Source organism: Melanostigma gelatinosum (assembly GCF_949748355.1).
Source record: "Melanostigma gelatinosum genome assembly, chromosome: 6".
Taxonomy (NCBI): domain Eukaryota; kingdom Metazoa; phylum Chordata; class Actinopteri; order Perciformes; family Zoarcidae; genus Melanostigma; species Melanostigma gelatinosum.
In genome coordinates this window covers 8,352,687-8,484,596 of record NC_136639.1, presented here as the reverse complement: position 1 = coordinate 8,484,596, position 131,910 = coordinate 8,352,687, and the positions used below count along the sequence as shown (strand labels likewise).

Sequence of the window (131,910 nt, the reverse complement as noted above, 5' to 3'; positions counted from 1 at the left end):
TGCTCTTGTTTTATTCTGTTCATGAAAAGGATCATTGGTTGCATCCCAAATCTAAAAGTATAAATTCTGATCATTTGTTCGATGTTTTTGGAACTACACTGATTCATCTTTTTGCAGAAAGTTAATCAGCTAACCTGGCTCTGTGGGAAGGTACATCATGTCCTTTTTACACTTTTTTAAAGATTATTTTTAGGGCTTTTATTGCCACTGTTAGAGCAGCTGGAGGATGACAGGTAAGGGGGGAGAGAGAGGAGCGATGACAAACAGCAAAATGCCACAGGGTCAGAATCAAACCCGGTCCGCTGCCAAGGACTCAGCCTACATGGGGAGCACCCGATACCGGGTCGCCCTTACACTTCAGTTTTGTTCTGGATTAAGTCAATGTGTTCATTTGTGAGTTGTAAAGGTGCTTTTTATTTTACTTTGGCCAGAGTCAGGCCAGCTGTTTCCTGTTACTTACCATTATGTATGCTAATACAAGATAACCATCTCCTGCCTGTAGCTTCATATGTAACGTATGATGTCGATCCTCTCATCTACCTCTCGGCAAGAAGGTGAATAAGGGCATTGATGGGGTAAACTATTGCTTTAGTATAAATCATTTAAATCCTGACACCTTAACTTTGTTTTTCTCCCATCATTCATTTTTTACAAAAGGCTGATAGGCTCTTCATCATGTTGTCCCATGGACCGCTCTGAGACATATTATATCTCTGATACTTTTTAATGGCGCTGGCAGAGTCCAAGTTTGAATTCTCTGACCAGCCGAGAAAATCTGTGTGAGAGAAAACATGCAAAACAAAATAGCAGCTGACATGTAACACATGTGTGATATTAAGAATGCATACTGCTGCAGTAAAGCATTTCCACGTAATTCAAGAAGTCATTTAGGAATTTATATATTTAGGTAACATTCCAGGACCTAAACTTCACCAACTTTCACACAAGAACTTGGATTTCTATTCCCACTGCTAGCACTCTTTCTGTGATTTATTTTGGTCGGTCATGGTCAGATAGAGCAAGTGAAGTGCACACAGCTATATATCCTTCCCTCCCGACTGTCTCTGCTCTCCTGCAACACTTCTTCACTCAATTCTCCTTGAGGATAGCGAGGAGGTTGCGGAGAGGAAGCAGCAGTATACACATAAAACACTTGCATGCCTTGAAGATATTTATTCACGCAGGGTCTTCAGGGTGGTACTGTACTCAGGCAATGAGGATTTTTAATCTGTTCAGCTCTACTTACTAGTATATTTACAGCTATATTCAGACTGTGTTTAATCATGCACATTTGTTAATTAATGTGCAATGTGAGCTGAGCAATTTCAGTCACTTGTGGAGTGTGTTTAAGCTTCACCTTTGGGGAATACCCAGATGTTCCTCTGTACGCCACTATGCCTGAGCATAGCTGAGGCTGTAGAGAGATGACTAAAATCTGCTCCCTCTTTTTCATTTTTGCTAATTTTCTCGAGGATACACCAAAGTTAGGTAATTCATCTTTTTTTGTATCATCCCCTCGGTTGCTTTTACAATGGATAGTTGACAGTGAAGGTAAACCCCAAGGTTTTAAATGTTGTACACTGTGTCGTGCTGCACAGATCACTGAAAATGGATCATATGAGCCGTGATGGTCCGCTGTGCTGTCTGTACTGCCCAGAGGAATATTTCTTTCCATTTTGAAGCTACCTCATGCCCCAATGTCTCAACACTTGTCATCTTGATGAGTGTACCACCCTACAGCATGTAGCCTGAGGCTGAGGTTCCCAGTGTCAACACTGTCACATTCGGATTTACAGCAAAAGCTGCCAGTTAGTGACAGCAATTTAAAAAAAAATGGAATTAGCACCCTCAAGATTCCAGCTGTGGTACTGTGCAGAAGAACGATGGATTGTCCAATATCAATTATAAAAGATGTTTTGGTTCAAGTTCAAGTATCTCAGAGTCAGGCCTAGTGAAGACCAGATGGAGCGGGAGATTGTCCAGTTACACGAACAGAACATAGCAATCACAAATGGCATCACAGCCTCTCAACATTTGTCGATAGGGACTCCAACGTGTTTTTGGTGTAATGCAAAGTCGCCAATTCAACTTTTTTTCTACCTCACTATCCTGACGTGACTGCATGCCTTCACCTTGGACGAAGGTTTAGAGGAGCTGCTGAACACAACTGTCCATAGCAAACTAATGGTGCAGAAAATGGCATATTTCTTTATTTTAAATAGTTTTAACAAAAAATAGACCGAATGGAAAAAGGCGTCCAGTAGTGAGAGTATGTTTCCTGTACATCCCCATTTGCATTTGTGGAGAGTTTACATTGGTTTGTAAGCTGCCTCGCTGTTTGCTGTTTTTAATCCTCTAAATCCAGTGTCTTCTTATTTTGTTGAAACATAATCTTGGTGTTCTTTTGCGTGCACGGAGCAACAACAAATGTGCAAAGAAGTGCACCTCGGTCTCCGAAGTCGAGGTCCTGCACTTTGTCCATCTACCATCCACCCAGTCACTTCCTTGCGACGTGTGCACTGTACAAAAACTTAGCACTTCATAAACTGAAAGAAATCTGAAAAGAAATCCAAAAGTGCGTTCTCTCCAAAAATATATCAGGCAAAACAATTAAGAAGGATGTAAGGCTCCGTCATCCATGCCTTGAGCTATGGTAGCATCCACTCTCCCATTTATCAGGGAAATCTGATTCACTTTTAATTCCCAATTTTTGCCATTTTAATGCGATAAAAAGTTATATTTTATGTGAAAATATCCTTCAGCAGCTGTCTTGATATGCGTTACCTGACTGAATACAAATCAGCTGATCTTTTAAAACATACAGAGACCTGGTGCATTAATATTTGTATTTCATGAGATGAAACCCAATCCACGACGAGATTGGGCACACACCCCTTGACATTCTCTGTCTGCAGCAGCTGATACCTCAAGTATTGAAATGCAGCATCCAGCAGTGATTAGAGGATGGAATTGGTGACAGACAGCCTATTCCTCCAGTCACTTATGCCACCTTGCCAGGGCACCTCAATCATGTTTTCTTATCAGGCGTTGGGACTTCAGTGGAATATTCAAGTGTAAGTTGAATATAATCGTGGTTGGGAAATAAATGGGACAATTGGTAGCAGGATTTGCATATCTTTCCGCTCTGATGTTAACCCAGATCAAGTCAGAAAATAACATGAATAATTCCAACAATTGGACACTTCGACCCAAAAGGGATTGAGCGCCGCAGTATCTGTTTAATTCGTGACCCTTCTTTGCATTCTGACATGTGTGCTCTGTCAGCCGTTGCTGCCATTGGAGTGTCATAACCGCTAAGCATGCAGTTATCTTTTCATTTTGTCTGGCCCCATCTTTTAATGAATGCTTACAGTGATTGTGATTTCAGCTGCTCTGAGTAGCACTGATTATAAGTCGCTTTACATAAGAGCCTTGCCAAACTAAGACGTAAATGTGAATTAGCATCAGTGCTGAGGATGCAGACAAGAGGGCCAAAGCTACCCAGACTTCTTCTCTCTGGAAATTGAACTGACATGTTCATTTCCGAAACATTTTACTGCATATCCATTTTGGCACCTGAGGTTCAACGTTCAGTATTTCTCTAAAAAGCAGGAAACACCCTGTATAAAGTATTCTGTCTCCCAGAAGCACAGTCTTTTGTTGTAATCTTGTCACTTTTCCATGTGGAGGGTGCCTCATTTTAGAACTAAACTTTTCACCTGCTCAGTGCTGTGTACAGAATTATATTTGTCATAATGTGAAGTATATGAAGTGGGTTAAATTGACCGCTCGCACTCACTGCATCAACCCACGTCGAGTGTCAAACTCCCACACCTCCTGTCATCACAGTGTCAACAATACAATTGGCTTTTCATTAGCTTTATATACCTGGAGAGGGTTAGCTGACAAACTCTTTGTCTGTGTCAGTTTCAGAACAAGCTACCGAAATACCTATTATGTATTTCTTTCCATCTATCTGCAGGGTCTCAAAATAGCAATGTTGGTTGTCATTAGGGAAGTTTGGGGAGTGGAGGGGGGGGGGGGTGGAAAACTCAACCCGTTTAAATAATATTAAGGCTTAAGTGAGAGAGCTGTCCCCTCTGCTGCGACACCCGGATCCACATCTTTGCCCATTTTTAGACTTTGCTGTGTCGTCACATCCATTATGCCGACGGCAAGAGCCAGGGAGACTACGTCCATATTGCGTACAGTCACAATAGTAACTGTAACAATGAATTACCTTCGTTCGGACCAAATAAACCAAAATACAGGTAAGAAAGTGCCCTCAGTCCCACCTTTTAGCCAGATGCATCCACTATGTACCCAACATAATTTATGGCTAGAAATCTATAAGAATTGCTGTGGATATTCGTGGTTCACACAATTCATGGCCTTTTGTTTGGAGGTAACACCACTCTGACACAAAATATAACATCAGCCTTAATAGCAATAGGAAGAGCCATTTGCTGCCATTCGTCTACGCTCACTCTCTGTTGTGGGTGCAATTGCTTTCCCTGCTGATGACGTTCTCATCTGCCTCGAGATTCTTTGTGTAATTTCACTGAGCAGAAGTGTTGGACCGAAAAGGGAGCAGCATTTTCATGCACATACCAGAGAGAAAACTGTGAGGGTTTTGGGGTACTTTCAAATCTCGCAACAGCAAAGTGTGAAAACTGAAGGTGTCAAACGGTGAGGTGTCATTTTTTTCATGCAATTGTATGATTCATCCTCTTTAGCATTTCAGCACTCAGCTCCATATCAGTGGAAGCAGGATCAGTCAGTTGGTAGCGGGAGATCAAGGTTTGTAGCACCTTTCTTAAAAGTGATAATATGCAAGTTCATATTCTATTAATATATGTCAGTTTTGCTACTCGATTCAACCAACTGGTATCATTCAATAGTGATTACATTTATTAACAAAAAAATACTGCTTATTTGCAGTTTGAATAGTAGCGCAATGGTAGCCCACTTGGTATCTTCCCTGTTGATGCTCTGCCGTTCCTGCACTAAATACATCTTCAGTTCTTCTTTGGTTCAGGAGCTTTTAGCCTTCAGTCTGGTCTGCAGCATGTCAAACACCTGCCCAGTCAAGAAGATCATACTGTTGTTTGGTTGTAGAAAAAAACCTCTTTGGTTGCTTTGGCCATATTCTTTGGAATCAATTTCCTGCTGCATCTGGGGACCATGGACACAAAAGACTACACTGTTTACTGAGGGTGTAGCAAAATACAGTGGCACACAAAACCACGCGAGAGACAGAAAATGGATCCCATCATCAATAATTCTAAATGTTATCATCTGGCAGAGTGAGTGGAGTACTGTCGAGAGGCTTTTTCAAAAGCACAGTGTCCGTGTTCTCTTCAACTTCAATATAACGAGCAATCTGCATTCAGATAAAAAGTGACGTGAATTTACGCCTCACTTTGCGACTGTATGTGGAGTGTTTGTTCTTTCAGTCCGTGACCTTTGGCCACAATCATTGTAAAATAAATGCCACAGCATACAGAAACATGAGGTCATCTAAACTGAAAGTAGTCAATTCACCGTTAATTTCAATGTTTATGTATTTGTTCCAAGCTGTAACTTGGTATTGGAGATAAAACTTAGCTGAATTTCAGGAGCAGGACCACACCTCAGCCACTCGCCCACTTCCGGCCACGCTCCTATAAATACCTACCCACTCTAAGCCTCGGCACGCTCGCGTTTCCTGCACCCCACCCTCCCTCCCTCTTGTTAACGGTTATCTCCCCCCATAGTCATCATGCTCCTATCCCCTGGATATCGGGGGGTCTGCAAGGCCCGGGAGCCGCAGTGGATCCTCAGCTAAGCCTCCCCCAAACCGCATCAGGCCAAATCTCCATCAACCATTCCTCAACACTCCAAACAACCGACGAAGGCTCGCTCCGGCCGAGGTGGGGGCCTAAGCTAGTGAATGAAATGTTAAGGTCTCTCTTCCAACCACACAGACAAGTCCAGATGTTGTATAGTTCCATGACACACAGCTGGATGTGCAGCTACAGCACCAGCTGGACTGTTGCAGTTTTGAAATAATCAGGATTGCTGGAGCTGGGACTCTTTATTTCAGGGCCTGGAGACTTTTCTTAATTCTTGATTTCTTGGATAGGCAAACAGATTTAGCTTAGTTATCTACAAGCTCAGCAGAGGCTCTCAGGATCCCTTTTGGTCTGGGACCCGGAGGCGTTACTTGACATATTGTCGCATATCGACGACTTCTAGGAGGAGGACTTCACAATAGATCCGAGGGGCAGAAGAGGTAGAGAAGGTCCCAAGAGCAATCGGTTTATCACTTGTGCTCATCAGGCATCAGTGATTGAAATCTCATCTGAGCTGGCGAGCCAATCCTTCCGTTTTTCAGTGCCGCTGCTCTTTGACACAGAGGAGAGCAGACAGCTGGCATCTGAGACTGTTTGAGAGATCAATATAACAAGGATACCCAACTACTGCCATCATCCTTGTACTTTAAAAGTGACCACATCGAATTTGTGTTTTTAGACATTGTAGACATTAGAGACTGGTTGTCATAGTAACAGTGCAGACAAGTGCTCGATGACACACTGCGTGAGCTCCGTCCGACACCTCTGGATGTAGAAACAAGCCAGTAATATGAACGTCTGGAGGTTGCTGTGGATGGACCCCAGCTCTGGACTCTATGAGGCAGAATGTCTTTTCCATAAAGTGATATGAGTAAAACTGCAATCAAATGTAGATCTACTGTACCAGTCCATGAACAGACCAGAGACCAAACTTAAAGGGTTATGCTATATATTCTATTATTGTTTTATGGGTTTGGCTGATTAAATAAAGGACCAAACTGGTAGTTTCTCATGTTTAATCTAGCCTATTTATTCCAAATAGCATTTTCAAAATGTCAGAGACTTTATCACAAAGAAATGAATGTGATGCATCAAGCATGTTTCAGTACAAGCTGAGTACTGAGGCAAACAGAAACCATTGGCTGTCTGCAAAGTAGGAATGAGAATATCATTACTCATGTAGATTAGTCAGAGGCCTGAGAATAGAAACCACGATATGTTCCTAAATGTAGGCCTACTGTACATCAGGGCATACACACTGGCTTGTATTGATTGACAACTGATCTAGCAGATTGTTCAGAAATCCAATGCCTGTTGAAAGTTCTCATTTTAGAGATGGATGTTTTTCATAAAACAGGGACACAATGCAAGTAATCTCTTTAAACAAATCAAGCTGCCATGTCAAATCTGTTCTTATACATCAAGTATATTTTTGCAAGTATGTTATTTACATATTGTTTAATTATAGAGTAACACCAACCCAGGGGGACGGGACTTTGGGGCCAGTACTATCATCTTTAGTACAGAAGCTCATCATAACAAAACATGTTTTGCAAGAGGAAAAACAAATGAATCTATGACATCAAATACAAGTGATGGATAGTCGTATCCATGGTATCGGTGTTTAATTCCTCCCACACAACAAACAGGCACATCAGCTGATTTTAGAGTGCTGATGTCTTTCACATATGCATTATGCACGAGTCAGCTGACCAATTCATACAGCGCCGTGTTGTCCTTTGGAGGCTGAGTAATTCAAGCTGAGCTATCAGCAGAGAAAAATCTCAACCACTAAATCTGCCCTCCCGCCTGCGCCTCTTGCATGCAGACGGGGTCACAAATGGAGGCAACTCCAACCTAAATAAATTCTGATTGCGAAACACACGGTGCGTGGCGTTCAGGCGTTCTGACTTCCGAGTGCAACCAATAACCTTGACCAAAATCAGAGTCGCAACCGCTGACCGTGCCAGGAAGCCCTCACTTCTGATGATATCACGGGTAATGGATGTGGACAATTCCACCTCACACTTACCTGGTTTGGGAAAATGGAAAGGAAGTGGAACATCACTGAATGAATCGACTGCAAGTCATCAGCCCAGATGGACATGATTTATTAGCAAAGAGGGTTTTTTTTTTTTTGGTGCATTTGAAAGAATTGAAGAAAGGAACATTTGTTTATGCACCACCATCCTAACATAATACGCATTGTATTGGTATTAGGTTTGTGTGTAGGTAAAGACAATGCAGTAATATACAGTAAAAGTGTTCGTACACATTGTAACCCTGTAACAGTAAGATTGACTGTAGTTGATGTGCTGATGTGGTGACTGCATAGAAAAACAGGCTTCACGGTGGAAAAAGAACCTCTCAGTCTGTTTCGTTGACAATCAGCAGGCTCTATTGATTTTGAGAAAGACCTTCTGTGTAAAACACAATGTCACCTTTCAGGCTGTGTGGTGCACTTGAATAAGGAGGCGGTCATTTTACAAAAGAAAGGAAGAAACCAAATGTACTTCATGTACAGTGTTACATGAGCTTTCTACCCTGTTCATTGCTATGATTGCTCCTCCATGCTTTCCAATGAATAATCACAGCCAGCTGACTTATGTGAGATGCCACATGAAGGCTGAAGCCAGGAGGACCAGCGTCTTGTGTCAGTGAGCATTGACTTCTCAAGATGGAAGCGGTAACCAACGTTGTCCTTTGAAGCTCGTCTCCTGAATGTCATTCGGGCCGCATGAGTTGTGTTCAGCCTCTGAAAGGCACCACTGCCCACACAAAGGTCATAAATGCCAGACGGTCACAATGAAACTGCATCGTCAATTACATTTTGAGGAAAAAGTGTTTCCTCCCCGATTACATTTGTTTTTGGAGCATCAGAATTGATTTCCTCCCTTTCTTATGTGCAAAATGACAGTGAATTTGTGTCTTGGCTTCTGAATGCTGCCAAAACACATATGACCTACACTCAATACTGTACCTCATCACATTGTGTGTAGACGCTTACGAAGGACTGAAGCGGCTGCTCTGCTAACATGACACTTTCTCTACACAGTCAGAGTAAACATGTCAGTCCAGCCTCACAGAGACATGCCTTTGCAGCAAACCAGGAACATAAAATGCATCACCTCCTTTCAGATCACTTCTGGGTGTTTGGAACTGCTGATATATAGTAGCTTTCATAAACACACACAATACTCCAATCATGATTCGGATTCAGGTAGAAATCTCGAGAAACAAAACAGACCAAGTAAAAAATGTATGGGATTACTTCTTCAATCTTCAATATTAACGGCCAACACATAACCAGAGGTTTGATGAAGAGAAAGACCTTTGAGAAAGTCCTTCAGCTTGTCTTGTTCTTGCTCCTCGTCATCACTATCAGCAACCTGAGTGACCGTGGGGGCGGTGCACTGTGGGAGTCGACAGCAGCAAACGGACCTGAGATTTGAGAGCAGTCAGACAAAGTGTCAGGATGAGAAATCTTTGCACTGGCTCGGCCCCACCGATCAGCAACAATGTGCAGTGACAAGAGGCAGGTGCAGATTGACTGCTGCTGTAACTGGCTTAGACAGCGCAGGAACACCTGAGTGTACTTGAGTCTACACTCACAGACCGACTGCTGTCAGTCCTCACTTGACACTGCTGCAGCGCCAGAGCCTTAACAAACTGACATAGGCAAGCTGAGCAATGTAGTTTCCATCTCGACCACACTTGACGACTTCACTCGAGTCTCAGGCTGCCTTCACACACACACACACACACACACACGTAGAGAGAGTACAACTTTTGTGAAGTTAGTGACAGGTCCCAGGTTAAAATCTTGATCTACTGCTACAGTACAAATGTTGATATGAACTCAGTTAAAGATTTCAAGTGGATGGTATCAGTCAGCATTGAAGTTGAGCCATATAGAAATATGATCAATGTTGTGGTTAGATATGATAAAATGGTTTACATACTGTGGATCAGTGCACAGTATACTGTACTCTGTTTACATAAATTAACTACACAGATTTCTATGAGAAGTTTTAGCATATCAGGAAAATAATTATGCAAAGGGTGGTTAAAAGTCAGTCGATGTTTGGCTACCAAGTAACCATAATGCAAATGAAGTTGAATCAGCAAATGAGGCTGATCATATCAAAATCTTATCGAACAGCAAATTAGTTATTTAAAGCACAACAAATTAAAAACTGCTCAAGTGCAGTGAGCACTTCTGGGTATAAAGGTGTAAATACTTCCCACTGTCCTCCTTTGTGAAGTTGCCTACTGCAGCTTTAACCCGAGTACATTGTACTCTACGTTTTGTACACTTATTGTGAAGTTAAATGAATTTCAAATAAGTTTGAAATTGCCAACAATCACATTATAATTCGACACAGAGTGGCTTTAATACAACTAATGTTTTGTACATTGGTAACTCTGCATAAAATCCTGCTACTTAATGTCCCTCAGCACGATGAATGGTAATGCATTGTCTAGCTGACAATTACAGACAAATAATGAAATCATGACAAATAATGTTCTTTTCGCTTCAGACTGCTTTTTATTGTCCCTATATTTATAGAGAAAAAGCAATCACATTAGTTGAGCAGGTAACAAGAGGCTGACCTGCCTTGGTGACAATGTGTGAGTCATATGGACAAAATGATGGACAAGTAGTGTGTACTGCACACAAGGTTGAAAGGGGCACTCCACCAATTTTACACTTGAAATTCTGTTTACTCGGGGATAACTATTCAGCCTGTGAAAACAGTTGTGGAATGTCGTCTGTGACTCCGGAGGCACCTTTCCATAAATTGGAAAAAATAACATGAAAAACGCTTGAGTTGCATTATGGGAATTGAAGGCTCCAACTGCACTTCATAGATTGGTAAAATGTAGTACGCCTTTCAGGAAAAACTATAGATTAGGTTTGCAAGGTTAATGCAAATCCTCAGAAAATGCTATTTTGAGTTGACATATCCTGAAATAATGGCTGATAATATCTGTAAATTTTAATAAGGTGGTCATTCTACATTAAAGACAAAGAGATTACAATCAAAATTTTAATATTAAATACACAGGTAGTATCTAATGTAGATGTTTGGTATCAGTATTTTTTTTTGGATTATGTTCAATAATAATAATACAGTATTTTTGGACATTTATGTGGCAGATTATATTCAAACTAACCATCCCAATGTTTTGAGCCAGGCAGTTGCATGACGTGGGAGTTATCATTTCTGGGAAATATAACAGCATGAGCTTATTAAAGGTCTGTCTGAACAATCTTGTTTACAAGATGCCTTACACTCCTCATTTCTTGCCTGCCGCATCCTTTTTAAGGTCATGAGATATGCCTCTTTAAAGTTTCTAGTTCATGAATAAGTCAGATTTTATGTAATTTAATGGAAATATGAATAACCAGAACTGTGACAGTAACTTCAAACATTGATATGCTTTGGTGTTTTTAATTCATGCACAATAAGCTCCATAAAAACATGATGAATTTAAGTGCAACTAATTTGATATTCCAAACATATTGAGTGAATATGGAGACAGCAATACGAGAACATATGGCTTTCTACTGCTCTTTCTCTCTCTCTCACACACACACACACACACACCTACACACACACACACACATTACAGATCTGAATCACAGATGCAGAGCAAAACAATGGACAGACTCATCCCATACTCGCTGTGTAGGAGGACTGTGATTCTTGGCAGTCTGGATTGTGAACTTGTGTGAAAATACAAGGCAATGAGTCGACACTCAGATTCTCCACAGCTTGAGTAAAACACGACATATATGCTGATAAAATCAATAACATGTAAGTAGGCAGAGATCTACTGTATTCACTTTGACGTGTACAGGGGCGGGTGCCCTCATGTACAGTTCCTTTGATGCTGGCAACCTTAAAAGCATGCATTTACCTTCTAGCAGTGTGACAGAACCTAATTACAGGAAGCTGCCTACGGAAAATAAAATGAGGGGAAAGAAAGTATTTTTGCTGTCACTTTGACACTTTGTAGATAACTTCCAGGCCTATCCCCGCAGGAAGTGGCATAGACTCATAGCAGACTCTTGTGCTGTGATCGGCCTCTGGTGGTGACCGTGGGAGGAAGTTGATATTTCAGGACACGCCACATAAATTGGATTAACACATAATTGACATGTTTACTGTGGTATTTATAGCTTCCATTTGATTAGAAAGTAGGGAACAACGCTAAATGCACGGTCCAATTACATTTGAGGATGTAACTGATGGATATACGTGTGCCCACACTACCTTACAACTCTGATTTACATCCTTCTTTGCTTGAAATTAATTGACGGCGACCTTGATAAGGCGTAGGTAATTGAAATATTTGTTGCAGCTGAGATTAAATGAATGACAGCTTTTATGTTTAATGTAAAAAATAGGGAAATATTTTTAACATAGTGTAATATAAATTATGTAAATTTACAAGCATTTTAAAGCTGAAGTCATGGGTTCCAAGAGAAGAGCGTCATGTATGCCTAAATTACATTTTGTGTGCCCACGGGATCAAGACTTCACAGTACAATACAAGTAAGCTGTCAACCAGCCGTTGTCATCTCTTTAGTATGAAGTGTCACAGACCAGCTTCATGGTAAATATGAGTTTAACTGGCATCACCTTATCTGATATGTCCAAAGGTGTCCAGAAACAGCTACCACTGACATTTGGATTTTAGAATATTTGTTTTGTATATATTTGTTTTATTTGAATTATTTCCTACCTGGGTTATCATCTCATGACCCACTACATTCATCTCGCGACACCCTTGGAGATCACTGCTGTATGCTACAGAATGAAGAATGTACTCCAAAGTCTGTACATAATGAACATATTGTTAATTTGAATGCATACACACTCTTTCATACAGATTTCATACAGGATCAGACTTATTCTACATAAAATGTTTTGTATATAGTAGTTGAATAGGCCATGCTTTTACACCTGACATGTCATCAAATGTAAAACATGTGGTCCATACACGTTGTTTCTGTCATATGCAACACACGAGATATTAAACTACCACGTACCAAATAAGCATGAACTTGAATGAAATCTGTATCATATATTTGATAAATATAAGTTAGATAAATATTGTGTGTTCATATACACATCATATAGATTCTAGATTTTACAGCACATATCATTCGTAAATATGGACAGATTGTTTCACTTCTCCAAAAAAGTCAACAGCAGAGATTAGTGAAGTGGAAAAGAGTTCATTTGTGGGCAAATGTGGCAAATGATTGCCTTTATCTTTTGCTGGTCAACACAGTGTAACTGCCGCAGGAACCATCAAACAAAGACTCTTTCCTCATCGCAGTGTTTACATACGGGGGTGTAAGGGGCACATTGCAAGATAGTGAAATTGTAGCGCTTTGGATCTCTTTCACTATGCTTGATCAAAGCTTCCCCCAGCTTAATTACTGGGGCAGATTAAAAATAGAGTGTACCCCCCCCCCCCCCCCCCCATCAGCCTCCACAGTCTGTCAGAGCTGGCAACTGAGCCCATATGCAAAAGACTCATCTGCTGCTACCCAACCCCTTATTTGATGAATTACAAATATACATTTTTGCACTCTCCTCCTGTTCACATCGCTGCTGGGAGACTGGACGTCTTAGGAGAGATGCTCAACGTCTGCCTGCTATTTCATGTGCTAAAACAAAATGTAGGAACACGCTTGTTGGGGCCATATTCATGCTCTTTATTTCCTAACTTATTTTAGGAAGTGTCAAGCATTTGTACTATATGCCCCAAATAGACACACATTAGGCCACAAAATCCCGTTTAAACTAATTGTGTCCCTGGGACTCTGATTTGGGTTTTTGTTTGTTGAATTAGCGCTGAATTATGTGACAATGTTCAGTGGACTTGGAGTGATACTCATGGTGACAATGACAATTATAATTGGAAAAGTCCTTATGCTCTAACAGTCCCAACAACATGCAAGAATTGGCCAAATACAGCCAACCCAAACAAGTACCGGTAGATGCTTTTTGGATGTTATGACAGTGAAGAATATTTAAAAAGCTTCAGAAATTTGAACTGATATCCAAAAGATATTTAGGCCTTGATTTAAAAAACGAATGCAGGTAGCAGCTAAGAAGAAATGTCACATTTTTGTTGACATTATATTTACCCAAGTGTTTAACATTCAAACCATCAGATCCACATCTATTCAGCAACAAAATGCCTGACATGTCTCTACTGAAGTACAATAAAATGTATCTGATTTTACATGGAACATCTGACCTTCCATGTTTTGAACTATCAGCATGTTAAAGTCGCTTTAATCAATATTTTTATGATAACAATGGATCAAATGACTACGTGTTTCGTGAAAGGGATCCGATGTCAGATGTCGCCCACTGTGAATGAAAGACTTTGCTGAATTTTGATTCGCTGAACCAGTTACGTGTGCATTAATGTAAATCATCTCCCCAACCTATTGGCCACAGTGAGATTTGAACCAAGTGTTACTTTATTTACAAAGTGATGACATGCTTTGCCACTTCCCAGCTTGTTTCTGAAATGACAAAGCAGTCGAAAAGAGCGATCACAGCACAGGTGTAGACAGATTGATCTCACACGATATAAAATTACACAATTACAAAATGATGCAAGACAGCGGTACATCTGTTTGGAGGAAATGTACAGAAATCTCCAAAATCGAGGTAGAAAAAGCACGCACTGCTCGACTGATGACATTTGACACAGGTTCATACAAGTCACCAAAGAGTTTAAATGAGAGCGATGTCATGAGGGAAGTGACCACATCCTGATTCAAAATTTAGATCGCAACACTTTTGACAAGTAGGGCCGGTGAGTGTCCTACTTCTTAAAAGGAAACTGCAGAGTTCAACAGGTCTAGTTCGATGTATGAAACAAATAATGTCAGCTGCTAAATGTGGAATGAAACTGATCAAGGCAAAAATAACAAGAGTGAGGATGTCCACAGTATCATGGTATCATGGTATCATTGAGTTCAGTTTCAATTCAAGTGTGCGATCAAGTGTTTGGGTGAAACAAGAAAACACTTCTGCCAAACTGTCTTTCACTTCAGAATGTCTGATGATTGATGCATGTAAGACACATATGTTTCATGCAGACACTATAAGGAAACTACTTTCAGTTCATTTTTGTAGCAGCAAACACTGAAATATCATGAATGGAAATGTTCCCTTCATGTTTCATTTTAACACGATTTTCCACCCACCTTCATTCCCTCGTCATCATCACACTTTAAACATTTGTGAAAGATTTAAGGTGCTCCTGTTAAATTTAGTGAGAGGACAACTTGAAAAGTATGACTGGAGATTAAGTGATATAAAAAATATTTAATCCTGGCACAAAGCACAATGAACCTCAGTGTTCACTCTGTTTGAAATTAATCTTGGAGGTACTCAAATGCGTGTTGAGATGAAGATGTTCAAAAGACACGTGCCACATAACAAATGTTTTCTCCTAATCAAACATCAATTTTGTAGATATACAAAAATCTGTTTACTTTCTGTTTCCTCTGAAAGCCCAAGGATGATTGATTGTGTTTACATGTCATTTTCTTTGTCACTACATTATCCTTCCATGCATCCAGAGCCAGGACGGAATTGTGGCATATGCACAAAAGCACTGTCGACTTGAATAGCCCATCAAGTACGCTCTGTGATTTTCTTTCCCAAAATACTGAGTCACACACAAAATGAAGTGATTGCGCTGTCTCTCTGCCTTTGCGGAGGGGCCAAAGTGCCACCATCAGTGACTCCCATTTCGCCAGTCTTCGTCTTATCTACAGGCCTGCTGTGAAGGCTACATGTTGCCTTGTAAGCACCAAGTGCACAAGCACAGGGCCGCCATACCCCACTTTTTGAGATTCGATATATGATGCTGAAGTACCCTGCTTTAAACCTTGAGAGCCTCATGCACGCCCACAGCAGACAGTCTGCGGTTGATGTTGCGATAACGACAGCGGAGAAGGTCACGATAAGTGGAGCGCAGGTCTCGGTTGAAGAAGGCGTAGATGAAGGGGTTCATTAAGGAGTTGGCGTAGCCTAACCAGAGCAGCGTGCGCTCCAGCCAGATGGGCACACAACTACACTCCACTCCACAGATAAAGGGCCTGGCAGTGGACAGGATGAAGAACGGCAGCCAGCACACAGCGAAGACCCCCACGATCACCCCTAGTGTTGTCGCTGCTTTCTGCTCCCTCTTGAAGATGGAGATGTTCCTGCGCTCACGGTTCAGCAGGCGGGACAAGGCCGCGCACTCCTCCACCACACCGAGCGGCTTCAGGCCCTGCATTCGCAGCGCCTCATTAGTTACTGTTTCGAGGCGCTCGCGCCGCGAAAGGTCAGGGAAGCGGTGCTTGGCGCCACTCTTGCGAGCTGCCCTGAAGATCTTGTAGTACATGACCAGCATGACCAGCATAGGGATGTAGAAGGCTACAGCCGTGGAATAGATGGTGTAGCCAAAGTCTTGGCTAATGAGGCACACACCGGCTGTGTGGACGTTTTTGGCCCAGCCACAGAAAGGTGGCAGGGTGATGGATGCTGACGCCAGCCACACTCCCAGGATCATCTTCGCCATTAGCTGACCGTTCTGCCGGGCTGGGTAGGTGAGGGGCCGTGTGATCCCCAGATATCTGTGAGGAAACGACACAAAATAATTATCAGTACTAGCCTCCAGGCTGATTTTCTTCATAGGACGAAAAGCAGTTGAAGCTACGTTGATGTTTTCTCTAAAAAGCGTTTAATACCTTGTCCAGCACAGTAGCTTTATCTTCAAGGAAACAAGGACAATAACTTACATATAATGCACCCAGACACTCTGCTGAAGAACAGAAATCCATGTCCTCTCCGTCCTGGAGGACCATTAGCTTTTTGTTTTGCTGTTTTTGGCTTTGGGGGAGCTTAGCAGGTAGAGAGGGAGCTATCAAGCAAAGGGCAGCTCAGTAGTTTCAAATAGCAGCTGGAGGTGTCAGAGAAATAAAGATAAAATGATGTGTGAAAGGTTTGTACAAAACTGGGAAAATAGCCACTAACCTCACAAAATGATCAATCTGTGTGTACATCGCAATGTGTTTTGGCTGTAAGCCCACAGCCTTCATCAGCATCAAATGCATCATTGATGATAGCTGTATATTTGTCACTCCTGGCTGTTTTTCTGTTTTCCGTCTCTATTGTTAATCTCAAGATAAAAAGCTTGAGGGAGCACTGGCCAATTCGTCTCGTTGTCCATCAGTGATACGATGCTATCAGCACTGTGGACAGCAAATTCATCTCAGTTTTCTCAGGACTTTCCACTTTTAGATGTTTAGTTTATACGACTCGAGGTCCGATCTCTGTTTACACATTTATAAAGCAGTTTTGTGCCTGTTACAAATGCCATGTGACTGTGTACAATCTGTACTCAATATTCTGTTACATTCAGATTAAAGGACAGGCAATAATTAAACAACTTTGTTTGTGTGTCAAACATGCCGTATGCCAAAATAACCCAAGAAAATCAATTCCAGTGCTTTTTCAAACTGTGCTCATACACAGCACAGCAACAAAAACGTATTTGCTAATAGCAGTCTAAATTTTCAGTTAGCTGCAAGCTAAGAAAATAGGGTACCGCTGAAAACTGTAGATTGTTAACAAATGACAACACACAGTGCAAGGGGTATTGATTTAGACAGAATAAATTGAAAAGGACAATCAGGCTACAATTGCACTGCAGCTAAGAGCACTCGATTATATTCCCGCTGCACCACCCCCGACCCCCTCAAACATCTGACACAGATCTGATGTTCTCTAATCAGCTTAAAAAGCTACACAGAGTCCCGATTTTTTTTTCCCCCATTTCCTATCTGGACCACATGTATAATTCGATGGTCACTTGCAGCATGTGACCTACATGCCACTTATATCAGAATTTGTCAGCGTTGCAGTGACAACAAGTGAAACATCCATTATTTATTTTAGACATTATTTTGTCGCCCATGGCAGTTTGAGTGGACGACTGATGGCACAGACGACCATGAGACACAAGAGCGGAAACAAAGCCAAATGCGCATCCCTCATTTCAATCAAAAATGTATTCACAATGTTTTAACGCATTGCTGTTCATTAAATTTGATATTGGGTATAAGTGACATCACATATCAGACGCCTTGACAGTGACTTTGTGGTTCCCATTCAAACCATATAAACACTGTTACTGAGTCCTTCTTACAGATCCCTTGGCTTAGATTAGTTGGGCTCACTGAATATTACATAACAACTACTGTGTATTCAACCCCCAATGCCTTCAACCACTGCTCTGCCTAGTTAACACACCTCACTTAAAATTGACTTAGGGCTGAACACATCCAAGTGAGCGATGTGAAATAGATACAAGGCAGATCCTGAGATGGGTACACTCCATGCTGTGGGAATTCTTAGGAATACATAATGGAAACCCAGTAATGCAACACTCCTCTGAATGCATTATTCAATAATGAGGAAGGTGCTTGTGGTGCTTATTTGGGGTGATATTTGTGTGCCTGTGGGGGGTGGAGGGCAGCTCTCCACAATTCTATGACTCATCTGCAGCCCTTTAGAAAGCAGAGCTGTTTTCAGACGCACTCACGTTGAAGAAAAGAAATCCTCTCATCATCCTTTGGAGACAAACAACTGCCAAGTTGGACAAGACAGCATGCATTTTAACACTCCATTACACCGCTTCCTGCTTGTCGTTAGCAGGATGAGTTGACGCAAACATCTGTGGGAGCTCCGGTTGGTTTTATCTTGTTCATTTTGACATAAAGGGATTAAACTCCTCTGACCCCAGAGACCCAGTGAGAGCATACAGCACCGCATGAACAGTGTATAATACGGAACCAGGCAAAATTTGGGTTATACAACTAATAACGCCAAATAAACACGTAAAAATATGCACAATATGAATAAATCAGTGAAGAATTATTAAAACTGCAATAACTGTCTGAAAACACTCATGAAAGCTGTTTTAGTGACTCAAAACAGTAAAATAAAACCAAAACAGTGAGCTTAAAGATATTAAAAAGCTCAGTAAAGCTGAAACAGAACTACAAAATCAGGTGATAATTCTCTGTGGTTTCATCACAACAAGCGACCCCTCTCAGATTTAATCCATTGTTAACTGAAATGTTTATTATAGCAGCTTAAAGGAACATCATTTTATAGCATTGTGCAAAAATAAATGTGAAATTCTAGCATATTTTACAAAATGCATAACATATTTAAAACCACCTCACACCTCAGAGGAAGCACATAATCTTGCAAAAATAAACAGTGGCAACGGATTATAAGCACCTCCCAGAACTCGCCGTGCACTAAACAGTAACAGTGACACACATAGAGAGTTTAGAGTGTGCTTTTTCACATCTCTGGAGGATTTGGGACATATCCACAGTCCCAGCAGCCCGAGGGGATTACCCTGCCACTGACAAACAGTGTGCCCGTGCTAATGTAGAATCCCATTACTTCCGCTAGGCTGCCAGCTAGGGCACAGTAAAGTCAACTATTCTCTGCGCTGCAAGCGGCTCTGGTGTGCAACAGTCGTCAGGCATCTCCAGGACCACCAATCAAACCTTTTATGTCTGTGAGAGGGGATACTCTGTGAAATATTTACCAAGCTGCAGTTGTTTTGGGCAGAGGAGCGGTACATTTAGAACAGGATCTCCTCAAAAGAAAGTAACCAGGAGGGAAGTCTGTCAAATTACTTTTTTTCCCACAGAAACTCTCCACCAGAGAATCCTCGCTCATTCACCTCACTGAGGCATTTAGAATTCCTATGTCATATACTTGAGGGCAATCCATAATGAGCCTGTGAAAAAGTGAAACGTTTCCCATTTTAGGCAGAATGTCATTTTTTGACACAGTCCATCTGTGTGAGTGAATTGGTGCACAGAGATGCAGACGTTGCCTGAAATCAAAGCCTTTTGTTGAAGAACTGCGTCTTCAATAACTGAATGCAGCTTGGCTGCTTTTTTATCCAGAAGTCAGCAGTGTGTATTCACTGCATTCATGCTTGGTTTTGTTTTACGTAAAGTGAGTGAGAGAAATCTGAAAACACCTGATGCAAAATACTTAACCTTAACCTTACTTATGATTTTTGGTGTACTGTTCTAGTAATACCAACCTGAATAACCCTAAACCAAGGTATCTTTTTGGGTAAAAAATGAATTCCAACAAAAAATAAACAGTATTTATTCTGAGCTGACCTAGACCGAAGAGGATCAACTCTGTCTAGAGAGAGTTCTGGGATTTTTCTCCGACATCAGACAACACCGTCAGTCCTCCAGGAATGCTTCAGCTCTCCTATTCTATTTGAGGAACCTCCGTACGACAGAAATTGAGCTGCTTCTCTCACAGAGCACACTGCGGAGCTGTCATTTTCTCCTCAAAAAGGAAGCAAAGGAGTAATCCCATCTGTTTCATACTCAACACTGAATTCTGCCGTACTCCTTTTAGATCAGACAAACTTGCACCGGTTTAGGTCAGGTTCTGCTTTGTTCTCTGACTTCTGCTCCCTTTCAGGTTGAATGAGTGAGTAAAATAGCAGCCGTAGTTTCAAAAAACATCTCTAATAGACTCTTACATAAGCCAAACTGAGTCATCCAGACCTACTTCAGCCCTCACATTAGTTATTTATCTCAAGCTACAGGACTGCCAGCTTAGGTCAGACTGGTGTCAAATAGTCTGTGAACAGTGTTGGCACTTATTTCAGCTGACACGTCGAAGAAGATGCTTGCGAACTGACGCAACAAAAGAAGTGTTTACCAGAAAGTGAGTAGGTCAAAATTGTGTGTACTTTATGATGACTAAGAACTTATTCTATGCTCAATCAATCGTTTTGATGAAATGATACTTTGAGGACGTGACTGCGGGATTCTAAGTGTTGGGCTGCACTTGTCTGAGTCGATATTAAGCATAGAATGGCAGTTCACCCAAATTACAAAAACACATTTTCCGACTTATCTTTATGCTGCCACTTACCCGTAGTGATATCTAGCCATGAAAATAGCTGCTAATAACCGAATTACTCTTGAATTACTCCTTCAGTCACAGGGTGATAGGGAGACATAATGCTGTATGGGCTGTTAAGCGAAAGGTTGAGGTTTCATTCATTTCTGGTTTTGGTGAAACTAAAGCACTCAACCTATTTCGAGCCAGAACAGCTGTGTGGGAAAGGGATAGCATTGTCAGATGGTCACACAGTCTGTTGGTCTAACACTTTGATGCAAACTGAAATGTCTCCTCAGCTATTGAACAGATTACCATGAAACACAGTGTGTTTTCAATTAGTTATAGTTAATTATAACATTTTTGGTCGTCTAAAAAAAGTATTATTCAGACTTTGATTGTACTTAGCGCCACCCTCGTTCAGTTGTGATCTACATACTATATTGGATCGCAAGATAGTTTGGAATCATCAATGGTGTATTTTGATGGTTGCTGTATTTGTCCTTAAGGACAGTAACACATCCTACAAGGACAATAACAGCAACTACTTTGAGGGGCATGTCTGACACAAAATTACTTTTAATCCCTAGAATGTTTCCCAAATCTCAAGGCACTTGTGGGCTCCGTATATAATTGTAGTTTTCAATCGCCCACAGATTGCACCCCTGACAACCATTTAAAAATGATCACGCCTCCTAATAATGTTGGAGTCGTAAGCTTTTCATAAAGGTGAGCTATTTACAAAATCACTGCGGTTAGTTGAAAGGCACACCTATAAACAATGCTTCCACTCATCCGACTTAAAGTCCTGATGCCTTTATAATGTCTGTGTTACTTCCTCCTAATTGTTGTAAAGCAGTACTGTGGATATTTTATGACCTCTGCACAGCACAACACCTGTCTCTATAGGGTGCTTACTGGCTCTCACAGCAATAGAGATGATGGGCAGCTATTAGTGCCACAATGATGAATGGATTCCCCTTCAAACAGCCAGCGTGTCCATCCCTGTCAGAGCAGGGTGTCCTTTGAAAACAAAGCAAATACGCTATACGGGCTCTACGAAGTAGATTATTGAGAATCGGGTCATAGAATAGAAGATAATGGCGACTAAAAAGCTACACATAAACTCAGCAACACAATATAAGGTGTAGTTCAGGTAAGCCACAGATGAGTAGAGTTGCAATCACAACTTTGAGCAGATCAACCCTCCACAAGATAGCACAGCAAGTTGACTTAACAGTGGGGTATTCTGAAAAACAAACTAGTTAAATGAACATGTCGTCCGATCACAACAGGTGGTTAAAGAGCTCTGACCTGCCACACTGGAAGGAGGTTTGAAAAGCCTGCCAGGATAGTGAGGGCTAAGACACAATAATCATTCAAATGAGAAGGACGAAATCATTCGCGGGAGGCATTCGTAGTGCGGCGCTTGTTTGTGCATAAGAAAATTGATTACTGTCTCCCTTCCACACACCTGGCCAATCTCTGCCTGAAGTGAGCGTGATTGTCCAAATTCCAACGTTGGAAAGGTGTGTCGGGTGCAGGATATTCAGACACTGTTAGATCATCTCACCAGCGTTTTGACCCCTCTAATGCACCATCACCCTGCATCTACTGAATAGTGCAGGAGAAAAAGCATATGAACAAATGACTGAACACAGACAAATTCAGCAACATCTCATGAAGATTTGTGAGATAGGCATTCACTGCTCTTAATGCAAACACACACACACACACACACACTAATGTTCAACAATACAGGGATTGAAATATTAGCTGTCATGCTACATATACAATCTATATGTATATGTGTGTATGCGTGAGTGTGTGTGTGTATTGCAAAACTGAATAAGTACGTTCAACATAAGTTTAAAGGGGAAAGAAAACACAATTCCCATCACACACATTATTTAATGTTTTTCTCTCTGTTCGGCTCACTCGTCGGACTCCCTTTCCCAGCGGGCTCTGACAGCATCATCTGGCCCTGATCTTTCATGGGTGTTTTTTTCAACCTCTTCATTCTGATAATGGCAGTCTCGGAGAGCTTGCGCTTCCAGTCCTCAAGATACTTCAAAAGCACTCACACTCTATCTCATGATCTGTGATCCATGGCTTGAACAAACTAAGTTGAACAGAATCAACTTTATTTTTTTCTGTAGTGCACAGTAAGTCATGATGAGACGTAAACTGGCGTGCTTTAAAATCTTTAGTTAGACAATTATAGGGCTTGGCTTTTTTCCACACGTTCTTTGCTTTTTTTGTCCATCATGCAAATTGCCAAGACCTATTTTTTTCCCAAACTAGTCAAAATGAGTTCCTTTTTATATTCTGAAATCACCTTTATATGTGTGATGAATATTTTATCATTATCTTTAAGTCATCAAGAATTTTTTTGTGTCTTTGGACAACCCTGTCTGCTAGAAATGATATATTACGCAATTGTCCTCCCAATTAAGTTGGTGTTACATCAGTGAAGAAATCGCTACATTTATCGACTATGCCGGACATTCAAAGTGCAGGACTTTGACTCCAGAGACCGGGGTTTCGTCCCGTCTGGTTTACGCAATAAATTAACATGTTATGTCTCGTGTTTTGAGTTATTCTGTATGTAACGCAGACCATGATATCTCTCTTTCTCTCTCTCTCTCTCTCTCTCTCTCTCTCTCTCTCTCTCTCTCTCTCTCTCTCTCTCTCTCTCTCTCTCTCTCTCACGTCTTACTATTTATTGTGGTTAATATTCTGGAGCAGAAGCAAATTGGTCACAACCTTAATTTCCATGGCCCTGACTATAAATAACCTGTTATGGAAGCAAACAATAATTAGGTCAACACCAAATTCACATTTGCATAAACAACAAAGATGCTCTGACTTTTTTGAACAGCACTGTTCGGAAACAGTCAACTAAATATTTTAGTCATAAACCTTGTGTCTGTGGTCTTTCCTGAATGTTTTTTAGTGTGAGACAAGTTAAGAACAGCTTTCCGTGTCTGCCACGTCATACCATTTACTTTTACTTTCTGAATGGATTCTTGCGGACCCGTTGTGCATTTAGCCTTTTTTTGCTTTCTGTCAATTCTTTAATGCACTTCCATTATCCAGTGGCAGCCATGGTGACCAGATTTGTGGTGCAGATACAAAGCCTATATAGACCTATATTTCTACCAGGAAAATTTAATTTGACTCCATCCCACTCCCTCAGTGGGATATGTTCAGGAATAAGCTTTATCGTAATTTGCATGCAATATGGCAAGTGGAGTGCTATTATTGCCTACCACAATGTACATTTACTGTGGTCAGCATCCCTTGAGCAGCCCCAACTCTGCAAACTCATTTAGTGAGATCCCAGAAAGCTCACTCAAATATTAATGAGTGCGCTAACTCTCACTTCATTACTATACAATGAGTCAAGTATGCTAATGGAGGTGACTAAATACGTGCCAGCAAGTCCATCGTCTTCTCTTTTTCCTGTCACGATGATGTGAGAGAGCCTCTCATCTCAGTCACCTTCCCTTTGGTTCTGTCACCGATGGCGCTCGTTCTCTCAAAGGACACCTCGAAAATTAAATAAGCTCAGATGTAGTCTCAGATGTGGGGGCGGTATCTAATTCCCCGCTTCCGTCCATTTTACTTTTGACCTTTAGAAAAAAATGTTGAACAATTTTAGTTACCAAGGATACCACAGGCAGCTCCTTTTTGAGCCGACTCTCTTTCTTCCAAATTGGCATCTAGCCAGCCGTTAGAGAAGCTGAAGTAGCTGTGCGGTCGATTATATGTCATCATTTTGCGGCTCTGAAAATGGAAAAGGACAGCACGGAGGAGTTGTATCTAACTTGTTCCTGAGTCACTAGACACCATGTAACATGGAGGCAAACGTTGAAGACTGTGCTTGTTCTCCTCCTTGTATTCTCTTCCTGACCTTTTATTTTTGGGTCATGAAAATATCAAAGATATTTAAAAACTCAGCTAAGGGCAAGAGAATGCTTTAGATACCTGTATTATTGCTGAATTGTATTATTATGAATGCTTCATCTTGTGCATAGTAAATTATCTGTTATGTAGTTCTGACATATTTCAATTCAAGGTTCAAATGTGTTGTTTATCTCCTGGGAACTTTTATAGAACAAAACGTTCAATCGTGTACAAACAAACCCAAAACCCAGATCAAACCTGTACAAGTCATGGATAGTAAGTTCGACAATAATTAAATTCACACTTCATCCAACCCTCAGCTACAAATAACCTTTCTAAATGTTTTTAGGGTCATTATTCCTGAATGCAGTGCATTTAATAGACAATCCCCTAAATGATTGGTATTCAGTGAATTCAGTCCAGGAACCTAAAAATTAAGCTTTCCCCCAAAATAACAACATAACAAATGTAATTATATAAATGTTTTTTTATGTATTTATGTCTTGTTGTTGAAGGGTACTATAGAAATAAACCCAACTTTGCCTAAGGCCTCTTCCATATATACCTATAGGGCAACAGCTGAGTTATCACTGTTTAAATAGTCATTGAACATCACCACAGCAGCAGATATGTATCGGTTTTCTCTTTCACTGGGTTTATATCCAAGTGTCAATAATGTCATATGAGAAAAAGAAAAACAGCTCATTGATTCTTGACATAATGTAGATTCCTGCATTTCTGTCTTCTCTGGTTCTCAACCTCAACTGGAGATTTGAGGCCTTCTGATCTTCTAAATGATTAATTGGATCTCCAATATGCCTTCAGTCTTCAGCCAGATGTTGGGTGTGTCATTTTAATGAAAAACCTAGAAATCAAACATTTAAATAATATTCTATAAAGGACCATTTTGATTCAAAAAAATAGACAACAACTGCTTTACTGCTTACATCAGCTGGACTGATATTAATGCTTTCCAGGAGAAGAAAGCGAATATAATGTAATTTGATTCTGCACCAGGTGATATGCATCATAAGATATGGAGGTTGAATCTATGCTCCTCTCTGAGCATAGTGTGCACTACCCAGACACAACTCTAGCTGATGACAGGAATATTCATTACAACAGCAATTTCACTGCTGTTTATCTCGCCTATGAGCAGCGAGAGAGAGAACATAACTCAGTTATTCAGTCTCTTTTTACTGGCAAAGCATATTTACAGTGTATGTACAGTATCACGTTTGTACATTTCCAGGATTCATCTTCACGCAGACTAATTTGAAAGATAAACAAACAAAATACCATTATGGGCAACAAGATAGCAATACTGATGTGGTGAATTAAGGGTCACTGTTGTGTAGCTAAAGCAGTGCACATAATGATGAGTTAGAAACAGCGTCAATGAGCTTAATGTAGACAAAAGAAATGAAGGTTTCTAATTCGTAAGAGCTACAGTAGAGCTGAAGAAAAGTACCTCTGAAATTTGCACAGCAAAGTCAATATAGTACGCCTTCTTCGTCTCACTGGGGCTAATCCTCCGTGTACATACTCACAGACACAGGCACACACACACAATTCACCAAAACTGGCAAATGGTTCTAAGCTAGCAAGCTAATATCATTGGCCATGCTAGCTGCGTGTCTCTAGGGATGGCAATGTCGGTCGGTCTTTCGTTCCACACTTTGGTCTGGACTGAAATATCCCAACAACTGCTGGATGGATGGCTGTGATATTTTTTAGAGGCATTCATGGTCCCCAGAGGATGAATCCTACAGACACGACTTCTCATCTAGTGCCACCAACAGGTTGAAGTTCTCACTTATCCGGGGAAATATTGCAAATCTACTTGATATATTGGTAGAAAATGTCAAAGTCCCCAGACAATGTTTCCCCAATGACTTTAATGATTCCTTGACTTTTGTCATGACATTCCCATCAGCTTCAGCTTCATGGGTTTATGTTTAGTACTGATTAGTATATGTCAGCATGTTAACAGGATAAACTACGGTGGTGGTGGTGAACATGTTGAGCATCATCATCCTCATCATCGTCAGCTCAAATACAAGCATTTACACTGACTTTATGCCCCCTCTAAACAAATACACATGGATGCAAAAGGTTGGTCACTGGTTTAAGTCAAAGGGATAGTTTGGATGTTTTCAACTGGTGTTGTATGAGGTACTTTTCCAGAGTCAGTTACCTGTGTGTACACTATATTTAGAATATTTTAGCAGGTTTACCTTGCCATGAGACAGATATACAGTCGACACTGAAGACGTTATACATGCTCTCTTCAAAGCCAGTATACTCCATTGGAAAAAATAGTAGTTTTACCTTGCACAACACAGGAGTCGCTGGTCTATCGCTGCCTCGATCGGTCAGTTTATTTGTGTTATTGTGCAACTTAATTTATTCGGTTTTACCAAAGTCACACCATTACACAAACAAACGAATCCATCAAGGCAGCGGCAAAGCAGCAACCCTGTGTTCTGCGAGGCAATATTAGTTTTTTTGTATTCGTTATTTTTCTTTCGAGAGCATAGAAATGGCTTTCTCACAACAAGGTAAACCAGCTAAAATATTTTAAATATAGCATAAACTTAAACTGATTTTCTGTCAGCTGGGCCTTTCTTTTATGTGACTAAAATAAGTTTTGCTGCTGCACCCAACCGCAGCAGTACATTGCTTCCATGCAGTAACTCTTGTCTGCTTCTCCAAACTGGGGACGTGCCAACCGTCATCTACTGTAGGTAATATACTGACAACCCCACTTCAAAACATTGGAACTATCCCTTTAACGACTCAGTTTTTGTGTACAGGAGCATTTATGCCTGGATTTGATGGACCGTATAAATATTCAGTTCATGTTCACAGTTGAACTAAATGCCAAAACTTGAGTTGCATTGTTCTGCAACAGCAGCAATATGCTTAACGTTCAAAATGTATTATCTGCAATCCACAGTATAGTGTGTTTGCAGCCTCTCAGCTCCATCAACAGGAAACTCATTATCTCTCTGCTTGGTAAATGCTCGTTGGCACTTTGTTGAATCATGATGAATAATGGACCCCACCTTTGTTATGCCAAACACAAAGCTTGATTTATGCCATACTAAAGTCACTCAGCACTTTGCCCTTTTATTCTCCCTGTCCCCAGAGATTGCTGGGTAAATAGAGTGACAAGCTGGGAATAGCAAAGTAAAACTCAGATCTCTATCTGTGGACCAGTTAGTAATCCATCATCTTCTAATTGCTCAGGAAGGTGTCACGTACCAATACTGCTGCTGACGTATGAAAGTTCCATCCCCCTAGCTCCCCCCTAAACAAGGGTTTCTAACAGTTTTCATCAACCCTGGGTTCTTAAGACTCCCTCAAAACATCAACAACTGTGTGTATTTTTTGTGCAAGGAAGGAAAACAGAAACATCAAATTGGGGTCAGATGTTTTTTTTACCAAATAATAGGAAGTTGCAAATCACTCAAAACATCAACATGACAGCCCAAAACAATCTCCTTCATAACCTCATTTTATTTAGTGAAACACTTTGGCTGAATATTTTAATTCCAGTCTTTGATCCATCAATGCTACTATTCAAACATCATGCATAGCTGGATCTGGTTCAAGAGCTCACTGATTAGTTGTGTCGGCAAATCTGATTTAAGTGGCTCCCTGCAGAGACAACCAATGAATCAACACAATCAATCAAATCACAGATTTTGTGTCAGTGACACATGAATATCTGCGCCGTTTACGTTTTTTTTCATCAAGGCATTTCATGATAATGCAAATGTTTGCATGTTAACAGGTAAAAACAGTCGTTTTCAAAGTGTGTGTGCTTAGCAATGGTGTTCATTCAGAGCCGTTAGGTTTACAGAAGGACAAAAATAAAAACCTTTCTTCCTCTAAAAGGGGGGGGGGGTGACAGAATCATTTTGAGAACTTTAACTCATGTTTAACATTACACCTGATAAAAACAAATCGGCATGTTAGCATCGGCATTCTGAGCATGTTAGCAGGCTGATGCTAGCTATGGTTTTAGACTCTTGGTCTTGTTCTCTTCCTCTTCGTCTTGTTTTGGTTATTAGATCACATTCAGTTTAATGTTGCATTTCTGCCCTTTTTCTTAAGCTATTTGCAAATTAGGAGGATCTCTTCAAAGAACTACAGAGTGAGAATGCAACTGGAAAGGAATTGGAAATATTTGGTCAGGACATGCTTTCATGCCATTCGACAAATCAAGCTAAGGAGTGTCATTTACATTTCTCATGAATGTTGACCATGTTCTCTACAGTTAGCATTTAGTTAGCTTGAATGATTGACTTCAGCTTTTCATCTCTATGATTCTTGTTTTTAGAGGTATGAGAATCCTTGTCCTGAACACTTGGATGCATAAACATTGTGTATATGTTGTTGGAAATGTTTTTCTTTCTTTTTCTGTTTCATCAGGAGGTAAACAGACCACAAGCATCTTATTGCAATATACTACTTCCTCTTGCATATCACAAGAAACTTGAAATCGAAACACATTGAAATCTGCTAAATATGGTGACGTCCAGGCCTGATTGCAGCATTCCACGATAGACACATCCTGCACCTGAATATATTTATTCTACGAATGAGCCAACGACAAGGCTTTCAAATCATGGCTGCTTACACCATACAAGATGATTTGCAAGTAATCCTCTGGTAAAAGTAAAGACCAATCACAAAGTCAAAAGAGAAACAAGCCACTGCCATCATTTCTGCTCTCCTCTCTTTGACTTTCTTTTCTCAGTCATCTCAACCCCCTTCGGCTCCATTCCCACACATACCACCCTATTTGACCACATGATCAGGGGACATTTTGTCTCTCACTTCATGTGCTTCTGTAAAAGAAGTCAAACAGACAGTCAAATAGGATGGAAAGTGAGCTGCGGTTGACAGTACAAACAGCACTTATCAAAGATTAACTTGCCAAATGCCTTCTCCCAGCATTTTTATTTAATGCTGGTCTGAAATGTTTTCATTGACAGCAGTTTTGCTCCGGAAGAAGTCCTTGTTTACATGAGGTGGATTACTTTAAAAAGGAGAGTGGTTTGTCTTCTCTCTATGAAACAGCTGTAGTGGCTTGAAACATTCAATGTGTCTCTTGTGATTTCTAAACCGTCTAAAATGTAGCACTCTCTGTAAACTGGTTTGGATCATAAGATTAAAGAATGCCGTGTAACATCCTATTTAGTGCCAAAACACACTTTCTGACGCGATTTAGCATTTCTTTACAAGCATGAACTGTCTGTGTTTGATCTGATCGCATTGGCCTCGGAGGAGATGTCCAATCCTCCGCATTTCAGTGAGGTGGCCCGACAAGTGGGAAGAGAATAGTGCCTGAGAGAGTGGTGCTTAGGCGTCACATCACATTACCTGAGGATGCGTCAGCTGGGGGAAGTCATCTGTATCTGCTAATGCGGGTGGATGTCCCCCAGTTGCACTAACCAAGCGCTGCCTCTCCTGGGAGGAACTTACTCGCCGACCTCACAAAAATATTGCCAGATGTGGATCGAGGGTCAATACGGGAGCTGTGTGTGATTTTCTCCCTCAAATCCCTTGCAGAAGCTTACGGGTGTGATCACACCTACACTGTGTTTTCTTTCGTCTGAACCTTGGTGGAAAAGTTTACATCACTGCAGTTATGTGATATTTTTTCTTGGCCTACATCCCATCCATCTTCCACACGTTCACTGGTAGTTAAGCCGAGCTATATTTGGTTTTCAAATTGAACTACTGTATGTCTCATGCTCCCAAGCTCCTCCATTCATGTCTTTTCTTGGACATGTGAGAAACTACAGAAAAGGACTACCCCCTCTTCCCACTGTTGTGAATAAATCATTCATATTTCACTTTTGAATTATTGAGCATACAGCGTATTACTCTCAGTGAAGGTAAATACTGAGTGTAGTCAAAATAGAGCCTAACTTTTTAGGGATGTGGGCACAAAAGTGGTTAAGCCTGAGCCGAAATTGCATGCTGGGATATCTTGTGAAAGAGCAGACCTACATTCATATATAGATTTGCTTTTGTTCACTTCCCAATACTCAGGCTGGACTCTTCTGCTGTGACTGGGTCAGTGCTGTGGTGTGTTAGGTTCAATTCGCAGTGTTGGATCTCCACTTAAAGAAGCTGGAGGTGCTGAATGGGTACTCATCCATAAGCATGGCTTTCACAGCCATGAATCCACATTTGCACATACAGTATAAAATCAATACCACGGAGGAGTATTCTGCAGTTATTTTGACGTGACGCAGGCCACAGGATGGGTCACCTTTTCTTCACGTCTGTGAATAGCTCGCTTTTATTGGGTGAGAAAGGTTACTAAACTCAGGTTTATAAGGGACATTATTGCTGTAGTAGATGATTTTTCTAACATATTGCTGGGGGGAAAGAGACAATAGGCTAAACATTCAGCTTTCAAACGAATGTAAGATTGTTTTGTTTATTATTGAAGTGAAATTTTTAAAGAGGCACTCCATGGATTTTGCAAATCATTGTTCAGTTTACTCGTCACAGTGAGTACCTACTAAATCTGTGAAAAGGGTATTCTTTGGCTCCTAATGGAGCTTTCTAAAGGCGTGGAGCTTGAAAGACATGAGAGTTTACCAGGCAGGGGTGCTCTGACAAAAATATACTGTTGACTTGCAGTATGGGAAAACGTTCAATGTTTTGAGGGTTTGACCAATGCTTAACATCCAAAGATAGCTCATGCTGCATCAATGCAGCATCCATTTGAATCATTCTGTAAATGTCCTCCAACTTTACGGAGGTGCAATACCGCATCCCTTTAACGAATCTTGAGACGCTGTCTTGTAACGTATAAGTGTCATGTGTCAAAATGTTGTATTAAATCTTCATTATTTCAGTTTATATTGTGGGAGCCAACAACAATTTGTTACCAGAAGCCTACGTGTATTTATCCGGCGCTGAATACATTTGCGATAAATCGGATGGTGAATGTCAAAGATTCTGTGTTCCACCAGAATGACAGCAGTTTCTCTGAGAGTATCTATTTAAGCCTGTCAAGTTCCTGCAAGATCATAAATGAATTGGCCCCAAACTAGGAACCACTAGGACCACGACTCTAGCACCACATTGTTCATACTGGCATATGCGTGCATTTATTTAAAGGAGCTCTGAGAGACAGTAAATATCCCTCTGCAGCAGAGCACTAGTTTTCAGGAACTGCACAACCCCCACAAACAAACCTGTTCAATCCTGAGCCTCATTTGCAGCTCTCCCTTCTGTCCTGCCTAATTTTCCAATGCATGTCCTTGGGAATCCTAAATGACAGTGAGTGAGCCCTAATTACAGCTAATCATGTGTCTAATTGGCAATTACCATTCTAATGAATTATCTCCAGGATTCCCATTGTGAATCATATACCGAACTCACTCTGCTTTGTTTCATTAAAACGAGCCTGTTTTCATGCAGATCAGCACAAACAGTTTACAGAGCTGTCTGTACGATTGTGTGCCAAAATAATCCCAAACTGACTTCATAATTATTTTAAATTCTCAGTTAGTCTTGAGGTCCACAATAAGCAGGAATTCGTGGAGAAGATCCTCCAGAATGATGTGGTTTGGTGGTTGTGCACACTTTGATTTCATGGTGTGAGATTGAATCACCGACCCTATATTTTCATCAGCCCAAAACACATTCACAGCTCTGTCAATCACACTGTAACACAGATTGATATATGTGATCCTGTTCCTTCCCTAATATCATTCGCTCCTCAGGCGTACTTAAGTCCCTTGTACTCGGTGTATCAACAAGCAGGAAAGATGCATAATTCTGGGTGTATTGCACTGAGGTAATAATGCCTGATTAGCAAGCGGGAGGAATAATCAGATCATCAATACAACAGCGAGCCTCTGTCTTCATTGTGTTTACTGAGGCAGAACAATAACACCATTCATTTGACTTAACGTTATTGTGGCTTAGTGGCAGAAGTGGACATGTCTCATCTGTCACAAGCCTTCAGGCTGAGCTCAGCTGTAGTGTATACCTGAGATCCAGAGTGGCTCTTGATGGGTGGGGATGAGTGCACACCCCCAATTTTAATGTGGAATTTACAGCAACTTACTGTGGAGCTTTTGGGAACTAACTTGAATGAATCATTTTGCACACCAGAATGGCAAAGCTCCTTTTTGTATGTTGCGCAACAGAAAAACAGAAATGGTAGTTCTGTTTTCTCTGAAGTGAACTCTGCCTACAGCACTTTAAATGAATTATTACGGGCGAAATAATAGAGAGCAGGTGCAGTGTGTCCTTAATATAAGTGTAGGAAGATGTAAATCACATACCAAAGTCATCAGCTATGAGGTCGATGGGCGCTGATCCCAACTGCGTAAAGGAAACGCTGATCATAGTCCGGTCAAGCAAATTAATGAAGCGTGCTATAAATGAATCACAGTCTGCATATTCATTTTCTGGTTCAGTGGTTTTAAACGCACAGATCAGGAACGGTTGATCTTGAATGAGGCATTAAAATGTCATTCTCTGGCACAAAACAAATTCATTAGTTCATTTGGCACTTGAACAGTTCCTGCCCTCGGTGGTTTAGCGGTTTTAATTGTGGTTTAATCGTAATTGTGGTGCCACTGCGAATTAACAGGCTTCATTATCAAAGCAGCTTAATTTGCTAACTTTTCGCAACTTACCTATCGACGCTGATCACACACAGGGTCATGATGGAGGCAGTGCAGCACATTACATCCATGCCGATGAAGATGTTGCAGAACACCTCTCCAAAAAGCCACTTGCCCCCGGTCAGGTCTGTCACTATTACGAAAGGCATCACAACTATAGCCACTGACAGGTCCGCCACTGCTAGAGATACCAGAAGGTAGTTTGAAGGTTGTCTCAGTTTCTTCACCACGCACACAGCGATCACCACCAGCGTGTTCCCCATGACGGTGACCGCCGTGATGATCGCCAACATCACCCCGATGATGATCTTCTCCGGGTGCCCGAAATCCTGCAGCTGCTCCCCGCACGACTCGTTCCACATGGCTGTGGGACTGATGGTGACGAGGACGTTGTAGAGAAGCTGCAGAGTGCCATTGATAACTTCGGAAATATCCTCCCTCTTGTTAAAAGTGAGCTCAATTTCCGAAGTATTGTACATCACGACAACGTTATCTGGGAAGGGGTGCAAGGGACGCCTCGCCAGTACACTCCAATTACGCGCATATTTGGAGATGTGTAAGCTGCTCTCGGCTCCTGTCCAGCGGTTTTAGATCGAGGCTGCTGCAGCTGCACCGCATCACAGCTGCCAACAACTCACAGTGGGTTCTCGACTGGTTTCTATTTCAGTTTCAATGATCTGTCTCGAGTGAAATAAGTGCGTGCTCCATCCCGACAAGGAAAAACAACTTTTACTCCAAAACTATGCAATGTAAAAAAAAGTTACAGAACATAAACATAGCGGCTCCCGAAGTGCTTGTTTCTTGGTCCACTAACCGGACAAATATGGACAAATATGGACTATTGGGGGAGTTGCGCTGCGCAAACCGCACCTATCAACGTGACGCATCGCTTGAGGCGCACAGACAGCCAACTGCATACGAGACATGAGCGATACGGCAGCGGTTTCAAAGTAGATTCAAGGAGCTCCAAGCGTGCAAAACCATGAATAGTGTAAGGTTATTTATGCTTTCTTGCTGTTAAGGTTCCCTCTCCAAACTGCAGCATATTCACCTTGTTAGTTAATGTAGTGTATCCTAATCAGAGAATATCTACCGAGGGTTTCCTTGTGTCGTTTTTATCTAACGCTTGTCTATTTTATATCTGGCTGTGAGTTAATGTCACAAAAATCCCACATCATTTCACACTGTAAATATCTCCTCCTCACTACTACGTCTATATTCTTATCATTCTCAATGATCTGGCTGGAAACCCCTGAGACAGACTGTTTTGAAGCCCTTAAACACAGACGAGCATTCATTGAGGGAGGAGAAAAATAAATCTGTTAAAGTTTGCTTTAAAATCCCTGCTGTGTTCCCAAGTGCCTCTTGAATTTGAAGAAGAGGAAATGAACCCCATGGCATTTTGCCAGTGCCTCATACAAGCAAAAATCAACTGCTTATAAATAGAACATCTCACTCAAACTGAACTCTCTTGTCGTGTACAATTATTCTACTGTGCTGGTGCCTTTCTTGGTTGCCTTGGCTCCTCAAATGTAAGCTCTGAAGACAAATCAAAAGAGAAAGTCCAGCTGTTCATCCGGGAAGACATGAGAGGACATATGGGAAAGCTTCCCATGAATTTGGTTGCTTGCATCATTGTCCAGGCAGCAACAGCTGTGGTGTGTTTGTCCCTCTGGGTCTGGAGGGGCCAGCACTGTCTCCCACAATTCCCTTACAGGCATCACTGCTTCTCCCCACACCTCAGATGCAATCCACCACAGGCATGGCCTTTTAGGACTCACCATTACCTACCACTCTGTCTGACAGACAGGTCAGTAATGATTGTCACAGCAGATGAATGCCGCTGACCATTGGCAGTTTCTGCTGGACCTTCTGCTGTCAAGGAAATGTGGCTCCTTTAAGCTATTATGATGTAACAGATGCTAGAAGTCAGAGGAGACGGGTCATGTTTCCAGGGTAGAAGCCTCTGAGGCAAGTTCTCAGGGCTTACGCAAATCAACCTGACAACATGCCAGTGTCTCTTTCAGCTCCTCCGAGGGTGTTGTAATGCAAAGGGTTAAATAGGTATGGATTACAACTGTTTTGAAAGCGATGAGGGGACACGGTTAGCAGAAAGAAGAAATTCAAAGCAAACCGCTGCAAATTGTTAACTGTTAATTGTTAATGGAGCTGTTTCATCTTTGTGGAACCAACCATGCATTCCCCAATGGCCATTTTGCATCTCGGTGTGGTGGTTTTGCATGTTTATGTGTTTGTTGTCTTTGTGGTTGTCGTTTTGTCTGTTTTTGTAGTCGTTTGATTGACCAACAAGAAACAGTCACTTCAAAACAGAGATTCTGGCCCAGAGGCCCCCTACAGTATATTCAGTTGTGAGATTTGGTAAGTCTTGGACTTTGATGCAACCAGGTTACCACGCTGACACTGCTGAAAACACAGATCTGTGTGCTCCTTTGTTAGTAGGTGGTGTGGTTTGTCAAAATTGAAAGCGTCATTTGAACCAATTAGAGGAAATGACCTCAAAATGCAAAACTTGTTTTGATCCCCCTTGCAGCCAAACTCCCCGATGACCTGTTTTGGATGTCAGGTTGATAAGACTCTGCCCGATAAACAAGCCACATGTGAATCCATGTGACTTTTGCTCACAAGCCCTGGAACCCCTCTGATTGGGCAGTAAGAACATTGATGAAACCAACATATTAAGTAAACTTGTCCTTTCACAGGAATGATACAGGCTGCCATCAAGTTTTACATTTTGACCTGTAATTACACCAGCATGTTGACCATCTTCTGATAATATTAAATGTCAGAGCACACTAAGCATCCCTCCAGGTCCAATCCAAACACGCTTCATTAATCATGACAGGTAATGCTATTGACCATGTTGACTTGGAGCCCATCTGTGCCCCTGACATGAACTGGCATAATGTTATCAGTCAGTCAGTTGAAGTCAAATGTCTGCTCTTTAGATGTAGATTACAGCTGAAGGCAGACAGGTGGAGATTGTCCCTCTTCACAGGCCAAGGGGGGAGATAAACATTGTTTATCTCGTTGACCTTAATAAGGTGTCACAATCAGGCACAGAGCAGTAGCTGGGCAACAAACAGCTAATTTCATCATAACAACAAAATGTTAGAGAGGAGCAGAACAGAAAAACATGTTTGTTTCACAAGTAGCTCACCACAGAAATGACCAGTGAACCACACGCACAGAGTGTTGGTCATTTTGTGCTGAACTCAAAACGATGATCACTTCCAAAAGAAAGAATATAATAGAACCAGTGTTTTCTTGCAAGCATCGGTATAAGCCATCGGCATTCATGTAAGCTGGTTTGATTCTGCTTACTATAAAACAATCTTACTACAGAAGCCAAGCGGTGGCTCATGTTGTCTTGTCTTAATAACATATCATTCAATGCATGATCAACTGTTGTGTATTCAGAGTCACAGGTGAATATTGTCAGGATCAAACCACAGAGAATTCATCACATCCAATGAAGGTAAACGAATTAGTTTGGCCATGAACGTTGCCTTCATTCAATACTATTATTTTCAGTTGATATAGGTTACACACTATATGTTACCCTCAAAAAGAATGTGCACATTAGAGAGACCTAACATGAGAGTTAAAAAATGTCAATGATGTGAGAGTTGGGTTTGCTGAGTACGCATGACGAACACAAGACTGTAACACTGATACACTGTTGTTGCTGCTGTTGGTGATCTTGTGCACTACTGTTTTGTTTATTTTATTTTTTTATTTTTTTCCTACTGAGTTCATTTAATACAATTCTATTCAGTGTATATACTGTGCATTTGTATTACTTTGTTTCTTAGAGCAGGTCCTGCTCTGTTATTTTATTATATTGTATATAGTGTGCATTTTCCATACCCAATATTTTTATTTTATTGTGTAACTCTGTTTGCTGCTGCCACAGACAAATTTCCCCTTGGGGATGAATAAAGTACATTTCTATTCTATTCTTCTATTCTGAACCTGGAAAACTTCACACCTACAAACTGCCACATATCTGCTAAGCTGCAGCTGAGCTACTGCACTGAAACCCCGAAGAGTGAGGAACATCACTGTTAGCCTTTGCGATAACAAACTTCCCTACTCTTGTTGACGTATGATTATTTCCCCTGCAGGGAGTCTACATACAAGGTCACAAACACCTCAAACTCCCCAGGGTTTATTCTCAATCGGTAAACAATTACTGATTGCTGATTAACACAAATTTGAAACAAGGCTTGTTCTACTAAGAATTAAATTCAACCTTCCTACTGACAAACTGTTGGCTCCACTGTTTTGCACATTTTTCTGAGCCACTTATTCAGAGCCACATACAGTGAGTAGTGAGTCAATAGACAACATATTGATACATACTGACATGTTGCGTTTACTGTCACATAACAAATAATATCAAGACAGATTCTGACGTTGGTTCGTGGTATGGAGAGGGTTTTTGGGGATAGTGTTTAAAGTCATTATGAACGGTCAATTTAGTTCTGATGTAGCACTTACCTCAATATGTCAATAGATGGCATTACAACATCTATTGTTGTAATGCCAACAATACATTGTTGCTGTTGATATGATGTCGTCCGTCAAGGACCAAGGATGAAATGGAATCCGTTGAAGACCGACTTTATAAAAATAGAAACGAGCCATGTTCATCAGAATGTTAAAAGCTGTTTTCCCTTCAGTTCTTAAAAGTCGACTCCAGGAGAGATTATCTTAAATGCTCTATCCTGTCTAGTAACCCCCCTAGACCAAATATAAAAAGACCAAAGGAGTGGTTACTTTCTGGAACAGTGATTCATTTATTCTTAAAGAGACCTGGTGCGAGCACAAAGTCATCACCTCAATACCTCTGGGAGCCTTTTAGTGATTATTTCGACAGAGTCTAAGGCTAATTGCCAATATGCCTGCAGCCGGTGACCTGAAAACCAAAGCTCTGTGGGCTTTGGGACTTTTGGAAAGAATGTTTGTCCACCTCATTCAGCGTTCTTCTGAAAAAACATGTTCAAATGACAAGAAGACACAAATCAATGCATGTGCATGTCAGCAGCTGACCTAGAGTGTGCGAAGCATCTTTTCATCATGGTTATCTTCTTAGCTGTGCCTTTTTGTGTGTAAAATAAATGTTTGTTGTTATGAAGTGAGACTATGAGTGAAAGCCAAGATTCATAAGTCTTGCCATTTATTACTAATTTCTCTTGAATGCCATATATCTGTGGTACACACCGCAAATACATTAATGTGGGTAATTGCCGAAAAGATAACAGACACCGCCTGTTTAATCACACGGTAATGTTTACCTTTTGCTCAAGCATTTTGAATATGGATATTGTTCATGATGTCAGTCAGAGTCACAAGCCTTGTTGAAAAAGACTACAAAAGGGCACATCTTTTACCAATCCCTTTTCCTGTGTAAAATACATAAAAGTAAATTAGATTGATATATGATCATAATTTGACATATATAACCTATACTTAACTGTTGTAGCTGGTAGAGCTAATTTCAATTACTTTATATATTGTTAGGTCACTTAACCTATAATAATACATCATAATTTATTAGTTGATTTAGATTATAAATCTGCAAAGTAACTAGAAACTGTCATACAAATGTAGTTGAGCAAAAGTAGGCTACGATATTTACCTCTAAGATCTAGTGGAGTAGAAGTATAAAGTAGCATAAAATGAAAAATACTCAAGTAAAGTACAAGTACTGCAAAACTGTACTTAAGCACAGTTCTTGAGTACACCTGAGGTGCCAGCTAATAACCGCCAGAGGGCGACAAAACGGTATTCCTCAATGTCATGTAGAATATCAATAGAAGATCGACAGTTCTGTAAACCAATGGCTCGCGGTAGAATCTACTAGTATCCAATAAGGGCGTGGGAGGGAGGATACTATCTTTGAATGCAGCATGTGGATTAATTTAGAGCGGACTTGACACCTTGTCCAGGTGAGAGACACATGTTTCGTCTATTATGTTAGTATGCTGTCTGTATAGTTGTCGCACTGTTAAACCTTAAAAACAGTGTGTTATTGTTTGTTTTAAAACGTTGAGTGTTCTGGAAGTATTTCAGTTTCGTGTAATTTCTAGTGGTTGTCACGTCCTTTTGTGTGCTTCTCTTCAACACGTGTTGTCAGTTAGCTAATGTTAGCTACTGTTTTAGCTAACTATGGTGCCATACTAACACAAAATGTAATGTCCAGTGTTCGATAGCTAACGTTAGGTCAGTTAGTTACGTTAGTTAGGCGCCGCTATAGCTAGCTAACGTTAGCAAATTAACGTTAGTGTTACCTTTTTGGAGTCGGGAAACGCGATAATAAATAGCTTACATTAGTTTAACGTTACTTCTCAAAAGTTGCGTAAACTAGCGTAACGTTAGCGGTCTTTTAAGAGCGATGTCTTAATGTAAATATATTGCATGCCATCAGTCAGGGACAGTGACTCCTTTATTTCTTCGTTCACAACTGAAACTTCAGTAATATTTGATCACGATGATATTAATAATGCATTTTATTTGTACAGAACTTTTCAAAGCTCAAAGTGCTTTACAAAAAGCGTCACATTTAAGACAGCTGTCGCTAAATTATTTGAATACAATAAAAAAACAGACCAATGAGAATAATAATAAATTGAGAATTAGTGTATATATTGTTACATTTACATATTTTCTCAGTGTATTCCTTATGCGTAGTAAAAGAGCATTGAACATAACACAACGAACGTTTTTTATTTATAAAACGCTGGTAAAATATTTTTTTTATCAGATTAATAATTGATTAATCGAAGTAATAATCTACACATGATTATCAAAATAAAACAAACACGCATTTGGATAAATTATAATAAAATAATATATATACATGTACTATGTTCTAACGTTGTAGAAAACTCCTCATCACATACTCAACATTGGTAAACTATATTACAAAACTTATTCCAGTCAGTAACTCGGCGAAAGCACACCCCGTTAAAGGAAAGGTGGATTTAAAACACAAGACGAAACGAAAGCGTGATTGTGAAACAGAATGTGGCACAAATAATCGTTTTTTCGCTATTGTCTTTGCATATTCGTTGAAAGCCCAAATCGTATTTGATAATATTTTATTTAACAGCCTTAATGTGTAAAGCATTATAATATTTCCTGTCATTACATTTTTGTGTGCATTATTTCCTTAATGAGACATACTGCTGACATGACTCCATTGTTGTGTCGACTGGTTATATCAGAAGTTAAACAAATGGATCCGAAGAAGCCTCCCAAGCTTGGGATGATGGGCGTTCCTGGGCTGGGACGCGGAGGAGGACTACACCCTCAGGAGCCGGCTGTTGGACGTAGTAGAGGGCTGCCGCTCGCTGCAGAATGGCCTGGTATAGGACGAGCCAGAGGTTTCCCCACTTCTGGCAATACCCCACAAGGACGAGGAGTGACTCTACCCATTACTGACCCTGTGGTTGGCCGAGCCAGAGGGCTGCTCCTCCTCCAAGCAGCTGAACCAAAGGTAGGGGTGTCAAGAGGTGCAATCCTGCCCAGTCTGGAGCCGCAGCACAGACGGACGCCTGCACGTGAAACTATGACGCAAGACCTTACGGAGGGGACCAGAAAAGAGGTTGGAACAAAATAATTGTCTCTATGCATATACAATTTACATGTTTTTTCCATTTTCGAAATGTTATTGCCCTGCATTAAAGGGATAGTTTGGGTGTTTTGAAGTGGGGTTGTATGAGGTACTTATCCATGGCAAGTGTATTACTACGATAGTCAGCACGCCCTCAGTTTGGATCGTACCAGCGTGGAAGCAAAGCAAAGTACTGCTGTGGACCGGGGCAGCAGCAAGATGTATTTCAGCCACCTAAAAGAGAGGCTCACTTATAAAAGGCAATATCAGTTTGTGTACGCTATATTTAGAATATTTTCAGCGCTCTATCAGACGGCCCTTTCTGACAGAACTGAACTTGAAGTGAAACGTATTTATGCTCTCTTTAAAGCCACCAGACTCCACATGTAACAAATGATGATTTCATGTCATGATTATCCTGGACAAATTAAATGCAGTTAAATATGTTATCCCGATAATCATCAAAATATGCTTCAAACTCTTGAAATGACACTAAAAATACAGCAATCACTTAACCTTACATTTTGTTAAGAAATACATTTTTGTTGCACAAGACTACATGCTTTTTGTCGTCAATATTCTTTCGTTTTTATTGCGATCTGTGACGTATTCCTATATCGTCCCATCCCTAGCGTACACTTACACTGGTTTTATTTAGATGGGCCTTTTTAGGTACATTTTGCTGCTGCCCTCGTTGACAGCAATGTATTGCTTTGCTTCTGGTTCTCCAAACTGGGGGCGTGCCAACCGCCATCTACTGTACGTAATACACTGACTATGGATAGGTACCTCATACAACCCCACTTCAAAACACCCAAATTATCCCTTTTTGGAGCTGCTAAGGTTTTTATCTGCCGACAGGTTGACTTGCCTACCCTTGGTCAAAGATCAGCACTGGTCTCAATGTTTAGAGGAATGGGCATTGAGCCCTCAGTGACCTCATGGGGAAGAGGAGCAGCACCAGTGGGTCAGTATTAAGGGGTTAGCCTCGAAGTTAATAACCGTCAAACAGCCAAACGTCAATGGGACGACACGTTGATCCATTCAGATCAACTGCCAGTTCAGGTTTAACCCATAGCACGTTCTTGTGTAATGAGTTGTTCCATGTTGTTGTAGGAAGAGGAGCAGCTGGAGATTCGGGTGATGTGAAGCTGCAAGGTGCCCCAGCAGGTGTCGTCAGCAGCCCAGAAAGCATCAGCCAACGCGAAGACGTGATGGGCAGAGGCAGCGGGTAGGTGGAAGTGGAGTTCCAGTGTATTAACTAACATGCACTAAATATTAGAAACACCTGTTAGTATAATACAAGAGCACATTGTAGCCTTTATGAAGGCAGGATTTATTACAGCACTGTTGTATTTTAGTGCGCTAGTTTTAGCTAGGTGTGCCTAATAAACTGGGATCTGGGTGCAGGAAGTGTTTTTAGCCATGTTTTCAGTCGCTTCCTAATTTTTATTTGACAAAACAGACGCAACTCAATTGTGATTATGCTGGTATTTACACCTAAATCATGCCTCACCTACAGTAAAATCAAGCAATTGTGATCTGAAGCAATATTTTGTATTCAAGTATGTTTTCTGGTTTATGCATGCGAGTACATATATTGTGTGTTGAGCCTTGAGGTGCTGCTTTTGCTTTGTAAGCCAGATGGTAGTGTAACTGAAGTGGTGTGGTTGTAAATGTAAGAGCAGCTTTTGACTCAAGGGTAAGTTACAAATAGATTATTATGAGAGTCTTGAGTTTGTGTGTAAACATTTAGGGGCATCACAGGCTTCTTGTTGGTTACAAAAATATTTGCAACAAAATCAATAAAACGTGACCAGAGCCATGTAGCTTGTATAACTATTTTCATAATTAAGACCTTGATTGTTTTATAACTATCATTGATAGATCTTTATTGCACCCATTGTCAGCATTGAAAACTGTACCTGCTGTATAATTTGACCCTCTTCAGTTTCCATGGCCGAGGTTTGTCCCCTCAGACGATGGTGGGGCTTGGAAGAGCAGCAATGCCTCACCTTGGAGTAGGAAGAGCTCTTCCTCCAGGTCGTGTCGAGTCTGTTTCTCCAGCCTCTGAGTCACAAGCAGCCCAACACACTCAGACCTCCCACACAGGTAGGGACACTTTATCAATGTATTCTGAGAATACATGAAACAATGCAGAAGATGTTTCCGTCAAAGTAGTTTTTCATTAATGTTCTTATGATATTTAGTGAATGTGAGTGAATTTTTAAATGCAAATAATGTGAAGGAACCACACCCCCGCCCATCCCTCAAGAGGTACTGCCTTCTGCTGCCGCACCGGCAAAGATGGAGCTGAAAATGGAGGACGTCTGGTAAGTCTAAGTCTTTTTTTTTTTTTTTTTACCTCTTGGGGCCTTGACACTCTAAGCTGACCTCCAGCTGCCATTATGTGTCTATAGCAAACTATCGCCTGTTAGGGTTTCAATCGTTCAGCTCGCCATGTCACACTGCCATGTTGCTACAGTAGCCCAGAATGGACAAACCCAACGCTGGCTCTAGAGAGGGCCTTGCTCGATTTAAGTCACCTGAAGGCTGATACGAGCAAGTGACACACTTGAAAAGGGGGATTCAGTTCTGTTAGATGCTAGAGTCCCCTAAGTCCTACAGACTGGACCTTTCTTAAGCTCTCTGCGACAATACAATAAAAGGTAAATGAATAAACATTTATAAAAGAGTGACATTTTCATTTAATGTATTTAAACATAAACAAATCTGTTCAATTGCAATGTTTCCTCCATTCAAACAACTGTTCCCCTTTTTAAAAGTCTGTCAATGCTTGGTGAAAATACCACAACGTCATGTTCCATTTAACATAACCCTGTCTTAAATTTCACAATCCAAATCATCATGTCCGCAGGCCTTTGACTGGTTATTGTGTGCAACATTTTTCAGATGCGCGGCGAAATAATGCATTTGATCAGTCAGCCTTTGTCCATTCTAGTACTTTGAGATAAAGTCTTTGTGCCAGGGCCACTTTTCACTTAAGCGTTACAGACTGAGAATATAACACTCGGTACCACAAAGTAACTGACTGTTTGTGTGTCTTGTGCTGAAATTATCTTTTTGTGCATTTATTTTCTCACCTGGTTAGTGAGCCACTGAATAAGGCTGGAACAAAAGGAGCTCCTATAACTATCAGCTCAAACCACATCCAGATTCGATGTAAGAATGAAGCGGTTTATCAGTACCATGTTACATTCACGTAAGTATCATTCTTCTTTGTTTCTTTATTCAGCAACCACAAACGTGATTGATGGAAATTCCCAAAAATGTATGTGTGAAGTTTAAGTCCAGTGAAAACGTGAATTACTTTATATGTTCGGTGGATTTATTTATTTATTTTTTAACCACGCTATGAACCAAAAATGGACATGGCCAACCAATGCTAAAATGATATCAAGTCCCGTCGGAGACGAGCTCAGTGCAAGGCTATTTCAAAGCAAGTGTTTGTTGAATCAATATTGTGAGTTGATACTGGTACTTGGAAAAGTGCTTTATCTGTTCTAAGAAGTTGAGTGTTTTCGATATCTTTCAGTCCAAATGTTGAATCAATGGGAATGCGTTTTGCCATGATGAAAGATCACCGCTCGGCCACAGGAGAAGTAGTAGCTTTCGATGGCTCCATACTCTTCCTGCCTGTTAAACTGAATGGCGTAGGTATCAGTTACTGTATTAGTTGTGTGGCTAATTGACTACAGTCTTTCAATTTTGATTTGAATTGTGTATGTCGATGACTTGAGTTCCTACAAAAGTCTAAAACTACTGAAAATCAGTAGTCAGTTTAAATGCATATGATTTTCATTGTGCAGAACTATGCAATGCAAAATGTCACATTGCTGAACCGAACACTGGATAACGTTTCTGCTTGTTTTTTGCATAATATTTTGATGACATGCAGGTGATTTTTCTCAAGAGTGTGAGACGAACAGATAATGAGGAAATAGAAATACGAGTCCAGATGACAAAGATTCTGCCGCCCAACTCGGATCTCTGCATCCCATTCTACAATGTGGTGCTCAGGAGGTATTTAAAAACACCGATTGACCACTTAAGTTATAGATTGTACACAAATCTAAATGAGGCACATCTGAATCAGTATTTTATACTACACTATAACTACATACAATTGGGCCTGGGCAAAAATGTAATACAGGTTATCGTCTTTTAATGGAACCACATCGAGATGAAATATCGATGTTGTCGTATGATTAGCAGACTGGACTTCAACCGGCGCAGCGTTCCAGTCACAAGCTTCTCACTTGAGACGGTTATGAAACTACTCAGTACTTTCCATTTGTAAAGTATTTAATTCACACAGGAGTATACAAAAATTGGCTTCACCACGTAATGAATGAATTTCCCCAAAACATGCTATAGCTTGATATATATTGTTGTTGATACATTAAATTACTTACTTAGTATCACGAAAAGATGCTTGAGGCCACATTGCCCAGCCCTACATACTTTTCATACTGTTGACATCATAATGGAAATAATCTTCTACTTAACTGGTGATGTTAAGAATTAAAAACAAAAATTGCTGTGATTGCGCTCCATCTACTCACAAACATGATTTTAATACAGTTTGGGATATACTTGTGTTTATTTCCTTACTTGCATTCAGCCAGTCCATTGCTGTGCATCAGTGCTCTGTGTCATTTGTTTGTCCTATTTTGTTTTTCTCAAAATGTGGCTACTAAGTGGCCTAAAAATAATGTTCTTTCTCATCTGTTTGACATGGAGACATATTGCTTTAGAAAATTGATCATTTTTCCTTGTATTCATAAAAGCCCTTTAATGAAATATCCTACGCCACCATAATTGTTTACAAAGTACGCTACCGTCACATGTTACTATTAGGACGGTCAAATGACAGGACATGACCCAATGTTGTTTTTGTTTTTCAAGGGTAATGAGAATCATCGGGCTGAAGCTGGTTGGTCGAAATCATTACGATCCAGAAAGTGCAGTCATTCTTGCAGAACAGCGGTTCGTACTGAACTGCATCTTAACATCAGAGGGCATGAACAAAGCCCAGGACCAGGACAATTTCCTACCGTTACACTCCCTTGAACATCCTTTCTGTGTTTCTATATTTAAATACACTTGCTGCTTTTACTAATATACTTGTTTTAAAGTACTGTAACATTTTAATGTTTCCATTTTTTAAATATGTCTTGATTTATTGCACTGTTTATTGTTATGGACCATTCACCAAGTCAAATTCCTTGTATGTGTAACGTACTTGGCAATAAACGGTTCTGATTCATATGCCAGTTTATATCATGATTTAGTCCATTCGTTATCCTGTTTGTCTGTTCTTGTAGGCTGCAAGTGTGGCCGGGTTATTCAACCAGTGTCAAGAGCACAGACGGAGGCCTGTACCTGAACGTGGATGTGTCTCACAAAGTCCTGCGAAATGACTCTGTGCTAAATGTCATGTGAGTTCACACAGCAAATCAACAGTAGCATACAAACTGGCAAGTTTGCAGATATATTCATATAAGTCACACTGGATACATTTTTATCGTAAATAGTTAGGGCCTTACACTTTTATTTTAATAAAGTGTCACATACTCGGCAGTGAATGCTGCTGGGTAGGAAATACAGAATGCATCTTTTATTCCATTTCGTCTGTCCTCTGTACACATGTTGATACAATTTTAAACATTGAAAATGCCATGACCTAGCCACACAGCTATATAAATGTCATATTCTGTGATATAGTCATACATATTTGAAAACCAGGTTGTACGATATCTTAGTGCATCTGTCCCTCTGAGCCAGCGCTGCAAATACCCTCAACCACTACAACCTTTCCCTCTGGGAATTGTGTTGTATTTTAAAGGGCAGTGGCAAATGCAACAGACGTATTGCATCTATAGATTATTTATAAAATATTCTATTGACACTGAAATTGGAAAAGCTATGACCCTTTGCTCTCTGTCTGCCAGGAACACGTTGTACAGACAGAGCAGAGAGAATTTCCAAGACGAATGCACCAAAGAGCTCATCGGCAGCATTGTCATCACCCGCTACAACAACCGCACCTACCGCATTGATGCCATTGAGTGGAACAAATCGCCCAAAGACACCTTCACTTTGATGAATGGCACAACAACCACCTTTGTGGAATACTACAGGTGAGGCTGCTCTGTCCATGAACTCCTTAAAGCTGAGGGGGGAATATAGCAGGCGTTTTTGTAATTTGAAATAGTGGCAGTTAAATTCAGACCAGCAATAAAAGTCTTAACTACAATTTAAACTCTTATTTATTGCATTGCACATTTTAACAGCAAGAACTATGGGATCACAATCAAGGAGATGGACCAACCTCTGCTCATGCATCGGCCGAAGGAGAGGTCCAAGCCAGGAGGGAAGGTAAACCTCTCTTAAGCATCGGTTATTTTAACGTAGTAAATGCTCAAGACGCACACAAGTGTATTTTTTGAGCTCTACAGTAGACCACTCAGCTATAATGACTTGAATTATTGCATCAGAATGCCACCTTGTGGCTCCAATATGTCTAACAATGAGCATATTTTTTCCTGACTTAAAACACACAACAAGCAATTGCTTTACCAAAAACTGAATAACCTTATATCAAGCTTTCCCATGTGAGAGGCACCTTTTGTTTGAACGACCTACTCGTCAGTAATACTTGTTCCATACTACCGGTACATAATAATAATCCATAATACTGCAGTTTGCTTTTATGTCTGATGCATAATAATAATACAGAAAGGAAATCATGTCAAAAATATTATATGAGCAGTAAACACTTAACTGTGTAGATAATGTCATAATATTGAATTATTGCAGCAAATCATTACTGGAGAGATCCTTCTCGTACCAGAGCTTTCCTTTATGACGGGAATCCCAGCCAAAATGAAGAAGGACTTCAGAGCAATGCAGGTACATTTCAACACAATGTTCTTCGTCTCCACAGGCCTTTACACACCCAGGGTGCATGCAATAAATTCACACGGTAATGTGTTTTTTCAAACAGGTTTTCTTTCTCCATTTTTCTGAGCTTTCGCACTGCAAATAAAGCCATCAACCAATCATGTTGTGTGTACACTTTGTTGTACTCACCTTGACAAAGGCAGCGCACACCAGATCCACTCCTACTGGTCTGACCTTTCACAATAAAAGCCCTAGAAATGGACAATACACTGCAAAACTGTTTACCAGAGGGAAAATTCATTCGCAGCATTCCGCTAAAAGGAAACTCAATAAAATAGCTACAGTAGCTTAGGCTATATAACAATTGACTTAAGACGCTGCACTCGGTTTCTTTCATTGAAACAGTGCTGCAACTGTTGCAAATTCGAGTTACATTTACCTCAGAAATCAGAGTTAGGAGCTTGGAATGACATCAGACCCGAGGTGACTTCGTTCCAGTACAACAAGTTGGAAAACCAGGTTAGACCTCGTTAACAATAGCAGTTGATAACACATTGCAGCGGTATTTTGCGCATACAAACACTCAGGTACTGTCGGACGGTACTGTATATATGACTGATTTAATGACAGGCAACTAAGACATGCGTGCTAATATACAGCTTATTACTACAGCTTTTTTACTGTTGATGCACGGAGCAGCCATCTTGGATTATGAGGTTGGGTTTGGTGGAGTTCGTACAACTGAACGAAAATTCGACTTCCAGTTGAAATGTCAAATGTCAAACGCCATCTTCCCAGTTCAAATGGAATGCAGCTTTACACGTTCAAACTTCAGGAGCAACACTAACATACAACAGCTTTGTTCTTATAATATGAAAGACAATCTGTACTGCTTGCTGAATGTAACTGCTGCCATGTGTGGTGAACAAGTTTAAAGAGGTGAAAAGAAAGCTATCTTCCAGAAAAGAGAGTTTAACAAAGGACCGTTAATGTTGACAGCTATTATAACAACCAGCAGTATTTTACAACAGCTTTGTCAACATCCAGCTGTGGTCGAACAGCTGTAACATTAGTCCAAATGGCCCAATTAAGCATATCATGTTTTAAGCGTATCGCTGTACAAGGTGAGAAATGTCATCTCCAGCAGACACTACCATCCCCAATTCTCAAACCCAAAGACTGATGAAATGTGGAAATACATATCTAAACAATGTCAATAAAAGAAGTTGTAAGCTTAGTTCAAATGTGTTTTTTAATGTGTTGCAGGGCCTGAAAATGCACATCAATGTGAGCGGTGAGCAGTACACCCACTCAATAAAACAGCTTCTAAAGAACATCAGCACCAACCCTGAGAGTACGAAGGAGCTCAGCCGATGGGGACTGGACATTGACTCAGAAATCATCGTGGTGAGGCTCTGCTGTTAACTTTATTTCAAACAATGCAACTCAATTTTGGAATTTCTGGAAGTGAGTCCGGCTTTGAGGAACAGGTTTTAAAAACATAATATATGAGCATATCTGTGGAATATTTAAATGCAGTTTGACTGTCCGATAGGTAGGTAGGAAGTCACTAGAATCTAGTGTTGATTTTAGTTATTTTTAATATTAGGCTTCCTTTTTATACTTAATGAGATCTTTATTCTTTTCCTCCTTTGTGCTTTGACAGTATATTGTGTATTGGTTTCCTCTCGTGCAGACTACAGGTAGAACTCTTCCGCTTGAAACCATCTGTCTGCAGTCTTCATCCTTCACCACCGGCGCTGATGTGTCCTGGTCCAGAGAGGTTGTGAGGGATCCTTCAATCAGCTCTGTGAGTGGTGGAGACAAATCTCTGGAGCTCCTCATTTATGTTGAATATAATAGCTGTGTTTATTTGTTTCTTCACCAACTGAATTATCTCCCTCTTAGATCCCATTGAACATCTGGGCTATCTTCTACCCTCGCCGCTGTGCAGAGCAGGCTGAAGAGCTTGTTTCCGTCTTTAACAAGGTGGCCGGGCCTATTGGTTTGCGTCTGGGGCGACCCATTCGTGTGGAGCTGAGGGATGATCGCACCGAGTCATACGTCAAGAGCATCCACTCTCAGCTCACCAACGAGGTATGACATAAAATATATTATTTAGATCAGTAGATTTATGAGTAATTTAATTTTTTATATATATATATATATATATATATATATACATATACATATACACACACACACACACACACACAGCTGCACAAGTTTTTTTTTTTTTTTGACCATGGTTAAATGATGACTGTGTCTGGTCCCAGTGAAGTGAAGTCCTTCCTGTGTAACTTTCCATTCTTTGTTTGTTTACAGCCCAACATGCAGCTGGTAGTGTGCATTTTGGTCGGCAACAGAGACGATCTCTACAGTGCCATCAAGAAGCTCTGCTGTGTGAAAAGTCCCATCCCATCCCAGGTCTATAATGCTTGTCCATGTGGTTGTTCATGGTTGGTTTAGAATTTGAGGGAAAGAGAGGTCTCCTTCTGAAAGTATTTTCTCCCAGTTAAAAGTAAGATTTTTGCCACTTATTGTGTCACAGGCCATCAATGTCCGGACAATTTCCCAGCAAAATAAGTTGAAGAGTGTCGCCCAAAAGATACTCCTGCAGATGAACAGCAAGTTAGGAGGAGAACTGTGGACTGTCAATGTCCCTCTGGTGAGCGCCTTATCCGTTTGGGCTGCATGGTTTTGGGGAAATATCTTAATTGTGATTTTTAGGCACTATTCATTTTAAGCATAATACTGCGTGTGAAATTGTGAATGATATTTAACGGAAACATTGATGCCACAGTACTATTTGAACAGCAAATGTTGTGGTTTATCTGAAAACAGTGCAGTTAATGGGGAAATAATGAGCCTCTATCTCACTTTATTAGAAACACTTGATGGTGGTGGGAGTTGATGTCCATCATGACACCAGCAAGTCGCATCAATCAGTCATGGGCTTTGTCGCAAGTGTGAACAGGTAAAACTTGTTTTTGGTCCTTGGATTTAACATCTTTATTACTTTTAGTAGTTATGGACATAATGATTTCCTGACTGTGGGGGCACAATGTTCATTTGTTACTGCCTAGTTTTAATTTATTCCAGATTCTGTTTTATTTATTCCCAAATTTCCGTTTTAATTATTATTATATTATCTATGGTGATATATTATATGTCAGAAAAACTCTAGTCGTATGATGGATAATTGAAATTCCAACAGTTCATTGGAAAATATTCAAAATGTGATGATTATCAATGAATTGCATGTAAAACATTGCACAATTTTTTATTTTATTTTTTAAATCAAAAAGTGTTTCAATAGAGTCCGCAACATGTGTCTTAAGCTCTCATTGGCTGTAGCTCGCGTCCCTACACACAGACCCTTTGAGACACTTCTTACATGAGATTGGCAGATTTTAAGGCACATTATATTATATAACCACGTATTTCACTTTGTCTTGCAACATTCAATTGTAATATCTTGATAGCAATACATGTCTTTTTTTCTTATCCAGCTCACTGACTCGCTGGTACTCCAGAGTAACTTTCCAGACACCAACTGATGAACTGATCGATGGCTTCAGAGTTTGCTTTCTAGCTGCACTGCAGAAGTACCACGAGGTAAGTACTGCAAACATGCATTACATAAATGTATTTAAATTCAGTATTTTGATCACCCACACCTGACACTAACATGTGTATGTGTTAATTTGTACAGGTCAACCACAACTTGCCAGAAAAGATTGTGGTGTATCGGGATGGTGTGTCAGATAGTCAGCTGAAGATGGTGGAGCAGTACGAGATCCCACAGTTGCTCAAATGCTTTGAGACTTTCCCCAGCTATGAGCCCAAGCTGGTCTTCATTGTGGTCCAAAAGCGCATCAGCACCACCCTCTTCTCCTTGACTGCAAACGGCGTTCGTACACCTCCACCTGGAACTGTTCTGGATCACACCCTCACTCAGAGAGACTGGTCAGTCAGCAAAATGACCCTGTTTGTTCGTTCTTGCCAAATCCCTCTGCAGCAAAACCCTTGTGCAAATCAGTGGTCCCGGTTAAAGTCAGTGAACACTTTGCATCTCTTAACATCTCTTAACACAGCCTTAGGCACAGATGGCATGCTCTCTGCTTTTAGTTTCGTTTTAGTGTAAAATAATACGACTATTGTTTTGAAACCCCGGCGCCAGCCAAGAAACCACACAAATACACCTGAAGAAGTTAGACTAATATGATTCCAGTCTAACTGTGTGTGCTGTCTGAATGTTATTCAGGAAGAGAAATAATGTGAGTATATCATGAAAAGAGTCCTCTTGCATGAAGAAGGTTGTAGAGATGAAGTGCTGTGCGAGCAGCCTAACAGGGTAGAAGAAACGAGATGCTGCTTTTTATCATTTTTACCGGACTGCAGCACCGTCTCCTGGCAACAGCAGTATATAGCACTTTGATGAGGACACTAGCAAAGACTCATCTGCTGTCAGCTATTTAAATTTTCTAACACTTAAGTTTGTTTGTTTTTTCAGGGTGGACTTCTATCTGGTGGCACATCACACTCGGCAGGGCTGTGGACTTCCTACACACTACATCTCTCTGTACAACACGGCAAATCTCACACCAGACCATCTGCAAAGGTATTCATAATGGGGATGCACCGATGCCTCTCTTTTTCAGACCAAGTACACGTACTTACATTTCAGCACTTAACGATACAGAGTACCGACATGAGCATTTAATAATACCATTACAACGGTGACTTTGAAAAATTGTATTATTTTCGTCAGATTTTCCACTTTTCTGACCAACAAATTAAATATACGACATGATTCTGTTGCTAACATTCAACATTGTGTTTTCCCATGCAAACTGAGCATAGTTTATTACAGTGAGGATTTTGGTAATTAACCGTGCAGTGAAACGGTTAAAAGAAATGTAAAAAAAAAACTAAATTGAGCAAAAGTCAGAGGAGCGGCTTGTCGCAAAGGAAAATAACGCTGGTCAGCCCACCTAAGTGAGCTGGAGCTGTTGCTAACTTCGGGTCTAACCCTCTTCACTTTAATCATCAACTGGCTGACAAGAAACCCTGACAGAGTATGCCAGGCAGACACACAGCTGACAACCTTACAGCTAAACGTATTGGTGCGGTAGAGAGTAAAGAGTCTGCATGTGTCCACAACGATGCATTCTGAATATGCATCTCAATCAGGGGTTTAACCTCAGTTTGCAACTTAAGAGCCTCTTGCTTGTTTACGACCAGCTCTGTGCGCTGTACAAAAACCAACCAGCCATCAGTTTGAAAGCCTGGCATCGAGATGCAAGTAAGAAGAGCCCACATTTCTGGTCGGAGGGAGAAACACCTAAACATTATGAAAGACATGGTTGTCAACAGGTTTTTGGTTAAGTGCAAATATTGCAACACAATAAATGAAAGAGGGAGACTGTGTTCGCACAGTCGAACAAGTCCACCACCGGAGTTAATCCCAGTATGCCCGGCTGCATAAATACGGAATATTAATGTTTTTCATTAGGCATGTAAACGGCTTAGTAGGATACATCTTTTGCGGAATAAGGTCAAAAAAATGAATATTTTATGCATGAACATGTGGTCAGTGAGTCAGTAGTTATTGATATTTATGAGATTCAGATTAGAAAATATCAAAGGAGGCTAAGAAGACTAGAGATTTGTGCAATCATTAAAACACACTAGATACACTACTCTACATGTTTTTGTACTACAGGATTTAAGCACAACCAAGGAAATGTTGAAATAAGTGGGGAAAATAAAAAATATAAGGTACAATTTTTACAGGGCTGTTGGATTGGACTTCATTAGTTTGAGCTAAGTCTACCAATTTAACATTATTTCTCTGTTCCCACACCAGGCTGACTTTCAAGATGTGCCATTTGTACTGGAACTGGCCGGGCACCATTCGTGTCCCAGCACCATGCAAGTATGCTCACAAACTGGCCTTCCTGTCTGGTCAATTCCTGCACTCAGAGCCGGCCATCCAGCTATCAGACAAGCTCTTCTTCCTTTGAGCTGCACAAGTCACTACCACAAGTAAACTGCTCACAGCAAAACCAGTTGTGATGAAAATCACGACATTGTTGACATGTCACTTAAGACTTTAAAGTATACTGTAGCTTTTCACCTTCTAGTTCCTAGAAAAGGTAGACACTGTTGAGTTTGATGTGAGCCCAAAGTTTGCAATGTTTTAAGTTTTCTGAATTATTCTTAGCCACCGTTCTTGTGGCATAATTATTAGTCAGTGTTTTGTTTACAATTCTGTACTGGTTTATACAGATTTCCAAGTTGGGTTCCAGAATGTATCATTATACAGCTTTCAGCGTTGCATGTCCATAATACTAATATGTACAAGATAAAAAATAAAGCTTAAATAACTGGGAAACTCTGTATCTACCCCAGACACTCACCATCATAATCCACTTTCTTTGGACAAATGATTATAGAGACAAATTCAAGACGTGTTTGCAGGACACACATGGCAGAAAAAATATATACCGGTACTTCATATGTTTATTTCTGCTTTGATTGGATATGTCATTTAAAAATGCAAAGATAGACTTAAAATCATCTCGACTTGCTTTCCATTAAGTTGGATATTTCTACATGAAATATGGTCGTATCATCTCGCAAAGCATCTCAACTTTTGACATGTTTCTGTATGTTGTCACACATAACACAAATAAGTGACTGTTGAACATCTCTCTTCAAAATCATTGGGAATAACAGCCTCCACCCTTCCAATATTTTCGAATTTGACTGCAGGGATTTGCTCCCATTTGTCCTCAAGCGCATCATTATGGTCAAACACTGATTGTCAGTTGTCGTTGAGGCTCACAGTCAGCGTTACAGATCAATCCAAAGGAGTTTGATGGGCCTGAGGAACCTTGTCCGAATCAGGAAAAAAACAGCCCAAAAATGTGTAAGTGGATGTACCATCTAGATCGAGGGTCTTCAACGTTTTTCAGGCCAAGGACCCCCAAATTGATAGAGATGGAGCAGGGACCCCCGACTATATTGTATACAATTGTGTTTTATATTAAACTGGGCCTAGTGCCATGTCTAAACATACCTCTTTATTGTGCATTCAATACTAAGCTATTCAAATAATACACAGGTTCATATATTCATGATTTTATTTTAAACATGTGCAAGGTACAGTGAGTAGGGCGGCCGTGCTGCTGCCATTTATAAACATACCTTGTAAGCTGATACCAATGCCAATATCAACATTGTCTGGCAATTGCATGATAATCATGCATACAAGCTATTCAAACTGATGTTTTTATTTAAAACATAAATGTGGAAACTAAAAATGAGTGGTCTATTAGTGCCACTGCCATGCATAAACATACCTGTTATCTTCTTGTTAGATTCTTTTTTGGAAAAAAAATTGTCTCATCAACCAAAGATTTTGCAGCCCCCCCTGTAGTACCTCCGCGGACCCCCTGTTGAAGACCTCTGATCTAATGTAGAAGAAAGATCAAAGGATTTGGATACTCGGGGTCTTCTTGGAGCATTTCTTTCTTCGATATTTTGCAATGGAAAGTTAACTTGTTACCCGCTGTTTTACAAAAAATACTAACAATCTCCCCAGACAGCTGGTAAATTTACACAAATATCCATTTATATATCATGACATCTGTCCTGAACTTATCAATAATAAGTGACGCTTTACGCTCCCTCCCGGTGTCACGACCCACACAATTTTCAGTCCGGGGAGCATTTGCAGGACCACTGTAGCGAATGTTCCCCGGAGTTTATTTAGTTTTATTAATGTTCCTGAACTGTTCATTTTTGTTAAAAAAAATGTGGTTCGCAGAATGTTCCGCCAAAGTTTGTTTTGTTTTATGGTGTTAATTGTCCTAATGGTCACAGAACATCCCACAAACAGCTGTCATGATGTCATATACATTGTATCATGTTCTGAGGTTATTAATGATAAGTGAGGCTCTGCAATATTCATCGGTCTCTCAAGATGTAAATGTCGGCCATCCGTGATCTCAAAATAATTTCATGCTGATCAGTTCATGTGATGCCATCATGTTTTATTAAAATAAACAAGTGATCGCAGGTGTACCACTACTATAAAGCAATGGCATCTCTGTAGACAAGTGGCTCCAAAATATGTGTGATTTTATCACCTTATTTGGTGAGTACAGTGTTTTTCTTGCTGTTAAGAATGATATCCCAGTTGCCTAGTTGTTAAGACTCTATTGTCTTTGTATATATTTGTATTCATGTCTCTGTTTTCCAGGAGCTTCGGAGTGGCCTCAGCTGTCTGACTGCTTTGCTCAATGAGTTTAAATGAATTTTAATCACCGAATCGTCTCCATGTGTACACCAGAGAATGTCACCATCAACACCAGCACATTTACCACTGGTGGTAAATGTGGCTGTGCTAGATTATTTAGCAGTGAATAGAAAATAATACTTTGGTTACATTTGAATCAGTGTTAATCTTTTTAGTTTGGTTGAAGATTTCACATTGATAATGTAGATGTCATATTTTAAATGTATGTACATTGTTTATTCCATTCATTTACTTATTTATATGGTCTTTATGGACTGATTTCCACATCGAGATGGAAATGTACACCCCACATTTGTTGTAAAATGTTATGCTTTTACACATTAAGCCATGAATCATGTCCTTACCCTTTGATATGATCATATATTAGTGACACTAAACGGTTGAGGAAAAGGAAATGGGCTGATCAGTGGGAGAGCCTCCTTTACACTGTTGTGGAGAAACACAAATACATCCCAGATCAGGAGCTTTGCATCAGACCAGGAGAAAGCGGCCCACGGGAGTCTTATCAAGCCTCTGAATTACCTTCCTATTCCAACCGAGTCTGAAGATTACTGTGTCAGTGACCTGGCCACTACGGACGTTCAGGGGTCTGTTACTGTTTCAATGATCTCGCAACTCCCAGTCGCCACCAGAGATTAGCTTTCTGCTTCAGTTGTTTCTACAGTCAGGGACTTGGAGGAGACTTGACAGACCAGACACCAAACCGTTACCTGTGACCCGCCTATTGACATTGACTGATTGCTGATTTTGTTTTCTACATTCAACTTTTAGATTATGTATGAACTAAATGTAAATTAACTTGATTGATCATGCACACCAGTAATTGCGGGCAAACTTGAATAGTGAAGATGCTTCCTAAAGAGATGCAATCAGGATCTGGAAATGTAAGAATTTACAAGATATACCTGATATCCTGCATGTTGTGCCTATGACACCATTACACCATGGTACTGCCATAAATATAAAAAAAACTAAGTGTTATACTAAAGCGGGCTGGAGTTTACGAGACTTGTTTGCAGCACAAGAGAGGCCTTCATATAGGGGCTTTGGGTCCAGTGTGCTTCAATAAAGGGAATCAAAGTACTCTTAAGGCCGATTAACTTGCTAGGAAGTTTTTATAGGAACTATTGTTTTTGGAGAGGGGTCAGCACTAACTGTAAATCCCCTTTTAACATCTAAGTCTGTTGATATATTGTGATGATTACTAATCCTAACTATGCACACAAACTAATAATAAAAACAATCGTAGACCATGACGACCAAACAGGCATTCATTGCTCATGACTATTTAGAAAAGTAAAATAAGCATAGAAATCTTTCCAGAAGAATGCAAATGTCACGAAATTACAACATCTGTCCCTGCATCATGACGTAATGAAGGATGTATTGTTCTTATCACTGACACGATTTTTTGTAATATTATTAAATAATCATGTGTAGTAGCAACACAAGCAAGGCTCAGATGCCATTGTCTTTTTTTTGTTATTCTTTGGGCAACAGCGAGGTAAACATTTGGGCCCGAACTGCGAAAGGGGGTTTCATACTGCCACCAACTGGCTGATCAGTATTATTGTTTTTTAATCTTAGCTGTGATCGTGATTTGCTTACAGTGACGTGATAAACTTAGCTGTATGTCATATGGATCTCTGAGATCCAAATGGTTGTGTATATAAACTAGTATAAGGTAAATCGAGTGTTTCTCCACAGCCACGGCCAGCCAACAGCTGACAGGAAACACGACCACTTTCACCGGAAAGGAGGAGCAGCTTTTTATTGTCGTCTGAGAGCTGCTGTAATGGCGGTGTCTCGTCGTTCCTCGCAGCAGCAACAACAGCAAAGTACCTTGCCGTCTCCGCCGAGAAACGGCTCTATTTCGGGCGCTCCTCCGGCATCTCCGCCGATGTCTCTGCTGACCTCGGCCCCTGTACCCCCGGAGAGTGAGAGGGAATGCAGCGGAGCGATCGAGGGGGCCGTGGCCTCCCCAGACTCACCCGCCCCGGTCCTAGCGAGCAGCGCCAGCTTCACCACCACAGCCTCCAACGGCGGCGGTGGCAGCAGCAGCGTCTCGAGCCCCGGTTCAGGAGCGGCCAGTCCCGCTGATGGGAGCAGCGGCATCGGCGGTGCGTTCAGGGATTTGTTCGAGGCCTGTCGTAACGGGGATGTATCCAGAGTCAAGAGACTTGTCGACTCGGTGAACGTAAACGCGAAGGACATGGCTGGCCGAAAATCGACTCCGCTTCACTTCGCTGCGGGTAACGATGAGCTAAGCTAACGACGCAGTAATGTATTTGCAACATTAGCTAACTGTTAGCTACCGTTAGCTAGCTGGTGTTGGTGTGTTTTGACCGATGTTTTTGCTGTTTATCTTGTGTTTTTTGTGTGTGATTTGCCCCGATGATACCGTTAAAATAAGCTGCAGTGTGTCACGTCTGAATGAACAGCCTAGTGGTGCTAACCAGCTAATGTTGACGGTCCTCAATCCAATTTGGTAAACAAACAGACCGTCATCATTTTTAGCTAATCCCAGATAAGACAACACTAGGAACCTCAAGACGTCATCTAACTAAGCTAAATCACATTTTAAAGAAACGCTATTTCAAATAACTTACATTTGTATCACGCAATGCAACACAGCGCGAGTCTACGTTAGATAGATGTATGCCGTTATCTTAAGACCATGTTTTGGGCAACATTGATGCAATAACACTGCTGTCATATCCAAGAGTCTATATCCTAAACTGATGTTGCCTTGTATCAATAAGAGTCACATGTCAGAATTTAGTATTAGATATTTATTTTCGTTGTGATTTTCAGTTTAATCCTACAATAATTGTCAGCAATTATATATGGACTAGCCAGGCTACTTATGGTGCCCGTGCATCACTCTCGACCAAATATATTGAGGGAAAAGCTGAATTGAAATGCATTTTAATCCTCTTTAAGGTTTTGGCAGAAAAGATGTGGTGGAGCACCTCTTGCAGACGGGGGCTAACGTTCATGCCAGGGATGATGGAGGACTCATCCCCCTGCATAACGCCTGCTCTTTCGGCCACGCAGAAGTCGTCAGCCTCCTCTTGTGTCAGGGCGCAGACCCCAACGCTCGAGATAACTGGAACTACACTCCGTTACACGAGGCTGCCATCAAGGGAAAGATTGATGTTTGCATTGGTAAGGATCCCTGTCAATTGTGTTCAAACACAGTTTGTTTTGTGTTGTCTACCAACAACATCTTTGCTGTAACATACTTGGCTGTTTTTGAAACATGATTGTCGTACTGGGTGAGACAATATGGGAATGATTTGACGTGAAAATTAAAGTCTTGTCTTTATTTGCACCTCTCTCACTCAGTGTTACTCCAACACGGAGCTGATCCAAACATCCGCAACACTGATGGAAAATCTGCTTTGGATCTGGCCGACCCTTCAGCCAAGGCTGTTCTCACTGGTCAGTGCCTCTCGGCTGCTTATCTCTCACGTTTACAGTTTGTAAATGTAACCCTCACTTTTACAGCAAGTGACATATGAAAACGGGATGAAGTAAAGCTTCAGTTGGCACTTGGCAGATAACCTTTAAGTGCAACCAGGAGTCTAAAATGCAAGGAACCGATAGACTGCATTTCAAAAAGATACGGTACACATAATTCTGCATAATTGTAATAACGTTGGACGATAATCATGACCAGCAGCTGGTTACCTAACCCATTGCTCCTCTTATTATTTGATTTGGGAGTATCTTGGTGGAGCAGAGGCATGTAAATGCAATAAGGTACTTTGTCAACAGCCTATATTGCATTTAACCCTTACCGACATTACTCCACCTGAACAAAATATTAAAAACTGGTAAAATGACATTCCTTTCTCTAATATTAGTGTTTTCCTTCACCCAGGTGAATACAAGAAGGATGAACTTCTAGAAGCAGCAAGGTGAGTATCATGCTGACTGGTCAGTACACACACACACACACATCCTGTTGGCCAGAGTCAAACGGCGACATAGTTTTCTGCTCATTGCAGCAATATACACATATAAATATACACATGATGTACTACTCTGACCAGCTCAAACAGTAGTCATTATAGTGTCATTACTTTTAAGATCATGAAATCTCCCTAATGAGCACAGGAGATTGTGATTTGATGGGAACTATTTAATGACTCCAGTCTTTTCAACCATGTGATAACAGGAGTGGAAATGAAGAAAAGCTGATGGCACTGCTGACTCCGTTAAATGTCAACTGTCATGCAAGCGATGGCCGCAAGGTAAATGAGCCACTAGTACTGCACCATGTCACACACCAGACGGATATCTGCCACAACACCTTCTACACAGCATGTTGTGCAGGCTTGTTGTAGTGTATTTTTAAAGTTCTTCATAAAAATAGGGAGCCGGTTTCTGAGTCCTAGTGTTTGAGTAAAGGAATTACCGTAACAGTCAGATGGGGGCTGGATTAGTTTGTGTGGTGCAAATACAAAGAGGATTTAAGTCATTGTGGGTGTTAATGGGGACCACCTTACCTTGGACAAACCACTTTGCAACATAACCATTGTCGATATTATTTTCTTTAATTCAGCATATGTGACTCATCAGACCATCAGTGGAATCCACTTGCTTCTGTTATGACATAACTTTCCCCGTAGAACAATACAACCAGATAGTTAGGCTAGTTCATTCTGTATTCATTGTCTGTAACTGACATAGACAAACCATTCCTCTTGATTTACAGTTTAGTTTTAGTACTTTGTCTTCGTTGTTTGGACCAGGTGTCATGGCAGTAATATTGGCTCTTCAGCCCGATAGTCTTTATTCCATGCCAGAGGCTGGAGCATAGGTAGTTGTGATCTTGAAATCTATGTCTGTTTATTTCTGTGTAACTTCTAGTGTTTCTTCTGAATCCATGTTATTGGATGGTGGGTTTATGGAACTTGCGAAAGCAGTGTTTAGATCATCATGTGGTATTTTGTACATTCATTTAGTGTTTTTGTTTTTTGTGGACTAGCGGGATAATGCTACAAAGATGCACTTTATAGGACACATTTGGCAAAAATTGTTGTCTTATTTTTGTAAATGAGTCACAAAAAGCACAATCAATAACTACTGTATCATAACAACAGTATATCAGCACTTGCCTATTTCATACATTCCTAACCACATTTTTTTCCAACAGCAGTACATGTATGAGTCCTTCCCTGTCTCCTTTGCAGACTATTTAAAGTTTGCATGATCCGAGCCAGTCTTGTCAGTGTAGATTTGGGCCTTGGATTTAACCAGCGGGCACCAATAACCAGTCCTAACGGAGAAAACGGAAGAGGAGAAGTCAGACTTACCCGTCAGCCAGCAACCCTCTATGGCCAGGTGTCACATTTAATCTCAAACCATGTTTGACGGATCAACCAGTGATTCCTAACTAGCGCTTGTGTTTCATTGACTTAAAGAAGGAAGAAAAGAATTGCTGTGAAAAAGATACTGTCATTTTGTAATTTTTGTTTCGTTTTTGTTTTCCGTGTGACTCTGGCAACATTTGTCGATCAGTCAACATCCCAAAAAATGCTGGTAAGTTGACCTTGATAACGGCCACTTGATTGATGCACTGTTGTGTTTTTTGTTACTTTTTTTTAATCCATTGTTTTTATTTGACCAGTAAGCTGGCTGTCACTTGTTAATTGCTCATCATGGACCTGGGTGTTCGGGTCACTCCATGTATCTTCACCCTGATGTGTGTGTGTGTGTGTGTGGTTGAGGGAGTGAGTGACTTGGGTTGGTGTCATGGTGACAATTCATCTTTTGGGATTTTGAGAGGAGCTCACAACGTCGACTGCCTGCTTTCTTCAGCGTCTGTCCTGTCCTTGCACACTCACCTGCATTTCTCTGAATTTCAATCACTTGCTCTTCAGCCAGTGTCTGATTTGGCTTTTGTTTTTTTCATTCATGTATTTTTGATGATCACTCATGCATGCCTGAAGGCCTGCTCCTCTGCTTTTTGTAACACTTGTGTCTACTTCACGTTCCCTGTTGGAACAGTTGTTGTGCTGTAATGAATGGACTACATTTGTCGCCTATCATTCTCGTGCTATGCTACCCTCCATGGTAATGACTTTTGATTGCTCGTCGTGTCATCCCACACTGAATGATGCCTCCGTGATTCGACTCTGTCATCCGTCTATGTTTACCACTGCACCTTGAGATCTAACAGTTGGCTTCTTGGGATTTATATTAACACCACTGCATGGAAATTGAAAGGAATGATGTCTCTCCTTTTTGATTGTAAGCTTGACCTGAGCTAGTTTTTTTTTTTTTTTTTTTTTTTTTTTTTTTTTTTTTTTTTGAGTAGAGAACAAATGCCACTGAAGTTGGATATGCAGCTTTTCTTAGACTGATGTTTATTTTCCTTGGCTGAAAAAAAAACAGCCATTTGATTTGATCCTCTATTAGCTTGCAGAGATGCTTTCTCAAACACTCGGCCTGCTTATTTTAGCTTCTTTGCATCCTATTACGGTTGGGATTTGATGGCTTTTTATCAAATTCTGAATCCAATATTGAATTCCCTTAGTGTCTTTATGGCAGGTCTCAGCATTTATATAACAAGTAAAAACACTTATAATTAATTTAATATCATGAAACTAAAACTCAAAGAAGTCATGTTTTCTATTTGGCTGCATGACAACCTGAATGCCCAATATTCTTGATAACAAAGAGAGGACACGGTAATCCAGCTATCATCACCCAACCGTAATTCCTACGCAGTCATTTTGAATTGAATAGTCTAACAGTTGCACTAGTAATTCTTTCTTGTCGTCTAACCTCGTAAAGCTTAATTATCAGCTCTTAAGATTTTATTTTGCTGACATTGTCAAATAGCAGTCGGGGGTAGATGAGTAACGAGGTCGAAGTTGCTTGTTGTCGCTCACTCGGGTCAGACACGGTATCGACAGCAAAATAAATCTTGTCGCTAGATTTGCCCACAAGCTCCATTGACTTTGCCTCGTCATACCTGCCATTCATCTGCAACTCACCGAGCATAGCCTGCCGTAGCACAATGCTTCTGGCCCTAATCAGCCGCTTGCTCCTGTGGCCATCGAAGGCAGCACACACTGAACCAGCTGGCGTTCTGCGTGTGCTAACAAGCCGTCCTCTCTTACAGTCTACACCCCTCCACCTGGCTGCCGGCTACAACCGGGTCCGCATCGTCCAGCTCCTTCTGCAGCATGGAGCCGATGTTCACGCCAAGGACAAAGGGTGAAACACTTTTTCAGAAAAACGCACAGAAACTAAATTAGTCATCGAGTTATTCATGTCAATAACCTGTGAATTGTGTCCCTGCAGAGGCCTGGTTCCACTTCACAACGCCTGCTCTTATGGCCACTTTGAGGTTACTGAGCTTCTGCTTAAAGTAAGACTCACGAAAGGTTTCAGTATTAAATTGACTGAAGGAATGTTTTCCAACAAAGAGAAAATTTGGCCTCAGGATACATTTTTTTTGCAAATCTACTGTTTCTCTTTGCTTTTTAAACTTCTCTGGCCGTATTTCCAGTAATTTAGCACTCCCTCAAGTCAATTTTGTTTTTTAAAGATAAATTCAGATACTGAGCAGAAATCCTGTACACATTCTGTGATCTGATGTGCTTTTGTCCCGGCAGCATGGAGCCTGTGTGAACGCCATGGACCTGTGGCAGTTCACTCCTCTCCACGAGGCAGCGTCCAAGAACCGAGTGGAGGTTTGTTCCCTGCTGCTGAGCCACGGGGCCGACCCCACCCTGCTCAACTGTCACAGCAAGAGCGCCGTGGACATGGCCCCCACTCCAGAACTTAAAGAAAGGCTCACCTGTGAGTTCGCTCTGTCACTCAGCAGACGTGTGCGTGTGTGTGTGTGTGTGTGCATATGCATGTGTTCAGTTCCTTTCAAAAATGTAATTTTCCATTGACTCGTCTTTCTCGTTCATGTAGATGAATTCAAAGGTCACTCGCTGCTCCAGGCAGCCAGAGAGGCCGACATGGCCAAAGTGAAGAAGACGCTGGCTCTGGAGATCATCAGCTTCAAACATCCTCAGACCAACGAGACCGCTCTGGTCAGAACCAAGCTTCCTCATTGTTTACTAATTCTGTTGATGTTAAAAAAAATTCCCTGGGTAATAAAAATTGATCTTGCCAGCAATGCTCCGTAGGATTGATAAGGATGTACAGACAGTTAGTTGTATGTTATTGGCTATTGTTTTAGCAAACTGGCATCTACTAAAATCATTTGTCGTGGTTCGGCAGAAGATTGCGCAACACGAATCTAATGTTGATGTGTATTTTTAGCACTGTGCTGTGGCGTCCCCCCACCCCAAGAGGAAGCAGGTGACTGAGTTGTTGCTGCGTAAAGGCGCCAACATTAACGAGAAGAACAAAGAGTAAGTCCACAACATTTTGTTTTAACATTTAACATCGATGTACAACTAAAAAAAAAAAAAACTACAATTTATAAGGAAATCATGATTTTTGTAACTTGTGAGCTTATTTGTAAAGGTGATGTCTTCCACACAGAAAAACTTAGAATAAGTAAACATCTTAACTGGTTAACTGCATGTTGATGTACAATAACTGCTAAAAAGAAATGTTGTCTGTAACAACAGAAAGAAAGTGATAACTTTTGCCCGTTGTGTCTTTAAGCTTCATGACTCCATTGCATGTTGCTGCTGAGAGAGCTCACAACGATATCCTGGAGGTGCTGCAGAAACACGGAGCAAAGGTCCGTTTGTTTTGTTTTTCAAATGTATCTTCTGCCAGAAAGTGATATTAGATAATGTGAAAGGATTAAAAGTGTGAGTTGCTGACCCTTAACGTCGCCTCCTCTGACTCCAGGTAAACGCTGTGGACACACTGGGTCAGACGGCTCTTCATAGAGCTGCGCTGGCTGGTCACATCCAGACCTGCAAGCTGCTGCTGAGCTACGGGGCCGACCCCTCCATCGTGTCTCTGCAGGGCTTCACTGCTGCCCAGATGGGCAATGAGGCTGTACAACAGATTCTTAATGGTAATCACACCCACCACGCTTTTGACTCTTTCACGTTGTTTGCTTTCAGGTTTGATATTTAGAGTTTGAGAATGAAAATGCTCTCCAGCAATACTTAATGGAAAGGCAGATTTTGTCATCTGAAGTTTGCAAATCTTTTGTGTGAATTTCAGTGCTCGGGCTGTTTAATAGGATGATCCTTTAGATCCTTTTGTATTGAATGTCTTTTCTGTTTTTTTACAGAAAATGTCCCCACACGTAACTCTGATGTGGACTACAGATTTCTGGAGGCAGCCAAAGCAGGAGATCAGGACACAGTACAAGTAAGTTCACTGTTTCTTCTGTAGTGTTGTACTAACAGTGACTACAGCTTGGTTTTTAGACAACATACCCTTTTTTATATTTTTAAAAAATTTATTTGATGACGCTCACTTGCCAATTTTGCCATCCGTTATTGTAATATAATCATGATTGTACATTGAAGCTGCTTTTTAGTTTCTTGAAGAATTTGTAGCACTGAAATTTCACACCCTCGCTAGCAGAAGTGGTTAAGAAATGTCTGTGACTGCCCCATTTTAATTGTCTTGTAAACCTGTTATTATACCCCCCTGTTGAGTTCCTAATTATCATATTGTCTTTGTGTGTTGCAGCAACTTTGCACCCCTCAGAATGTAAACTGCCGGGACTTGGAGGGCCGCCACTCTACTCCTCTCCACTTTGCAGCTGGTTACAACCGAGTGGCTGTGGTTGAATACCTGCTGCACCATGGAGCTGATGTTCATGCCAAAGACAAGGGGTGAGCTCTGCCATCTTACTCATCTGTAGCTTTTATCTAAATGGAATCACTGAATCAATTATGTTTCGATTTTTTGAGCTGACAATGCTTTTTTTTTTTCTCTTCTGCAAAGCCGCATTTGTCAGTACTGTTATGATGCGTTTAGCAGACACGAATCCAAAGTTCTTCTGATTTTCACTTCTGTATTTCCTCCCCCAGCGGTCTGGTTCCCCTCCACAACGCATGCTCCTACGGTCACTATGAAGTAGCGGAGCTGCTGGTCAGACATGGAGCTTCAGTCAATGTGGCCGACTTGTGGAAATTCACCCCGCTTCACGAGGCTGCAGCCAAAGGCAAATATGAGATCTGCAAACTGCTGCTCAAAGTGAGGATCCATTATTGTCAATGTTCACAAGTATTGTCTTACATTTACTTGTGTCCTTTGTTAGTTATTGTTATGATGATGATCACTTTGACCTATGAAGCCACTGTCTCATATAAAGCAAACATGTATAACAATGTGTGTATAAAAAAAAACCTCAAAACTCTTTGTTCAGCACGGAGCCGACCCATCCAAGAAGAACCGTGACGGCAACATGCCGCTGGACATGGTGAAAGATGGAGACACAGACATCCAGGACCTCCTGAGGGGGGATGCTGCTCTGCTGGACGCTGCCAAGAAGGGATGCCTGGCCAGAGTCCAGAAACTTTGCTCCCCAGAGAATATCAACTGCAGAGACACACAGGGGCGCAACTCCACACCACTCCACCTGGCAGGTAAACATCTTTCTGGTTTTGTCTGATATTTACCGAATACAGGTACAAACAAACACTCCTGATGTGGCATTCACAGGGAGGATGTAAGATTGGTATGTATTTTGTCTTGACCACTGTCTCTGATGCTGTATGTGCTTTTGTTTTGTCTGGCTACCTTTTGTTTTTTCTATCTGCTGGTCTTATGCAGACTGTACACTCTCATGCTGAACTGATTCATGTTCCTTCTCCTCAGCTGGGTACAACAACCTTGAAGTGGCAGAGTATCTGCTGGAGCATGGAGCTGATGTCAACGCCCAGGACAAAGGAGGCCTCATCCCTCTTCATAATGCTGCTTCTTATGGGGTCAGTTTCAACAAAATAAACACAAACGCATGACTTAAATCAAATACAGACTCCGTGGAGTTTGCTTTACACATTAAAAAACTACATTTTTATAGAAAAATATTTATTGTGCTGGTGGACTGACTTACTCTGTTGCCTCTCTTCCTCACAGCATGTGGACATCGCAGCCTTACTGATCAAGTACAATACGTGTGTGAATGCTACAGACAAATGGGCTTTCACGCCCCTTCATGAGGCTGCACAGAAGGGTCGTACACAGCTCTGTGCGCTGCTGCTGGCTCATGGAGCCGACCCCACCATGAAGAACCAAGAGGGCCAGACTGCCTTGGACCTGGCCACGGTAACGGCTTCTGTGAAACAGGCAGACCTTGACAGTTTAGGAATTACTGTTAAATTAGTTTTTCAGCCTGAGATAAGTTCTCTATGGTCTGCTTCTTGTTTTTCATAGAGGGCCACAAACTGATCACTTTACTGGTATGAGATGGGGGACAGAATGTACAGTAAACAAATGTAAATCCTTTCAACTTTTTTGTCTTTGCCATCCTTGCAGGCTGATGATATCCGGGCCTTGCTGATGGACGCCATGCCACCAGACGCCCTGCCCAGCTGCTTTAAGCCCCAGGCCACAGTGGTCAGCGCCTCAGTCATTTCCCCGGTCTCCACACCATCCTGTCTGTCGGCCGCCAGCAGCATAGACAACCTGGCCGGACCGCTCGCTGAGCTGGCCACCGCCTCCGGGTCCTCCGGAGTGGCAGATGGAGCCACAGGCACCGACCGCAAGGAAGGGGAGAGTAAGTTAATTGCATCTTTAATTTGAATACTGGTTCGTTTACACAGAAAAATCTGGACATGCACAAATTGTGGGTTTTTTTACAACTAAAATATTATACCCTGTTTGACATTGAACTATTTTTCATTGAGCTGCAACGCCCTGTTTTCCGTAGTAGCCATGCTGGACATGAATATAAGTCAATTCATGAAGAGCCTGGGCCTTGAGCACCTGAGGGACATCTTTGAGAGGGAGCAGGTCAGTCATCGCAGAAATACTTAATACTCTTAAAGCTAACACATTCATGCATTGCACAAGTTTGTTTTACTCGTATAAACTTCTCAACTTGTATTTTTTCCTTCTTGCAGATCACTCTGGATGTGCTGGCTGACATGGGTCACGAGGAGCTGAAGGAGATTGGAATCAACGCCTATGGCCACCGACATAAGCTCATCAAGGGTGTTGAGAGGCTTCTTGGCGGCCAGCAAGGTAAGGAGTCATCTTTTTGTTTTTCTGTGAGGAATCACCTAGGAATGGTAACCTGCTGTGATGTCTGCAACAGTTTGTTTATTAACAAGTAGTCACCAAAATCTGACGTTTTCAAACCCCAAAAGAAAGTCAGGAAAAAAGGCGGCACAACAGTTTTAATAGCCAGTGATTAACTGTGTGGTTGTTTTTCAGGTGGCAACCCCTACCTGGCGTTCCATTGTGCCAACCAGGGCACCATCCTGATAGACCTCGCTCCAGACGACAAGGAGTACCAGTCTGTGGAGGAGGAGGTTTGTCCAGTTCACTGTCTTTGTTTATGGTGTCCTTTTTAAAACTGCTATGGCCATTTTGTAATACAAATTCTGTTTTGCTCTGATTTTTGTACAGTGCATAGAACTCCTATGTAAAGGCATTTTAATAATTGGATCATATGCCACTGTATCATTTTCCTGTGAATGAAATGATGGTGTTTTTGATGTGTGCCCCTCAGTTACAGAGCACCATCCGAGAGCACAGAGACGGAGGCAACGCTGGCGGTGTGTTCAGCAAATACAACATCATCAAGGTCAGAACCGGGAATCCCTCTGTACTGTTTTAATAACTCACAGAACACTGAACAGCTTTTATAGGAACCATCTCTTTGATAGATGGTATTAATAAAAACTAATAACAGCGATCTGAAGTGATGGAGGTGAGTCGACATTAAATTCTCGGTGTGAAGCAGACGTGCCGCCCAACATCTTGTTCGATATGTTTCATGTTGTGCCCCACAGATTCAGAAGGTGGTAAATAAGAAGCTGAGGGAACGTTACACCCACCGGCAGAAGGAGATTGCGGATGAGAACCACAACCATCACAATGAGCGGATGTTGTTTCACGGTAATCACACCATCTGTTTGCTTTGTGTGCCAGCAGCAGGCACTACGAACTTTAGTTTTCAGTCATTTACTTGTAGTTATGTAAAGCATTGCATGTCAATTACTATTTATAATGTCACTCTGACACTGACATCTTTCTTCAGGTTCCCCGTTCATCAACGCCATCATCCACAAAGGCTTTGATGAGCGTCACGCTTACATCGGAGGGATGTTTGGCGCGGGGATCTACTTTGCAGAGAACTCCTCAAAGAGCAATCAGTACGTCTACGGCATCGGTGGAGGCACAGGCTGCCCGACTCACAAAGACCGATCCTGCTACCTGTGCCACAGGTAACTTCGACTTGAGATGAACGTTGACTACACAAGTTTAACTGCGTTTTCACTTGTGTCTGACCTGTCTCCTCTCACCTTGCCCTATCAGGCAGATGCTGTTCTGCCGAGTGACCCTGGGGAAGTCCTTCCTACAGTTCAGTGCCATGAAGATGGCCCACGCCCCGCCAGGACACCACTCGGTGATCGGGCGGCCCAGTGTTAATGGCCTGGCCTACGCCGAGTACGTCATCTACAGGGGAGAGCAGGTAAACCCAGACACCACCAGTGTCTTTCCCCAAATACTATTTATCCTTTAACGTTAGCAAAAACACATTAAACATCTGCTGTTTAATCTTATTTCTTGCTATATTTTTCCTTCAGGCCTTCCCAGAGTACCTCATCACCTACCAGATCCTTAAACCAGAGAGCGCAGCCCAGTCTGCTGCAGGAACTGAGCAGAAGTCATAGTCACTTTACCTCTCTCACACACACACACACGATACTTGTTATTTTCTCCTTTGTATTGCAAATGCCTAAACATTTTTATTCACCAAACACATTTCCAGTCTCCTGTCCAGTAGAACCCATGGTGACCAGTGCTTAATGAGCAGATATGCTGTATAATGCTCTCCTACACGTGGCGATGACACCCTTTTGTTGTTGGTTTTTTTGCATCGGCTGCATGTTTAATACAGAAGCATGTAAGGCCCAAAAGCGTGCGTGGGTTAAGTCTCTCCCCATCCCCTCCTTATCAATCAGGAGGATGCTTGTAGAGTCTGTGAGGTATCGGCATTAACATTTCGTCACTCTTTGTCGTCTCATGCCTTGTGACTGTGCAGATTCACAACCCCTCACCTCTATCTCTATATATATATATATATATACACACACACACACACACACTCTGTCTCATTATCAAAGCCTGAAACCTGTGGACTACTACTGCCCCACCGCATCTGGGTTCATCCTGTATAGAATGGCCTCTGGTAACTGTGATTTTAATGCTAACTTAGAACACTACAAACAGCTAACAGTGTATTGTTGCCATGCTGTGATGCTGACTTTCCGAACTGTCACCCCAAGAACGCTACAAATGCTGAACTGAATTGTTTTTAGTGGTTTTATTCAGGGCTGGACATGCAGGATAGAGAAAGGGCTCTCTGACAAATCACATGATTGGAGACTATTTTATTGTCATTACAATCCTGATTTGTACGAGAGAAGAAGTGTGCTCAGTATCGAAGCTGGAATGCAATGTAAGGCATCATGATTACACAATTGTATACTAAAGGCTTGGATGTTGTAAATTAAAAGCAGTATACATATGCTTCAGGACAGTAGAGTCAGTAAACGTACAGTTTTGAAATGTGCTTGTGATCCAAGTTATCACCCGACAGTGTGGACTCAACAAACACCCTTTCAGTCGCCATGGTGTTACTCAGACATCCCAGCCTAAGGATTTGCACTTTTACATAGAAGCCTATTTAAGTTATTTTGAATGAAATTTTTTTGGGGAAAACATATTTGTACAGGTTGTGTAAATGGTTGTGTATAACTGTTGCTGTTTGACAGTATCTTTGAGTTCAACTGTAAATGACATTTGAATTTTCCTTTCATGCCTTCTTGATTCTCCCAACTTTTTTTTAATAAATGTCCCATTAACAGCTACCTGTTCAACCGTTTTGTGTCCACAACAGATCTTTCTTCCTTTTATACTACATGAAAGTGCAGTGAAACGAATGGAGACTGGCTCCTCAAGTCTCCACGCGAATGCTTTCACCCGTCATATGACTTCTGTAAGCCTAATAGTTCTGTGCAACTTGTATTTATATGGAATATATAGATAGGAGCCCCTTGCATGTGTGTACTGGAAATAAAATAAATCACCGAATCCCATTTCTAGGGCGTTTTTGACCATTAACTAAAATCATCTGCCTGACTATCTCAGGAACTACAAGGAGCATACTCAAGTATTTGGTTTGAATGAACAAACAAGTAAATATTTCATAGGAAACACATTTAATAACAATTAAAATGTTAGCGTTTTCTAAAATCCAGACTTTGACCATTAATAAAACTGACTTTTCACTTGATCTTAAAAAATGACTACTACTTTCCCAAACTGTGTCCATACCAGATTTACATTATTTAAACCTATCTGAACAAATGTTGTGGTCAGTTTCCTTATCATACTAAATATCGTCTTTTGTCACAAGTGGGTCATTGCTTATTTTAAAATGGTGTCAACGATTCTGTCTGTTTTTCAAAAACACTATCGCGTGAACAAAACTACAACAACCGACACCAACAGGGTCGCACGCATTAAACGTCATCGTGCTCAGCTGTCCACGACATCCTCCTCGCGTTTGTTTTGTGGATCGTGTTAAAAGACTCTTTTATTGTTTACTCACATAACGCACAACGTGTAACGTTAATCCATATTGGAGTTAAGTTGCCTCCTCGTTACTAACTTCACATTTATGAGCAATTAAACAAGCGCGACCCACAAAGTTGTCATGCTCGGTCGCAGACATGCATTGGAAAACTTTCTCTGTCTTATTAATGTTACTTCTTAACGTCAGCGAAAATTCAGCAACTTCACACGTCATCGCAGTGGACGTGGGGAGACCAGTGGGAGATCTCAAACCGTTCTGGAGGAGCACTGGTTTCTGGTATGGTTGTTATTTACGATCATTCTTGCGAAACGCACAGTAATGGACAAGAAGTGGCGAGAAAGATGACATTTTAGTTGTCTTGGAGAAATTAACGTGTTTTTATTTTCATACCGAATCTACCAGAAGATCTGTAATCAAGAAAACATATTAAATAATGTTGCACCAAGTAAACATCTAAAGCAAAGACAACATTTTCTATATTTCCAAGAGTTAAATCATGTCAGGCTGACTCTTACTGGGCCAGACTTTAATATTAAGTCTATGAACAAGCTGATGAATAAATCTTTTTTTTTTAAAGTAAATCTTTAAGAAGCCTTTTTGTGTCACCAGTGCGTCACAAATTAAAATCGGAGGCTCTTCTTTGTGCCACAGTCCCCCGCTCCCTCACACCCAGGCCCACCAGTTTGACCTGAGCACGGACCAGCAGCTGAACCTGGCCTATGTGGGCTCAGTCCCCCACGGAGGGATCCAGCAGGTCAGGATCCACTGGATGTTGGAGTTGGTTACTGCACAGTAAGTAACCCAGCAAGTGATAATGAAAACATGCCACTTAATATCATGTATTTGTCTAGTTTGAAGATCACATATCGTATGATTATCAGCAGTGGTGTATAAAGTACCCAAAAGCCATACTTGAGTAACAGTAAAGATACCTTACTGGAAAATGACTCCAGTAAAAGTCACCTATTAGAATACTACTAGAGTAAAAGTCTTAAAGTATCTGATATTTATTGTACTTAAGTATCAAAAGTAATTTTCTGATATTAAATGTACTTAAGTATTGAAAGTAAAAGTACAAGTAAATGCTGTTGATAAAAAAGCAAAGGGTCAGAATTTTGAGAATTATGAAGTTTATTCTTTTAAGCGCTGTGGCACCATGACCAAGGACATGGAGCTGTGTTGAACATAATTGGGTTGGCTGTGATCCATCCAGGAGCAACAATGTTCAACATAATATATTGTACATAAGTATACTTTTGCATCTACTATGAACTTATCATCATAATTCTATTATTGTTGCAGAGATATTGGAGGACAACCCCAGTACGACTTCACTAAACTAGACCAGCTCGTAGAACTCTTGTGGATGAATGAACTCCGACCAGGTATTGAACCGCATTTAAAGTCATCTTCTTCCTCAATAAATCACACCCGTCTTAATGTTCTCATCTGGTTTCCAGATGTGTGCTTACAGGATAGATGTTATGTTATGCACTTGTGACATGTGGCTGTTGAAATCTGAACTTAAATGAATTCCTGCACATCTGGTTGCCAGGTTTTGAACTGATGGGCAGCGTCTCTAACTATTTCACTGACTTTGAGGACAAATCACAAGTGGTCGAGTGGAGAAATCTGGTTTATCTGATAGCCAAAAGGTACATCGGTGAGTGCCATTGTTTTGTCACTATTGTGTTATATTATTTTGTTATATATTATGTTTTTTGCTCTCCACCACGTAATCATGGTCAGTGAAAACCTGATTTGGAAAAATACAATAATTGCAATTGAGAAGCAGTGTTTAAGTAAATGTTTACAATGGTTATTGCCAGTTATTTCATCCTACTTGGGAGGTTTTTGATTGTTGAGGTGTTATTGTTAAATAGTTTACATTATTGGATAAGTTCAGCCTTGGCTGTAATTTCCTCACAGAAACATGAATTAAACGTACGTGTAAATGCTTTTTGTTTCATGTAACATAACAATAATTAGACTATAATGAAGTTAAACTGAACTGTATGATCCTTTCCTACATAATGTGATTTAATGTCGTGTTTTGTTTAATTCCAGATAAGTATGGTCTGGGAAGTGTCTCTCAGTGGAACTTTGAAACATGGAATGAGCCCAACAACCATGACTTTGATAATGTCACTGTGTCAATTCAAGGTAAACACATTGTTCATCCAACATGACATTTTTATGTTTTGTCAGTTATTTTTTAAGTGGAAGTTTTTGCTCAATGTAGCCATTGGTACAAGGAAATGCAAATGTGTTGCAAATCAATTTTGCTCTCACTTTCTCTCATAGATATATTGTTTATATTACTACTACTTAATCTGAAAATGTTTGATAAATGCGTGTTGGAAACTCGTACATCCATGATTGGACACTTACTTTATATTAGGCTGATACTGACATTAAACAAGATCGTACTTCATTTATTGACTGATGTCTACCTGCAGTTTGATGTACAACACACTTTTCTTTAGGGTTTCTAAACTACTATGATGCCTGTTCGGAGGGTCTGCGCGCTGCCAGCAGTCTCCTGAGGTTTGGGGGTCCAGGAGACTCCTGTCATTCTCCCCCACACTCCCCATACTGCTGGGCCATGCTGCAGCACTGCTACAACGGCACCAACTACTTCACTGGAGAGACGGGGGTCAGGATCGACTACATCGCCCTGCACAAGAAGGTTCACTTTTCTGGACTCAAAGCATATCTAAAAAAAATATTAAATGTGTTGTCATATTCATTGCTGTGAGGATATTTGTTTTCACCATAGGAGACTCAATCTAGTTGATATATTCACTTTCGAGAACAAAAACAACGATAGTGATGTTATTGAAATACATGTTGCCTGAGTTATGTAAAACTGTATTTAGTAATGCAACCATTAGCATACTTAATTATAAAACCAATGCAATTAGAATCATTTTTAGAAGCTAATTTTCTGTTTCTGCTCCTCAGGGAGGAGGCTACTCCTTGCCCATCCTCCAGCAGGAGATCCAGACGGTGGGGGAGATCCGGGAGCGTTTCCCCCGCTTCCACAGCCTCCCTGTTTACAATGATGAGGCCGATCCGCTGGTGGGCTGGTCCAGGCCTCAGGAGTGGAGGGCCGATGTAACCTACGCTGCGATGGTGGTGAAGGTGAGGCGAAGTGATGGAGGACAGCAACATGAAAATCACCTAGAGACGGAAATTCATGTTGAAATGAAATGAAGAGCAAATTATGGCCGAAGCCAATTCCGAATTTGAGAATGGCTGCAATTTGTTTGCCAAATCAAATGAGAAATTAATTTAAAATAAAATAAAATTTCACGCAACCAGTCTTCTGTCCTGCTCTCTGCAACAGGTAATAAACCAGCACCAGGATCTGCTGCTGGCTGACCCGAACAGCACCATCAACTACACCCTGCTCAGCAACGACAACGCCTTCCTCAGCTACCACCCACACCCCTTCACCCAGCGCACGCTGACTGCCCGCTTCCAGGTCAACAACACCGAGCCGCCTCACGTCCAGCTGATCAGGAAGCCCGTCCTCACTGTCATGGGCCTGCTGGCTTTGCTAGGTGACGATCTCGTTACTTTTAAAACGGGTGACATCTCCAGGGTTTTACATGTGCCTCAGTGGAAGTGTATGGTTGAGTTATGAAGCAGCCCCTTGTACACGCAAAGCTCAGGTCTCCATGATGTTGCCGTCTCATCTTCCCCAGTCGTATTTCAATAGCCCCGTTTCCTCTCCTGTGTATAATCAGGAGAGACCCAGATCCTGGCTCAGGTTTTGAGCTCAGCAGGAAGCAGCAACAGCACGGTGGGAGTTCTCGCCAGCAGCCACGAGCCTGTAATACCAGGAGGCTCAGACAGCTGGCAGGCAGCGGTGCTGATCTACAACAGTGACGACAACAGCACCTCCACTGACACCGATGACGTCACCATTTCACTGAAAGGATTGGCTGCGCAGAAGGGTAGGTTTAACAAGATACTGTTGCGGTAGATTAAAAGGTGTTTATAGTTACGGTTGTATTTTAAAAAGGTATTTTATTTCTGCAAGAGAGGGCTGCCTGTCATCTTTGTGTTTGCTGTCCAGGTCTTGTGTACATCACGTATTACATTGACAACAACGTAGCCAACCCGTACCAGCTGTGGCAGAGCATGGGCAGCCCCGACTACCCCACAGCAGAACAGTTCAGACGCCTCAGGAGTGTGCAGGTAAACAGGAGGGCTGAACAATATCATACAAATTGACATTATGATAGGTTTTTTGTTTGCAGTTTATTTATCATTGTTTAAAATCAAAAATCTAAATCAACTTTCAACATACGGTACTTTAGTTTTTACCATCGTGACAAAGCCAACTTACCCATCGAGTATTATGATTGGCCCAATTTGCCATGTTACATCGCACCCTTCATACAGTGACCACTGTGCATGTGTTAAGTAGTGTAAATACAATGTCTTGTTTTTCCCTAAAATACATTGATATCATAAAGATCATATATGTGTAAATTTAATTTACCATTTGGTAGATTACAAGGCAGGTGTGCTCAATCTCTCATATTTCCTGTTAGTTATAAGAAGGGCAGATGCAGAGTCTCGCGTGGATGAAATGCTTCTGAACTGTACATCCCAGTTGCACATTGTTTTGAGACGAGGTATATTTAGGGGTGAAAATCTTGTTGAATTGGTGTTGACATCTATTTGCTGTCACCAGCACTGTCAACATTTAGGCAGAGCTGATTCCTTTGATCTATTTGGGCTTTTACTTCTCAATAGAGTGCTATTACACATGCTGTGACCCACTAACGATGTGTCACTGTGTCAGGACCCTCGCGTCGAAGGACCCTGGGAAGTTCCTGCAGCGGATACTCTGACTCTGAAAGCCAAACTGTCTGTGCCGTCTGTCCTCCTCGTCCATGTTTGTGCCCAGCCCAAAGCAGAGCCAGACCAGGTCGGTACCAACACACATGAACAATGTTAAGTCAAACTCAATGTGATTGTTTTCCTCGTTTGCATGTGCCTCACAGTCCACCTCGGAGCTTTTCATAAATGTTATTTATCTTCAACGGCGCATCATTTGAATCCTACCCAGTGCGATCTGTGTCCGCGTTTGTCAGTCTGTACAGTTGAGCGTGTGTTTCTGTGTCAATGCAAGTAGGACGAGTGAGATTTTCTCCAGTTGCAATGAGAAAGTGATTTTATGATTTGAGTATGATGACAGTAACTCAAAGCTTGTGTTGTGATGAAAGCCTGATGGATTGGGATGGGACTGAGCTGACAAACGAGATGAACTCTCAACTGCTTTTGACTTTTAATTAGATCAACGGATTACACTTCATCAGGATCACGAAAGGCCAAGTGCTGATTGTCTGGTCAGACCACTGTGTTGATTCCAAGTAGGTGCACGTGATCATTACTTTATTTAAGTCCCTGCAAGAAAATGTATTATCCAGAACTGACTATGTGGAAATTGAGTATGTAAGCATTGATTTATGCATTTTAACTCATTTGTATTTGCAGATGCATGAAGACATTTGAAGTGGAGTTCTCCACAGACGACAAGGAATTCAACAGAATTAATACTCAAGACACCATTTTTACTTCTTACGTTTATTCACCTGGTAAGAATTTCCACTTAATTATTTTAATTAAGGATTGTTAAATGATGGCAATGACGAACAAAACAGAATTTTTCCTCACCTTTCAAACTGTATGGCATTGTGGCATCCAGCCATAGAAATCAGACCATGTACCATGTTGTGTTTTGTAGTGGACCAGGAGGTCGGCGGTCTGTACAGAGTCCGAGCTGTGGACTACTGGGGAAGGCCTGGCCAGTACTCGCTGCCAGAGAGGTTTACAGGGGAGCACTAGACCAGGAGCACGTCTGGTAGCATTGATATGATGTTTCTAAATACTTTTGTACAATGTAAAATGATGTACATTTGTTCTACTATATTTTTGTCCTGTTTTGTATGCGGTTGTGCACTAGATAGGATCAAGCTGAATTACTTACACAGTAGTTTTCTTTACAAGGACAAGAGCAAGTTTCTTTACTGTGTGTGTGTGTGTGTATGTGTGTGAGAGAGAGAGAGAGAGAGCGAGAGAATGTCAAATCGAACCTTTGGTAATGAGCGTCTCCTCCAGCTCATGCCCTTTCAGCAGAGTAAGCTATTGCCTGCAATGTGCCGATTGTCTAACAGTGTGGTTTGGACAAATTAACTCCAGGTAGAAAGTTGACACTTTAACATGCAGGTTGCGAGGATGAGCAAAAGGCAAAAAAAAATAAAACAAGCATTAAGTTTCCTCTGCAGGTTTTATTCAGTTGACTCTTCAAATATAAACACAAATGTGACAACTAATTATTCTAAGCAAACAAATATACACAGGGCAATTCTGGCTATTATTCTGACACCAGTATTGGAGTTTAGGGATTGACTAAATTATTTGTCAACACATTGAACTGAAGCATCATAAAAATAAGTGACACACTGAAGGCTTCCTACTTTCGTTTCCTGTGCATTTGTTTATCTATTTGTCACACATCTCTCTCTCGGATTACTCAGAGCGGAAGCCCTTTCAGGTAATAGACCCAAGAACAAGGTCTGCTGTGGCCCTCGGAGCACTGGCTGGAGACGGTCAGCTGGCCGAACCTCGGCCCCTGGAAGCCTTCATGGGGGGCCTCAAAGGATATCAGGATGTTGTGGGTCCAAAAGACAATTCTATTAGAATGTAAAGAAGTTACATTGTATTCTAATACAATGCAACTTCTTTACATTCTAATAGAATGTGAAGAAGTTACATTGTATTAGAATGTAACTTCTTGACATTCTATTAGAATGTCAAGAAGCTACAGTGTATAGAATGATTCTATTGAAGTTATTCCTTTTTTAAATGTTTAGATGAGTCACTAAACACTTTAAAAGAGTGATTGTAGCTGATTTAACTTACAGACATGAGATTGATCTTCTCATGTCACTCTCTTTATACAATGATATAAATTCATCCCCGTTTTATTGATATCTTACGAAGAGTTACTCCTCATATTTCTACTTCGTTACTATAACGTCACACCACTGATAAACTGTAAATTCTACACTAAGAATATGTCAAATTGATTCCACCACATTTATTGAGATTTAAACTTTAAATTCAGTATCAACAAGATTCATTAGTTTACTGTTCATATTTCTATTGAATAATAATACAAATGTTTAATTTCGAGTAAACCGTAGGACCCATTTCTTATCAGGCAATAGTTTAGCCAGCACATACCCGGCCTGGGTCCTTTCATAACAACAACATGGCTGCCCTCTGCAGGGGCAGACACCGGTGGAAAAGGAATAATTCTTTGCATGTTTTGACAAGAAACCTGACAGGTAACACTGTTTTGTTCAAACGTGTATTTTGTGTGGATATGGAGAACGGAACGGGCGCGTGTTATAGTTGGAATAGTTAATACTTGTCTCTGTCAGCGAACAACTAAGTTACAAACCAGCAGCTCTGATGTAACTCTGGTGTAGTTTAACTAACTGGCGGATCTGCTGCTTATTGTTATCCTGTTGATTAGTGTAAATTCCACATTCACCTGGTGTCCTCGGCCTCCCAGGCCATCTTTACTCGAATAAGAAGACTACATTTGAAAACGCGTTTCGTCCGGTGGACCATGGCCACCTTTTTCACTACCCTAGAGGCCTGCCAGAGGAGATAGGTTTAAATGGCACTATACTGTATGCATATATGTACATACACATATTAATATGTTCATAACTATACTATTTATATCAGTTTTGACTGTCTACTGTTTATCGTCCAATGTGCTCGTACAGGGAACTACGACTATGACCTGGTTGTTATTGGTGGTGGTTCAGGAGGCCTTGCTTGTTCCAAAGAAGGTGCGATTATCTTTTAAAGTTCCTGCATCTATGCTTCTGCACATTGATGTCTTTCTAATCACACACTGACAATATATCTGTATTTACAGCAGCACAGTTGGGACAGAAAGTTGCTGTCCTAGATTATGTGGAGCCATCTGTTCAAGGTAAAATACATTGAGCCAGATAATTACAAGAATGACAGTTTGTTGTTTGATTGTAAGACACCATTGCTTATATATTTTCTAAATGTTTTTCAAACAGGTACCAAGTGGGGTCTTGGTGGCACGTGTGTGAATGTTGGCTGCATTCCTAAGAAGCTCATGCACCAGGCTGCTCTACTCGGCACCGCAGTCAAAGATGCTAAGACGTATGGCTGGCAGATCTCAGGGCCCATCTGTCATGACTGGTAGGTCAATCAAATGTTTGTTGAAGGGAAACGTAACCCCGATCAATCGAACAGATCCGCTGTGTATGAGCAGCTAAACAGCACCATCTAGTGGTGTAGGACAGAAATGCTACTTGTGGTTGTAAAAGGAAGTATTTGATGGCAATGGGTTTTGATGCTATTGCTTTGTCTTTAAAGGTGCAAAGATACAATTTACTACTTATTAACTTTTACCTACTTACTTAATTACTACTATTGAATACTCTTACTAACTGCATGTATGTGTTGAATGATGTATTCAAAGCTAAAAACACAATTCATAAGGGAATATGATATGAGTCTGCTCACGGCCAGACCAAAGATGTCAGTTATGTGAAAAGCTTTGACGGTGCTCTGATGGGCCAAATAATCAGCTAAAATTATAGTTTGTCCGATTCTAATTTGAATGTATATGGTATTAAAAACAACATTATTTCCATGTTGATTTCAGTTAACTATGCCGGGTTTTTTTCAGGGCCACCATGGCAGAGGCTATTCAAAACCACGTCAGGTCTCTGAACTGGGATCACAGAGTTCAGCTCCAGGACAAGTAAGTGACACCAGCTCTGCAAACAGGTGTTAACCTCTGTGTGAATGTGGCCAAGCGCAACCTAAAATGTTTTCATTGCAGTCAGATAATTAGCTTGATCTCCACATATTAGGAATTCTCCTAATATGATTTTCTTTTCTTCTTTTAATTAACAATTAGCCTTGAGAGAACAGCAGAGAGGCATTGTTGCTCACAGTGCAAAGCAGTAATTCCAAGTGTATTTCTTACAAATGTAACAAATGAGCACATATGTTAAACAAATTTCACATGTTTAATTGTTAGCAGGAAATAATTGAGAGAAATGGTGATGGTGGAACAGTTACTGCAGTTGATCTGCACTTCCAGAAGCAACAGCTGTTCATTCTGTGTCTTGCAGGAAGGTGAAGTATCTGAACATCAAAGGAAGTCTGGTGGATGAACACACTGTCAAAGGACTAACTAAAGCAGGGAAAGAGGTGGCTGGCTCATCTATTTATTCATTTATTCAATCACTCCCAAACTGATGATTGGATTTCAATTCGTAAGACCACAATCAAAAATGTATGAGGTACTTTATAAATCATGTTTATTATACCTGTTTTTATGTGCATCATTAGATATTTACAGAAGCACTGAGAGGCAAGTAAGAAAAAACATCTAGTGGTTAATTTCTTAAGTTATTGTTCATGTTTATGACTTAAGAACAGGTAAAAAAAAAATGGTTTTGCCAGAATCAGTTTAGTAAGTGTTTGTTGTAATACTTATTTTGTCCACAAGAGGCTGCAGTCATGTTTTAAATAAGAGTAACGGCTAAAAGAAAGACATGACCGTAATGTAACGCATTTTGCTGTCTTGTGTTCAGAGTGCATGGAGAAGTTAACCTCACCTGGGAGAAAACATGAAAGCCTTTTAGTCGTATTTAGAACATGAGGTAGTGGTGCACTGCAGCCTCTCCTTACCAAAATAAGTATTACAACAACAAACACACCTGGCATAACTTTTATTTATGCAACATATAAATTCAACACCTCCATACCTACCGAGTGTTACTTGCTCCATTATAACCGGAATGCAGAGTACTGTGGAGACCACTTGCTTTCATTTGACATTTCCTTGTTTTTTTTGAAGGATATGAACAAAAGCTATTACTTCACGTTTCCCTCCTCTCTCATACAGATGACCCTGACTGCCAAGAACATTGTGATCGCCACAGGTGGACGGCCCAATTACCCCACAAATGTACGTAACATTGCCCCTCCCCTCATTTTCCTCTGTCAGCATGTGTTGATTGATTGATTGGTTACCAGGTCCACAAAACAAATGAGAAAGAGCAGCCAAGACCTCTGAAGTGATGTAAAATGTGGTTTGTAAGCATCACACTATGGCACACATACTGTACAAGCCTTAACACACGAAAGATTGCAGGTTTTAGAGAGCGAACGGTTTGTTTTGTTCATAATCTGTTGATAGGTTGATAGTTCTGCTCACAGCTTTAACTCTTGTTACAGATCCCAGGAGCAATGGAGCATGGCATCACCAGCGACGACATCTTCTGGCTGAAAAAGTCGCCCGGTAAAACGTGAGGACACCCTCCACCTATACACACATCTTATATTAAATCAGTATTATTAATAAGATGTTACCCAGTCAGTGTCCTCTACATCTGATCATATGCTGTGCTCATGGTCTGCATGCAGTGTCAGCTACGCCACAATGCTGGAAGTAAAAAGTCCTGGTCATTTTGGGGATTTTACATCAATGCAAATATTTAGCTGTTGATATATTGACATCACCCGTAAATGCATTCAACGTAGTGTGTGTAGGATTGTTGGCATTGTTCTTATACAATGAGCTACACGGGAAAGGGAACCTCTAACCTCTGCAGTATTAATGCCTTGCTTTAACTCGCCGCGCTGACACGACACGTCCCACTGTCACGCACTGTAATCATTCATCAGTGACACGGAGTTTGTTTTTCTCCCTTCCTGTCAGCCTGTCTTCGCCTCATGATTCCGATTAGCGGCGTGCATCCTGACCTTTACAGAACAAGCCCTTTAATCCAGCCATTTAGCCGCTGTCATCACCTGGTTAATTGGTCTTTCTCCGATGTTTCCTCTTGGCACAACGTGCAGACGGTGACTCGTGGTTGTGGGATACCTGGGTTGCGGTTGTTGTTTGCTTCTCGGTGACAGATGAGCGGAAATAATTCTTTCTATACGTAAGCTTCATATGTATCTATGCTGCCTGCACCCGGGGGACGTTTTTGATATCCAGTATATCATTTGTTTAAATGCGGATTTTGATTGCTTTGGCTTTTGATCCATTCTTATGTTTTTGGGAATGAGCAGAAAGCACTGTATTACATGTTTTCATTTTTATATTTAAGAACATCAGTTCCTTCTAATGTAATGCTAAAATGTGCGGCATTCCTATGTAGCATATGTTTAGTAATATGTATGCTATTCAACTTTCTGACCACTTGGTCGCAATGCAAAATCATTTGTGGGCAACAAATTAACAGTGTGCACTGAAGCCATCCTTAAAAACAATTAGCACTCTAACATTCTCCCATTCACAATGTATGTGTATAAGAAGCAGAATTATCCACTTGAGCTCAGGAAGTCCTTTGATGTAAGCGTGTGACGGTTAGTGGAGTCCTCTACCTCCCTGCAGGCTGAACGAGGTTAGCGTTAGCTTTAGCTTCCTCTGTGAGGGTAAAGCACATACTCCGGCCAGAGCTGGAGATGTTGTTGTGCTGCCGAGCTTTCAGCTGTGCAGGTGAGATCCAAGAGGCGGTTTCTGCCGGCAGGGCTGGTTGCTGGAGGGGGGTCTAGGCGAGTGATGGCTGTCTAATGGGTCTTGGAACACAAACACACCCGGGTGACAGATTTGGCCCCGGGACCCGAAGCCCAGAGCTGGCTGCCATCATCATCATCAGGAGAAAGCAGTGAGCGCGTGCCAGCAGGGCTGTGATACTGGTCTAGGGATAGGCCAGTACACGAATGAGTTGGAGCAGAATGAGGGCTTGTGTTGTGGCGGACCAGGGCCGCACTTCCCGGGAATATCTTTGCAAAGCACCACACATGGCTGCAGCATAACTTCCCAGCTGCTGTAGAGAAACAAGACATTCACAGGGTCATAGATGCACTCGTGTGCCGGTGTTATACCATGAACGGCGTAAAGCAAAATGTCCCACGCCAGCCAACATGCTCTCAACAGTTACACTCTACCGTTGCAAGCTGCACAGCAGCCCTGGCTGCCACACCTGTACCTCTCTCCTAACTGGCAGATTACATTTGCATGACAATTATTCACAGTAACTTATTATCGTGTCAAAAAGAGCGAGGAACTCTTTCCAAGGGTGTAGTCCATGATGAGAAGTCGAAGTAAAGATTCTGCAACACATGAAGTTTGTAAAACACAGAACATTCTCCTTGACAGAGAAGTGTATGAACTCTACATGAAAACATTTGTACTTTCAAAAAGATATATTCAGGATGTCTTATAGAAAATATAAGACCAGAAGTGTCCTCTAAATCCATTGGATTTTACAGGGATTTATAATGCCCTCTTCATTATTTAGTGCAATAGATTGGTTGAATAAATGTATTTCATGAAACTCTTATATCAGTCAGTTAATTGTCTTTCATACTCTCACTCACACAGAGAAATACACTGAAGTGTATAAGTGGGCTCATTGAAAGCATGCAGAGATCATAAATATTCCACGGTGACAAGCAAATAATTTCGAATAATCTTTTGTTTGTTTCTGTGTTCTTTTTCAAATTATATGGACAAAATAAAGGTATGAGTTGTTTAAGATGTAATGGATAAAATGGTTCATCCTCATTGTCTTGCAGTCCTTGTGGTTTTGGCCAGACTACAACAAGCAACATTAGACAGAAGTATCTAAGTTGGACTGACGTCAAACCTTGGCAACAAAACCCCCACATGCTCGGCAGATACACAGGAGGAATATCCAAATGTAGTGTTTATCGGTGACGGGGCTCCTGAAGAACTACCCAAGGTTAACACGCTGCCACCAGACAGTCAATAGACGGTCCTGTTCAGGAATTGTTCAAACCTAATGCCTAATAACATAGTTATGTGTGGTGCATAACCTGGATATAATTGTCCCCTTTCCTCTTTAGATATCTGGCCTCTGAACAAAGTTACTGAATGTTTCAAAAATTATACACATGCTGTATTTGAATACCGGTGTGTATATATATATATATTTTTTACATCATTCAACAATAAATATGGACACAAAACGGAAAATAGAACAAGTGTTTAGATACACAAAGAAACATTAAGGAAACTGCGACAATCACCATGTAAATAGATCATAAGTTAATCATTCCGTCATGAATAAGCTCCATTTATTCATCAGAAGCTACAGGGTTGGTTCTGTAATTTGATTTCCAAGAAGTGCAGAAAGCGTCCCCATATTTTTTAGAATATCTGTAAATGGCTTTTTTGTAGCATTCGTCCATTTTTCCACGACCAGGCCAGCTTGAGCCCGTCTTGCCCCCTAAATGTCACCGTTGTCGAGTGGGGTCAAAAGAGCTATGACATCATCTTTTAGATGACAAATGTAGCAGCTGTACAGACTCAGACCAAAGTACAATGAGTAGGAAGGCGGCGAGGGGGAAATGGGACAGTTTCTCAGTGATGAAAGTGTAGAATCTAGCTAAAGCTCTTTGCCTAATCTTCTTTAAGCCACTTCACAATGTGCGCTAAGTGCAGCTGTGCATTACACAGACGCAGAGAACGAGGGCACCGGGGCTTTTAGTGGTTTGTGTTAGCATGGACAAGGGCAGGATGTGCCTCAGGCAGCCCGAGCTGTCAGGTGGAGCAGACCTAAGGGGAGGAGGTCTAGGTCGGAGAGGTAAAAACCAAGAATGAGAAGGGCCTCATCCGTGTGGCTGACGGGCATCACTCAGCCGGCTGATGTGTGGACTTGAGCCCTGAACATGGCACACTCCATCTGCAGGGATTAGCCTTAACGCTGGCAATTAGCCCTCCTCAACGCTACAGATCTCAGGGCAGGATTAGAAGTGTGATTCACCTGGACCACACACGTACACACACACACACACACGTACTGCAAGTGCACACACCTTTTACTGTCCCCCGGTTTTTTTACATTTTCTTCACACGTCTTCACCTCCCTCTGAGGTTGTGAAGTTTTGTAATTCATCGCCTCTCTAATTCTAGGATTTTTAAAGTAAACATTTTCAATTTTGGACTCACTTTATTTTATTTGGCCAAAACCTGTTCTGCACAAATGATGTCATTTATTTTTGTTGTATTATTAGTTTGGCTAACAGCTTCGCTTACTGTCTGTTTTGCAGGCTTGTGGTTGGAGCCAGCTGTATCCTTTGTTTGCCAGAGAGCTTGTAAATGGAGCCCCGGTATAATTTCCGCTGGTTATCACGAGAGATGTAGTACAATTATTAACTTAATAAAAGCATTGGCATCAGACCAGTTTCAAATAGTTTTTATGAATGACTCTTAGCACTTGTCTGATACTCAGGGTGTCATATATGCAGTACTACACTGAGATCCTCAGAGGTTTTCAGTCTGAGATACATCATGTACCGGCCGTTTGGTAAACCATGATAGGATAAGATACCTTTTTATACCAAGTTTTCATGTTTACATGCTGCTGAATGACTGTGATTTCTCCTTTTTAAACTACTTTCTTGTTGTTGTTGTTGTTGTTGTGTTATGTCCACATATCAAGTGCTACTGTACATGCAAATCAAGAAAAGTAGTGTAATCCTCAACCTGGTGCTGCTCAGACGTGGCTCTGGAGTGTGCAGGCTTCCTCACCGGCATTGGCTTGGACACCACAGTGATGGTCCGCAGCATCGCCCTCCGGGGGTTTGATCAGGTATTGCTTCCTGAACAACAGTCTGCATATTCTGCATAATCATGATTTTTTATTTTTATTTTTTTTGTCGTGTCTGAAAGTGTATACTCTCTTTCGGGTTCATGCAGCAAATGGCAGGTCTAGTCACAGACTACATGGACGCATATGGGACCAAGTTTGCATGGAAGTGTGTCCCAAAGAGTGTGGAGAAGCTTTCCTCAGGAGCCCTGCAGGTGACCTGGACCGACACCCACACGGGCGACGAACACAAGGACACCTACGACTCTGTGTTATGGGCAGTTGGTGAGTCTGTGCATGTCGCTGTGTGTGGCTCAGTTCACTCAAATCTGAAACAAGCCTGAATACATGTGATAATGTAGAGTACAACATTTAAGTAATATGCTTCAGAAATCCTTCTCCCTCCACCTGGAGGCCACAGGGTCAAGTTTAAAGAGAGAGCAACATGTTGAAGTGGTCGAGGCTCTTTGTGTTGCTTCTGGACACTTGAGTGGAGGACGTGCCAAAGCTTTAGACTTGAGACTTGGACAGAAGTCCGACTTAAGTCACAAAAGTGAGGGCTCAATACTTGACCTGTACTGTGCATGATAACATCCAAGAGCAGTACAAATAAATCAGAGTGTGTCAGGCATTTCTGACATGAACACACACCTCGAATATGACACTTGTTACACAGCTTTGAATGTCTTTGACTTGTCTCAATTGACTTGAGACTTTAATTGAACTTTCGTCAAAAGACCAAAACAACAACAGACTGATGCTCAAGCATTTAACTGGTACAGTCCTTAAAATTATGAAACAACTTTGCCAGTCTTTTATAATCCAGATACTAAAATACCTGAATTATGACAAACTCAATTTTGCAAGTTGATGGAGAATCAACTTTCTCCATCGTATTTGTTCCCCATGTATTTGTCTGAATGAAAACAGCGGTGTGACTATTCTCCCTGCTGCCATCAATTTAATTGTCATCCTCCATAGAGAGCAGTGTCAGCAGATAGCGGAGGAATCAAGGCTGAAAACAAAGTAATAAAGCCGGAGTGATGGGAATGGCCAGGGGAAGTGTTAATCACCCACCGCTGGCTCTCTGGTTGGAGAGAGGCAGGACCGGGCAGGATGCACCCAGGCACAGGGTCACCACGTTCCCCTCTTTGTTCTCCCACTCTGGGCCTTCCTGCCCATGCCAGCCCTGCGGAAACCAACCCCGCATCTGTCACTGCCATCCCTGCCCGTGGCCCTCTGCCTGCCATTACCCGCCAGCGTGCTCATCTGTCCATTCTCCATTCTATCTTTTCACTTCTCCCGTTCCACCAGCGGCACGAGTAACAATGGAGGGAACCTCTCTCAGGGCCGCTGCCGTCGGCCTGTTTGTGTTTCCAAGACGGCACAAATGCTTCTGATTTGGCTACCAGGCTTTTCCAGTGCACAGACTGTCTCTTTGAGTGTTGTGAGGAGGGTGAGAGGGTCCCCTCATGCCCTATGCGTGCGACAGCGACAAGGATGTGCGTGACCCTGCAGTTGAGATGACGTTCGTTCTTTCCTCCCGCGGCTGAATTCCCACATCGTCTCAGCGTTAGACTGCTGGTGAGAATGATATTTGCATTGACTGCATGTATCAGTCAATGCTTGTGTGAGAGACTCAATAAAACACAGGACATTATTTTCAATTCCTCTCCACAGTGCACCAATCTATGAAGTATTTTAACCTGTTTTTATCAGCTTTCACATTACATTTTACACTTTATGCAGCACATTGTTAGTTTGTGTAGTTATTCGTTTGTCCCCACGGCATCATCAGCTTCTTTAGTTCCTTGGCCTTATGTCACATGTGAAGTCATCACATCAGCAGTAATATCGTTGTTGGTGCTACTAGCTAAAAGCTTGCGTGCACCCCGCTATATCTACGACAGCTTTTGTTCCCATACAGTTCAGTGAGAACCAGTACCAGCGTGGCCTCTGCTCTTTGATGTGTGCATGCAGGAGTTATCAGTACAAGGCCACTTCCCTTTTACTGTGACCTTACACTAGGGGCCAGGCAGGGTCGCAGGCCTCTGTGGAGTTATTAAAGGCCAGAGGGGACCGGGGGACAGTATCACCACTGTGTGCCACATCCTTCTCCACGGCGCTGCCTCCCTCCACCTTTCCCCTGCTCCTTCCTGGCCTCATGGCCGCTCCCCTGTCCAGGTGTGCCAGCAGAAACACACCAGGAAACGGAACATTTCCACGCTTCCTGTCTACATGGGCACATTACTCTTCCTCCTCTCAGAGCTCTACAGTACTGAAGGATGTCGTTTGAAAACATTTCCGAGTTCTTTTTAAAAAGACTTGACCGAAGTTACTGAATGTTGCTCTCCCTGTCTGTATTACCCCGTGGGTGTGCAAACACTGCATTGCAGTGCAATAAGGAAACATATTTGAAGTGAAAATAGACTTTTATATTATTCCTATTATCGAGATTCTTTTGGCAGGAACATGGTTTCTGCAAGTCAATGAGTATCATCACATATACGGAAGCAGTAGAAGCATTCACAACCAAACACTGGCTGAACAGTACGTAAAACTGAACATCCAGAAATAGCCCACTTTAAACCAGTGTGAAAAACATGTGCACAGAAACATCTTCTATGAAATAACCAAGCTGCTCTAACTTTGGCCAGAAACACCGTGTTGTTGCAGGATCACATCGCTCACAGTGAAAAGCTGCTTGAGAAAGTAGGTTCATAGTTTTACACGGAGTAGAATGACATACAGTCCTCGTGTTGTGGTGATCTAAAAACAGGCTGAAAGTAGAACGTAGAGGTGATGATGGTGACTGTAAGTTAAGGTTTTGGTTTCACACATCGCATTTGTAGAAAGTAAGGAACGATGGTGATACTAACACACAATCGAATAAATACAATGCTTTCCCCATTGCTTTGACATTTACACATGTGTTGCTACAGCTAGCGAGCTCTTTATCGATGTTCATCTTAAAATCGTTTTTGGCCTGAAATAGAACACAATCAATTTTTGGCATCCTCTACCATCTATTCCCAGAAAAAAAAAAGAAGTCTGCCCCCCCCCTCCCTTTCACATTGCTCTCCCTTTTGTCTTTGTTCATGTGATTGATCAGATAAGCGTTCAGCTCTCATTTCATCTTGTGGCGGGTTGTTGTGGCTAATTAGCCTAGCAGTCTAGAGGCTTCCTCTTAATGTCACAACAGGCTTTGTTCAGAATCGTGTGTGTCTGTGTGTGTATGTGTGTGTGTGTGTGCGCTTCAACCATGTCCCTTATCAGCCACTGTTGTGTCTTCGCCGTACAATGGAGCTGTGGTCATTGCTGCAGTACAGCAGTGGCTGGAGCTACAGACAGGAAGGCCAGATCCGTAAAGAGAGAGTCCTTCACAGGCTGGTTTAAGGCTTTATAAATGTGTTCATTCTTGACACTGGAAATACTGGTTTGACCAAAAAAGGTCCACTTACTAAATGTCTCCTGGAGCTTTCACCCACTTAAATACATAATTCATTGTTAATATTCTTTATATACTGTGAAGGAAATCCTTAGGCCTTGGAGGTCTATGACCCACCGTCCTTATTTAATCTCAAGGGATACTCCAGATATATTCCTGCATTTCTTTTTGAAATGCAGAATTGAAAAAAACAGAAGTACAGATAAGAAAATTTAATTCAGAAATGGAAATGGCTAAATTCCACTGTAGTTTACTAGAAATTAGGCCAATGAGAGAAGGAAGTCTTGTTTTGGGAATTGGTTATGACTAACTTCCCCTCTCTCCTCCTCCTCTGTGCTCCCCATCGCCTTTAACCACCCATGCTGTGGCGCACTAGACAGGTCCCTGTAGCCCCCCCCCCCCCCCCCCCCCCCCCCCTCCGGTCTGAGAAGAGGGGGAGGACGTTGTTCTTCGGCTCCAGCCAGGAAAAAGGGTCCCGGAGGTTTGTTATTTTTGCTGTCCGATAGCATCTACATGGGTAGCTCAGGGCCGGGTGTTTATTATGCTACCCAGGCAGGTTGTGTGGAGCTATGGAGAGGAGGGGGAGAGAGTGGTCCATGCCCCATCACCATAGAGACTCTGTGTCGACAGCATTAGTCAGCCGTCCCCCAGGAAGTGTCAGAAATCACACCTTTGAGTGTCCCGGGGGGTCCATGGGATCCCGATTCCCAGCTGCTCATCAGTTTGTCCTCCTCTCTCTCAGCTGGCCAGATGTTGCTGTTGTTTTCTAATTCAATAATTCAGAATTATGGGTTGACCTTCGTTTGCATTTTAAGGCCAACACTAGTATTGGGGTTTTCAAGATGAGAAGATTTAACCAGAGAAAAGCAGCAAATCCTCACATTTGAGAGGCTGGTGTCAGCGAATGTTAACCACCAGCTACAAAGCTTTAGAACTGGCAACGCCAGCCCAGCACTTTGGTTCAGACTGAAATGTCTCAAAAACTATTGGTTGGATTTTCTACAGACATTCATGGTCCCCAGAAGATGGACACTAATGACTTTGGTGTTCGACTGACTCTCCTTCAAATTGTTTTAAGTCCTTACTCCTAGTACTCCAGCTGCATGCTACTGTGCAACCAACACTGTACCGATAACCCCCTTTAGCAGTATCTAGGCTTTTGGAAATTCTCGGACAAGGTTTTCTGTCGGCATTGGTGGTGCATGCCTTAAAAACTCTCTCCTGAGCTGTGACTTAATGTTCTCCTTGTGTTGGTTCCTTCCATCGACTTTAGGCAGAGCCCCTGAAACCAAAGCCCTCGGTCTGGACAAGCTTGGCGTGGAACTCAAAAAGGAGACGGGGAAAATAATTTTGGGCTCTGACGAATCGACCTCGGTGCCAAATATCTATGCTTTTGGTGACATCGGCGAGGTAGGTGTTGTCAACAGACACCACACGGACAGCAGAAACTGATATAAAACCCACTCGTAGTATGTAGTTATTATAAGTTTCGACTGTAAAATAGAACACTGTGACGGGCTGTAAGTCGCAACCTTCACAGTCACCGTAAATGCTTTTCAAAGTTTTGAGCTGAAAATATATAAACGGCCATAGTTATTACACCAAAAAAATAACCATTATCTTGAAAGTTGGACATTTATTTGTGCACACATACAAGTCCTATTACCCACCAGCAAGTACTTTGCAGAAGACTCTGTGTAAAGTGAAGCCTTCGTGTAATCACTGGCATTGCCGCTGTGTGTTCCAGGCTGAACCAGCCGTGTTAATACTAGTTCTACCTGCTGCATGTAATGTCAGTGTTGTTTTTTTCACCACGACCAGCTGTGTGCTTCCTTCCTGCCTCCCAGGCCTCATGACACCCACACTTACTCTCTTTGATTGACAGTTTGCTTTGATGAGTTGTTCTTCACCCCAATGTCTGTCAGCTTGCCACAGCAACAGGGAGGCTTTTTTAATTTTTTTTTTTTTTTTTTTTTTTTAAACGCAGGAGGATTGATATCTCAATTTGTCCGGTGCTTTGTTGTTGGTTTTTTTTTCCTCTGAGAGAAGAGTGCCAAGAAATGCATTATGTATGACTCATGTCAGTTACTGGAATATCAGAGCACACATCTCATACATGCAGAGGTGCAGGAATTGTTTTGGACAACAGGATGTGCAGTGCTAATTTAACAGGTTTTAGTCATGCCTTTAGAATTGCCCTGCAGCCCTACTGTTTCCTGCACCGTGTGTGTGTGTGTGTGTTTCTCTGTTTTGGCAGACGTCCAGAACAATAAAGACAAAACGCAGAGATTTTTGAAAGTGTGCTAGACTGTTTAAATGTTTAGCACTTGCCACTTTTGTCAGTCACTGACTTATGGCCCACCGTCGCACGATTTCTGCACAGAGTATTAATGTGTGTTTTCAGAAGTCTTTGAAATGAAAACCGATGACTACATGGTTTGAACTTCAGACTCTTGTTGCTGATAGCAAAGTAAACACATTTCAAGAAGCAGTCCTATAGCGCGTATGTCTTTGAAGTCAACATATATAGAAGTCAATTAAATTGTGTCTTGTTTTAGGGTCGTCCTGAATTGACCCCAACGGCCATTAAAGCGGGAAAGCTTCTTGCCCGTAGATTGACTGGTCACAGCACTGAACTCATGAACTATGACAATGTAAGACACACACACACACACACACACACACACACACTCAGTGTTCCTCTGGCTTTTTGAGAATGTTGGTTTGTGCTTCATTTGAGCCAAATTCTAACCATTTCTGGTGTTTTGTGCTTTGAGTCTCTGACGTAGCCACACTTCTTCCTCCAGCCTCTCTTAATGATAAGTCGTGAAATAAACATACCAGAATTTCCCCAAAATGTCATCATTCTTCATTATGCTATGTTTACTTATACTTAACTCTTCTGCAAGTTTTAATGTAGAGTTTATTATCATGTTATTATTATAGAGTGTCTTTATATTCACATGGGTTCAGGGGGGATTTCTTAGTATGATGCACTAAGTGTATACCGGTATGTATTTCTACAATACATTCAAAGCCCCCTGCACAGTATTACAACACAAATAAAAAGTAATCAGTACTCCATAATGCATGCTAGAAAGGGGACTGAAACAAATGTTTAATTATCATACTACAGAATTTTCTGTCAAACAACTAACTGATTGATTCTCTAAATGTTTCAGCTGAAGCTTGAAGTGCTGTGTGTGTGTGTTTGTTTGTGTGTGTCAGGTGCCCACCACTGTGTTCACCCCCCTTGAGTACGCCTGTGTGGGTCTGTCTGAGGAGGAGGCTGAGAAGAGGCACGGGAAAGACGGCATAGAGGTATGATAGATGTGTCCCTGTAGTACTTCAGAATAGATATGTTGCATTTTGAATGAAAGCCGCCCATTTCAACTTAAAATGCAATGAAAACCATCTGTAATAACCTTACATTCTATTTATATATATATATATATATATATATATATATAAAGGGAATTATGTATATTATCAGAAATGGCACACTCTTTAAAATATAACGGAACAGAACTGGTGAAGTCTCCAGTTGTGATTGTAACTTTGTTGTATTATGTGTTTCGTTTATTTACCCAGAAATGACATGCCACACGTGCACAAAGATAGTCACAAAGGCAGGGTTAGTGGCTCGTTACTGCCGTCAAAAACACAATGTCCCATAACCGCTGAGCAAACATTGACACGCACATACAATGCGAGCAGCAAAGCAGCTCTGTATTTCTACATGCTTGCGTACGTGAGCGGTGTGCCAGATGCTAGCGAACACCTGCACGAGGTCGTCGATAAACGGTTTAGGCGGCGAGCTGGGGCTCCTGGCTGTGACTGACAGGCGAGCAGGAGGTCTGATTGAGGTGTGTATGAGGTGATGACAGGCTCGCTTAGATCTGAGGAGGAACTGTAGCTACAGCCCCCGACAGCTGCGTGGCCCTCGCAACTTGTGTCGGCACGTTGGCCCGTAGAATACAACACAATACACACACTTTCTGTGAGGAGTTGGAAATCAATCCCTGTCATGAGCATGCATCCACGTTTTTATTCAGATTTCATTTAGTGTGTTTGAGTTCGTGCTCATAAGGCATTGCAGCTTGGTAGTGAGAGATAGTCATACGAAATGTGTCGGCCATGACCGGATACTAGCTTGAATACATTTTTCTTAGGCTATTGTAAAAGGACAATTCATCTCTAAAATTAAAAGGCTTCTAATTTGCTTGTAAAACTAAATCTTACATTATAATGTTTTGATTTCCGTCCTGATGTTCTTTCAGTTACTATTCTCAGCAAAAGTGAACATGTCACTTTAAAGAACAGCAGAAGGATCATCGTCACTAATGGAGATTTGTTTTTGCACATTTTCACAATTTCCCCAGTGAACGTGATCTATGTTCTTTGTGTGTGCAGGTCTACCATGCTTTCTACAAGCCTCTGGAATTCATTGTCGCAGAGCGCGATGCCAGCCAGTGTTACTTAAAGGTAGGTTTAAACTGCAGACTAAACTTTTTATGAGGGTTTTTTTGAGCTGATTTTGTTGGCATTTTATACATCATTGTAATATATATGTATTTGTGTGAGATGCAGGTTCACCTTACGCTGCCACACCTATTTTTTCACGTGCTGTTCAATCGCAGTTGTACTACTTCTTCCAATTTGGTTCCATCTAGCAGCCTGAAGGATGTTTGGAGACTCAATAAATGTACAGTCTTAAAGGTTGAACCATTATCCTGCCAACCGTTGATTTGTCCATCTGTTGCCTAGGAAGTCAGCTTTGGAATCCGCTTGTCCTGCTCTGTGGTTATTTTGACAGCCAAAAGCAGATGAGGGCTCTGCTCCTTGGCTTGAATTCAGTGTTCTACCTCCTCAGGTGGTGTGTGAGCGGGGTGGGGAGCAGAAGATCCTGGGTTTGCACTTCACCGGTCCAAACGCGGGAGAAGTCACACAGGGCTTTGCTCTGGGCTTCCAGTAAGTTTAATAAATCCTAGATTTTACTTTGAATACATTTGGTGTTTTTACTGCATGCATGCCCGATGGAACAACCATCCAAACAATTGTTGAGTTGAAGTGTTTTAAGTCTTTGAAAGTCACCAAGATGTGCAGAATGGAATATTTCTGGACCCTGATAACTCACTCATGCATGCATTTAGTGAGCGATACATTCCAGTTTATTTCTTACAGCATACCGAACATTAAAATGTTACACACACAAATATAGAAATGCATACATTTTAGTTTAGTTTTAAACTGATAGCTTTCACTTCCTTTGATGGGATGTCTGCTTGGAGGACCACAAGGCAGAGTTAACTTCATCACTGAGAGAGTTGATTCAATTGTTATTTGTTGAAACTTTTTTTCTCCCCCATAATATAAAGTACGAATGATAACAAAGCCTTGTAATACATAGTCTCTGATGTCAAATTCACCAATATCGTATCACTCCCAGAAGCCTATAGAAAGGGCCCATGAGTGCCCACACACCATTGTTGGGCATTTTAAGTTGTAAATTCCAAGCATATTACTTGACTTTCTCTTTACATAGGAAATAGTTGTTTGACTCTATCTTAATGCTCAATATCAGAGAAGCTTAAATGCAATTATTCAACACATCATAGATCCAGTTTTAAGTTAGGTCCTTTCTCATGTCCTCAGCAGACATGAGCTTTTGTTTCAAAGAACAAACTGATAGTGAACAATGACGTAATGGATAGAAGATAATGTGTACAGCTGTCAGTCATGAGAGAATGTGAGTTAAAGCAATGCCAATGACCTCCCTGTGTGTATGTGTCTCAGGTGTGGCGCAACATATTCCCACCTGTTGCAGACGGTGGGCATCCACCCAACCTGTGCCGAGGAGGTGATCAAGGTCAACATCACGAAGCGCTCCGGCTTGGACGCCACGGTAACCGGCTGCTGAGGTTAAGCACCTCGGTCTCTGAACACTAGTGAGCACACAGGGTCCCTCTGTAGCAGTAGAAAGAGGTTAGCCTGGGTTTCTCTCTCTCTCTCTCTCTCTCTCCCTCCCTCCCTTTATATGGCTCCCTAATGGTCCTCAGTTTCACACTGCCCTCTCTGGGAACAGGGTCTCTGCCCGGGTTAGTGTCCCTTACACGTCATGTTATAACCTAGACTGCGATTATACCATATACGTGCATGTTGTGAGTGTATCCTCTAAAAAGCACAAAGTTGTGGATCAGGTAAGTGAGAGTCGTGGCCGCAGCGCAAGCGTCTTTTAAATAAACAGACTCATCAATCAGGATTAAGGCCTGTGCTCGGGAATCGTATGAGAACCGTGGAGCAAACCCTTACGTTTTTCTGAATATATATATATATATGTATATATATATATATTCTGCAAATATTGTTGTTTCTCTGGCTGTACTTCCTGTCCATTAGTCTTGGAGGTGACACATACCATACACCCCCACAAACCCCCTCCCCCAATGACACTGATGGATGGCCCCAGGGCCGTCGCTGCAACACCGCCCCATTTCCCATGGACACACACAAACAGTCGGTGGGCCGCTTGTCAGTCAGGCAGCTCAGACCTGGCCAGGGAGCCCCGGCTTGTTTAGGCCCCAGCAGACCCCAGACCCCTTCCTTTTCCTCCATGCTCTTCTCCGGCCAAACGCATGGAAAAAACAGAGGGGGACTACAAATATTTGCAGTCACAAGCTGTGTGGATGCCACGGGGAAACTCTACCTGCTGATAACAGTGCTTTGAGAACTCGACTAACTGTATTACTCATCGTCACCCAAAGGTGGCACTGTTGCCCTCCGATTCATCCGTTTCTTCTGAGCCAAGAATGGAAGACGGGATGAAGTAGTCATTGGATAAAAAAAAAGAACCCTGAATACGTTCAGGTTGCACATTTAATCCCTTTAATCCCTATAAAAGATATGTGCTGTTGGATGTCGTTTGAAAGCAGACTGGCTTTATTGGTGCCAAACTGATAAGGCTTATCTGTTGTGTGTTTACATTGATGGCAGGTTAGGCCTAAAGAGCCATCACACTTGAAGATAAGGCAAGTTGTTTATATCAATAAAGCAGTAATAGCCCCCTGCAGTTTGCCAAAGTGCTCAAGTGTTCAACCTGCTGACTGAACTGGACATCTTGGGTTTATTATGTAGACGACGACGAGGAGGGCTGTCGATAAAGAGGGTTGCTACAGAATCTGCCACGTCTGATTAATTATTTCGATGAGGGGAGTGACAGAGTGCCAGGAGATGGAGAGAGGAAAGAGATAGAGAGAGAGAGAGAGGTACCAGGTTTATTTGGACCTGGGCCAGAGGAGAGAGAGCTGAGTTTCAGCCCCGGTTAGGGAGGGAAGGGGGATTCCTGTGTGCTCTGTTCAGGGCTGAGGTGCTGACTGAAGGACCCTGACCTCCGCTCAGCAGGAACAGCTTGACTCTATCACTCGGAGCACAGAGGGCTCACATGCTGCGGCGCTGCACGGCAGGGGCCTGGGGGGCTCGGGGTGAGGAGGGCCGGGGGGGGGGGGGTAGGATGGCAAGGAGACGGACGGACCCAACCAACCAACACAACACCGAGCGGTAGCGCTGTGTTTGCCCAGGGTAATTGAGTCGATGTTCCTGTGCTTAACGAGCCACTTCAGAGACCTCGGGGTGGGCCCGAGGCAACATGAGGGAAGTTATTGAGGCCATCAGTGTAACTGTAATGTCTGTTTGCTTTTTACCCTCCACTTCCCTTCTGCGTTTTCTCATCTGCGCTATATCGTGTTCACAGTATGGCTGCTCACACAAACAATATCAATTTAATGACGTATCCGTCTCATTTGACTATCTGTTCATTTTTGTGGAGCAGTCAGTCCAGGCCCGAGCTCTGACCAGTTAGCCTCAGCTGCGCCCCATGGGGGGGTCAGGGTTCAACTTTCAGGTCGACCAGTTAATGATGGCCTGCACTAAAACCCAAAACTGGGGAGTGCAGGCCGGATGTCACCTGGCCGCCAACTTAAGCAGTTGTAAATAGAGAAGTGTAATTTTCCATTAAAGCTTTGTTGTACATGATTTATATGTAAAGTAATAACACTTTGGACTGCAAAATTAAAGTAACTGACTGAGTTTTCTGTGTTTGTATGGTCGCTAGCATCTGTATTGTGTATTCATGTGTATGAACTTATAAATGTGCTTATTTTATTTTCATGCCAAGAATTAGAAGAGAAGATCAATTACTACTCTCATGTATACAGTTAATGTTAAAGTACAGCCACTAGCAGGTTAGCTAAGCTTAGCATAAAGACAAACGGGGAACTGACTTCTGCTGCTAGACTGATATTAGACATGCAGACACAAGAGTGGTGTCAACATCTAACTGTCGGCAGGAAAACAAATATGTATTTCTCAAAATGTTGAACGATTCTTTTCATAAAGACAATTTGTTACAAATTATTGAGCGGGGAAATTCCTTCTTCACAGCATTATAAGAGCATCCAAAAAACAAATCCAGAGAACCAGTGACGGCGTCAATGTAAACATGCATCTGTACAGGTTTATCTTAATATATGCTACATGGCTAAGTCTTATATTAAGTGGCACAAGGGGTGGTCACACTTTGACCCGGAGTCGTCTCTGCTGACAGGCAGCTCTGCTATGCAGCCCTGTCACTCAACCCTCTGCACCAACAATGGCAGAAATTCCACGGTGTTTGTTTGGTTAAGGACAGAGCTCTCTGAAACCCCTGAACCTCCTCAGGATCCACAGCAGCCTCACTCACCCTGAGAATGAGGCTGGTGTCAGTCCCAACCCAGACAGCGGGAGTAAAGTTCACCCGCCAACTCAAGAATAGCCAGTCCCATTAAGCAATTGTGTCTCTGCTGTCCCACCACAATGGAGCAAACAGGCTAAATCCACCTTGAAATGCACTTAGTAGAACATGTCAACATGTCAGGGTGCGCTCGGTTCTATGCTCCGTCTTAATCCAGCCCATTGAACACTGACTGTCTGAATCAGACATTCACAAGGCCTTTGTCACTTCAGGTCTTGAGCCCTAGCAGCAGAACCTTCAGACGCACGTTAAAACACATGCTGGGCATACAGACCCGCAGCCGGAGCGTAAGCCTCAGGTGGAGGAGAAACCGATACACAACTTATGTAAACATTTGTGAAAAAATGAAGCTAGCAACAGAAAGGGCTCAACCTTGGCGAGGATTATCCCTGAGAAATGAATAGGGGCCAATTATGACTGCTCTGTTGTACTGCCAGTACGTGGCTCAGGAGCTGTCAGCCTGAGATGCCTGTAGGGCCTGGATGGGTGCGGTGGCTGGGGAGGGTCCTCGGGAGGCTCCATGTAGAAAAAGGGCCCTCAGACTGGTAAGCCAAGGTGAGTCTCCCCACTACATTTTGGTGCTTTCCCCCTCATCCGGCCTCCCAAGTTCAAGACAATTAGCTCAAAGAACCCGCTGAAGACATGCACTGAGCCTAATGGCATATAGGCTCACAGAAAAACGGCCATGGGAACAAGGGTGTTGAGATTGTGTGCTTTTCCTTTCATTTCCCGTACAAATGTACACACTTTACAGACACCACTTTCTTCTGTGGAGATTCCTCAGTCCAAATACACATTTTAATCTTGACTCTATTGCGACTGAGTCCGGAGTCCTAATACTCCCCACCAGGAATGTCAAGGTTGTCTCGTTTGTTTCAAAGACGACATATTTGATTTTGTTACACTGTAGCTATACTACAAAGATTCAGTCATTGAGTTTCCTCCCCTCTTGACCTCCCATTCAACCACAAACATTAAGAAAAGGTAGATGAGGTCAGCTCTTGTCAGAGTGGGGTCCTGTTGGTAGCCCAGTAGAGGCGACGAGGGCCTGTGAAATGAGCTTATCTGACCCCTGATAAGAACAGGATACCCTCATGATTGGTCCAGATTCAATACACATGGCTGCTACAGCGGCTTTTATCTGAGGAGAAGTGTTCGAAAAACAGCTAGATGTAGCACTGCGGTTAGGTTTGGCCTATCCCGACCGGTCCAGCCAACCACAGCCTTACGCAGAATACCAGTGCCTGTGGCCAACAGTGAAAAGGATATGCTACAATGTCATAGTTTGCGGTTCTGATCCCAAGACGTCACTAAGAGAGCAATTACGATCAGTAACCTCAGCTCCTAAATCATGTAGTCAGGTCTTTTGCCACACAGGAAGCTGTTTTATTACCTCTGGAAGCAGCACAGAGATGTATTGAGCTGATGTTTGATGATGGCATACAACAAAGGGACAGTATATGCATGCCAAGCCACACCGATAGCAGTCTGCATGCAACAGCAAAATGACACACCCTGATGTTTGGCTCTGAAGAAGACATGTTTGGCACACAATTTGGACTTGCATGGATTATGATTATGTTGTTGCACCTCTAACAACCTCTTAACCGTTGTCTGTTTGATCAGCTCTGCTTTTTTTCATCAAAACAGGAAAGCTGTTTCATAAAGCCAACTGAAAGCTACTACAGAAGCCAGGTTTAAGAACTAATAATATTTTATGGCAAGAAAATGAGGAACCAAATTTCACTGGAGGGATGCATTCCCATTAGGTAAGCATTATTTAAAAGAATTAGGCCTGGCTTATTTATGAAATAAAAAATATGATTACACACATTTATGATTTAGCATTCAAAAGCTCACATTAATCAAACCCTGGTGGAGATAATGAGCTTAACAAGGCTCTGCACCGAAAATAACGAGCTTCATTGCACTGCCTAAAGGTTCTGCCAAACACTAGCCGAGCAGAGAGCGTCAGTATCACTAACTTGACAGTTTCCTTGTGACTGTGTCTGCTCTGGGGCTCTGTTGTTATCAGTCTGAGTCACATCACATAAATCAAAGTACCTTCCAGTGCCATGATAGCTTCCTACTCTGCAACCAAAGCATCTGGCAGCAGATGTACTGTAAGGAACTGCCTGTGCCTGATCTGAGCACATAGCTGGCACACATTGCAATTCTTGCCGATGCCCCAAATCCATAAACCTGCAAATACACACACACACACAGGCTGAGCTGCAGAGACCATCCTGTTACGTGATGCAGATGGACTGCATGCAGCCTTCGCCCTCCGGCTGCTGTCGATGCCTCTCTGATTGATTCTGTCTTTCCTGTTTAGCCATTAAAAGCTCTGTGTGGTGGGACGAGCGACTTGTGAATGAATCACAAACGCACATGCACACACATTCTGCATGCACTGTGCGTATCTGCTAGCTTTGCTTCTGGCGCTCGCAGTTATGCCGGCCTGTGTTTATTTGTCGGTCACTGATCTGATGAGAGATGGCTTGTGTGTGTGTGTGTGTGTGTGGGGGGGGGGGGGGGCAGGTGGGAATGTGGATGCATGGGTGTGTCGGCAACGTGAGCTCTCTTGTGTAAGGCCTGTATTTGGATGTCCACACATACTGCATGTCTGAATAGCACGGTGTGGGTATACCGTGAGCCTGCGTTCAGTACACATGAACATTCCCTCAAAATAACGCTGTGGAGAGCTATACGTCTGCTCTGTCTTTCCAAAACAAATTTTCACATGGTTCTGTAACAGGAGTGTGACTGTCACAGCCCAACTATGGTACACACACACAGAACAGTATATATATATATATACACACTGTATATATACATATATAACCTTAGTAATTACCCTTCACAAAGTAACCTTTGGCCTTAATGTCATCCTGAATGACAAATGAAGTAGCAGCAGCAACATGAAGAGTGGTCATTAGTGTATGTCGAGGCAGCTACTGGAAGAAGAGACGCAGCTCGACTCACTGATCTGAGTTGTGTCCACCCAACGGCGTTTTTAGACCGTCTTAAGCTCGACTCTTTTTACTTGCCAATGGTGTAAAGATGGCCCCTTATGGCAAAACTGAACATTTTAGATCTCAGACTGCTGTAAAGGTGTACTTGTTGAAAAATAGTTTTTCTCAAAAAGTCAAACCCCTCCTGCTTACGACTATTGTTTTCCCTATTGAACGCAGTGAAACATGACCACTAGTCTACTTTTATAGATAATATTTCAAATGAATGCACAAGTGTAACAGCAACTGTTTACAAAACTAACTTTAACCAGACCTCATGCCATTGACCAAAGCTCAATCAATGCTACAATCTCCATTGATTTACAGTATTATAAAGTATACTTGACTTTATACTGGAAGCAATTGATTTATTGTTTTATCACGTGTACGTGTATGTGTACTTGTACGTGCGTTTGTATAAAAGATGTGTAATTGGTGTCTTGGATTAACGATTAAAAACGCTTACTCTTGAGTGTATCGGGGTCAGAGATAATAATTCATCCTTGCCTGCTACTCCCAGTGGACATGACCATGAAAAACAGCTTCATCATTAAAGAGGAGTTTCAAAAACAAACTGATAAGAATATTAACTTTAGACACTGGGTGCCTCCCCTTCTTCACTGTTCCAAGGGAGGATGCTTTAGTGGTGCTGATAGTGCCGGTGTGTCCTTCCCGCTACATAATGATTAATTTCAGTTGTGTTTGGTCTGAGCCTCAAAGTGACAGGCCAGTCACTCCTCGCCCTCCCTGAGATCTCTCCGTTCACACCTGCAAAGATGCCCAAGGAAAACATGAGCCGCGGAGGCCTCACCGTCCCATGTTATGATACCTGTACCAGTATCTTCTCCGTCTGTTCTGATAACTCAATGCTTACTCATCCACTGACACATAGACAACTCAGGGAGACATAAAGTTGCACTTACACATTCATTCATTTGTCCAACTTCGTGCCGTACTTAAAGGAGAAAGTTGGTGTTTTTTCTTATTACCATGTCAAAAAACGTTAACACGATACAAATTATATCAACATATTGTGTTTTGATCAAGGGGTAGGTCTGCAACAAATTGAAATGCTTGTTTGTATTTATGAACTTGTTCATCCTTGCCTGAAGGAAAAGGTGAATACCACTTCACTGAGGGTTGACAAGAGGGATTCTGGGAAATTACTAACTCATGTAGGAGTGGGTAAATCAGGTTGAGGAATTTCATGTAAGACAAATAAAAGTAAGTACAAGATATGTCATATCTGAACAAAGTAAGTCAGTACTTCACCTGAAGTGTCGAACTATTCCTTTGAGGAACCTTTTGGGAAATTTTGCTTGAATAAAGGTCCATTAAACAAAATCTCATTGAATACACAAACCCTTTAAGATTAGCTTAAAAAGCCTCCAGAAAGATACAGTGTATTTGTATCATTGTATCTTGCTGTGTATCTAATGTCACTTTAATGCCGAGGATGTCAGTAAAAAGAAAATTCCACATGCTCGTCACTTTGTACACTAGCGCTCGGTGTCCACACTATATTCATTACTTTATGGTCCGGACTTATGTAAAAGCACTGTCTAGTGTTCCTCCCTGGACCTTTGCCCTCCACGGCATACAGTGCAGTCCTCTCTCTCCATGATGAGAGAGGAGCCTGGTGAATGAGTACAAGCAGACTGCACCGTAGCACTCCCATCTATTTCTACCTCTCTGTGGTCTGGCTGCTGCTCAGGCTGACCAGCACTCTTTCTAATTTGGTGATGAGCTGTAAAGTGACCTGCCTGCCCCCACGACCGGGTGGCTGGAGCGAGAGTGGGAATCCAGGGATTTCCTTACCACACAGTCCCTTGGGTTGGATGGATGATACTGTATACACACCCCAACCCTATCACCCTATCACCCTCTCCTCCTGCTCCTCCTCGGAGCCACAGCGAGACCGAGGCTCTAGCTTTCAAGGGCACCCTGGCATTGTCCCACACACCCTCCCTGCCCCTGGGTAAGTTGAGATGCCAGGAATAATTAATGATGATGTAGGCCATGGTATCTGTCCAGGCAGGGCAGCAGACACGTTCTCCCACCTCCTGCTGAGAGGTTACTGTCCTGCCATCTCCATTTGCACTAATTGGTTTAAACTCACTGCTACTCTACAACTGAGACTCACCCTTTACATGTAGGTCATTATGTGCTGATGTATTTCATTAAGCGCATTAGTTAATTCGATACACTGGTAATCATCCTTCACTCTAAATCCCAAACATTGTATGTGTCATTTAGTATAGTTTGTATAGTATAGTCTAGGAGATGAGAATGTAGTTTGAGCGGGTTCAAAATACATTTAAATGGATGTGTTGCACCCCAACAAATATTATGACTGGGATGTGTCCCAGATGCTTAGGTCAAAATATTAACATATTGCCCACATCAATCCAGGTGTATGTGAGGTATTCCCTCCCTTCTTTCTGAAGTTAAATGAGGGCTATCCTTTTTTGTTGCTTGGAGATTATTTCGGTTTTTAACCCAATGCACTCAAAATGCTGTTCGCCTTCTCCCACTGAGCTACCTGTACCTCTCATTGTTTCATTTCAGAGTGCAGGGGGACTGGCTGACTCTAATCCATGGCCACAGAAGAGGTTTAAAACACTCTGGTTTCATCTAATCTTCCAGCCCAGACCTAGCCGAGCTTGAAACCTGCTTTCTCCATGATAGGAATGGACAAATAAAGGTCTCTCCCAGCACTCCCATGAAAGGGGTCTGTGTGCTCTGTGGATTAGGGCCCTGTCTTTTCTCTGTCTCTCTTTCTCCATTAGACTGAAAAGGATGAAAAAATAAAGACTCTTCTGTTCTTGCAGTATTGTATGGCTTTGAGAGTTCTATCATTCAGTTCTGATGTATTTTTTAGGTCGTGTTCAGAATACCATTGTAGAAGTAGTCGGAATATAAAAAACTATTCTCAACGTTTTACAATTCTTCTCTTCACTTCAATAGAAAATAGACACGTTAAGTGACAACAACAGTCACCATAATCTGATTTGAATTGTATGTTAGACTGCTGTCCTTATTCTTTTTTTGTTAATCTATTTAATGTTTTAATTGCCTAATATGTTACCTTTGAGTCACCTCAAAACACACTCACAGGCAGGCGAAAATAGAGATAGAGAGAGAGAGAGAGAGAGAGCGAGAGAGAGAGAGGGCGCATGCGCGCGCGAGAGAGCGAGAGCGAGAGAGAGAGAGAGAGAGCGAGAGAGAGAGAGAGAGAGAGAGAGAGCGAGAGCGAGAGAGAGAGAGAGAGAGCGAGAGAGAGAGAGAGAGAGAGAGAGAGAGAGAGAGAGAGAGAGAGAGAGAGAGAGAGAGAAACGAGAAAGACAGGGCGCGCGAGAGACTGCTGCGTTTTCTATACAGGCACTTTCATGGGCAGCTCATCGCCTCTAAATAAAGGTCCTTCAAGCCGGCGCATGTTTTGTATCCTCTCCTCTCAAAGCTTCTGACAACTGCCCGAATCACCGATGTGTCACTGAAATGGTATTTTCTGAAGTTTTATTGAAGCTTATTTTTTACTGATCTGTCACAACTCTACCCAGCGATAACGCCTATCACGTAAAGACAAGGTGTACGCGGTGTTTGTAGTTGGTAGTTGCTAGCTTGTTGCTAACCCTCTTGGAAACAACATGAGACTGGCAACTTAAGCTAACGTTAATGAATTATATTCATACCTTTTCTGCTTTCAGCCAAGCATTTACGTCCATGCTCTTGCTTCAGAATAGTAACGTTAACTAATGAACATGCAGCCAACAAGAGCTAGCAAACAAGTCCAATAAAAGACCACGTTAATGTGTAAAATGCTTGAGTTAGAACTTAACCTAAGGGCTGCATGCACTTACAAGTTTAGCTAAAAAGTAAGTGCTGCTTGTGGATCAAATCAAATGTGATGGCTCTCACCATTATTAAAGTCAGTGAGGTACATATATGTGCGTAGGGTTAGTTACTCTTTAGTGTGACCGTTTATAGATAAGCTCATGAGATGTCTTGGATGTAGCTGTAACCATCATTTATTTTGGAAGAAAGTGAGTGTGGGAAAAGTCAGAGTAGATACAAAACAATTACTGTATTTGTTAACATTAGATGAAGTATTACAATTAAGCATATTAAGACATTTTAGCTATTTTCTCTTGAACTTCTGCACTCACTGTTAATGAAGAAGGCTGGCACACATATCCTACGATCTGTCTGTCATGTGTATTTAGTTATAAATATTTTCTATGATGATTAATATTAATTTATATTATCCATCATATTCAAAAACCCAATTTTAAGGTGGATGTATCCACTCTATCGTTTTGGTTGTAAAATTGATCATAGAGCTCCTATGTCCATCTTCCAGTGTCTCCCATGATAATGCACAAATGCTTCCTTAGAGTTGTAATAGTAATATTTTCTGTACAGGAGTTTTTTTTAAATTTGGTATGAGAGTTCTGGCTAAACTCCAGAAAGTAAACAGAGACTTTTTACTTTGTACAAATAGTTAGCACTCTGTCAAACATTTCACCATCCATTACTTAGTCTTGATGCAGTCACTCATCACACCCCTGAAGATGACTAACAGTTGTAACACTGGGGGGGATGTGCTGCTCGACAAAGTGTAACATCTCGTTGTTTTCCGTGTGCTTCGTCTCCTGCTGCCTGAAGTCTTATTGAGATTATGGCACAATACACTTTTACTTGTGTTCATATTTTAGCTGTATGGACAAAATCCCTGTTGGTCCGAAGCCCATCACACCTGTATAATGTTTTGAGATGTATGATGATGATGATGACGACACTTGAGCTGTCGACTCTCTTGTGTCTCTTTATCCTATGGAGGAAATTGGTGATAATGCAAACAGATAAGACTCCTGGTACCTGTTGACCACAGTCAGGACCTCCTAAAACTGGACCCTCTGACACAGTGCTCCATCAGTGCCTGCCTCAATGACAACCACAAGGCATTGAGCTCTTATCTGCAATGGCCCCTGCTTAGCATTCACGCCATTCACGCGAACAATGCCACCTCTTCCCGCTCAGTGGATCTGTGACTGACAGTGGGTGTTGGTGCACTTGTGTCTGACTTCAACCTCAATGTGACGCTGGTCTGTTTATCCAGTCCAGATAACCCCCACCAAGACACAATAAAGGGCGTGTGTCTTCCTCGCCACTTCCCATGTTGTTTGTCTAACTGGACTTTTATAATGGACCTCGTTCTCTATTTGGCACGTTGGTTTCCTCCTCAGAAGGATCTGTATTAGTTGGGGGAGGGTCAGGGCAGAAAGGCTGACTGATGATCATAGAGCCAGCTCACTGACCAGCTAGCGAAGTGGAAGTGGCCCCTTGGCGAGAAGGTGAAAAGCAGGGAAACCGCAGATAAGACCGTTGCCTGTGATATAGCATGACTAATAGCTGAGGTATGATGTAGCAGCAATGGCCGGATTTGAGGTCTTTCAAAAGATTTTACAGAAAATAAATACTATTGGTGTGAAAGGTTATAAAGTTGGCTTGTCATTGGAAGGTCTATCTCGAATGCAGCTTTTGAGTTATGTGTAATCTACTGCAGTTTTCATCATGCAGCTCAGATCTCATATTTGATGAGGCTGATATCCACAGGGGATCTCGGGATCCCATGCCTCCATAATGGCCCCTGTGAAGCAGGGGGCATGATAAAGCTACGATAATAAACCCCTGTGATCAGTATAGCCCTCCCTCCCTGCTCTTATTTATGAATGGCAGAATTTGATAAGGGGGCAGCTTAGGTGGGTAGCTGCCGATCACATGATACCAGCACTAAAGAGCCAAGCGAGGAATGTGGACAGGACTCCTCACCTCTCGTCAAAAAAAAAAAACTTTGATGCCCCATATCATAACGAATACCCTCTCCCACCCTTCCCTCCCCAAGCCCTCATATGTCCAGCAATGTCGAGGAGGGGAACGGGTGCTGCAGTCGGGATGGACAGGGAGGGGGGGGCATAGATAGTGGCTGCGTTTGATCTGAAGGTCGCCAGCCCCTTGCTGGTGTTGAGAGATCCTTGGCATACGAAGCTGGCTCTTATTTAATAACATGAAGGGGAAGCGGACCTTTCTCTCATAATTAGGCCTAATTACCCAGTAGGTGTGGACAGACGGCCCAAGAAGAGACAAACTGCCTTTATCCATGGACTTAGAGTCAGATTACCCCGGAGCTGTCTTATCTGTTACAGGGCCAGCAGGAGCCTCAATCCTCCTCTCCTGCCTCTTCCCACTGGCTCCCATATCCAGCTCAGGTATAGTAATCAGTCAGGCTGCTTTATTACGCCCTGTCCAAGACACACAGGTTTAATTAGGCCTAGCTAGTTCCTGAGATTTTCCTGTGGACATGTTTAATAAGACAGTTCATTGACCTATTGGGTATTTGTTATCTATTGCTCAATCACTATATGAAAGCTCTTTAGGTTCATTAAAGCATTTTGGAGACCTAAATAGAACAAGTTCCTCGTCCTTGAGGATCACATCGGCTCCAGCTACTTACTGCCGCTTCTCCAGCAAGTATCCTTGCATTCACTAGCGGCGCCATTTAAGCTTGACAAGTGACCGGCTTGACTGTTTGCTCGACTGCCTCTCTCTGTTAGCGAGGAACAATTTAAGGGTCCTCGCAGATAGATTAGAGTGACATCCTGGCACCTTCTTGTTTGTCTACGGTATCTGTCTCCCCCTTCCTGTGCTGCCTGCATGTTTGTATTTGGGTTTGTGGGTGACTGACTTGCAGCCACCACAACAGACCCATTGTTGTGGGCAACTCAGATTCACTGGAAATGCTGACGCCTGGAAAACAGAAGGAACAATCCAACCGAGGAAGTAGTGGCAGGGGAAAGTGGCCATTTTACTCCTCTTTTAGATACTAGTTTGGTTATACATAGCCCCCAACTGTTGTCTGTGATTGACAGTGAGCTGTGATTGCCATTGGAAAGTCCTCCAGCCACTGGTCTTGGGACAATGAAACCAGACAGTTTCAGGCTGCTGGGTCTGTGACTCATAGCTTCATGCAGGCCTGCTGCAAGAGGACAAGGGACGCTTAATCCACCTGTTACCAGAGTGAGCCTCACCTTGTCACACACTCTCACAGTCACAGGACTCTGGCTCAGGAATGCAGTGTTACCCATCCATTCGCAGCTTAACTGAGAGACCCTCACAAAAAACACTTGACGTTTTTTGCCATTTTGTTCATACCGCACAATTAAAAGTTTGGACAGTTGTCAGCTGATGGGTTTCCTGCTGATTTAGTTCAGAGACATGAGTGACACCTAATGGTCAATATCTTGTACAAACAGCCACGTGCTTTGAAATACTCCAAATATATAATCCAAATGTCTGTTTCTTGATCATTTTACATATTTGGATGGACGTTAGTGCGACCTTTTCCATAGTTAGCATGGAACAAAAAGCTCCAATGCAAGCATGCAGTGTGTCTCCCTATAATGGTAAACTGATGAGCTGATGGTAAGACTGTGTTCTTTTGAGTCCATCAGACTGCAGCGTTATGGCCTTAATTAGGCAGGCTGGTCCGGGGTCTCTGTCTCTCCGCTTCACAGATTCACATGGACAATTTAACCACTAACCTCCTGAACTGAGTTGCTCCTGAATGCCTCAGGCTCCAGTTTCAGCATCTACTGATTGCAGGGAGCAAGGGTTATGATAAGTAAAAGTGGAGTATGTGTGTGTGTGTATGTGCGTGTGCGTGTGCGTGCGCTCATTAACTCAGAAGGCCTAAAACATGAAGTTACCCATATTGTGCTGTAATACTTTTTGGGGGATCTGCTTGTCTGTTCAATACGAAGCTTTAGTCAGCAGGCAGTTAGCTTAGCATAAACACTGAAAACAGGGCTGTTTCTTGGCGTAGAGCAGAGACTTCCTGGAGTCTGCTAGTTGTTTTTTTGTACAGATTAATTCAAATATATATATGGTAGGTTAACTGGTAGGTTAATTGTTCATTTGTATTTAACTGGGTGCTCGTTTTAAAAAGGCATTGTCAAGTCATTGTTTCCCGTAACACTGAGAAAGTGGTGCACGTCATCTTGGAATAAACATTGTCTCATTAAAATAAACTGACGATGCTGCCTGGCATAGACAGGTTAAAGACACCTGTCATTCTCAACACTATAAGCTGAATTTAGATGGATAGATGGATATTAGATATCGAAAGTCAATCACTAAGAGTCACTCACATGTGAATGTACTGCAATTTAATGTTGACTCATCATTTCCTTGCAGCATACCTGCGGTCGGTTGGGTTTCCTCAGCAGCCCAGCCAGACAGCGGCCGTTGATCACAGGAGGAGTGAGGAGCATGAATCTCCATCTGTTTACTGTAATTAAGCTGTCAGGAGTTGTGATTCATGACGTATTGAGTAAGAGAGGCGTTATCAGGTAGTCTAGAAGGAGGAAGACGGAGAGAGCGAGAGAGAGAGAGAGAGCCACAGGGATTGTAGCTACTAACAATAGAGCAAATGCAGACGGTGCATTAAACACAACTGTCTGCTCTGTGAGAGAGAACGGCTTCAAGGCAAAATGGAGCTGCTCTCCGACGATCTTTGCTCAGTGATTGTGCAAAAACAAAATGAGATTACTACTTTTCTGATGCATGTCGATTTTAGGCCTACTTTTAATTTTCATGGTAACCGTTGAACAGTGTCGTTGGAGACAAACTGTCGGGAACTCAAAAGTGCATTTTTCACAGAAAACTCATCTCTCAGCTCAATTTTCTTGTTGTCTGTTTCGGTGGGTGTCCTGACACAGGTTCACGGCCTCCTTGCAGCCATACATTGATTGCATGACCCAGGGATGTTTCATCCTGCTCCGTCCCCCATCTACACCCTGAGGGGGGCTGGCGGGCCCCTCAACACCCTCCATTTTAGCTGCCACGGAGGGGACACTCCCCTCCTGTTTTCTGGGTGAGTCATTTATCTCAACATTATATATTCTGTCTCTTCACCTTCCTCAAACAGTGAAGATTGTTTGTTTATCTAAAGTATAGAAGTAGATACCAAGCCAGCTAATCACGATTCACTTAAAATATTAAAACAGGCACAGATTTTGGAGGTTCAAGAGCAGCTATTAAAGCTCCACGCACCAACATTTTAAATATTATAAGCAAAGAGCAAATGTTGCCGATTTTGGTATTTTCTGTTGAGTTGTAGGTGAGAGCAGATCAATGATGAGTCATATTTTGTGTCATACAAACAACCTACTACTCAGCATTCTGTTTGGCTTTCCAGGTCAGGGAAGGGTGCCATCCATATGTGGAACCTGAACACCAGGAGAGCTGAGAAGATTGTAGAAGGTCATTCTGGTAGCTCGGTGATCTGGGTCAGCACACTGCAGGAGACAGATGCCCTCATCAGGTGAGGACCGTTGAGATGTCTTACTCGTCCTTCCCTCACTGTTTCTGTCGGAGCATTTGGACATTTAAGATATTATTTATTCTTTCGATGATGTTGACTTCAGATTTGATGGTTTTCTTTTCAACTAAGCTTTGAAACACATTTGTTGAGATGAAACATGTTTTGAAACATGCAAAGAACTGCAGCTTTTGTCTGTTTTCGTTCTTTCCATTGGTGGAGCAGCCAGGGACGGGACATGCAGGTCTGTCTGTGGGATCTGAGCGAAGGTCGTAGTGAGGTGATGGACTCTGTGTGGACCGGCAGTGTTGGGTTCTGCCAGTGCTCCGTGCTGGAGATGAGCCCTGGGACGCGCCTGCTGGCCTTCGCTGGACAACAGACAGAAGAGGTCAGACATCAGGAATAGTAATAGTAATAATAATAGTAATAACTCCAAATAGTCTTTAGGTTTGGATGCTACTGTGAATGTGTCTGTGTGTTTTATCCCGTTTACAAATTCATAACTAATCCATTTTATACCCTCCTTCTCTCCCAGTGCATGCTGGGATGTGCTCTAGTCCCCTGCAACCTCGAAAAGAATAAGTGCAAAAAAAGAATAAGTGCAAAAAAACCCGGGATTTTAGTATTTCCTGTGGATTTTGCTCTGCAATGTATAGATTAATGGCTTATGATAATATAAATACAATACATAGTCATGCTTATTTGTTACATTTTTATCATGTGTACTGTTTTAGTTTTTGATTCAGACTAAGGACAGACGGTTAGAAATGGATACATTCTACATAATACCATTGATAAATTACTTTTCATGCTTTTAAGGTTTGTTTGTCTCTAAATATTTAAGGAGGGATTTCTGGGATTTCCAGATCAAAGTTTCCAATGGCACATGTTGTCCTATATTCAGCGGAAACATCCTTGAATTTAGGTGTGAGGTGGGATGGTTAATTGGTTACAGACTGATGAGAATCAAAAATGCCAACCTGTGTGAACCTGAGCAGACTTGCTCTTGCCAGTTTGCTGAGTTGACTTTAAGTGTTCACACATATTTGTGGCTTATAGTACCGTTTAGTAGGTTCGTGGAAAAAAGGCAATAGTTTGTCACATCAAAGCCCTGTCATCTTTTCCTATTACCACACTGTGATCATTTGCAAGTGTTCTGATCTATACATATGAAATGGCTTTCATTCAATCAGGTGGCCGACGTAATACTTTTAGCCGATCTTCAATGAAGGTGTCGAGAGTCAACGTGATGTGAGCATGCCGTTTGCAGCCAGGACTTGCAGACGGCAATCACAACAGCACCATTCACAAACCGGCATTTATGTCATGAGTCAGCAGACACGTAGCAAGAATAGGAACTTAATACCAGCCTCCAGCTTAATGTCAGTTAATTTTGGCTGTGGCTATTAACATGCCATTTAGTGAATCTGTTTGTCTAAAACACCTCTCCATAGTGGCTGTTTTTAATCTTCAACTGGTGGATTAAAAAGGGAATTTTGTGTGGATTGAGGCAGGATGGGGAGAGGTCAGCCAGCGATTCAGCCATTTTTTATTGCCTCTAGATTCATGTTACTTGCTCTGCTGTGGAGGAGCCATACTTGAAAGGGACAGAGCAGTCACCTGATCCAGCCAAACGTGCCTCTGCTAACCCCAGTCCAGCAGGCCAGGCATCAGGGCGCCTGTGACTCCCAGCACCTCAATAATGCTATTGTCCCAACAGACACAGACAGACAGAAACACACACACCCATACAAGTTAGACTAAAACAGGCCGCAGCCTATTTTGTCATTTGGTCTCCCCACCCCATTCCACAGACATAACTGACCACGACAGATGCTTATCATGTACCCGCAAATAAAACACCCACATAAATGAATTCCCTCAAGAAACAATACATATGCACTTGCCACAAATCATGCACAATGGTGTGATTTAGTGCCATGTGCAAAATGCAGGTAGGTCAATAAGAACTTCCTATTTCAGGTGGTTTTACTGTTTACTGCTCACAGTGAGATTCCTGGCAGCGAGATTCCTGGCGGCAGAAACATTAATTTATAGTGTGGGTGTTTTATTTGTGGGCACTGGGATGCCACACAAGAACAGTGAGCACCTGAGGCACAGAGAAGTCCTTAAAGGCCCTCTTTGTCAGGCACGCAAAGGTAAACACGCAGGACAGATGTGACCTAGCGCTAAAATACAGATGGCTCCCTTAAAGGGCTGTTTAATCTGAGGCCTAATGAGGATGAATATGCGGATCATCAGCGCGGAAGAAGCCCGAAGGAATGAGTTTTGGTACTGATGTGTGGTACACGCATACAAAGGCACACACTTTATCATTAGCTTCATTAGGCTGTGTATTTTATCAGAATCAGTGCCAATGTGTGCAGGAAAACACCATTCATGTCACGGGGTCGGGCTTTAGCAGGATTTATTATAGACAGTGGGGCGGCCGCTCTGCTCTGATGGATGGTACTGTACTGCTGGTTGGAGGCACTCTGATCTGCGGAAGTCCTGAAGCACAATGACAGATGCAGATTGCTGCTTCATTTGAATTCAGAAGACAAACAAATCATGACTTGGCAGACAGCTTGTAGAGATATATATATATATATATATATATATATATATATATATATATATATATATATTATTATTTTAGTTCTAATGTTTCTATTATTGAGACCCTGTTACATTTACACACACAAGATATATATATATACACATACATACACACACACACATACACACACACACACATACATACACACACTGGCAATTTGTGTGTGTAAATGTAACAGGGTCTCAACAATAGAAACAGAACTAAAATAATGAAAACATAAATGAAAACAAAAACACATTTAGATATATTGGATAAACTCCAATAACTGATCAGTTTGTTTTAGCCTTAAAACGAAACCACCGGAGAGTATTAGCATGATACAAGTTACCCAAATTAAAGCTGTGCCAAACAGAATAGCATGTTGTTGGACTACAGAGGTCTGGTAAGCTCACTTTTTCCAAACGCCACACCGCTAATTTTCAAACTTGTAGTCTTCTGCACTAACCTCAAGTGTTGCCTCAAGTGATGTCATTTGAAGCAATTTATCAGACTTCACACAGCTCTCTCTGGAGTCACAAAATACTTTAAAGGTTCTCTGTACAACATTCAGAACGAACATTAATGTCGCCACTTCCCCTCCAGGTTAACACTGTTAGCTCTGTTGCCATTGTTTGCACTGTTAGCTCTGTTAGCTCTGTTGCCATTGTTTGCACTGTTAGCTCTGTTAGCTCTGTTGCCGTTGTTTGCACTGTTAGCGATTGTAGCACCGTTAGCTGGCTCAGCTCAGCTGTCACCATGTTAAGAGCCGTATGGAGGCAATAAATATGCTTTGAATTTTTTCTTTGATGTGTAAAATTGATGGGGCTCTTCTCTAATGTTAGCATGCTAACATGCTAAACTAAGATAACAACATTGGTAAACATTATGCCTGTTAATCATCAGCATGTTAGCATTGTCATTGTTAGCATGCATTTAGCTCAAAGCACTGCTGTGTCTAAGTACTGTACAGCCTTACAGAGCTAGCAGAATGAATGAATGTAGAATGGGGATGTGAACAGGTCAGCTATCTCGAGTGTGTCTTAAGTTGTAATCATCTTGTGTTTCCTTCAGATCAAGATCATTGAACTACCCAGCAAGACCCCAGTCTGCACCCTGGTACCAGACGCTAAGCTGGGGATGGTCATGTGTATCAAATTGTGGCAGGTAAGCACCAGGCAGTCAAATATATTTTCATCAAAAGTTCTTGCAGTGTTTTTAACTTAACGGCAAAAAAGTAGCACTGTCCCGCGACTACTACATCTCATGTTCAACTAGTTGCGCTTGGTGGCCATTCTCTTACATTTAAAACAAGGAGGAAAGGAAAGGTACCTTTTCTCTACATACCTGCTTTTTTTCTGGTTGGCCATCAGCCCATGACGAGACACAATAACAAGTCAAAAAAAAGTCAACAAAAAGGCACATGAGAGACGTGGCCCATAATTTACAGCCCAACAACTGTCATGGGCCATTTTTCCCAAGCGTTTCTTCTCAGCTGGCACTGAGTCCCAACACTGTAATTAGAGCGTTTGGAAGGGCTGTGGGGTTCACAGCCATATATCAGCCTGCAGCTGCACATCCAATCTGATCCGAGCAACAAAAAAAAAAGAAGTTGCTTTCTGTTTTGTAAATGCTGTCGAAAAAGTTAAATTTTCCAGCCATTCAGGAGACCCTGTAATTATTTTCATGGCTAATTATTAACTCTTTGAGTTTGGGGCTTTGGGGGACGGGGTGGGTTTTTAGATTTATGCAAGATGTTTTTAGTACATTTTATGGGCTGTACAGTTTACAGGCAACATAAATCAAAACACAGCTTATCATTTTGAAGCCAGGGTGAGTCGAGTTGCTGGCCCGTGCACATTCAGTATTCCTGTAATACAAATCAGAGATAATGTATTTTAGTATGTTATCTATAAAAGCCACGAAGCTGACATTGTGTTTGGGAAATTATTATAGAGACAACTGGACAAGTTAGTCTCACAATGCATGCTGACATTGTTTTTCTTTTCCCCTTTGATTCCACTGTTACACCCACCTTTCATCATCTGATTTATGAACTAATGCTGGTTCAGCGTTGAGTGCCAGGAAACGTAATGATCAATTATATCATGATAAATTATATAATATCATTGTAATACAGCGCAGGCAGCTGTCTGACTTCAAAGCCGAAGGGCTTAGGTGATTCTAAATCATCCCGGTCTGATTCCTTTCAAGGCTGAGGCATGTTCATCAGCTACACTGACTGAGCGACTCAAGGGGTCCAAGCAGTGGGAAGTGACTGAAAACCCACTCTGTGTGTGCGTTTGTGAGTGCGTGTAAAACTGCTTTCTCTCACACACACACACACGCACACACACACACACACACACACACACAGAGTCTTGAAACTACCCACACATTTTGTCTGCCAGTCATAAGAAAAATGCTCACTTGTCTTTCACTTCAAATGCTCATACGCTACCCGCTGTTTCCTGAACCTCACACAGCAGGAGGCAACAGCTGAAACCGTCATCCTCTCTCTCCACCCTGTCTCTCTCCATCACACACACACCAGGATGAAGCCACTGGCAATTATCTCCTCTCTATCTTTCCTCTCACCATCTCTCCCTCTTTTCTTCCCACCGTTGAGGCGAGAAGTGATTATCCTCCATTATTTCCGAGATGAACTCACCAACAGATTTATTGTCGGCCTTTAAGCCCTCTCTGCTGGAGTTTATGGAAAAAGATTAAATGCAGTGTTAAACTGCGTTTTCTCCTCAGATCACCTTCCCTTTTGCAAAATCCCACCCAGCCCTTAGTTCATGTGCTGTCTAAAAGGTGACAGAGCTTACTGTCTATTTTCTCTGAATCTGATTGGCTGGGAAGTGCTGAAGCACTTACGTGGCGGTAGAAAGTACCTCCACATGTGGGACTGCCGTGTGCGGGGCTCTGGCCAGGGGGAAAGTATTGATGTATGATGTGCAAGGCTTTTAATGTGAACAGAGGCTGGCGGGGAAAAGGAAATGTTCCTATACAGATATCCATCACTCTCAGCTCATCACCTCGCTGCCTAGTTGCTATGACATCATGGTGGACCGGGTCTGAAACCAGAGGAAACGATTGGTTCCTTATGTTGAAGCAGTGCCGGCCTCAGGCCTGTGGCGGCCACATCAGCAAAACAGGCTGTTGTCCTCTGGGTTGTTCATAATAAGGAAATTACATACAAGTGTTTGTGGAATATACAATACATTCAGGATATCCTGTTTTCCTGGCCAGATGTTACACATCCATCCTAGAAATGGAATATCAAATTAAATGACACATCCTTTAAAATTGAATAGATACAATATGATAAATATTCACATATCCAGTAATGTATAATGCAACACATGGCAGTTAGCAAGCTAGCCTTGAGACGAGGATTTGAGCAGGATGTATTCGTGGATGCCTGTTAATGTTTTTGTTATTTGTTCCAACACATATTAGAGTACCGGTACTTACAAAAAAAAAAAAAAAAAGTTGACGTGCAAAACATTTGTGACGGGAGGATTAAATCAAAACACAAATTTACATTTATCGTGACTCTTCTTGAGGACATGTTGATGATCTAAATGGACCAAAGGGGTCGGAACCAACTGCTTGAGTGACCACCAGACTAGACAAACATTAATACAGTAATACAATATATAATTTTCATGAATACGGAAAATTACATACACTGAAAAAAAAGACTTTTTGGCCCTGTAATTATTACCTCGATTATTTTTGTAAATTTTACAAGAAATTATCATTCCAGTGCTTTTACTTTAAAATATCACCTTTTATTTAATGTTTTACTTGGTGTGTGTTTGTAATTATGTATCCTCATTTTTACAAGTACATTGTAATCATTCACACTAAGTAATATCTACTAAACTACTGTATTGAATGCACTACCTGACACAACAAAGTAAATTGTACTTGGGTAATACAAGTGAAACCTGGCAACATACAGCGCGTACTCAGGGAGTGACGTCAGAGGAGATTTAGCGCTTTTTTCTTCAGCGAAACAATGGAACAGCAGAAACAAGGACGGCAGCGGTTCACCTGAGGAGAGGAACTTCATGGATGGGAGCCATTGGGGTAGGTTAAATGTTTAAAATGTTCAGCTCTTTCACCAGAGGGGTGCTATGACTTTTCATATTTCCAACCTTTAAACTTTTTGAATTATTCAGCTTTTTGCAATTTGTTTTTGAATTGGATATCTATTTTCAACAATGTTTTTGCGATTAATTTCAGTTTTCAGCATTCCAACGCATTTTCAGCAGGAAATGCTTTTTCTAGTTACTACTCTACGTTGCTGTTGAGCCTTCGGTCAAGTCTGTGTTTGAGTTGTGAACACTGAAGACGAGCGAACTGGTCAGTTTAGCGTGCTAGCTGGTTAGGCTATCATGCTAGCTAACTTGGGACAGCATTACAGACATGGCTCACTGCGCTACATTTTGTGGACATGTTTTTAGTGGTTTTGGTCGCGATTTTACAGGGTTCTCCCTTGAAAAGTTGTTGGCCTGGGGACACGGTGCTCGACCGGCTGCGGCCCGTCGACGAGGGGGAGGGGGAATTACTTCGGTTTTGTGAAGCCCACTTCTGCCACACAGGTGCTTTGCTGTGCTGAGTCACGCACACAGCGCGCTTTCTCGGACATCCTCAAGTCCAGCCGAGGTCGAATGAGGGAAATGTGACAAGACAGGGAATCATAGCTGAGCAGTAACAAGCACACTCTGGTCATGTGCTAAAATATATCCCATACGTGGTGGAATTAGTGACTTCAGAGCGAGTCTAATACACTTAACATTATTTTGTCACTATCATATTCTGACATATTTTTACAGGAACTTATATTTCTGTCATCAGTTTTAAACTTGTCTCTTATGTCGCTATCCAATGCGGTGTCCTTGATGATGAAGGCTGTGGGCATGAAACACGGTTCCAGTACTGTGTTGAGTTAGTGCCACATATCAACATGACCAGGCCTGCTGTGTAGCTCAGTATTAACGTCATGGTGACTTGTTTATGTGGGGATAAAACATGCTATCGATATGAAGATTTAAGCCAAATTCAGATTTAATGTTGTGTGTTCATGTTTTAACAGAATTTCTCAATATATTTCACAGAATATTAAAGGACGTTCACTCTCAGCAAGTTGACATCAACAGTTGACGCAAGGTAAAATCAACTAAGTTAGTACTGTTATAGTTTAACTTGACATATACATTTGAAGTCGTAGTTTGTGTTGCTGCTCAATAGTACATTATTCTGGCAGGACTACTGCATTAATTGTTTTAGCAAGGTACCTCATCTTGATCATGTTGTTTTTTATTGTCCTTTGTTTCAGATCAATGAGGAGTTCAGAAGAATAACCACAGTTCATCTGGAGCGAACCTTTTTGTCGAAATTGGACAATTGCACCACCAACTTTCTGGTTTCCCCCACTATTGTCCTTTTTTGAGAACGCATCAGACTCGAAGACGTAAAAATGAACATTAGTACATTTGAAAGGCTTGCCTTCTGCTCATGGGCTTCATCTATGTGTATCTAAGTGTAGTCAAGCAATACCTATCGTTTCAAATTAAAAGTGTTTGTTAAATGACTAAGCGTTTGTGTCCTTAAATTTGTTATTGGCAGCACTGATTTAGAAATGTTTTGTCTGGCAATGCCAACCAGATTATATATGTTGGTGTTGGTGTGTGTCGGTCAGCAGTGACCTCTTTCACAGTTCACAAGTAAAGCTGCTGCAGTTTAAAAGAAGATGTTTCATGTTTTGTAGAAGCCTTATGTTAAGACAATTTTATTAAATAACAGCAGCCCAGTTTAGAAAATGCAACAGTCACATTTGAATAGTTGTGTAGAGAAGTAGTAGATAAAAGATATATTGTGTAAATATTACTTAATATTTCTCAACAGAAAAAGTAAAGAAAGCTAGTTAAATATACACCTAATTGATTTCCACTGGGGTTTTGTAATTAGATCCAAAGGTAGCCTGAGTAAAGATTACTATAAAAGGCTAAGTACATTTTATGTCTAAGGGAGAAATGTGCAAGTAAAAGTTACTTGCATATTTTGGATAAAAAACAATTCTTACTAGTAAGTAAACTTAACTTGAGAATTCCTGAGTAAAAATTACTCACAATTTCTGCGTGCAAATTGTTACCTAGCTTTTTTTCAAGTAAATGTTACTTTTTTTTTTTTTCAGTGTAGGACAACATGACTATTAACAAGTTGGAGCCCAACTAGTTGCCGATCTAGAAACGACCCGGTGTCATTTCTCTTCTGCCTCTTCAGCCGGCTTCCATCCATCTGTCTTTCTAGCTGTTCTATGGTGATGAATCTCCTCCCGGAGCCCCAGCCCCACTCCAGCAGAGAGCCCTCTTGTAGAAAAGGCCTTTGGAGGATATAATGAATTAGGTGTCTACCCAGGGTTCCCCGACCTCCGACCCATGACATCATCAATCAAGGCGGTCCTACGCTTAAGTGAAACGGTGGGCCCCAAGCCTGGAACGCTTAGCCCGGGCCCTGCCGGCAAGCAGCGGCCACTGATTTTCACTTGTTTTTATTTGTTTTCATAATCCCTTCGTGTTCGTCCTCGCTGATGTGTTTGGAAGGAATACACGACTCTGTCTATAATTTGTTTAAAGCTGAAAGAAGAGAAATATAGAGCGTTAAGTGAGAAGAGGACTTGAAGATGGATGAAAAGATGGCAGACATAGCCCCCCTCGCACATATGGAAAACATTTCTTTCCCTCCTCACTTCTGCAGGGCACAGTGCTTTTGCTGGGGGCCCTGATGGTATTTTAAAGCAAAGGCACGAGTCAGGACAAAGTATATGTCTGCGCTGTGCATTCATAAGTCTTCTGAAATGTATTCCGTCGCTCTACAGGCCACGGTCTTTAAGCTGGGAAAAGTTGAATTGTTGTTTGGATAACACTCCAGCCATACATGGATGCTTGGTACGTCCACTACCGTCTCCATATATACTGTATGTGCACAGAAGAATTTTGGGAATTCGGTAAAACGGGACAGAGGTTTGAGCTCACCAGTTGTTCCTCTCGCCATCTATTTATCCATTCCTCCTCTCTTCTCTCGCCTTCACTCCTTCCTTTCTTCCCTGCAGCAATGCAAAGATATATGAAGCCCCAGTTTGTGTCAGTTAACCTTTATGTTCTCCTTCACAGAGGTGATTTACAATCTGTGGCTTCCAACAGTTTGAAGGCACAGCTTCTTCATTGTTTTTGAATTGTATACTCTTTACTCTTCTCTTGATATATACATACAACTTTCTGTATACATTTTGTGTAAGGGGAAGGTTGCTCTCTTTATATTTAACAGAGGTAATCGGGTTTAGGTTTTACATTTGTGCACCTGGTTTTATTTCATGTGATTTGAAAGATTTACTCTGATGATTTCACCAGTTGTAAACATTGCAGCTGGATCTGAAATGTCCTGGGTTGACATGGGGATGAAGCACGACTGTTGTGTGTTTTTTGTACATGTGTTTGTTTTAGTATGTGAGCAAGTATAATGTGTTTTGAGTTGAAACTAGTTAGTTATTTAGTTTATTAATCAATCAGTCGATCAGCAGAAAATGAGTTCATATGAACAGATCGTTGTTGTAATATCAAGCTAAACATTCTCTGGTTCCAGCTTCTTCAGTGCTTCTTTGTTTTCTTTCATTGTAAATTGATTTTTTTTGGGACACAAGAAGCAATCTGAAATTTTTTGATAATTGAAAAAAATATTTCTTTAATAATCAATAATTAAAATAGTCGTTAGTAAGTATTACATTTTTTTAATTTTTACATATTAAAATAAACAATCAAAAATAATCTCTGTTCAAATTTGGTGTATATAAATCATTATAATGGTATGTATAAAGAAAGTTTAAAGTATACTAAGTCCAAAATACAGATGAAAAAAATAGGTATAGATAAAATATACCCAAAACAATGCACAGTGTGTGTGTGTGTGTGTGTGTAAAATATAATGTATTAGCCATATTTTATTATAGTGATTTTATAATAAATGTCAAATTAAAACACCACACTAATGGCTAATACATTTGGGTTTTAAATGATTTAAATAAGTCAAGTTTTAAGAAGGTTTTGCAGTCTGTTACTGCAGTATATGTGTCAGTGCTGGCAGAGAGTCCTTCGGCTCAGAAATACAGATGAGGAGCAAAGTGAGGAGTGGTGTAATGGAGTGTTGGAAAGAGAGAGCAGCAGCCTGACGAATGGAGCCCACAGCGTCTTTCCGAGTGTCAACAGGAGCTTCCAAAACGATAACCTCTGCTCCGCTCAGCTTCCAGCACTACACGGCGGTTTCTGTGGTTTTCTTTACTCCAGAGATGTCATCTGACATCTTACCTCACATTACTCTTCGTGTTCTCACGTCCCATCTCACCGTCTCTCCTCTTTCTTTATCATCCTCCCTCACTTCCAGCCAGACTCGGGTCAGGGACCACTCCTGGTGGCTGGATACGAGGACGGCTCCCTGCTGCTGTGGGACATAACCCAGAGGTCCATGCTGAGCCAAGCCAAAGCCCATCCTGAGCCCATCATGTGCCTGACCTTTGACATCAAGTGTCTGAGGGGCGTATCTGGCTCCTCTGAGGACAAACTCTCCTCCTGGATGCTGGACAGACAGAACAACCTGCAGGTCAGCAGAGGACAGGCTAAGAGAGAACAGTAGTGTTTTCTAGTCTAGTGTTTCCCAAACGTATGTCTGATGAACCCCCACAGCCCTGTCATATGAACTACTCTACCTCTTCATCCACACCACCCCTCAGGATTTTAGACTGGTATTAAACAATATAAACGATGACAGTTGTCAATACACAGTAAGGTTGGATGAGCACTCCTATGGAGGCCCATTATTCAGTGGATATCCTTACAATAGATTTTGCATACAATTTTAAATATTGTCCACTTGTTCAAGTTTGCATTCGTACTACAACCGTGCAGCGGCCAAAGCTCCACATTGAACCATTCATCCATTACTTTTAGCAAACTATTTCAACCATGTATAAAATCCATTTACCTAACCAGTTTATCCATTACATTAAGTTAACTGTTGCTTACTACTTCTATAGCTTACTTGCTTTTTTTAATTGTATCAGAATACTTTTTTATCAACAAAAAAAAAAAACGATTTTAAATTTTTACGATGTTTGGGTATGCCTTGAGAACTGCAGAATTACCTTCTGGGGTCCAAGTGTCAGTGTCCTGGTTGGGTAACCATTATAATGTCCATTCGGCCTCCTGAAGTGTCCCTGGTTAAGGTCCTGAACTGCTACCTGCTAACTAATTGTTGCACAAGAGCATCTGCTAAATACCAGGAAATATAATAGAAAGGTAATGATGGAGATGGGACGAGAGAAGAGTTGCCTTTCTCTATAGGCTCTCTTGGAAAACATCAGGGGCCAAAGAGGAAGAGGCTCAGTAGGGCTCCGGGGGCCATAAATCAGCTGCCGGTTACACAGCGTTGGCAGGGCCAGGGGCCAAGGGCCGGGCTAGGGCTGTCACTCCAAACTCAAACCACCCACAAACATACACACTGACACAATCACACATCAGGCGTGGATATAAATAGTTCTGGATGACAAACGTATCACGCAAAAAAAAATTCTCACACACATCGGTAAACTTTACAGTAGAGCCCATGCCAGAGCATCTTCTGCCACACCAGAAGAGACACATCAGCTCTGTACCCGAATTCATTTTACATAACAGCCAGCGCTTCAGAGACTTGAACGCCTCATTTGAAGCTGTGTTTTCTCTTGATTTCATGAGCTAAAGGGAACGCTCACATTTTGCAGCCAACCCCCATGAATCAGAGCAGAGGGGGAACCTGAGGCACACATCGTGCACACATCGTACACTCCTGCACAGTGAAGGGGTGTTGTTCTTTCCAAGGCTTTTTACAAATGAATGCTTGAATTAGAAATATTTGCAAAGCCCCATTTTATTTTTTCACCGTAAATATGCGTCTCGAAAAACACTACAAAGGATTTGATTCAATATACCAAAACAGGAGGAGAGTAGTTATTTGGTTTATTTTCCTGAAGCAACAAAATATTGATTCAGCATGTAATCCAGGATGAGGATAACAGGAAAAAAGCACAAGAAGAGGGAAAAGATCCAACAGGGGCTTTTAAATTATCCTGAAGTGCAGCTCAGTGTGACGTCCAGACAGCTATCCTCAGTTCTTCCCACAAAAGTATTTTTGTGTGGCAGCAGTATGGAGACGGCAGGACCTGCCGGGTGGCGGACCCGGGCCCTGGGTCCTGACGGACGACCCGTGAGAGGTAATAAAAATATCAAAACCTCGGAGGCCCCTTAACCAAACAAAAAACACATCTGCAGTAAAGGGAACAGTAGTTCACAGTGGGAGGCTGCAATAAAGGCAGAGGAGGCTATAAGTGCCACAGCATCCCACTTCCCACAAATTACCTCTGCGATACCGTTGAATGTCGTGGAACTGGCTGGCAAGGAAGATCGATGCTTTTCTTGTGAAAAGGAGGAGCAGCTGAATGTGACACAACGCAGCGCCGTTATGATTTAGTGAAGCTGAGGGGCTGTGAAGTGAGCTTATCAAGCCCAGATAAAGACAGACAGCCTTAGGAATGGAGGTTAATGTATTACACATGGCTCCCAGAGGCCTTTATCTCCCGTTTGACCTGGCCAGCCTTGTATCTTTTCATCGTAGTAAGGCATCATCTTCGGCCTTTTTTTCCTCTTTTTCCTTCCAGCGAAACTTTTTTGGGAACGTGTCAGGCTGAGATTCTGAGGGCGTGGGTGTTCGGGGTTTACAAGCTGTTAAGCCAGATGGACATATATTTAGGCGGTCACTCAAATGTATTGACAAGTGCAGTGGCGTGTTCCTCCAGGAGAAAGAAAAAAACGACAGAGGTTGCGGACTGGAGGAAGAGAAAGCAGGTCTCGACAAAAGGAAGGTTAGAGGTGTAAATCAAGCATGGTGACAGCAAGCTGTTTCTGAGACTGATGACAGTTCTCTACAGGTGGGACTCCTGCCCCTCGTCTTCACCACAATGTAAGATATCCCCCCAGCAGTCAGCCAATCCTGATACGACCTTACTTTCAGGTCCAACCTCAGTCTGGTGTAGAACTGACGTATGTATCCGCTACTGTCGTGAAGATTCTCTTCAGCAACCCCTACCACCCCCCCCCCCCCCCCGCTCCTCTTCTCTTTTTTCTGAATGGGACTGCTAGCCTGTTTGACACATCCCTCTCCTGTCAGCCAACGCCAAGCTCTGACAGGCAAGGTGACAAAAGGCTGTAATCTCCCCGCTGCTGAGTGTGATTCAGGGACAGGGTGTGTCAGAAAATACCTGCGAAAAGCCTCCCAGCCGCCACGCTCGAGTGAGTGAGCGATGACGGGACGTTTCAGTAGATGAGCGTGAACGCCAAGATTCGTGCCGAGACGGAGGAGGGAAGACGGGGAGAGAAAAGTGGAGCAAGGCTTGAGTGAGACCTGCCAAGTGAACGCTCCTTTTGAACGGCTCCTCTGTCGGTGAGATGCTACAAAAAGAGAATGCCGAAGTGTGAGCTTGTGTTGGATCTGTCGTAGGGCCTCAAAGAGTCTAGTGGGCCCAGCTGCTGAGCAGAGCTGGTATAGCCTCCTGACAGCTGAGGAAGCTGGCGTTAAGACAGCAAGCCTGCTGTGTGTGTGTGTGTGTGTGTGTGTGTTGGTGAGCTTGCATGCTGTAACACAGGCCAGGAAGGAGTGTTCAAACGAAATGATGAAGAACAAGATGGATTGTGTCTATGATGAGATAGTAAGTCAAGAAGGAAGGGGAAGAAAAATGGGGTGTCGAATAAAATACGCCTTGAGTCCCTGCTTACAGCCGATGGATTTCATTGCAGATGTAGACCTGGTTATTGGCAGCGCTTAAGTCAGAAGCGTTTTCCTTGGTATTCATTCAGCAATGGTGTGGCCCGATAGCAAGAACAACAATACCGCTGCCGGAGAACATGGAACTGAAATGACAGCACAATTTAGACTTTCTTTTAAAGAACAAAGACGAGTTATCCCAACATTAAAGGATGACATATTCATGGTCTGCAAGGAGTTGTCATTTCCATTCTCCATTCATCTCAATTCGTCGATCAGTCATTTAGTCTATAAAATCATCGTGTGTTACGAGAGCCCAAGGGGATGTTTGCTTGTTTTGTCCCACCAATAGTACAAAATAGGAAAAACGCTTCTTTGTTTCCTTGCCAAGTGTTACGTATGTTAGTTTGTTGTTGTCTCTGCCGCGCTCACGTCTCATTGATGAATATGAACAGTGAGCGTAGCTGAACACAAAGACTGGAAACGGGGATCAGGTAGCTTGGCTGTGTCCAAAATGTCAAGCTATTACTTTAGAAAATAACTCAAATTCTGAATCAGTTTTTAAAGTAATTTTCTGTCAATCAACCAATTGACTGTTTCATTGTTCCGACTCTAGTGTCATTCTATATCTAAAAAAAACATGTTTCTTGTGCTGCAGTGTTAATCAGAACATTGTGTGACCAAAACTAATAATACTCTCAGGCAGCAGCCGAAATAGATTTTAATTATTTGTTAATGTGTTGATCATTTTTGTAATTGATTGCTAAAAGAAAATGCATATTGCAATTTTCAAGGTGATGTTTCAAATGTATTTTTTCGCCAACTAACAATCCAACATATATTCTATTTACAATCATTTATAACCATACAAAGCAGCTGAAGCAGCACATTTGTAATTTTTATCAAATATATAACTTGAAACGAATAAATAAATTCCAAAAATTGTTGGTAAATATATGTTGATCAACTAATTAATTAATCATATGAAATATGTGTAAGGTGCTGACCACTTGCAGCTTAAGAACCAACATAGCTGCCATTAATTTTTTTTAAAAACGTTTTTCCTCAACATTTTCATTTTGACTTTCTCAGACTGCAGAAAGTAAAAACAATTAGCCAGCCAGCCCTGCTGAATGACCATAACTACATCATTAGCCATTTACGGCTTACAATTGACCCTTTAATGAAACAAATGCCTTTTCCTGACACAAACTATGGGAAGCAAAACAAACAAAAACAGACACTTAAACCCATCATTATCAGGCCTCTAATGCAGACCAGATGGAGAGAGGTAGGGGCATACCAACTTCTTGAGCGCCAAACAATCTTTTACCCTCCGGGTTTCTTTGTATCGGCGTATCTGGCTTGTTTGGTCTAACCAGCCACACTTACTTTCACACTAGTGGTACCAGCGATGATGGTTTGCTAAACAAAAAACAAAAAAAAATCCCATCACTGCCTGTTCTGAACTTTCTCGCTCTGTTTTGATCAATGACATTCCTCCCTGCCCTCTCTCTCGCTCTCTCTCTCCCCCTTGCATTCCACTTTATCCATTTGGGCTGTGAGTACCTGGCTTATATCTTCCACATGCAGCTTGTGGATGGTTCCTGCCCGGAACAGGAGCATGCAGATAAATTCTCCACCATCCAAGGCCATTATTCTCCCTAGACACAGCTTATGAAGTCAATTATACGCTGTCCAGTTTGATTTCAGCTCCTATATCCAGATGTTTGTGTCCCATCTACAGGTCCAGCAGAGATCCCCAGTCTGCAGGAAGAGCACGTTCGCTCCCCAGGAATGCCCACCTCAGCAGGCCCTTTAGATAGCGATCTTTGCCGTCATTCATTATAATATGTCAGAATGTTGCCCCTTTAGAGAGATTGATACAGCCCTAAGACACTGTCAATGACAGGGAGGGGGAGCTGTGGCTAATCTTTAGCAGGCAGACGTTACAACAGTGTATTTATCGGGTCTCTGCTCCCGCTGACCAGACCTTTCAGTGTGAATGTAATTCACCAGAGGCGCTTAAAGCAACACGGCATCTGCAAACAAGCATTTCAGCGAGAAGGCTCTCTCTCTCTCTCTCTCTCTCTCTCTCTCTCTCTCTCTCTCTCTCTCTCTTCTTGCAAACTGTGACAAAGGTAACTCAAGCCCCGCTTCCAGAATAGACCCCCCCTCACTCCAAACCAAATAGCGGGCCGCAGAGAGATCTACTCGCGGCCCTCGTGCCGTAATGTTTTATGGCCGATGATTGAGTCCCAGGAGTCTCCAGCCAGGTTCAACAAGACGTCCAGCCTCACACTTGGACCTCAGTCATCAGATCAGCTGATAGACTCTCCCTGTCGGTGTTTGTGTTGGCCTCGGTTTCCTAGACGGCAGTGATTAATCGACTTACTGACCTAATTATTGTTTTTGTGTCCTTATTTGCATGAACAATATGTTCATTTGGTTTTCGGTTTCACGAACAATTATCACAAAGAAACTGCTACTCGGCATCCTCGGTGTTGGCAAAGTGTTTGTAATGCGTGTTTCTGCATGCGTATTTGATGCATGGTTCTAACCTGCAAAGACCTGCTAAGATCCTCTTCCTCTTTGTGGTTTTATAGCTCCAGGACGATGTGACCCTGGTCAACCCTGGGGTTTCCCAGCTGTGTGTCAGGGGGGACGGTAAACTTCTGGCTTCAGCGGGCTGGGACCATCGGGTGCGGATATTCGGGTGGAAGAAGCTGCGGCCACTGGCAGTGCTTCAATACCACACTGACATGGTGCTAAGTGTGGCCTTCTCTGACCACCAGGACCCCAGACAAAGGCTGCTGGCTGCTGGATCCAAGGACCATCGGATCAGCCTGTGGTCGATATACAACGAGGGAGCGGACACTGGCTGAGCACATGAGCTCTGGAAGGACATGTGGACTTTTAATCAAATACTTTCTACTGTCCAGTTTCTGTAGTCCAGTTCAGTGGTTTGATAACTGGACAAATGCATTGTTTTGTCATGAATCATGTCCTTACATGGGGTTGGCTTTCACCTTCTGATCACCTCTCTCACCTGAGCTCTTAAGAGCAAGAAAGAAACAGTTAAACAAACTTCACTTATGAACTCTATCAACTCCGTAGGGACGCCTCCACTGCCCCTGCAGAGTTGATTACATTTCTCTGGTGAATAATACAGTAATGATGAAAAAGAAACTAAGTAATTATAGAGGGCGGTTACTGACATGTCCACCATTTGTCCACATCGATATGATTTGAAGCTTAATCACGCACAACGAGCACAGTCGGTTTGTTAACCAGCTAATGTGACTTTATAAGGTTAACACTGCAACCTGCTACAGGATTCATGAAAATAGACACTGGTCAAACACACAGTGTTTAAAAACTGATTTCATTTCGTCCTCATATGAACTAAAATGACATTAGTCAGTTCATGAGTAGCTTACGTTTACAGGCTCATCGTACTATTCTTTCCTCAATAAATCCAAAATGCCATTTATCAAACATTGTGTCCAGTTAACATCATAAATACTGAGGTCAATATGTGAAGTAACATAAGAACTGCACAACTTTGTGAACTCCTGGTTTGGTAGATTTTAGTTTTTTACACAGCGTGTGTCTTGAATAGGATTTCCTTTAATTGTGAGGCCAGTTGAAATATTCTATATATTTCAAATTGTTGATTAGTCATTTGCTGACTTTTTCAGTTTGCTGCAGCCTTTTGTGAGGCTCTGTGCAGCTCTGTTATTGTGTTGACTTATCTGATGGGAGATTTGCTCCGGCGGACCTGAGTTTGAGGCATACAACGCACCTGAGCAGCTATGTAATCTTGTGTTGTTATTCTAGCAGGTCTTAGCTTAACACACAGGCCCCTCCAGCCTGACCTGAGCTGTTTGTCAAACAAGGTTAATCACAGCAGGGGCATGAAGAACAGAGGTCTGTTGGTTTAGTGGTGGTGCTGATCAGCAGATGCTCTCCTTCATCAGCATGAGCTGGTTTTCTTTTCCTCAATTTCCTCTTTGTTAATCATAAAGATCAGGAACTGAAGAAATCATCAGGGTAGACATCAAGCTGATGAATTTCAGATAAGTAAAAAAAGACGTGTTTCAACGTCCTCTGTAAGAGGGATCTGCAGAATTTCCATTTTAGAACAAGACAATTGTTAACATTTACTTTACATGTAATCCAGATGTCTCTGTAAGAAACGGACGTTTGTCATGAACACGGCCACGGTTCTTGTCGTGAAAGTCCCAGAGACAATCGAGAGGTGTTGTTTTTCTGTCCACTGCCTCTAATAATACCTCTGTGAGTCAATGAGCAGCATGGGAGCTCCCCCGTGTTGCAACACTGTACCGAGAGGCCGGGGGCTTCAAACGCTCCACGTTCTGCCTCATGAAGGCTTTGTCTCCTGGGATGACCCCAAAGCTCATCATGCTGTACAGGAAAGGCCTGAGAAATCAAAGAGCCAGACCAGCATAATGGCCACAAATCATTAGTGGACAGAGGAAAGAGAAGGTAATTTGCTCGACAAGCTGCCTCGCGGTGACGTTACTGTCATTGAAAAAAACGTTTTGGTTGATTTTTCTTGCTTGTATTCGAAATCTGTGAGTTGTGTTTTTACTTGAAACTTGTTGAAAACCCGTTATATATTTTTTAAATAAATAGCTGTGGCTCGCTTCTGTTTCCAAATGCCTGGTTTTAACGGCGTGTTTTCCTTGTTCCCTGCCGAGCTCCAGCTATACCTTTTGTGTCTGACCCCCACTAATGACATCTTGCATTCATAACAGCTTCCTAACTCTCCTGTTGGCTTTGAACAAACACAAGAGGTGGCGTGGGCCAGCTTCCGTCCATTCTCTGATAAATCAAATGCTGTGTTCATTGGTGCAGATGTCCGCTGAATGGAGCAGACAGCCACCCGCCGGCCTTAGAAGTGCCCGGTGAGGTGGTGGTGGGACCTCGTAAATCACTTCATAATGGATCATTTAGGAAGTCAATAAATGGACAGGGAGACCGTCTGCACAATAGGGCCCGTGCTTCACTTATCACCTAACGTGTGTCTCCCTTGGCCTTCGAGGTCAGAGGTCAGCCTGGTTTTGGGATAGGACATAATCCTTCGGGTTGTGTTGGTGTGTGTGTGTGTGTGTGTGTGGGGTTGATGCTGTCACTCCCCGAGCCTTTGGGAGTATTCGTTGATACGTAAGTCGTAACACCGAGTCTGATTATTTAGAAAACATAAATGGTTATAAGGAGAATGATCTGAGGAAAATTCTGTATTAGCCAAAACCAATGTTCCGCCTCACGGTTGAGTGGGTTTTATTTATTTTTTAGAATGTGACTTAATACAAACGTATCGAGGCTGTTGCCCAGTGGTGGCGATGTGTTTTGATGTTCTGCATAAAATGTCCGTCAGCAACCTCATGCGCACCATAAGCTGTCGTACCTTTTTGTATCAGGCCAAATATGAAACATGTGTTCTGTTGTTCAGGACCTGGCTCTGATTGGTTTACCGTGGCTTCCCCAGATACGTCAGGCTGGCAGCCGAGACTCTGCAGCAGAAATGTACACAGAGGCGAAGCGAAGGAGCCGAAAGCCCGATATGCCTGTCATAGCAGATGTTCCAGATGCAGCCGAGTGTCAAATGATGCCTCAGGTCGCGTTATCATCCATCCTCTGTCTCCTCATACTTTACTGGCAAGTCTTTGGCACCATTTCTCTCGGAGCCTGAGACATATGGACACATGAATGCAATTGGGCCTAAGCCGGCTGCTCTCTTCCTCGGTGTTAAATGAAGGATACATTGAAATGTTTTGCTGGAAAATGGCCTAGGCCTGTTGAAAGCAATGCCATAGCCGATTAAGGTGCGTGTGTAGAAATGTAATGTGGGAAAGATTTGCCGAAGCAGGCATCATACTGACAATAGACGGTATTGAGGTGCAATTCATTATACATCCTCCAGCGGGTGCAATTTCTCTGATTGGCATTTTGAAAAGAATCACTACACTTGTTAAATTTGCAAGGATTAAAGTATCTGTAATCTCAGCCTATTAAAGTACATCTTTAAAAAAGAATATTAGCT

The 131,910-nt window shown here is 41.9% G+C and overlaps 6 protein-coding genes across 7 annotated transcripts; 5 read left to right on the top strand and 1 right to left on the bottom strand.

The window, feature by feature from the left end:
* Positions 1-15,764: 15,764 nt before the first annotated feature.
* On the bottom strand, positions 15,765-33,962 carry htr7c (5-hydroxytryptamine (serotonin) receptor 7c; the record flags this gene model as incomplete). The annotated part of the gene is made up of 2 exons (XM_079269757.1): positions 33,424-33,962; positions 15,765-16,503 (listed from the first exon to the last, which is right to left on the bottom strand). Exons 1-2 carry the CDS (start codon positions 33,888-33,890, stop codon positions 15,765-15,767), a joined length of 1,206 nt encoding a protein of 401 aa, XP_079125883.1. The 5' UTR covers positions 33,891-33,962.
* Positions 33,963-40,672: 6,710 nt separating this feature from the next.
* On the top strand, positions 40,673-55,036 carry piwil2 (piwi-like RNA-mediated gene silencing 2; the record flags this gene model as incomplete). Its single annotated transcript, XM_079269641.1, has 23 exons — positions 40,673-41,041; positions 41,912-42,017; positions 42,167-42,281; positions 43,002-43,162; positions 43,299-43,383; positions 44,163-44,273; positions 44,607-44,724; positions 44,970-45,094; positions 45,980-46,060; positions 46,399-46,512; positions 47,026-47,214; positions 47,368-47,452; positions 47,894-47,986; positions 49,244-49,384; positions 49,674-49,787; positions 49,886-50,074; positions 50,303-50,404; positions 50,529-50,645; positions 50,866-50,954; positions 51,490-51,595; positions 51,693-51,946; positions 52,494-52,601; positions 53,850-55,036. The coding sequence occupies 23 exons, from the start codon at positions 40,673-40,675 to the stop codon at positions 54,004-54,006; spliced, it is 3,129 nt and encodes a 1,042-aa protein (XP_079125767.1). The 3' UTR covers positions 54,007-55,036.
* Positions 55,037-58,077: 3,041 nt separating this feature from the next.
* On the top strand, positions 58,078-71,414 carry LOC306778193 (poly [ADP-ribose] polymerase tankyrase-1-like). The gene is made up of 28 exons (XM_079269627.1): positions 58,078-58,558; positions 59,250-59,474; positions 59,655-59,750; positions 60,193-60,229; positions 60,490-60,565; positions 61,836-61,856; positions 63,445-63,539; positions 63,627-63,693; positions 63,941-64,127; positions 64,248-64,369; positions 64,602-64,693; positions 64,953-65,031; positions 65,145-65,316; positions 65,539-65,618; positions 65,946-66,091; positions 66,290-66,455; positions 66,628-66,847; positions 67,080-67,189; positions 67,341-67,529; positions 67,740-67,980; positions 68,134-68,216; positions 68,327-68,447; positions 68,640-68,737; positions 68,938-69,012; positions 69,221-69,326; positions 69,469-69,655; positions 69,747-69,903; positions 70,019-71,414. The coding sequence occupies exons 1-28, from the start codon at positions 58,102-58,104 to the stop codon at positions 70,103-70,105; spliced, it is 3,792 nt and encodes a 1,263-aa protein (XP_079125753.1). The 5' UTR covers positions 58,078-58,101; the 3' UTR covers positions 70,106-71,414.
* Positions 71,415-72,066: 652 nt separating this feature from the next.
* Positions 72,067-78,711, top strand: idua (alpha-L-iduronidase). 2 transcript variants are annotated; one of them, XM_079270217.1, is made up of 15 exons: positions 72,067-72,309; positions 72,685-72,825; positions 73,336-73,418; positions 73,589-73,696; positions 74,101-74,196; positions 74,520-74,722; positions 74,998-75,177; positions 75,383-75,599; positions 75,786-75,995; positions 76,118-76,239; positions 76,853-76,978; positions 77,347-77,423; positions 77,548-77,648; positions 77,798-77,914; positions 78,591-78,711. In XM_079270217.1, exons 1-14 carry the CDS (start codon positions 72,170-72,172, stop codon positions 77,896-77,898), a joined length of 1,905 nt encoding a protein of 634 aa, XP_079126343.1. In that variant the 5' UTR covers positions 72,067-72,169; the 3' UTR covers positions 77,899-77,914; positions 78,591-78,711. The 2 variants fall into 2 exon arrangements, with proteins under 2 accessions (XP_079126343.1, XP_079126342.1); XM_079270216.1 differs by lacking the exon at positions 78,591-78,711 and having other exon boundaries at positions 77,798-78,330.
* A 616-nt stretch (positions 78,712-79,327) lies between these two features.
* Positions 79,328-97,715, top strand: txnrd2.2 (thioredoxin reductase 2, tandem duplicate 2; the record flags this gene model as incomplete). The annotated part of the gene is made up of 17 exons (XM_079269908.1): positions 79,328-79,403; positions 79,854-79,919; positions 80,009-80,065; positions 80,163-80,307; positions 80,801-80,875; positions 81,252-81,330; positions 82,031-82,093; positions 82,363-82,433; positions 86,212-86,231; positions 86,662-86,753; positions 86,861-87,035; positions 91,472-91,608; positions 92,757-92,852; positions 93,427-93,519; positions 94,612-94,683; positions 95,072-95,169; positions 95,995-97,715. The coding sequence occupies 17 exons, from the start codon at positions 79,328-79,330 to the stop codon at positions 96,116-96,118; spliced, it is 1,539 nt and encodes a 512-aa protein (XP_079126034.1). The 3' UTR covers positions 96,119-97,715.
* A 7,731-nt stretch (positions 97,716-105,446) lies between these two features.
* Positions 105,447-130,470, top strand: gnb1l (guanine nucleotide binding protein (G protein), beta polypeptide 1-like). Its single transcript, XM_079271053.1, has 7 exons — positions 105,447-105,501; positions 110,778-110,932; positions 111,257-111,382; positions 111,605-111,767; positions 115,050-115,142; positions 122,430-122,645; positions 128,447-130,470. Exons 2-7 carry the CDS (start codon positions 110,823-110,825, stop codon positions 128,723-128,725), a joined length of 987 nt encoding a protein of 328 aa, XP_079127179.1. The 5' UTR covers positions 105,447-105,501; positions 110,778-110,822; the 3' UTR covers positions 128,726-130,470.
* The last annotated feature ends 1,440 nt before the right edge of the window (positions 130,471-131,910 follow it).

Bases quoted from the DNA above. Each gene is read 5' to 3' on its own strand.
- idua (XM_079270217.1), top strand. From the start codon at position 72,170: ATGCATTGGAAAACTTTCTCTGTCTTATTAATGTTACTTCTTAACGTC. The intron at 72,310-72,684 runs GTATGGTTGTTA...TTTGTGCCACAG, and splicing joins TGGAGGAGCACTGGTTTCTG to TCCCCCGCTCCCTCACACCC. The intron at 72,826-73,335 runs GTAAGTAACCCA...TTATTGTTGCAG, and splicing joins TTGGAGTTGGTTACTGCACA to AGATATTGGAGGACAACCCC.
- LOC306778193 (XM_079269627.1), top strand. From the start codon at position 58,102: ATGGCGGTGTCTCGTCGTTCCTCGCAGCAGCAACAACAGCAAAGTACC. The intron at 65,032-65,144 runs GTCCGTTTGTTT...CTCTGACTCCAG, and splicing joins TGCAGAAACACGGAGCAAAG to GTAAACGCTGTGGACACACT. The intron at 68,448-68,639 runs GTAAGGAGTCAT...GTTGTTTTTCAG, and splicing joins GCTTCTTGGCGGCCAGCAAG to GTGGCAACCCCTACCTGGCG.
- gnb1l (XM_079271053.1), top strand. From the start codon at position 110,823: ATGTTTCATCCTGCTCCGTCCCCCATCTACACCCTGAGGGGGGCTGGC. The intron at 111,383-111,604 runs GTGAGGACCGTT...TTGGTGGAGCAG, and splicing joins GAGACAGATGCCCTCATCAG to CCAGGGACGGGACATGCAGG. The intron at 111,768-115,049 runs GTCAGACATCAG...TGTTTCCTTCAG, and splicing joins CTGGACAACAGACAGAAGAG to ATCAAGATCATTGAACTACC.